General features: G+C 41.5%; 2 protein-coding genes and 1 long non-coding RNA gene across 6 annotated transcripts; 2 read left to right on the forward strand and 1 right to left on the reverse strand.

Annotated features, from left to right (window-relative positions):
• The first annotated feature begins 11,771 nt into the window (after nt 1-11,771).
• Nucleotides 11,772-42,671, forward strand: ZYX (zyxin). Of its 2 annotated transcripts, none has more exons than XM_075842885.1 (9): nt 11,772-11,940; nt 17,669-17,941; nt 21,242-21,477; nt 23,090-23,902; nt 27,026-27,137; nt 33,278-33,447; nt 37,944-38,122; nt 39,745-39,865; nt 40,218-42,671. In XM_075842885.1, the coding sequence occupies exons 1-9, from the start codon at nt 11,772-11,774 to the stop codon at nt 40,326-40,328; spliced, it is 2,184 nt and encodes a 727-aa protein (XP_075699000.1). In that variant the 3' UTR covers nt 40,329-42,671. The 2 variants fall into 2 exon arrangements, with proteins under 2 accessions (XP_075699000.1, XP_075699001.1); XM_075842886.1 differs by lacking the exon at nt 11,772-11,940 and adding an exon at nt 17,106-17,192 and having other exon boundaries at nt 40,218-42,670.
• Nucleotides 42,672-44,828: 2,157 nt separating this feature from the next.
• Nucleotides 44,829-107,101, reverse strand: LOC142664007 (rap1 GTPase-activating protein 1-like). The gene is made up of 19 exons (XM_075842887.1): nt 106,993-107,101; nt 106,482-106,569; nt 103,267-103,302; nt 96,987-97,034; nt 95,687-95,722; nt 95,079-95,261; nt 90,985-91,082; nt 90,010-90,088; nt 87,430-87,483; nt 75,226-75,309; nt 73,618-73,718; nt 73,263-73,392; nt 70,341-70,496; nt 69,000-69,071; nt 52,337-52,423; nt 52,047-52,184; nt 50,925-51,028; nt 50,518-50,638; nt 44,829-47,618 (listed from the first exon to the last, which is right to left on the reverse strand). Exons 1-19 carry the CDS (start codon nt 107,034-107,036, stop codon nt 47,601-47,603), a joined length of 1,677 nt encoding a protein of 558 aa, XP_075699002.1. The 5' UTR covers nt 107,037-107,101; the 3' UTR covers nt 44,829-47,600.
• A 16,742-nt stretch (nt 107,102-123,843) lies between these two features.
• LOC142663576 (uncharacterized) lies at nt 123,844-126,250 on the forward strand. 3 transcript variants are annotated; one of them, XR_012851111.1, is made up of 2 exons: nt 123,844-123,924; nt 125,712-126,250. It is a non-coding gene; the product is annotated as an uncharacterized LOC142663576 (long non-coding RNA). The 3 variants fall into 3 exon arrangements; XR_012851112.1 differs by having other exon boundaries at nt 123,855-123,924; nt 125,577-126,250; XR_012851113.1 differs by lacking the exon at nt 123,844-123,924 and adding an exon at nt 124,060-124,126 and having other exon boundaries at nt 125,577-126,250.
• The last annotated feature ends 17,929 nt before the right edge of the window (nt 126,251-144,179 follow it).

A 144,179-nucleotide genomic window follows, 5' to 3' on the forward strand; every position in this document is an offset into this window, starting at 1 on the left:
GCTTCGTGATATACGGACCGCATGTCGGCCGCATTTCCCGGACCGAAAAGTTGAGGGAGCCGTCGTCCTAGCATCATGGCTATATATGACGCTGTGAGTCACGGCCTCCCCGCGGCAGGGACACCTTGCGCTATACATAACTATGATGCTAGGAGCCCGGCTCCCTCAACAGCGTTCGGTCCGGGAAATGCGGCCGACATACAGTCCGTATATCACGAAGCGAAGACGGTCGTGTGCATGAGGCCTTAATGGTGTATTCACACGGTGCAGTTTGCTCTCACGTCTAAAAACCACACTGCAAAATTGCATGCATTTTTACCGTGATTGGCTGGGGCTTCCATGCTAACTGCAAAACTGCACCATGTGAATACACCCTAAAAAGATATGATGGAGCAAGGGGGGGGGTCACATGACTTCAGGGTCAGACCACACACAGGGTCGGTTTGTAGACTGAAACCACCTGGTCTTTATAGACGCTGTGTACACAAAACGAAAGAGGATTTTTTTTTTAAATCAAGGCTTTTTACCAAAGTTGCTTCTATTTGCATTTCAGATATATTGGAAAAAAAATAGTAATTGCAAAAGTACACACGCCCTTTCGTCCGTGCTCATTTTTCTAAATGATGTGAGAGTCTCCCGAGGATCGGAGCAGCACCGACGATCACAAGGTTTTCTAAAAATATATTCCACATTCAAACAAAGTTATTTTTCCATAGGTTCCTTTAAACAGATGCACGTTGATGTATTTGCTCCTTATAAGCAGCCGCCGCCGTCCTCAGCATCTCGGCCGCAGTCCGGGGCCCCCTCCTCCTGTAAAAGATATTGGACGAATTTATAACATCCACAAATATATACGTGTGGGCCCTGCCGGCTTGCGGGATGAAGGATCGCGTTCCTGCGAGTCCCGTCCCTTACAACACATGGCAGGAAACCTGAGCCGTGGATGGAGAGGCCGGACGCATTGTGGATCTGCTTCTAACATGTCGCCGCGGGACGTACAGCGCTATAAACTGCAGGCGGCCACTGATACAACATTAGCCGGTGTTTTATGGCCCCTTGGATGGCACATCGCTGACATCATTGTCCTAAAACTTTGTTATCCCCATAAAATAGAATGACACAAACCGTTGGCGTCCAGTTGTCTCCAGAAGTCAAATCAGAGTTCAGCCGAGGCGCCAACCGGCGACACGGTCAGCAGTGACCGCGACAATTTACAGGTTGAACCTTCATATAATGTCGAGCAACTTCCCAATTATGTTGATTTACTTATCTTATACCGATCTTGTGTTACATCATATACTCTAGTCACATCCAGAGCTGCTTTTAGAATACTTTTCTGGTTGCCTGTTAGGCCCTGTTCACACTCAGTGTTTTTTGATGGCAGAAATAAAATCTGGTTCAGAATACATTCAGGAATATTGAGGCAGATTTTGAAGTGCCTGCACGTATTTATTTATTTTTTTTCGTTTTTTTTCATGGCGTTTTTCGTCCGCAGCCATTGAAGCTAATGCAAAGACCGCAGGCAAAATACACTCAGAAATGAGTGCCACGTGTTTGTTTTGCCTCCCACTGTGGCAAGAGGGGACATGGCGCTTTTTTTTTTTAATATAGTGGGCTGCCAAAAGCTGCCCGGGAAAAAAAACACCTCCACCTGCCATTGAAATCAATGGGGGGGGGGGGGGGGGGGCGATTCTAGACGTTTTTGGTGCTTTTCCAGATATGGTGACGATAGATAGATATGAGATGATGTCCATATGGGTGTATGGACAGGAGTTGTCCTGATGGGACTACCCTTTAAATGTTCATGTATTTGGGATTCGTATGATGGGAGGCGTGACTCTGCTTTGCCGCCCTCTCTGTCTATAGACTAGAGTGGACGTCTCCCTTGGTATGAGACGCCGCAGATCTGGAGCACAATGTACATTAGGAAGGACCTTTTATTGTTATGGTTGATGTCCAGCAATATTTATCTATTATGGACAATCCCTTTAAGCGTAGAAGCGCACGCAACGTACTCAGGGTGGATACACAGCATCAAGCTGCGCAGCGGATCCGCCATGAACACCGCAGGAAATGACGTACGAAATCCTGCACCGCACTGTGTGTAATTTATCTCACATACTTATCCCCTCCATCCTCGGATGTCCGCTCCGGCCTCCCTGAATGACGTTGCAGGCCATGTGACCGCTGCAGCGGTCACATGGCCTGCAACGTCATCCAGGCAGGCCAGACTGGGGAAGTAGGGAACTCTGGGTAAGTATAACTATTGGTTTTTGTTTTCTTACTTGCGATTTTTATTGCAATACACACCACTTTGTCGCGGGTTTAATCACCCCATTGAATTCAATGCAAAAACCCGCAACAGCAGAGTTGCGAATTCGCAGCATTAATTGACATGCTGCGGCTGATGAAACCGCACCGCAGGTCAATTTACGAGCCTTTTTTTCAGCTTCATTTTTCCGCAGTGTGGAGACGAGATTTGTGGAAATGTCACCTACACCGATGCTACTATAATACGCTGCGGATTTCTCGCGGAAAACCCGCGGTGCTTATGCGGTGTGTGTTCCTACCCTAAAGGGTAACCAAACTATCAGAAAACTTCTGACATGTCATATTGACATGTCAGAAGTTTTGATGGGTGGAGGTCTGAGCACGGAGAGCCCCACCGATCGCTAAAACGAGTTGGCAGAAGCGCTCGGGTGGGTGCTGAGCTGCTTCGTTTCTGATCGGCTTTTCTCAGAAAACCGATATAACGGTGTACAGGCTCATAGACTTTCTATTGAGTCTATTCAAGAAAAGCCAATCAGAAACCAAGCGGCTCAGCGCCCATTCGAGCGCTTCTGGCGATTCGTTTTAGCGATCGGTGGCGCTCTCCGTGCTCGGACCCCCACCGATCAAAACTTCTCACATGTCAATATGACAGGCCAGAAGTTTTCTGAAACTTTAGTTATTTGAAAAAAGTGCAGTGTGAATATTTCTAACCCGCTGAGCTGGGACAATGAGCATTGTAATGGACCGAGTATTCGATGTGGGAATATCACTAGACTTGAAAATCAATGAAGAATTCCTGGATTGCGACGTCTCCGGATATTTGCACAAGTCAGCATGGAGAGGATGTTTGGCAGCTGCTCCCGGAGACAGAACAATGACGAGATCGGATGACACGACGCTGAGTGTTCTGGACAAGGTGCTGCAGATAAAGCCGAGAGATTAAAGTACGAGCCCAGCTGTACAGGTCAGGACAGCGCACGCTGGAGAATGAATAGGAGGATCATCACCCTCAACATTTCAAATCTGCAGTGAAGATAAAGCTTAATCACTGTATAATGAAAAGTTCTGAAACTTTCTAATGGACTTTTTGTTTCAATTTCTCACCATTGTCAAATTTCTGCTTGCTGTCAGTGAATGGGAATATTCTTGCTTACATCGAGAGGCTGAAAACTTGTACGGATCTAAGGCTGGGTTCACACAGTTGGGTTTAAAAAGTGTAAAAGATCTGCAATGTAAATGCAACGGGTGAAATCCGCAGATAAATCTGCACCAAACCTGCAAAAATCTGGTACTGGCTTTCCAGGATGGTTCAACAGCGTATTTGTGTGGACCCGTACTTCTCACAGCTGAGGGTTTGCTACAATTTTATCCAATCTATACAATCCTCTGTGAGCTAAACAGCTTGGACGGCAAAATTATAACTTTTTTTTATCTGCACTGATACATTGTAACAAACTATTAGCTGTGAGCCACGCTGCCGCCTTAGCCTTGAAATAGCTTTTTCCACCACCATCTCCCAGCTTCCCCCATACCTAGAGACGTATATCTATCTGAATATACCGGCAACTTTATGCATACCATTCTATTAATGAACCAGGAGGCTCAGGATGAACAGTGCTAGTCTTGCCTAAACAGGAGAATGTTTGATACATTGTTGCAGTTCATTATGGGAGAAAAACTATTTCATTGGAAAGATGAATACACGTGATGTTCATCAGCAATACCAGGACAGGATTCTCGTCCTGATGTAGGACCAGCACAGCAGTATACAGCCCCACTGTCGTCCTAAGTCCTGATTATGGAATAGAGAAGTAATAACAGACATGACACAGGAACTTCCCGCTTCCCTGGCGCACCCGAAAAAGATGAAATAACTCTGAAACCTTAAAAATTATAAGGAAGCGAAGACGACTGCTCAAAACCTATGTAAAACTTTGAAAACATTTTTTTTTTTTTATTAATTAAAATGTCGATGAGTGTGTTTGGTGAAACTTTCTAATTACATTTTATTAAAAATGATTTTTCTTTTTGAGATACAGCTGCTTTGTATCCTGTATATAGAGCAGCTGTATCTAGCGTTGAGCCCTGTATCTGTCAGGTCAGCAGGACGGAGGGGTTTAGTGTCGGCGGGGTCCTGTGTGTCCCTGACAGTTTATAACTTAGATGTGATGGATAACAGGTGGATCCTTCGTGTCAGAGACACAGGACCTGCTGACAGTGAACCCGTCAGTACCACTGATCTGACGGATGCAGGATTCAGCTGCTCTATATACAGGATCCAAAGCAGCTGTATCTCAAAAAGTAAAAATAATTTCTAATAATAAGTATATAGAAAGTTTCAGCAATCACACTGATACATGTTTTTATATATATATATATATACATACACACGGTTTCAAAGGTTGACATGGCCTTTCAGACCGTCTCAGCCCCAACTAAGAAACTGCTGGAGAAACTCCCGGTCGTATCAGTCCTTGACTCGTCCTCTTCCGTCAGGATGTTGAATGTCCATTCAGCCGTTTCTAAGTTATACCTGTTCCTGGAAAAGCTGAGTGACACCCAATGTAAATACTGATGCAGCCCCCACAGGGGTTAACACTCAGCTTTCCCAGAAGCCAGAATGCCTAGTTATGCTGAAAAACAAAAGAAGGAGACAGATCAAGTCAAGTTTGATGTTCAAGGCTATGGGAAAGCTGGGTGACAACCAATATGGCTGTAAATATAGCTCTTCCAGAGAAGGGCACTTAGCTTTCCTAATCTCATGATTGTCAAATCTGCCAAGTAATGGAGCAATAAGGGAGCAGGAGACATATCACTGTGTAAGTAGTCAGGTTGGATGTTCAGGTTTCTGGGAAAGCTGGGTAAAAATCAATATGACTGCTAACACAGCCCCCACAAGGGTTGACACTCAGCTTTCCCAGGATTCAGAATGCGGAGTTATGCAGCAAAAGGGAAGGAGACAGATCACTGCGTTACTGTTCAAATTTGATGTTCAGGTTTCTGGGAAAGCTGGGTGACAAGAAAAAAAATATCGCTGTCAACATAGCTGTCCCAGGGGAGGGCATTCAGCTTTCCTAAGCTCCTGAATGTCAAATCTGCCTAGTCATTCAGAAATAAGGGAGCAGGAGACATATTACTGTGTAAGTAATCAGGTTTGACGTTCAGGTTTCTAGGAAAGCTGGGTGACAACAAATTTGGCTGTCACAGGGGATAACACTCAGCTTTTCTAAACTCCATAAGGTAAGAGGGGATATACTACCACATAAACGGCAGATTTGACATTCAGGGGCCTAGAAAAGCTGGGTATGACCCCTGCGGGCGCGGTGTTGTCAGTTATATTGGTTGTCAGCTTGCCCGTTTTTATCAGTTTGAGAGAACAGGGATGAAGATTTTAGGAAAAGGGTTCTTTAAGGGACCGTCCTTACAGAGGGCCAAGGCTGTGCATGGGGCAATGCCTGGCATAGCGGCACTGATAATAATCATCAAATCTGTCCTTTGTGAAGAAATGGGGTAGTCGGCATGAGAAAGGCAGGGGGTCTGTCAGACAGCACAGCTGTGTGTGGGTGGGAGGTGGTCCCACATGGAAAGAGCGGAGAGAAGGAAAAAAAAAATGTGGGGTGTGGGTGGGTAGAAGAGAGGGCGGACAGATGTAAAACACAGTGAAAGATATTCAGGAGAGAGAGGACTAATGCAGGCACAGATAAGCTAGAGATTGCCAGCAGCAGAGGAACCACAAGTCCAAGCAAGCCCTGCCAGCATGAGAGAGGGAATCAGAGACTGGGTGTTACTGTCTGAGATGCACCTGCCATACATATGCCCCAAGGGGTGTATCAGTGTCATTACACCCAGGCTGGCATAGCTCAGGTCACTATAAATGCCAGCTGCACCACAGGTTACGACCCCCCTCCGCAGGCCACCCACTCATTTATCGGGTGGAGGGCTGATAACTGCTGAAAATACCCCTCGGACTGTGGACCATAATGCCCCCCACCCCAAATAGTAGTGAGAGGGAATGGGGTTCTCCTAGTCCAAATGCGACTCCTGTGGAGGGCGCTGATTGTGAACATTGTAGTTTTGAAACACAGAATGATACAAATATATATATACAGTAAATGAACGTACACATCATATATCCTAGGGTCAACAATAGTGTTAATGCCCATGCTGTGCCCCATTTTAGATGACCGTAGGGCAAAAGGGGGAAAGATGTGAGGGGAAAAGAAGCTGGTAACAAATTGCATGTAAGTCACGTGACGATTCCTATTGAAGCTGCTGCAAAAAAGGACTCTGGAGTTGTAGCGTTACAAAGTCTATGTGTGGCCCCAGACTAATACATACACATACACTATCACACATATATGCACACACATGAAACATATACACTGTATAAACACACACACACAGGCTCTCATACATGCATAAACATACATACATACATACCTGCTGTCACTCATACATGCTGTCACTCATACGCATATACATACATGCTGTCACTCATACATGCTGTCACTCATATACGCATATACATACATGCTGTCACTCATACACGTATAAACATACATACTGTCACTCATACATGCTGTCACTCATACACGGATAAACATACATACTGTCACTCATACATGCTGTCACTCATACACGGATAAACATACATACATACATACATGCTGTCACTCATACATGGATAAACATACATACATGCTGTCACTCATACACGGATAAACATACATACATACATACATGCTGTCACTCATACATGCTGTCACTCATACACGCATAAACATACATACTGTCACTCATACACGGATAAACATACATACATACATGCTGTCACTCATACACGCATAAACATACATAAATTCACTCATACACACATAAACATACATACGTACTGTCACTCATACACGCATAAACATACATACATGTTGTCACTCATACACCCATAAACATACATACATGCTGTCACTCATACACGCATAAACATACATACGTACTGTCACTCATACACGCATAAACATACATACATGCTGTCACTCATACACGCATAAACATACATACATGCTGTCACTCATACACACATAAACATACATACTGTCACTCATACACACATAAACATACATACATGCTGTCACTCATACGCACATAAACATACATACATGCTGTCACTCATGCACACACATAAACATACATACATGCTGTAACTCATACACACATAAACATACATACGTACTGTCACTCATACACGCATAAACATACATACGTACTGTCACTCACACATGCATAAACATACACGCATAAACATACATACATGCTGTCACTCATACACGCATAAACATACATACTGTCACTCATACACACATAAACATACATACATGCTGTCACTCATGCACACACATAAACATACATACATGCTGTAACTCATACACACATAAACATACATACGTACTGTCACTCATACACGCATACATACATGCTGTCATTCATACACGTATAAACATACATACATGCTGTCACTCATACATCCATATATATACACACACACACACACATATATATATATACATACAGACACACACACACACACAGTCTCACTCATCTATACGTATACATACACACTGTCTCCCATACAGCTATAAACATTTATATACATACATGCTGTCTCTCATACATCTATACGCACATATTAATATATATACACACACATGCATATAAATTTATATATACACACTGCGTCATCCATCTATACACACACATTTATATACATACACGCTGTCTCATATCTATACGCACATTTATATACATATACACTGTCTCATTCATTCATACACACACATTTATATACATACACGCTGTCTCTCATTCATCCATACACACACATTTATATACATACACACTACATCTATATGCACATATTGATATATGCACACATACATATAGATTAATATACACACACACACACACACACACACACACACACACAATCTCTCATACCTGCATACATATAAATACAAACAGAGGAGATTATCAATAGTGTTTATTGTAGGATGTATGAATTATTAACATGGCCAGAAATGCTGCAGAGCGTTGCACCAAATGTATTATACCATGTGCGCCACTTTGATTTATTCTGTGTTCATGTGCACCAATAATGGGCACATATCCTGTATATTTGGCATCCCGCCGCTTCCTTTTGGTAAGTGTAAAAAGTGGCAATAACACATCATAGTTGTGCGCCATATTCTTCATATATTGATGCCTTTTGCTCCATACAGATCACCATTTACTACAGGACAGAAGCGGTCACTTCCGTCTGCAGGATGATATTTATCTTGTGCTTTAGCCTGTACAGACTGGTATTATTCATGTCATGGAATTCTAGGAAGATAGGAAATATACAGCGAGCGGAGGGGCGTGGGAGCCGCCAAGGTTACTCAGGATTGTGTCTATAGAGTATATAGGAGTGTGCAGCAGGGGCGGGCGCAGGGTGGCACCTTCATACTGGATATTACAGTCTATATTATCAGGGTTTGATGACCACAGCTGGACCTTCAAGACGGATTATAATGAAGCCAAGGAGATCTGAAGTGCTTGATATCTCACAAGGAGATTATCTGACCTATTGTGTGAGACACCATCCCTGTCATGCCTCAGGGGTCACCGCTCAAAGGGTCTGAGAAGGGGGCAGATCTGGTCACACAAAAGAGGGTTTTTTCCCCCGTAATTATCACTCTTAAAGACATATCTGCCCATACAGATCCCACATGGGTTGACATGCCGCCAGAGGCGTAACTCCAAGCTCCTGGGCGCAATGCAAAATCTATAACAGGGACCCCCACCACCTACCATATATCCTTTATAATACTGGTGTCTTCTTATGCGGCTGAGGGGCTTTTGGGCCCGCTCCAGCGACTGCTACCTCTGCACCCCCTATAGCTATGCCCCTGCATTCAGCTTTTCTCGGACCCTCACAGGCCGTCCTGCCTAGTTATGTACCACGGGCCAATTTGCTTTTCGGGAGTCTCAGAAAGCAGGGTGATGACCCGTGTTGAAGATATAATAGCAGCCATGTTGGTTGCCGCTCAGTTTTCGCAGAAACGTATATAACAAAGAAAAGCAATGGACTTTGGCTCAGGCCGCAGCTGTGTACAGTAGAGTCACGTCACAAGGCAAGACAATGACCCCTGTTGCAGATATAATGGCGGCCAGGTTGGTCGCCACCCAACGTTCCCAGAAACAGATATAACAAAGAAATTAAATATGCCCACAACATGGCACAAGTGCTGCGTACAGTAGAGTCACGTCACGGGTAGATTGGTTGAGCAGACAAGTGTGTGACAGAATGCAGTGTGTACATAGGAGGTGGTGCTGTTTCCAGCAATGGGGGGGGGGGGGGGGGGGGGGGTCACTGGTGTATGACACAGGAATGTGTGATCATTAGGGGAGGGGAGGAGGATTGTGATGTAGCACTATACTTACATGTGTCAGGGGAGGGGGCTCCTGGCAGGTCCGCTCCTTATTTCCTGGTTTTAGGTTTGTTCCTTTTATGGGCAAAGAGAACTGTCGGAGTGAGGTCACCACGAGACGTCCAGGGGACTGCAAAGAAACGTCAGCACAAAGAGACGGTCACAAAGTATCTGAACTTGGCAACAAACTGCCCTCTTTATTACTAGTTCTGCAAACTTTACAAATATTTTGGATTTAAAAATAAATAAACAATTTCTTTTACAGATTGATACATTGTATATAGAATGTTCTGTGGTGTAATGTAGCTCATTCTACAGTTCCAGAAGTTACGATTTACATATTAGGGCCGGGACTACACAGAGAATTCCACCACAATCGTATGTATCGCCTCACAAGGGAGGGAGGAAAGACAAGAAGAACAGGAGGCTGCATGTAGGGTCCAATAGGCAAAACTGGGGTAAAAAGGGCAATGTATTCTACAAAATCATATATAGAGGTGATGGTAAAAGAAAATTATTATTAGTCATTACCGCCAATAGAAACGCGTTTCGATATCGGACCAGCCCTTTCTTCAGAATAAGGTAAACCCAAAAGAAAGGGTTTATTATCTCTAGTAGTAAGGCGCTTCGATAATGGGCTGGCCCCGTTTTTAGATAAAGACCAGATAAAATCTCCACTTATGACGCGTTTTCGGAACCCTTTTTCGGAAGAAAATAAAATGATAAATTGAAAGAAATGGTTCAATATGTCCAATAATAACGCGTTTCGAGACAGGTCTGGTCCCTTCAGAAGGAGAAAGAAAAAAATGTAAGGATCGGTCACCATGTGTAATAACATGTTTTGGGACTGAACTGGAGAAGGTAAAAGAAAAAGGTTCAAGATGTCCTATAATAAAACATTTCCGGATCGGACTGGCTCATTCTTCACATTAAAGGAAAATAAAATTGAAATAAAATGTTTTTCTGTCCTATTATATTCGATTTTGGGACTGGACTGGCCCAGTCTTTAGATTACCCACAGTAATAACGCGTTTTGGGGCTGGACTGACCTCTTTAGATTTAGAGGGCCAGGCTGGCCAAAAAATGCGTTACTGCTGGAGATAATCAACTTGACTTTCTCCCAATATATTGTTGGGCTAATAGATTTTTGCCCACTGGATATCTCTTGGTAAACTAGATACAAACTTGTGCCACATGACATACAGGGAGCAATGAGTCACATTGGATAAGTGCAGGTCACACCGACCGTAGAGGATTGCTTTAAGTTGCCATTTTTGCTAAGTTATAGCAACAGTCACAATCCATGGAAGTCAATTGTGCATTCCTATATTGCTTACATGGTAGGTAGACAGTCATGAACATGCATGCACCAAGAGACAGCAACACTCAGGTAGACAGCCATGAACATGCATGCACCAAGGGACAGTCACACTCAGGTAGACAGCCATGAACATGCATGCACCAAGAGACAGTCACACTCAGGTAGACAGCCATGAACATGCATGCACCAAGAGACAGTCACACTCAGGTAGACAGCCAAGAACATGCATGCACCAAGAGACAGTCACACTCAGGTAGACAGCACTGAACAGGCATGCACCAAGAGACAGTTACACTCAGGTAGACAGCGATGAACATGCATGCACCAGGAGACAGCCACACTCAGGTAGACAGCCATGAACATGCATGCACCAAGAGACAGTCTCGCTCAGGTAGACAGCACTGAACAGGTATGTACCAAGAGACAGTTACACTCAGGTAGACAGCCATGAACATGCATGCACCAAGAGACAGTCACACTCAGGTAGACAGCCATGAACATGCATGCACCAAGAGACAGTCACACTCAGGTAGACAGCCATGAACATGCATGCACCAAGAGACAGTCACACTCAGGTAGACAGCCATGAACATGCATGCACCAAGAGACAGTCACACCCAGGTAGACAGCACTGAACATGCATGCACTGAGAGTCACACTCAGGTAGACAGCCATGAACATGCATGCACCAAGAGACAGTCTCGCTCAGGTAGACCATGCACTCACAGATCAGACACCTAGAGAGTGAGCACATTGCACATACCGATAGTGTGACACACTCCCAGTCATGTTGTGGCCTCGCCCTCTCCACTCCCCCTGGGCAGTCTCAGGCGGTCTCTGGCTGTCTCTCACTCTGTGCTGGCAGTCAGTCTCTGCTATTCAGAGGTAAGAGGCATTCAGTGTGTGTTGTGGGTATAGACACCCCGGTCTGTCTCGGTGTGCTCTTTGCTGTGTCTGTCTCCTGTGTGTGACTGTCTCTGGGCTACGGCGGGTGTGTTAGGGCCACTGCTGGGGCGGATGTCTCCTCCCGGAGACGTCTCTTTACCAGTGGAGCTCGGATGTGACTGCAGCATGTCTCTTGCATGTGTTCTCTCACCGCCTTTGTCCAGTATATCCCATTACTCTGCTGTCTCTAGAGGTCTATTGTTCGAGGCTGTCTCTTCACCGTCACGATGCCGGAGCGATGATTATTGTTACAATTTGATACATTGATTCTTCCTGTGTTGTAGTCACATAAAATGTGGGATCTCATGCAACAAAGTGTTTTATTGTGAGAGCTGTCTCTTTACATAAAGGTCTGTCTCTCATCACCTCTGCTATACAATGAGTGGACCTGCTGTCTGCTCCCCTGTGGATCCACACCCTATCATGGACTCTCTTCCCACTGAGATGGTCACTGTATATTGTAAAGGAGACTGTCTCTTTTCCTGCCTAATGATATTTTGATGGACTGTCTCTTCTCTGTTAATTATGCGCATTGTGAACATCTGTCTCTACATGTGTGCTGGGCAGTCTCTTTTTTGATTCATGGTTATTCTTCTTCCTCTGTGTAGGACTGTCTCTTAGGGCACAATATTGGGGCTTTCTTACACCCCAGTATTCTCCATCTCTATTGGACTGTCTCTTAGTGCACAATATTGCAGTTCTTTTACACCCCAGGATGCTCCATCTGTATAGGACTGTCTCTTAGAGCACAATATTGGGGCTCTCTTACACCCCAGGATGCTTCATCTGTATAGGACTGTCTCTTAGGGCACAATATTTGGACTCTCTAACCCCTTGCTCACCACAGTATACAAGTCTCTTGTAAAGCATTTGTGTGAGCTGTCTCTTTTAGTCCAAGGCTTACCACAGTATACTCTGCAGGACTGTCTCTTTAACACCCTGTATTTGGAGCTGTCTCTTTACCCCCAGCTCAGCAGTGTAATGTTAGTTAATGACTCCCAGCTGGGGAAGGGGGTGGGGGTCCCGGGGCAGCTCCCCCTCCTCCCCTCCTCACAATCCTGAGACATTGCTCACTCACCTCTCATCCTTCCACCAGGCCTCCCCCACAGTTACCTCATTCCTGCCCTGTAGACATCATCTCTGCTGGTTACCTCATTCTTGACCTGCAGGCCACAGACTTTGTAACCCCTGTATTACAGCTGCCAGTGTCCCGCTCCAGTGTTCCCGGGGCCCAGGGACTTGTCAGGGACATTCCTCAACTTTATGGCCTCATTCCTGTCGTAAAACATCAGCCCCCAGCTATTGTGCTCCTACAGTAATCGCTCCCAAATGTTTAGACACTTTCTGGCCATTGTCCTCCAGTGCCGCCTGCGTTTATAGCATCCAATGTGGCTACCTAAATGGCTATAAAGGCCACTAAACCATCATCCTACAGCGCCCCCTGCTCTCAGGGGTACCTCATTCCACTCACAGCCCCTAGCACCCCATAGTCAGGGTATGGCCTCTGCTTATGTGGATCCCAATGTTCTCAGGGGTATGTGCTGTATCTCTGTCTAAAGGCGCCCCTGATGAGGGTTTGTCTGTACACCCCTATTCTCCAACACCAATCGGCGTCCCCTCATAGTCATATCAGTTCCTCCAATCACTCTATATACCAATAAACCTTCAGGGTGTCTCGCCCTTTACTTCCTCTGCCACTTCGTCTACATCTTGGGACTTATTGTCCCCCCCCCCCCCCCATTTTGGATCTCGCTCTAGTCTTTAAGCTACACATAGTCCAATTCTGTCAGCCTATATATCTGCTTGTATCCTTTTATATCATCACTTAAAGAGAAAGTGGGAGGACTAAGGGCGCCGGAGGTGGGTAAAGCTGTGTGTGGCATAAGGGTCTACAGATCTGTGGGTGCTATCCAGGAGGTGACCAGGTGATCTCTATATTTAGGGTCATTCACATACAATGCCTTTAATAGCAATTATTGTAAATACAATTGCTGCACCGATTTCCTCTAGCGCCTCCTAGTCTCAGGGTTGTGTAACTGCACCGTCTTCTTTAGACTTTGTCACAGAGACTGGCTACTTCTAGACTGAAGCACCCGGCTGTGGACGCCTCTGTAGATCTTACCCTCCACATGAACATCTACACATAGTCCATGCACTCACATATCAACCTTAACCTCTAGTCAGTGCACCCATATCTCACCCTCAACTCATAGTCACTGCACCCACATCTCACCCACTACTCATATCATAGTCACTGCACCCACATCTCACCCACTACTCATATCATAGTCACTGCACCCACATCTCACCCACTACTCATATCATAGTCACTGCACCCACATCTCACCCACTACTCATATCATAGTCACTGCTACCACATCGCACCCACTACTCATATCAGTCACTGCACCCACATCTCACCCACTACTCATATCATAGTCACTACACCCACATCTCACCCACTACTCATAGTCACTGCACCCACATCTCACCCTCTGCTCATAGTCACTGCACCCACATCTCACCCTCTACTCATAGTCACTGCATCCACGTCTCACCCTCTACTCATAGTCACTGCACCCACATCTCACCCTCTACTCATAGTCACTGCATCCACATCTCACCCTCTACTCATAGTCACTGCACCCACATCTCACCCTCTACTCATAGTCACTGCACCCACATCTCACCCTCTACTCATAGTCACTGCACCCACATCTCACCCTCTACTCATAGTCACTGCACCCACATCTCACCCTCTACTCATAGTCCCCCTCACCCACATCTCACCCTCTACTCATAGTCACTGCACCCACATCTCACCCTCTACTCATAGTCACTGCACCCACATCTCACCCTCTACTCATAGTCACTGCACCCACATCTCACCCTCTACTCATAGTCACTGCACCCACATCTCACCCTCTACTCATAGTCCCCCTCACCCACATCTCACCCTCTACTCATAGTCCCCTCATCCACATCGCACCCTCTACTCAGTCACCTCACCCACATCTCACCCTCTGCTCATAGTCATTGCACCCACATCTCACCCTCTGTTCATAGTCATTGCACCCACATCTCACCCTCTACTCAGTCACTGCACCCACATCTCACCACTGCACCCACATCTCACCCTCCGCTCATAGTCACTGCACCCACATCTCACCCTCTGCTCAGTCACTGCACCCACATCTCACCCTCTGCTCATAGTCACTGCACCCACATCTCACCCTCTGCTCATAGTCACTGCACCCACATCTCACCCTCTGCTCATAGTCACTGCACCCACATCTCACCCTCTGCTCATAGTCACTGCACCCACATCTCACCCTCTGCTCATAGTCACTGCACCCACATCTCACCCTCTGCTCATAGTCATTGCACCCACATCTCACCCTCTGCTCATAGTCATTGCACCCACATCTCACCCTCTGCTCATAGTCATTGCACCCACATTTCACCCTTTGCTCATAGTCATTGCACCCACATCTCACCCTCTGCTCATAGTCACTGCACCCACATCTCACCCTCTGCTCATAGTCACTGCACCCACATCTCACCCTCTGCTCATAGTCACTGCACCCACATCTCACCCTCCGCTCATAGTCCCTGCACCCACATCTCACCCTCCGCTCATAGTCACTGCACTAACATCTCACCCTCTACTCAGTCACTGCACCCACATATTACCCGCTTCTCCTAGTCAGTGCACCCACATATTACCCGCTTCTCCTAGCCACTTCTCCCACATCTCACCCTCCACTCATAGTTAATGCACCCACATCTTACCCTCTACTCAAAGCAGGGACGGGCACAGCCAGCTTAGGGCCCCTGTGCAAAAACAGTATATGGCCCCATTGCTCTCCAATATCTCATCATAGATCACCTCCTTATGTCTCTATAACAATCCATCAGTAATTGTGAGCTATGAAATTGATTGGCTCAGGCATTTACATGCAAAAAAGCTGTTATAAGGTGATAGTGGCCCCCTTTCCTACTGAGCCCCTCAGGTTACACCAATGGTATGTCCGTTCCTGACTCATTGTCCACCCACATGTTACTCTCTACTAGGCCAATACATCTACAGTTCTACTTTACCTAGTACTATACCTAGTGCTAAGTCAAAGCACCCTCGTCTTACCCTGAACTCCGTACCAAGTCAGTCCTTATTCTACATCACCCCGTGGTCACCCCTTACTCATCCTCTACTGAGTACACCTTCACACTACATCATGTCATAGTCAGTGCACCCTTGTTCTATATCACCCCTACACTCAGTGCGAAGTCAGTGACCTCTCATCTTCCTCATCTACTCGGCGCCAAGTCGGTGACCTCATTCCACATTACACCATAGTCAGAGAACTTTGGGGAACCAATACCATTCGCAGCTGGCATTGCACCCATATCCTATACACCGGCACCCAATATGCACTGACTTTACTCCGCATTACCATACTAATGAAATCCCGGGTGGACATACCATTGGTGCAGCCTCTGCCAATCCACAAGGGCTCAGTAGATAAGGGGGCACCATCACCTTATAGCATCCTTCTTCTGTCTGCTAAATTGCTCGTAAATGACCAAGATGATGGATTATATGGCTACCAATAGAGTGCCATTAACTAACAGCGACCGAGGTCGCAAGCGCCGCATATCCTTATCCACGGACGTAATCTGTGTCTGAAGAAGGTCGAATGTATGGACCGTAACGTTAAACCTATTTTTGGATTACTACTTTTCGCTATATGTGAAATAAAATATCACTTATTGCATAATACCTTGGAGTGCTGAGTTCCCATTTTTTATACGTCGGCGTGGAAACCTACGAAACACGGAGTGCTGCGGGATCAAGAAAGTACCAATTATCGATTTGTTATAGAGACGTAAGGGGGTGATTTATGATTAAATATCGGAGAGCGAGGGGCCATGTACTGTTCTTGCACCAAGTCATGTTTTTCATCATCGAGACCGTACCGCCATCATTGCGCCAGGGCCAAATCTTTCGTTCCTCTCTCCAGCCCCACGTAGTCCCTCCATGATAGGAGCCATGGTTTATATGCTGAGCTGTGCAGGAACCCCCGGGAGTATTTCCATGGAAACAAAGCGAGACAGACGCAGAGAGAGACACGGGCGGAGGAAGGCGTTCAACCTTGAGCTGGCAGGGATCTGTTCTGCAGGATTTGATCATAGTGAGACTTCGATTACACTTAACTGCTATTTTTTTTAACCTTTGCTATGCTGTAAGCGTGAGCGAGGGCCGCCATATTGTTTATAGTGATGGGGGAGGGGCGTAAAGGGGCAGAACTTCTTTTGTCAAATTTTCTCTGGCAGATAAACGGTTATTACAGGCAAAGCGCGATGAATGTCTATAGGGACCAGGATGGCCGCCTGTTATGTAAAACTGTTTTTGTTCCATACAAAAAAATTCTATTTACATCTATCGGATACAGATGCAGCAGAGCTGAGTTTGTCATTTGACACGCAACGCGTGATCTCACGAAGAGTTATCTGTAATGTTACGTAGGACTGCGGGTAAACCTGCGTTATCTCAGCTCAGTGAGTGTACAACAAAGGAACGGTTCGTTGACCAACTCGGCTCTGCTACATCTGTACCTGTGTTTTATATGTATATTATGGTTTAACTCTTTTTGTTTGCTTGTCAAAGACATCAAGATGGACCCAGCCGCACCCGCCACCCGGATGACCTCCTCTTTTACCATCAACATTTCTACCCCATCTTTCTACAACCAGCCTAAAAAGTTTGCTCCGGTGGTGCCCCCTAAACCTAAGGTGAATCCATTCAAAGCAGCCGATGAAGGAGATCCAAAAAATTATTCTGCCGGCCCCCAGGATAACACCACGGCCCCCGGCATACGTGCGCTTTTGGGTAAAGTTGGAGAAATCCCAGCCTTATCGCCATCTGGTGGAGAGCAAGAGGGTAATTATAATGTCTGTAATTCTCTTGTGGCGTATTCTTGTTGCTTTTGTATTTATTGAACATCATTTAAAGAGGTTACCCATCAGAGGAACCTCTGTTCATGTGTCTGTTAGGGCATACGGACGTCATAGAGGGGCGGCATAGACTGCTATGCATTTGAATAGCCGCATGCAATACCACATTCTCCCTATAGAGGCCGCTGGCACAATCAGCGATTTGCTTGGAATTGTGATTTGTACATGCTGCGACCAGATGATCACTGCAGCGGTTCTCATATTAAGGCCCCATTCACATTACGTTTAGTATATACATGGGAAAATGTTCCCAACGTATATGTTAAAAGGAGGCTGTGCCGGCAGCCGTCACCCTTAGGCTACTATGGTATATATATACTAATGCCCGTGACGTATGACCGACAGCGGCATCCGTCAACCCGTAGGGTCCCATGTTAAAAAACGTTTGCACTGCATGGTATGTTTTTTTGCGGGATCCCGTTGTAGAGAGTATCGTAGTCTACTATGTTATTCTATACCTTAAGAAAAAGATATACCAGCCCTACAGAAGAAAAAGGAAACTCTTTTAGCCCTCATCGTTCCAATGGAGCACTATGGACAGGTTAAGTGTATACGTTGGGAGCTTTCCTGGCGCAGACCCTCAATGTAACCCGAAAACGTGATGTGAACAAGGCCTATGTCTTATATCAAAAAATCCCTAATAAATACACGTGTTCAGACTCTTATGTAAAGTCGTGAAACAAGATGGTTGGTTTCGTCCCTTTTGCTCCTGGGTGGTGAGAAATCCCTACTCCACAGGAACTGCATTGCTGGCGAGAAAAGGGAGTAGGGAATTTGCCCAACGGTCTTGGAAAGCGGCAGAAGGGGTAAAAAAAAAAAACACACCCTTCCACCTACACCAGCGGCCTCTCTCCTATGTAAACCTCTGGTCATACCATGCTACATCTCCTTGGTATACCTGGGTGGCATTCCATAGGAAAGCTGTAATGGAGGTCATATCAATTGTCGCACGTTTTTTCCCATATATAACGCGAGGAGAATTATTTTTATTTTTTTATTTTTTTCATTTTGGGTGTAAATTCTTAAATTGAGTTTTTTTTTTTTTTTTTTTTTGTGCCTCAGTACGTAGCTTCCTTATTCTGAATGCGGTTAATATGAAGTGCGCTCAGTCCTTTTTCTTGTTATTTGACACCGTTGCTTCACACCTCATTTCTATATCCGCACCAAACAAACTTTTTTTGTTTGTTTTTGAAAAGCCCTTATAGTTGGTAATACACTGGAATTTCTATAATTCTTCTCATGACGATACAGAGGCGACTATTCACAACTATAGCTCCTATATATAGCGAGATAATCCTACTACAAGGGGTCAAAGAGCATTTCCATTGTAAAAAACAAATCCCATTAACCAAGAACCAGTTTGGCCAACACTACATCTCCCTTAGGAGTTGTCACTCGGCTTCACCAGTCTCCTGAATAACACATTTGCAGTGATAACCCCCCCCCCCCTACGTAATTGGGCATATTTACCATTTAGAAAGTGGGTGACAACCCGTAAGGGCTCCTGAATGGCAAGTACGTATAGTTAGGTGATGATATCCATCCATTCCCCTACCACGGCCACTGTTATTATGGTCTTTTGAAGTTTTGAAAAGTTTTTGATTTTGTGTACAATTGTTCCTAAAGACCGGCAGCTTGCCTATCTTTGAGATGTCTTTTTAATATTGCCTTGTTCATACAAGTGGCTTTATTGTGAAGGGGCAATTTTTCTTAAAGGGATTGTCCATTTTTGTAAAAATATTTCTGAAATATTGGCTACATGAATAAAATGCATTCAGAGGCTTTATATGAAATGGAGACATTGTGGGAGACCAAGAGCCAAGTTGTAGTGGGGTTCTCCTCGCTGGTGCCATTCATAGCATACAGTAGAGCTCTATGTTGACTACTGTCCACCTGATTTTACGGGGATTTCCCTGCCCAAATAGTTGCCGTCCTTGGGGGTCTAGATTTATGTCCAGTGTCCTTGTCTATAGCTGAATTTACATAGTCTTCTGATGGGGGGATTAAAACTTCTTGAAAAATTATCCACGTTGTAGCTATTGCTGGGATTGAAACCAAAGATTAGTTCCCACCCTATCAAAATGACACTACATGGTAAACCACCCCCCCTCCTCCGCTTACAAGATACTTTTGTAGTGGACACAGTGACCAAGTCGGTGATTTTTGGGTTGTCCGTGTCGATCAGAACTGTTTATTATGACCAGTTGCCCATAGGGATCAAAATCATAAATGAGTCCTACTACTTCTGTTTTATTGATGTGAGGGGATTCCTACCGCATTGGAACAGCGCCACCAAGGGGCTGAAATATATTGAAAAATTTGCACTATGATAATAATGTGAAAAATCCGGCATGGAGACCTGATAGGTGCCAGGTTATCAAATGTTATGGCTTTTGTTTTGCAATATATAGTACTCTTGTTTTTGTACACCTTTTTGTTGGTTTCTTTGTTCATATGGGAATAACTATGTGCCCCCTCTTCCGTGTTAAGTCATTCCTCCTGCTTGACAGCTGGCTGCACATGTATATACTGGTTCAGCCTTGTGTTTGCAAACTATGACCACATTATTATAATCCCGGGCTTGGGTAGCTGTAGAATGAGATAATTAAGATTTATTATCCAGCCCAGGAAACGTAAGAGAGAATGAAAAGAACCATTAAACTGAAAATTCCCGCCATTTAAAACAAAAAAACAAAAACCTTTTGTGTGGAGACGAAAAGATCGCCAGATCCACCAATTCATTTATGTGTTAAGAGTTTTACCTCTACTCTTTGTAAGATTTTTCAATTTTTAATGTACTGTTGAGAGGATAATTGAAGACTGGACTTTGGAAAAAGTCTGTTTTCGGCATTTTAAGGAAAATCTTAAAAATTATATTCAGCTGTTTTGAGAAACTTGGGTAACAACCAATATGGCCGCCATAACCGCTTCCACATGGGTTGTCACCCAACTTTTTTAGGCTTTTGCTTAGCCAATCTGCCTAGTTATCGAGTACAAGTAAGTGGCACACATTGCATAAGTGGCTCACAATTGTCCTCATGGAAGGGGGCGCAAGTGGAAACTTGCGTCCACCAGTGAGTAAGTGAGTGATTAAGTTCCTAGACAGCTGGACCACTCATGGTTGATTTCAGTGGTGTTACCTCACTACTAAAAAATTGTCAATGTCCTCAGGGCATGAGATCATTTGCTATTTGCATCTCTTATAATTTCATGTATCTCTCTTCAGAATTCATCCTGCCACCTCCTCCACCAAACGATGACTCTGTCATGAGCCCCACCATGTCTTTTCCACCTCCTCCACCTTCTTTTGGGGATGATATTCTTGGTTCCCCCACCTCCAGCTTTCCTCCACCACCACCACCTGAATTTGCGGAGCCGTTTCCACCCCCTATTGAAGAGTTCTTCCCTTCACCACCTCCCCTGGAGGAAACCAGCCTCGTTACTGGAACCAGTGACGTCCAGGTAAAAATATTCGGTTCTTCTTAACCCTATTCTTTATTGGGGATCTACTGACAAGTTCTGAAATAAGATGTCCTCTCTGGTTGAGATGAAATGAAGACTGTTCCTAAGATGTCTTCAGAGTTTCAAATAATCTTGAGTTTTACCCAGTTTTTGAATACCAAGTTTTTCTTTCACGTGAGATCAAAAATTGTAAATTTTATTGTTTGCTCGAGGAACATTCCATTGAAATGTAAATATTGTTTTTCGGAATTTTCTAATTGGAAAATTCCTTATGGTTATTATTATTCTCCTTCAAGTCCGTGTAGAATCTTGATTGACCTGATGAATAATGTTTCTCCAGAATGTTCTACCTTGAGTTTAGGTCTTCGTAGTTCTTAATGTCATGTTCATAATTCCTGTCATTGTCTCCATCCATCTTGTTGCTGGTCTTTCTCCTCTTCTTCTTCTCCCTTCAATTCTTCTGAACATGATTGTCTTTTCCAATAAGCTGGGTCTTGTAGTAATATCTCCAGAAGAAGAAAATCTCAAATGGTCATTTGACATCGAGTGGAAGGTCTGGCTTGATTCTATCAAGGATCGACTCGTTTTGTATTCCTTACCAGCCATGGGGACCTTCACCAACTCCAGCAGCAGAAGCCTTCACTAACAATGAAGTTCACCATCGATCAATACTTTTTCTTTTGGTACTTCTATTGTCCAGCTGGCGACTGTCTGGTGAAGGTCTTGATTGAGGAACATCACTGTTTTTTTAGTCTTCATGAGACATAAAAGAAATGAAGGGCATGCAATACAAAATGAGACATCTGAGCCTCCTTATCTCTATACTATTAATGGTAGACTTGGAGATATTACACAATTTTTGTTTTCTTACAGTCTAGACACATCATGGCTCTGATTGTGACTAATGTCCAAGGCTGTTGTGTAATATATATACAGGATAATCTCTACAAAAAGACCACATCTTTGAGAAGCTCATCCTTGATCGAGACCAAATTTGTGACAATAAGTCCCTCTCAAGACGACCATTTTTTACTGCAATTTGGAGTGATCATCTCAAAAAGTTTTATAAATATATATTAGTATTTTCTGACCTTGTTAGGGGGCACAAAATATTAAAAGTAAAAGATAATTAAAATGTTAAATACTAATAAATTATAACCCCTCCTGTTCCTCTAGTATCTAGATCTCTAGCGCCATTGAGATTCTTCTAACTAGGACACTTTATAAATCACAATAATGGACACAAATTTTTGCTTGATCTTCGTGTTCTTTGTTTTGTTTTTTGATATTTTTTTTCACACTAAAAACCTAAACCACTTAAAAACAATGAATACTGTGTGTGTGCAAAATGGTTAAAAATATTGCTCTCTCTTTCACAATGAAAAAGATGCAAAAATAACTCTGGAAGCTGTTCCTAGCATGTGCGTAAAACCACTAAAGTGGTCATTAAGGGCTAAAATATCTTCGATATACCTCAAAGGTTAAGGGAAAATTGGCCTTACTTTAACTTTAGTTCCATTATGTGGGCCAACACAGGCTCGTTCGTCTCTACCTAGATCTACAGTACATTACTATTATAGTCAGTCTTATTCAACTTTTTGCCTTTTCACAGGTCATACCACCACCACCACCACCACCACCTCCACCAGCTCCTCCTGTGTGCATTCCCAAGCCTCCTGCCCCATCCTCTTTTTCGACTAAGCCAACCGTGCCATTTACACCTAAGGCCCCACCAACCACATTTAGCCCCAAGCCTGTTGCCCCTCCTTCAGTTAGTCTTAAACCTAACAACCCCATCCCAGTTGCACCTAAACCTGCAGTACCAGTGGGGGTGATACAGAAACCTTCTGCACCTAACGCCTTTGTTCCAAAAGTTCCTGCCCCCCACACATTTTCCCCCTCGCAGTCTTCTTCCAACCCAGCACCTGCTCCATCCTTTTCTCCTAAGCCAGTGAGTGCACCCACCTTCACCCCAAAACCTGCTCCATCTCACACGTTCACCCCAAAGTCTTCTGCCCCACACACATTCACTCCCAAACAGATAGAACCAACAACAGAACCTTCACGCCCACAGCAGAAGTTTCCCATATCGCAGCCCAGTGTCATCAGAGTGGAACCTCCTGCTCCTTCTGCACCATCTTCTACACGGCCATCAGGATTTAGCATTGCACAGCAACGTGAAAAGCCTCAAGTGCTTGAAAAAGCTAGACCCGGCCCCGAAGGGCCACAGAAAGAGAATTTAAGAATTATTGTGCCCCAGGCTGAGGTCAACAGGAATTCTGGGTCACAAATGGAAAACATTAGGAGCCACCAGGGAATAAAATCCAATGGAGCACCTTCGGAGAACTATCAGTCTTCGAAACCACCATCAGATGCAATTCAGAGAAATTCTCCTCAACCCAACATACAAAGACCTTCCGAGCCTGTAAGTGTTACTTTGTATTCCTGGGAAAAAAAAAATTTGGTGGTGGGTTTTCCTAATTTGCTTATAAAGAACGATAGACTGGACTAACCAATGTACGAATGCAGCAGAGAGGAGTGTGTTATTTTGAACAACTCATTATAACGTCATGATCGGCTTTTTCCTTAGAACTGCAGGTAACTCTATGACTGCTCTATTGCTCGGGGATCAAAGTGAATGACAAATTAAGCTCTGTTACTTGTGTACTTATGAAGGACTATAGACCATACGTAGCGTTGTGGTTGTCAACGAACCTTTGAGCGTCAGCATAAAATTGATTGATTGGCCTGCTCTACAAATTAAGGAGCGTTTCCACACAAATATAAAAAACAGCACCTTTACGTAAAAGTTCTTGAGTCCTCCTGTTGTATGGAGCGTTTTCCTGTTCTGTCCAGGGAAAAATGGGTGACAAACAATATGGCCCCATTCCAAGTACTCCCAGGGGTCAACATGAAGCAATATGGGAGCAAAGGGTGTTTAATTTTGCTTGGTCTGCCCCGCCTAATTGAAGCGATACGGCTTGTTGAACTTCCTTCACTTCAGTAGACCATAGATTGATTAGTGAAGAAACTGGACAATTTTCTATAACTCTCGTAGAGCACATCTGAGCACCAGAAACGTAAGGAGCTTTGGATGTTCTTGTAGGAGACAACAGCTGTTTTTGGTACTGTTGGCATGGGGGCGCTGTATTGGCCACTGTGGTTGGCACTGTTATGAGGGCACTTTGGCTGGCTATGCTAAGAAGGTAAAAAATGTGCCTTGGTCCTATCCTGCTATTTTTGATTTTAGAAAATTTGAAGGTCAATTAATTAACTAGGAAAAATCTCTTTGTAAGAGCCTGGGAATTCTATCTGACAACACCTGTAGAAACGGTAATGGGGGTCCTATTGGTTGTCACCCATATTTGCTCGAAACAGATATAACGAAGGAACGACTTTAAGGAATTTATTTATAATTAGAGAGTAGAAGATGATTCAAGGACTTTTATCTACTGGGAGTTTTATTTTATATGTGATCATTTACAGTAATAGCATAATGACTGTCAACCAGAGCTTTGACTCCGCGAGAGGCACGGGGACTGGAATGGGTAATGGCTGCCACTATGATGTAATGATTGTGTTGCATGGCTGGATACAATTTAGGGATGAGTAGTATTTGATGCGTGGGCGCTGTTTCTCTAAGCTGAGGCTGACGGAGCAGAGTTTGCTATTGTGACCTTGCAATGTAGAGAAAACACTAACGTCGGTAATAAAGCTGACCTGCCGCAGGCTCCTCAAATTTTTTTTTTTCTGCAGCCACAATTTTTGCTTTTGCAGTGCGACTGTTGTTTGTTCACATGGGGCTATGTATCTGCAAAACGGTGGAGGGATCTGCTGTCCTCAACTAGGGATTAGCTGTCATCACTGAACTCCCCTTGCTTGTTGTGGTATTACCACTTATACGTTTACCCCCTACCCAATGATAAAGCTGTTTGTAGGAAAGGGTTAAAGAGCGGCAACCTTGTAAATAGAAAAAAATAGAAATGTGAGTCATTGAGTCTTTGATGGTTGACATTTACAGGACAAGTTGAAGGAGGGCGCTCTTATTACATTATCTACTTATGAAGCCATGTCTTCACCCTCAGGGGTTTGCGTGTCCTCCTCTTACTTTTGAAGACTTCCCCTTACTCCCACACTCTTCTCCGTGACCACAACCAATGTGACTTATAAGCAACCAGAAGCATCACAGTCCGATATATCCAGTTTGGCGTGTATCCAAATCCTGTGAAGGCATCCTCTGAAGACCCATCATAACCCATTGAAACTCAATACTAAGTCCATCTTTTATGGGCAAGTCAACAGCCGACCCAAACAGACTCGTGTATCACAAATATCTAGTGTACCAGACCATCATAAATGTCTCCTGTCCCCTCATTAACCCTTACCTGCACCTCCCCCATCCCTCCATTGTTTTGTTGCCACATCAGTTCTGGAAATGTTAAGTTTGCTTGTGAACCATTGCTTGAAATCTGAGCCAACCCATCCAATGTTATTACCGAACTGGACATTAGTCCCTTATGCCGGCCATATTTATTATCTACTGTAGCTGTTGGCTTAATCTTCCCGTTAGCTCGGCCATGGTTTCATTTCTATTTCAGTAGGGAGAGGGAGACATGCGGCTTGTCTCCCGGTACAGCAAAGGATCGGCCGTGTTGAAATCCAATTGGATTTCTGGCATTGGCTTATCTCCAAGGGATACAAAGCTTGGAGCATGTTAACATCCAGTGTGCCTGATCCTAGTCTCCCCTATCATCTGCTGTTGAGGGACAGTTGGGCGGTCCCATTAACACATTGGATTCCCAACTTTATTCCAAAGTACATGGGTAGCTTATAGTTCAGATATGACAAAATATCCATCAGAGCCCCGAAAATGGATGGATGGTTGGCCTAAAGCAGTGTTGTGCGGCTTACTAGATTCTGATGGCCCCAAATATTCGTGACCTTCATTTGGTCCAAATACCATCACATTCATTGACTAGCAATTACTAAAAGGAAACTCTAGGGAAATTAAGATTTTTCTAATATAATATGTGTATCCATTCCTCTCCATTTTCAAGATCTCTGCTTGTAGTCGTTAAATATGAAATTTCATTATTTACATTCAGAAGCTAAAAATCTGTCCAGGACACTTGATGGTCGTTCGTGGCTCGTTACAGTACGTTTATCAGACCCGTGCAGGTGTGATCACATGGTCTCGATAGAGTTAAATTCTCTGGATGTAGACACTGGAGGATGTCATTGAATAACAGCAAGCAGAGATCTTGAAAATGGCAAGGAATTGATACACACAATTTATTATAAAATTGTATAACTTTTCATTAAACGGTCACTGTTTGGCATCACCAGGGCCGACACTTTATATGTTTGACGGCACACCGAACAAGCCGAGGTGGCCAAGTAAAGTACTAGTAGGCCAAACTTAGATTGATGGCTACAGATTGGACAGGTAGAAGCCCAAATACTTGTAGGATGGGTTGACCATAAAGCTTACGCAATGGATGTCCCTGAAACTGAGGCGAGGTGTCTACAACTATCATGTTTCTTTTAGGATCTGACTGCTCATGGATTGAATATGAAAGAAGTGGAAGAGTTGGAAATGTTGACCCAGCAATTGATGCGGGAAATGGACAAGCAACCTACAGCAGATTCACAGATCATGGGTAAGTTGACGACATACTTATGGAATATGTGCGTGTGTCTATAATGATACAGCAGATGTGTCAAACTCTGCTACATCTCGCCGATATCACCATATATCATTTGTGGTGTGATGTAGGACTGCACTCAATTAAGACTTCAGTGATCTACTCAGATTTTCCGGCAAGCTCTCTAGATCTTTGGAGGCTTTGTTTCTGCCTTTCTTTTTTGTCACTCGAGGGACTGTGCCCGATGGCTAAGAGGCTTTGAGCCCCCAAAGGCCATCCTTTTGCCGCACTGATGACATGGTTGAGAATTTCGCATTGTGGCATCGCTTTGACCTAGTGTCACCACTCGATCTTGATTGGGAGACCCAAAGATCTGCCAGCTGCAAACCATGCCACCGTGGCAGCTCAATAGGAGCTTGTGTGAAGACCGGGCTCCGCAATGTACTGCCTGCACCTATTCCAGTCCTATGTTAGTCTGGTCAAGAGTAGTTTTTGGATGGGAAGGAGGGCCAGGATGAATAACCCTAATTTCGTAAAGTTCCATTGTCTCCATATTAACCAGTTTGGCACCCAACGATGTTTCCATTTCGATGTTTCTACTGGGGAGACACTTTGGTACGTTTTGAGTCTTTTGAGTTGTATGGGATATAGAGTAACTCGGCTCCTCTCATTAATAGAATATGGGTTATTTATCTGTTTACAAGGATTCTTCACTCGCTGCTTATGGGAGTCAATCTTCATAAACTCTCAAGTGGATGAGTGAAGACGAGCAGAAAGACACATTTTATTTATAAATATATATTTTTTTTTAATGTTTCTTTTCAATCTGCTTTACCAGATTTTGCAGCCCCTATCTGCTAGTGCAGTAGATCGGCGCTGCAATGTAGATTACAGTAACGTTTTTATTTTTAAAAAACGAGCATTTTTGGCCAAGTTATGACCATTTTTGTAGTTATGCAAATGAGGCTTGCAAAAGTCCAAGTGGGCGTGTTTAAAGTAAAAGTCCAAGTGGGCGTGTATTAGGTGCGTACATCGGGGCGTTTTTAATACTTTTACTAGCTGGGCGTTCTGACGAGAAGTATCATCCTCTTCTCTTCAGAACGCCCAGCTTCTGGCAGTGCAGATCTGTGACGTCACTCACAGGTCCTGCATCGTGTCAGCCACATCGGCACCAGAGGCTACAGTTGATTCTGCAGCAGCATCAGCGTTTGCAGGTAAGTAGCTACATCGACTTACCTGCAAACGCTGATGCTGCTGCAGAATCAACTGTTGCCTCTGGTGCCGATGTGGCTGACACGATGCAGGACCTGGGGCAGGAAGTGAGTGACATCACAGCGTGATCTCTCGAGAACACGCTGTGTGTCTGCACTGCCAGAAGCTGGGCGTTGTGAAGAGAAGTGGATGATACTTCTCGTCAGAACGCCCAGCTAGTAAAAGTAGTAAACACGCCCCGATGTACGCACATAATACACGCCCCGATGTACGCACACAATACACGCCCACTTGGACTTTTACGTTATACACGCCCACTTGGACTTTTGCAAGCCTCATTTGCATAAATACAAAAATGGTCATAACTTGGCCAAAAATGCTTGTTTTTTAAAAATAAAAACGTTACTGTAATCTACATTGCAGCGCCTATCTGCTGCAATAGCAGATAGGGGTTGCAAAATCTGGTGACAGAGCCTCTTTAAACAAAACTATAAATATATGTGTGTGTGTGTGTGTGTGTGTGTGTGTGTGTGTATATATATATATATATATAAAAATGTATTTTGGTTATATCCTTTTTTTTAAAAAATTAAGACTTTAAGGCTGTTGCATTAGCAAAATAAACAAAACCACAGTGAAATGCATGTTTTTAAATTGACCTATTTTAAAGTAGAGCGCCACCTTGGATTTTGATTGCCTCTGATGTCCCTAAATGTAATATCCATCTACTTGGAAAAGTATTTTTGTTACTTTGCAGTCCTCCACTTATTTTTCCAGTTAATTCTTTGTTTCCTATAGAAACAAAATCTATTGTGATCTGGAAATCATCAGCAAGCAGGGTAGCTGCTGCTGATTGATACGGGGATATCAGTTCTCCGATATGATCAGAGAACTTTAATTTCCTCCTGATCTCTTCCATTTTCAGGTGGCAGACAGCTGGTGGGATGGGGCTTAGCAGAGGGACAGAGGTTAATCATTCCCGATCTATTGCAGACAAAGGAGTGGGGCAGGGCTCCTGCTACAGCCAGTTGCCTCACAGCCAAAGACCAGTATGTGAGAAGGAAGAGCGGGAAATAGCTGATCTTCTGGGACACCTATAGAATATTTTTTTTGTTCTTTTCTCACAGAGGAAGATATTAAGGGGTTTTCTTATGAATACACCCCCTGTCCATATGCCCTAATAGGCCATATGGATACCATAGAGAGGTTTACCCACTCAGAACCCCTCCTACGAACCAGATGGGAGAACTACTGTGTGAGAGCGGCTACCGTTTTGTCTGGCCATTTAATTGAATATCCACCATGTAATACTACAAATGCCTGGTTGGTTGGTTGGTCGCGCCTTCCCACAGCAAAATTACCTGAGGGGGTTATCTCTTTTGAGACAAACCCTTTAAGAGGAGAACCACTTTTTGGTTTTTGTGTGTGTATTTTCTACATTTAGTTATTAGATTTCCCAATATTCTGCATTATTACAATATATGAGTAACTAATACTTGCGTTTTGTATACATGTGATTTTCGTATTATCCCTGCAGCCCATTTCATTAACACATCAGTCAACAGCAGCTTGCTGATGATTCCCATGTTCGAACAATTTTTTTTTTTCTTTTGAAAAAAATGAAGGTGAAAAGAAGTAAAGACAACAAAAACATTTAAAAAACTAATGAAGATAAACTGCATTTTAGATTTGCTGATTTTATATTGGGCCAATGTTAATGAAAGGTGGAGCTTCACTTTAAATCTGTCCAGACATTGTATAATTGGTAGTTATGGGGTTAATAAACACATGGATTAGGTTTGTCCAGCCATAAAACTTATAATAGTTTTAGTTATTCCCATTCTCACACGGATTATCTGTTAAAGAAATAATTCTTACATTTTTGTGACATGTGAATTGTATAAGGAATCTGGGCCAATTACCGGTGCTGGTAATTATTTTAATACAAACCAGTTAGGACTCGAAGGAAAACTGGTGCGCAGGTCGCCATATGAAAACAACGATGTAATAACGATAATGCAATAATAAAGTCATAACAAGTTGTCGGGGACTGGTGTCTGACCACTAGTCTTACAGATACATAGTTTACATAAAGTGCGCTCAATGTCAATCAGCTGATTCTAAAGCCAGCAGGATATTGTCGTGTTTTTAAAAAGAAGCATTGACTCGCAGGACAGGTGCATAATATTATCTCTTTATAAAGTGTTCGTACGGCCTCCTCCAAAATATACAGTTCAGTTCTGGGTGCGGTTGACAGAAAGGATGCCCTAGAGTTGGAAAAGGTACAAGGAAGAGCCAAAATGGCCACTTAATACGTGGAAAAAAACTGCAGCAGATTACAGTCCCATCCATGTAGATGAGATTTAAACAAATATCTCATCCGCATGCTGTGAAAATTTTCCGCATGGATATTGGAGCATGCTGCATTTTCAAATCCAAAGCATGATCATTCTGTTTCTGAGGTTTTCCAGCGGATTTCACCCTTTTCAATAGCATGGAGAACCTTAGTTTCGTAGAAAGTAATGTATTTAGTCTTGAGAAGAGATATCTAAGGGGAGGACATCCTACATATTCTCCGGCTGGAGAAATAAATAGCTCAATCTCCAGAGGTGACCAGGCTTCTTTACTGTAAGAGCAGTGAAGCTGAGGAATAGTAGTCACCTCTGGAGCTGGTCTTGGCAAAAATGGGTGATTTCTTCAGGAAAGGCTGAGATGATTCCTTGAAACTAAACAACATCAATACTTATGTTTATACAATAAACCCTTGTATGAAAGTTAATCCAGTCCGATCGACACGAGGGCTTGTCCTCCCATTAGGACAAATCAGCTTTTTTATTTTTTTTGCCTTCCTCTGGATTAATTGGTGGAAACGAAACTGTAAGATGTTCCCCTTCCTCCTTCCATCCATGTTCTCTTTCCCCTCCATAAATGAACTTGATGGAGATTTTATATATATATATATATATATATATCATCACGAGGGTTAAATTCACCATCCACATCAATATCTACACCCTGGCTGGAATAGTGCCATTTATGTGTATGTGTGGACATTTATGTAGATGGTGATACATTTTCCTCCTTTTTTTTTTTTTTTTTTTTTTTTTTTCAGCCCACATAATTCCATCATATTCTGCCAAGATAATACTGCATATACAGCCCACATCATACTACTGTCCAAATAATATGCAGTAATTAATATTAATACTCCATGAGATTTCCACATAATACAGTACAGTTTCAAGTAATACCACCAGTCACCACCAGGAAGCCCTATCTGCTGCATAATAGACTTCCTCTCCATGCTACATAGGCTTGTTTAGTTCTGTTTCATTAGGAAGCGTGGGAAGACAGCGCTAAAAGGCTGTGCTGTATAATGCAGATTCTGTCTCTCTCAGGATACATTAGAGTGCTGTGCGTATTGTACATTGCCTTTATTTGAGGACACATCAGATTGCTACCTGTAATGCAGGATGCTTCTCTTCCAAGACACAGAGTGCGCTGCATATTGCAGGCGGTTTCTCTTTCAGGACCGAGTGCTCTGCATATTGCAGGCTGTTTCTCTTTCAGGACAGAGTGCTCTGCATATTGCAGGTTGTTTATCTTTCAGGACAGAGTGCTCTGCATATTGTAGGTTGTTTCTCTTTCAGGACAGAGTGCTCTGCATATTGCAGGCTGTTTCTCTTTCAGTACAGAGTGCTCTGCATATTGCAGGTTGTTTCTCTTTCAGGACAGAGTGTTCTACATATTTCATGTTGTTTCTCTTTCAGGACAGAGTGCTCTACATATTTCATGTTGTTTCTCTTTCAGGACAGAGTGCTCTGCGTATTGTAGGTTGTTTCTCTTTCAGGACAGAGTGCTCTGCGTATTGCCGGTGGTTTCTCTTTCAGGACAGAGTGCTCTGCGTATTGTAGGTTGTTTCTCTTTCAGGACAGAGTGCTCTGCGTATTGCCGGTGGTTTCTCTTTCAGGACAGAGTGCTCTGCGTATTGTAAGTTGTTTCTCTTTCAGGACAGAGTGCTCTGCATATTGCAGGTGGTTTCTCTTTCAGGACAGAGCGCTCTGCATATTGCAGGTGGTTTCTCTTTCAGGACAGAGTGCTCTGCATATTGCAGGTGGTTTCTCTTTCAGGACAGAGTGCTCTGCATATTGTAGGTTGTTTCTCTTTCAGGACAGAGTGCTCTGCATATTGTAGGTTGCTTCTCTTTCAGGACAGAGTGCTCTGCATATTGTAGGTTGTTTCTCTTTCAGGACAGAGTGCTCTGCATATTGCAGGTGGTTTCTCTTTCAGGACAGAGTGCTCTGCATATTGTAGGTTGTTTCTCTTTCAGGACAGAGTGCTCTGCATATTGTAGGTTGCTTCTCTTTCAGGACAGAGTGCTCTGCATATTGTAGGTTGTTTCTCTTTCAGGACAGAGTGCTCTGCATATTGCAGGTGGTTTCTCTTTCAGGACAGAGTGCTCTGCATATTGTAGGTTGTTTCTCTTTCAGGACAGAGTGCTCTGCATATTGCAGGTGGTTTCTCTTTCAGGACAGAGTGCTCTGCATATTGTAGGTTGTTTCTCTTTCAGGACAGAGTGCTCTGCATATTGTAGGTTGTTTCTCTTTCAGGACAGAGTGCTCTGCATATTGTAGGTTGTTTCTCTTTCAGGACACATCAGAGAGCTGTGTGTAATGTAGTGTCTTTTCAAGAGCCCACATTATACTCCCATGTAATTCTCACATAATACTACAATTCATTTTCCAATTATTACCACCGGAGACCTCTGATTAATACTGGGTGCTTTTAGTTTTCTCCTTTTGGTTCCTATATTTGGTGCCTTCCTAGGAAACAAGGGCTCTGGGCAGTTGCCCAGTTTGCCACCCCTAAAGCTAGTCCTACCAAAAGGTGGACCTCTTGATTATGAACTCATAGTTTCTTGTCTTTTCTTGCTCTTTTTGTAGATCGCTGTAAATTATGTGGCCAGGGATTGTCCCGGACAGAGACGGTGGTGAGGGCCGGAGAGCACTTGTACCACGTCCACTGTTTCACCTGTTCCAAGTGTGACCAGCAGCTACAAGGCCAGCAGTACTATGAGTGTGAAGCGCGGCCTCTCTGTGAAGATTGTTACCAGGTGAGTCGAGAAATAGTCCACTGGGTCTTATGCCGTAGGGGCATGTGTCATTTGGTCATAGTGTCCTACAGATTGATGGGATGACCCATCATCTGCTCATGTTACAAACCATTAACCCTTGAAATCTAGATTATACCAATATCTTATCCAGTATGTTGTAAAACTTGGAATTCGGAAGACTATTTGTGTCAAGTCCCGGCTATCCTACAAGGAAAATGCCCATGAATCCAAAATCTAATGCTGTAGCTGCATACACTTAGTGTAGTAAGTATTCATACCATTGTATTTATTTAATATTATTTTTGCTGCTACTTTTACTATATTATGAAGGGGTTCTTCATTTATGTCGCCTAGCAACTACTTGTCTTCCTGTCTGGGTGACCAACACCTGTAACTACATACGTACTCGTATGGGGAAGTAGTCACAGGAAGCTCTATCTGCTGCATAATATAATACATGCATAAATACTACACGAGCTTGTTTAGGTCTGTTCCACTAGTCCGCAGGAGAAGGAAAATGTGCAGCTTCCGGTTAAAAACAAGCAAGACATGGGGGAAACCGGTGCAGGAATAAGAGTGAATGTATGCGAATATGCAAATAGTGCTCCATTTAATGTAGGTTCCTTCTCTTCTAGGACACATTACAATGCTTTGTGTGTAATGTAGGGTGCCTCTCTTCTAGGACACATAATGCTTTGTGTGTAATGTAGGGTGCCTCTCTTCTAGGACACATAATGCTTTGTGTGTAATGTAGGGTGCCTCTCTTCTAGGACACATAATGCTTTGTGTGTGATGTAGGGTGCCTCTCTTCTAGGACACATAATGCTTTGTGTGTAATGTAGGGTGCCTCTCTTCTAGGACACATAATGCTTTGTGTGTAATGTAGGGTGCCTCTCTTCCCGGACATATTAGAATGCTTTGTGTGTAATGTAGGGTGCCTCTCTTCTAGGACACATTAGAATGCTTTGTGTGTAATGTAGGGTGCCTCTCTTCCAGGACACATTAGAATGCTTTGTGTGTAATGTAGGGTACCTCTCTTTCAGGACACATTAGAATGCTTTGTGTGTAATGTAGGGTGCCTCTCTTCCCGGACACATTAGAATGATTTGTGTGTAATGTAGGGTGCCTCTCTTCTAGGACACATTAGAATGCTTTGTGTGTAATGTAGGGTGCCTCTCTTCCCGGACACATTAGAATGCTTTCTGTGTAATGTAGGGTGCCTCTCTTCCCGGACACATTAGAATGCTTTGTGTGTAATGTAGGGTGCCTCTCTTCTAGGACACATAATGCTTTGCGTGTAATGTAGGGTGCCTCTCTTTCAGGACACATTAGAATGCTTTGTGTGTAATGTAGGGTGCCTCTCTTCCAGGACATATTAGAATGCTTTGTGTGTAATGTAGGGTGCCTCTCTTCTAGGACACATTAGAATGCTTTGTGTATAATGTAGGGTGCCTCTCTTCCCGTTCACATTAGAATGCTTTGTGTGTAATGTAGGGTGCCTCTCTTCTAGGACACATTAGAATGCTTTGTGTGTAATGTAGGGTGCTTCTCTTTCAGGACACATTATAATACTTTGTGTGTAATGTAGGGTGCCTCTCTTCCAGGACACATTATAATGCTTTGTGTGTAATGTAGGGTGCCTCTCTTCTAGGACACATTAGAATGCTTTATGTGTAATGTAGGGTGCCTCTCTTTCAGGACACATTAGAATGCTTTGTGTGTAATGTAGGGTGCCTCTCTTCTAGGACACATAATGCTTTGTGTGTAATGTAGTGTGTCTCTCTTCCAGGACACATTAGAATGCTTTGTGTGTAATGTAGGGTGTCTCTCTTCCAGGACACATTAGAATGCTTTGTGTGTAATGTAGGGTGCCTCTCTTCTAGGACACATTAGAATGCTTTGTGTGTAATGTAGGGTTCCTCTCTTCTAGGACATTAGAATTCTTTGTTTGTAATTTAGGGTGCCTCTCTTTCAGGACACATTAGAATGCTTTGTGTGTAATGTAGGGTACTTCTCTTCTAGGACACATAATGCTTTGTGTGTAATGTAGGGTGCCTCTCTTCTAGGACACATTAGAATGCTTTGTGTATAATGTGGGTTGCCTCTCTTCCCGTTCACATTAGAATGCTTTGTGTGTAATGTAGGGTGCCTCTCTTCTAGGACACATTAGAATGCTTTGTGTGTAATGTAGGGTGCTTCTCTTTCAGGACACATTATAATACTTTGTGTGTAATGTAGGGTGCCTCTCTTCCAGGACACATTATAATGCTTTGTGTGTAATGTAGGGTGCCTCTCTTCTAGGACACATTAGAATGCTTTATGTGTAATGTAGGGTGCCTCTCTTTCAGGACACATTAGAATGCTTTGTGTGTAATGTAGGGTGCCTCTCTTCTAGGACACATAATGCTTTGTGTGTAATGTAGTGTGTCTCTCTTCCAGGACACATTAGAATGCTTTGTGTGTAATGTAGGGTGTCTCTCTTCCAGGACACATTAGAATGCTTTGTGTGTAATGTAGGGTGCCTCTCTTCTAGGACACATTAGAATGCTTTGTGTGTAATGTAGGGTTCCTCTCTTCTAGGACATTAGAATTCTTTGTTTGTAATTTAGGGTGCCTCTCTTTCAGGACACATTAGAATGCTTTGTGTGTAATGTAGGGTGCCTCTCTTCTAGGACACATAATGCTTTGTGTGTAATGTAGGGTGCCTCTCTTCCAGGACATATTAAAATGCTTTGTGTGTAATGTAGGGTGCCTCTCTTCCAGGACACATTATAATGCTTTGTGTGTAATGTAGGGTGCCTCTCTTCCAGGACATATTAGAATGCTTTGTGTGTAATGTAGGGTGCCTGTCTTTCAGGACACATTATAATGCTTTGTGTGTAATGTAGGGTGTCTCTCTTCCCGGACACATTAGAATGCTTTCTGTGTAATGTAGGGTGCCTCTCTTCCCGGACACATTAGAATGCTTTGTGTGTAATGTAGGGTGCCTCTCTTCTAGGACACATTAGAATGCTTTATGTGTAATGTAGGGTGCCTCTCTTCTAGGACACATTAGAATGCTTTGTGTGTAATGTAGGGTGCCTCTCTTCTAGGACACATTAGAATGCTTTGTGTGTAATGTAGGATGCCTCTCTTTCAGGACACATTAGAATGCTTTGTGTGTAATGTAGGGTGCCTCTCTTCCAGGACATATTAGAATGTTTTGTGTGTAATGTAGGGTGCCTCTCTTCTAGGACACATTAGAATGCTTTGTGTATAATGTAGGGTGCCTCTCTTCCCGGTCACATTAGAATGCTTTGTGTGTAATGTAGGGTGCCTCTCTTCTAGGACACATTAGAATGCTTTGTGTGTAACGTAGGGTGCCTCTCTTCTAGGACACATTCGAATGCTTTGTGTGTAATGTAGGGTGCCTCTCTTCTAGGACACATTAGAATGCTTTGTGTGTAATGTAGGGTGCCTCTCTTCTAGGACACATTAGAATGCTTTGTGTGTAATGTAGTGTGCCTCTCTTCTAGGACATTTAGAATTCTTTGTTTGTAATTTAGGGTGCCTCTCTTTCAGGACACATTAGAATGCTTTGTGTGTAATGTAGGGTGCCTCTCTTCCAGGACATTTTAGAATGCTTTGTGTGTAATGTAGGGTGCCTCTCTTCCAGGACATATTAGAATGCTTTGTGTGTAATGTAGGGTGCCTCTCTTCTAGGACACATTAGAATGCTTTGTGTATAATGTAGGGTGCCTCTCTTCCCGGTCACATTAGAATGCTTTGTGTGTAACGTAGGGTGCCTCTCTTCTAGGACACATTAGAATGCTTTGTGTGTAAATGTAGGGTGCCTCTCTCCTAGGACACATTAGAATGCTTTTTGTGTGATGTAGGGTGCCTCTCTTCTAGGACACATTAGAATACTTTGTGTGTAATGTAGTGTTCCTCTATTCTAGGACATTTAGAATTCTTTGTAATGTAGTGTGCCTCTCTTCTAGGACATTTAGAATTCTTTGTTTGTAATTTAGGGTGCCTCTCTTCTAGGACACATTAGAATGCTTTGTATGTAATGTAGGGTGCCTCTCTTCCCGGACATATTAGAATGCTTTGTGTGTAATGTAGGGTGCCTCTCTTTCAGGACACATTAGAATGCTTTGTGTGTAATGTAGGGTGCCTCTCTTCCAGGACATATTAGAATGCTTTGTTTGTAATTTAGGGTGCCTCTCTTTCAGGACACATTAGAATGCTTTGTGTGTAATGTAGGGTGCCTCTCTTCCAGGACATATTAGAATGCTTTGTGTGTAATGTAGGGTGCCTCTCTTCCAAAACACATTAGAATGCTTTGTGTGTGATGTAGGGTGCCTCTCTTCCAAAACATATTAGAATGCTTTGTGTGTAATGTAGGATGCCTCTCTCTCAGGACACATTAGAATGCTTTGTGTGTAATGTAGGGTGCCTCTCTTCCAAAACACACAACAATGCTGTTTATCTAATGTAGGGTGCCTCTCTTCTAGGACACACTAGAGCGCTGTGCGGTGTGTGAGAAGAAGATCGCAGAACGTTTGCTGAAAGCCATGGGTAAATCCTATCACCCAGAATGTTTCACCTGTGCTGTCTGCAGTCGCCCACTCCAGGGAGAGCCTTTCATTGTGGATCAGAATAACTTGCCGTTCTGCGTGGTCGATTACCACAGGTCAGTTTGGCCAAACCAATCCTACTATTTTATATAGGGCTGAAATGCCCTACATCCTATCCGTGCTCATGTTATATGTGAAAACATTCCCGATGTCCTGCTCATATTATACCGGTAATATTATTAACGACCGCTGTTATACCTCTGTTCATACACACAGTCGAGTCACATTATTATGACCACCTCCTACTTTCGATATTGGCAGCGCGTAGCCCATGAAGGCAGTGATGTGTCGGGGGCTGGTGGGTATATAAGGTGTGTGATGGGCGGTCTCATCACATATCACTCGTTGTCATGGGTAAATTGGGCGATTTTATCAGAGTTGCAAAAAGGGCTGATTATTGTCTTTCAGACCAAGGGTGTCGGTATTTCTCACATAGCTCAGTCCGTGAACTGTTCTTGTGCTGCTGTGGTGACCATGCATCATGAGTGGGCAAATGGCACCATTGTAAAAAACCAACGTGGAAATTGCGGAGCACCGCGCGCCATTGATGTGAGGGGTGAACGTCAGCTACGAGGGTGCGCGAGGGCCGAATGACCCGCTACAGTGGAGCAGCTCATCGTGAAAATCAACCAGGTGGCGACCAGACGTGCGTCTAATACAACAGTTCAGCGACTCCTACTGCGTATGGGGGTCTGAAGCTGACGGATGGTCACTGCTCCTGTGTAACAAAGGGGCAGCGGAAAAAAAGGCTTCCATTTGCGCGGCAGTATTGGAATTGGGCCACCGATGATTGGTAAAGTGTCGTCTCTCTGATGAGTCACGTTTTCTGCTTCATGGAACGGCTGGACGTTGGCGTGTCAGGCAAGAAACCGCAAAACAAACACCCGGCAGCCATTGCTGGAAGAACACGAGCCGGTGGCGGCAGCGTTATGTTCTGGGGGATTATTTCATGGCATTTTCTGGCCCACTCATCCATGTGGACGGCTCTGAAGCAATTTGGCTATGAATCCATCGTTGTAGATCGCGTACCGGAGACCATCGACCAGCACCTTATTGATCACTCCCCGCCCGTCTACTGCTGTCAGTGCTGCACACGGCGGTCACTCTGGATATTAGTTGCTGCTCATAATAATGGGACTCGACGGTGTATATAGCTTGCAACTGGTGTTATCAAGGCAGTGCCAATGTTATGGCAGCACTCCTATATTGTAGCGTCAGAGCTCACATTGTGTAAATTGTATCTTTTTCACTAAGCAAAAATCATCAGTGTCTATATCACATGCGTTATCTGTGAAAATAAACATTTGCCTATATTATGCCTGTAACGCATATGTTGTATCTACATTTAGATGTTTCCATTTGGTTTCCGCCTTCTCCTGTTTCGGTGCTTTACCCTCTTCCTCATGAAGGTTCTCTATAAAAAGATGATGTAGTCAGATGTATTTGTCTTATTGCTGACTACTCTTTCTTCACTTTTAGTAGATTGCTCACTAGTTCTTTCACCAGCACCCCTACACGTGGTCTGTGAGGGCACCAAGTGGGTGCTCCGCAATGTTACATTACAGGATGTATTCTATGGAATTGCTCTTGTTCTCTTCTCGGTGGATCCATTTTCAATACCTACGTCTAATGCGACTTGATTGCTTATATTACCTTTGCCTATTTTTGTTGTGTTTAGGAAGTACGCTCCTCGCTGCTCGGTCTGTGGAGAACCAATTGCCCCAGAACCTGGGCGGGATGAGACCGTAAGAGTGGTGGCACTGGAGAAGAATTTCCATATGATGTGCTACAAGTGTGAGGTGAGGTTTTTTCGTGATAGATGGCGCTGTTCTTCTCTGTACCCTTGCCCTATCAGTTTTGATTGCTTTTAATGTTGATCATATATGGGTAGATACTTCTCCACTACCCTATAACTAAAGAACGAAAACTAAATTCTTACTGGTCAATGAATAATTCATGTGCTAAAACTTTTTATATTCATTTTTTTTTTTTTTTCTCGGTGTTCATAAAATTGTACTTGCTTTTGTGGCTGCTGCTTGGCATTGAGTGTTGTTTCTTACTTTATTCTTAACCAGAGTCTCTTTCTGTACATGTTTATGAATATGCCTATGAAGTAAGCCTATAAAAATGTACTTGCTATTTTCCCAATAGGACTGTGCTTCTCCCCTCTCCATCGAAGCCGATGACTCTGGTTGCTTCCCATTGGACGGCCACGTTCTGTGCAAAAAATGCCACACAGTGAGGGCACGGGCTGCTATGTAACATCGCCTTGGTAGGTCACTCCTAAATACAAGCTCCAGCTTTGTCCACCAAAGACTCTTGGACCGACTGACCACTCCGTCCTCCTCTCTGCTGCTGCTTCCGATGTAGTTCAGTGTTACGGTTTACTAACCGGTTTACAGCTTCTGCCGCGGAGACTTCTAGATAACTTCTGGTCGGCCGTCACTTCGCTGCTAACCACTAGTTAGTACTTCTCGCTTATCTGCCTGACCACCTGCCACAAAATGTCTTTTTACGTGTTTGTGCCGAGATGCAATATTTTTTTTTTTTTATTATATAATTATTTTTTTCTTCATCTTGTGACTGGAGTGGAAATCTCTATGGACTAAATTTTTCCAACCAAGAATTTTTTGTAAAATGAAAGTCCTGCTCACCTATGGTCGTTTTAGCCACAAAATTTGGACGTTTTTATCAAGTTCTCCCAATGAGCATTTTCTTCTAAAGAAAAAATCCCAAAAATTCCAAAAAGTTTTTTTTTAATCATCATGAATCCCGAATGTGAGCATGGCAATACCATTACAAATTTGCTGTTCTGTGCTCTCATTGCCACTCCCACTGCTGTTACCACCCAGCTTTCCAAGACCCCTGAATGACAAGTCTGCTTAGTAAGAGGGATGTATCACTGCATGACTATACAGATTTATCACCGACGAGCCTGGTAAAGCCAGGAGGCTCCTCTTGTGGGAACTGTAAATGGTTTTCTATAGGCGGTCACCCAGCTTTCCCAGAAAGCTGATCAGACTTACAAACAACTAAATAGAATTTTTGACGGAAGACGACGACTCCAGGACGATGAAATGTTTCTCCAGTCATGAGTTTCTTGGCGCGTGTTTTCGCCGCAGCCACGTAGCCTATAGGTTATCTTTGCTATTTGTTGCTGAGTCTCTTAATTTTTCTTTTCTTTTTGCACATTTTTTACCAAAAAATCAATTTAATGAGGCTTAAAAGAAAAAAAGCCATTTTATAGAACAATTATCAGGTAACCAGAGAATAACGGCACAGAGTTTACAAGAACTTGGCTGTAGCGTCTTGTGGACCCCTGTTCATAGAGAGGACCATATATAGGACCATATTTTTTTAAGTGACATTGTTTTTGTTAACGATTAAATTACCCATTAAAATCAAAATGGAAAAAAAATGTTTTAGCAATTTTTTTTTCTTACAGGTATAAGTTCATGGGACCCCCTCCCATGGGGGGGTGCTGAAAAGAAATTCCAGGTTTTGTGCAATGGCTTGGTGCATAAATACTTGCTTACTGGTCCTTGCCCAAAATGACTGCTACAGTGCCCTCTCAGCAGCTTGCCCCCCCCCTCTATAAGACGAGTGGGCAGAGTGCCCCCCAGTGTAAAGGGCACAATCCCGGAGAGAAGGCCGTATGGGTGTATCACACAATCAGTGATCCCGGGATTTAACAGGGATTGGTTTATATTGTTTATACATTGAACGCAATTATAATAATAATATGTATTACGCTCCACCTAGTGGTCACTACAGGCACAATTGTATAATTGCGCAGACGTACAGTAAGAGGATGGAGCGTAGAGAAACGGAGCGCAGACCTATATAACGTGTTATTAAACTCATCAGCCCAGATTATTAAACCTAAAAATGACATTCACTCTAAAGTAAACTCCGTCGTGCCCCTACCGTATCTTTTATTGTTGTCTCCAGTACTGAGGGGGTTTGTATTCCCAACAGGAATTTTTTATAAATCGGAGTTTCCCTTTAATAAAGTCCGTTCATCTGTCTTTAAGTTCTCTCATACTTCAGTCATACTGGAGCAGCAGGCATGTGCCATTGTATCACCGGGCAGGCTTTGATCGTCCTTAAAAATAGGGACCGTCCTGGCAAACGCAGGACTGTTTGCAACTGTGATGAATGTCGGCCTCCACAGGGTGTAATGGAGGATATATTCCGTTCTGTACTCATTATAACATATGGCCGCACTTCTTCTGGTAAAAGTTATTAGTGATCCTATAGAGTCCGCAGGGACTGGAGACTCAGCCGTTCCACGTGCTAAATTTCTGTCTTTCTGCTTTGCAAGTCCTGACAATCGGGGATCAAATGTCAGACGCCCAAATAAAAGTCTCATTTATTGGTAGAAAAATAACCTGATATGATGATAATCTGCAGACCAGATGGAGAAAAGCAGCATCTTCTAAAGTAAGAAGGTGCGTGGCGGAAGATGCCGGCGTGTATAGTGGATGATGTATACCGGAGGACATATAGACGCAGGATTACTTACTATCGATAGTTAAATGTTAGATTTTTGGCACCTTCCCATGCTTAAAATCCTGCAGTGCACGCAAGGTCCCCCTGCTCAAGAAGGCACATGTACAGGCCCGTCTGAAGTTTGCAAATGAACATCTGGATGATTCTGAGAGTGATTGGGAGAAGGTGCTGTGGTCAGATGAGACTAAAATTGAGCTCTTTGGCATTAACTCAACTCGCCGTGTTTGGAGGAAGAGAAATGCTGCCTATGACCCAAAGAACACCGTCCCCACTGTCAAGCATGGAGGTGGAAACATTATGTTTTGGGGGTGTTTCTCTGCTAAGGGCACAGGACTACTTCACCGCATCAATGGGAGAATGGATGGAGCCATGTACCGTCAAATCCTGAGTGACAACCTCCTTCCCTCCACCAGGAGATTAAAAATGGCTCGTGGCTGGGTCTTCCAGCACGACAATGACCCGAAACATACAGCCAAGTCAACAAAGGAGTGGCTCAAAAAGAAGCACACTAAGGTCATGGAGTGGCCTAGCCAGTCTCCAGACCTTAATCCCATCGAAAACTTATGGAGGGAGCTGAAGATCCGAATTGCCAAGCAACAGCCTCGAAATCTTAATGATTTACAGATCTGCAAAGAGGAGTGGGCCAAAATTCCATCTATCATGTGTGCAAACCTCATCATCAACTACAAAAAACGTCTGACTGCTGTGCTTGCCAACCAGGGCTTTGCAACCAAGTATTAAGTCTTGTTTGCCAAAGGGATCAAATACTTATTTCTCTGTGCACAATGCAAATAAATATATATAATTTTGACAATGTGATTTTCCTTTTTTATTTTTTTTTTTTATAATCTATCCCTCACTGGTAAAATTAACCTAGCCTAAAAATTCTAGACTGTTCATGTCTTTGACAGTGGGCAAACTTACAAAATCAGCAAGGGATCAAATACTTATTTCCTTCACTGTATATCCAATAAACAAGAGAAGTAAAGGAGGCAATGAAAGGACGGTATACACACTTTATTATTATTAATTTATATTCATTCATATATTTCTCGTCAAAGTATCCACAAATATAAATAGCTTGATCTTTTACATATATTCTATTGTTTAAAGTGTAATTCCGCCTTTGACAACGCGCCTCACAGTTCAGTTTCTACATCTACATTGATTTTATAAATGTAATATTTTTATACTGATTTTGAATTATTTAGATATAATTTTCTCTACTCGCATACATAGCAGCTTTCAAAATTCTACTAATTACCCCTGGAAACGGACAGCAGTGTAGCTCCACCCCCGTGTCAGACATGTGACCTGAGCTCTGTCCATGTTCTCTGGTGGCTTTAGCCTCCAATAAAGAGGGAAACATCATGTAACTGAATCCAGGTACAAGATAATGATAACAAAGGGTTAAAATTTCATATAGTTTGTACTATTGTTCAAATGTGGAGCTTTATTGTAAGGTGAATCTCCGCGTTTTATTATGATGTCGTTTTTAGGTCCAACATTATGTTCTTGTTAATTTCTTAATACATCTTTATTGCGGTGGGAGCTATGTTTTTCTGATACAGAGCTCCAAATACTCTGCATAGTCATAGTTACATGATATAATTCTGTCTGCCTACAGCCACCACTAGAGGGAGCTCTGGAGCTTACAGTTCATACATTAAACTCAATAATAGAACTGTATGCAGTAAGCTCCCCCTAGTGGTGGCTTGAGGCAGCCAGAGTTTTAGTATTTAACTCTATGGCTTTGCAGAGGATTTGGAGCTCTGTATCAGAAGAATTGTGCTCCATCTACTATAAAGATTTCCTAGGAAATGAATTTGTTAGAATTTTGACATTCACTTTAAGGTTTCTGTATAGAAAACAGAATCTCACAGTTTCTACTTCAGCCTGTGACATATAATCCAAAATGCATTCAATGTGATACAATAGTAAAACGTGCAAAACAATACATTGTAATATGAGATAAACATTCATTAGCATAATCGAATACATTAATTTAGACTGGAGTATAATTTTTTTTATCAGTTACACAAAACGATGCAGGCAGAGAAAACCTGACAGACACCACAGCCTAAGGCCTTGTTCACACAGTGCAGATTGTGCATGCATTATTTTTTTTTAACCAGGAACGAAACCTAAACAGAAGAAACATATAAAGGAAGGTCTTCTAGATCGGCGCTACAAGATCCAATCCTGGTTTTGACTTGGGCTTTATACAGACGAACGGTAATCACGTCCGTGCAACGCGCGTGATTTGCACGCGCGTTGCACGGACCTATATTAGTCTATGGGGCCGTGCGGACATGTGTGTGATTTTTACTCAGTGTGAGTGCGCTTAAAAAAAACTCACGACATGTCCGTTCTTTCGGCGTTTTTCGCGCATCACGCACCCATTGAAGTCAATGGGTGCGTGAAAACCACGCATGCCGCACGGAAGCACTTCCGTGCGAACTGCGTGATTCGCGCAAGAGCTGTCAAACTCTGAATGTAAACAGAAAAGCACCACGTGGTTTTCAGTTTACAAACAACCAAACGGAGTGTCTTTGAGATGAGCGAGCCCGGACAACCGAACCGAACTTCACCGGGTTCGGCAGAACTCGTTTTGACCGAACCCTGCAAAAAATTTTCCGGTACGCGACATCAGGAGATAGTCACTGTCCAGGGTGCTGAAAGAGTTAAACTGTTTCAGCACCCTAGACAGTGACTTCTGATCCCAATATACATGAACGTGTAAAAAAAAAAAGAAGTTCTGACTTACCGATAACTCCCGGCTTCTTCCTCCAGTCAGACCTCCCGGGATGACAATTCAGTCCATGTGACCGCTCCAGCCAATCACAGGCCAAGCACAGGCTGCAGCGGTCACATGGACTGCCGCGTCATCCAGGGAGGTGGGGTCCGATGTCAAGAGAGGCGCGTCACCAAGGCAACGGCCGGGAGGGAAGTTCTCGGTAAGTACGAACGGCTGGACAGTGACTATTTACTGACGTTGACTAGCCTCATCTCTATGATGGCGGCTGCGCAAAACTCACGCAGCCGCGCATCATACACTGATGACACACGGAGCTGTCAAGTGGTTTTTGCGTCCGCAAAAACGCCACGCTCGTGTGAATCCAGCCTTAAATGCATGCAAAATCTGCAGCACATCTATCCTGTGTGAACAAGGCCTAAGGAGAACTACCAGAGGATCTATATTAATGATGACCCTTACCAAAATTCTTCTATCACCCTTGGAAACGCAGGTTGAATTTACAGGATTCCAGTGAAAAGAGTTTTTGCTAGTCTCCCCCTGACAACACTTCCTGGGCTTGACAATTCGGTGTTATCATAGGAAGGGTAACTGTTCAGAATACAACTTTTAAGTGTATAGCACACATAAAATAGAAGCGTTATGATTGGTTGCTAAGAAGCACAGTGGCAGTTCAGTGTTATCATAGGGACAGAGCACAGAAACAGATTAGGTTGCGGTCACACGCAGAGCACTTGCTTTGTATTTCCGCAGGGTAAACTTTACAATGTATGCCTATGGGAAATATATTCTGCAACGCATTAACTATAGTAAATATTTTTCACATTTTTCTTCCTTACACCAACTTATGGCTGCCGGACAGGCGCACCAACACTTTGTGCCGCAGAAATTGGTGCGGAGGAGTCGTAAAGTGGCTACTAGTGGTAAATGGCGCTTGTGTTACATACATTTAGCGCATTTTATGACTCCCCTTTGCCAAGCCGCTGTTTACAGACTCTGCAGAACTAGATCTAGAACGGGACAAGAACAGACGAAGACAATTTGGGGCATTGTCTGTACTTATTTTGTTGCAATTTTTCTCAAGTTTTTTTTTTTTTTTTGATGGGTCTCCTGGTAGTTCACCTATAAGTATAAAATAGTTTTTACTTTAGGTTTAAGTTCCATCTTTGTTATAATATATAATCATGTATCTAAAATAATCTTTCATAATTTACAGTAAACATTTTAGCTATTTTGTAACTATCGAAAATACTTTATTTTTATAATATTGAACTCTGTACTAAAAAAACTTTAAAAATACAGCAGCTTAGGGTATCTGCGCCATTTTTGACCTTTACACAAGGTTTAATCACCCGCTCCCGCAATTTACCACTATAATAAGAGCATTATCCAGCACAAACCGTCAGCTGCTGGGTCTGTCCCAAGGAAACTCAAGCCGTCAGCGACTCTCCAATATTGACAAGTGACGCTCCACCTTGGATTAACATTGGCCCTATAGTCCGTAAACGTAAAATTCATTTTCTTGCTATATTCACTTGTATTTCATTTAGGTTTTACCCTTAACAAGGTAGAAAAACAATATGTTTTTGCATGGAAACTGTCAACAAGTAGGCCAGCTTCTCCTGTTGACAATATTATAGTTTAATTTTCTTTCTAATTATGGTTCATGTCATGAAATTAACCCAAACACATTAACCCAGTGTGGTTTGTCTACTATAGAGGCAGGGCACGTGACTACTATGAGGCCCGTGGTATGAAGGGCCAGTAAACTGCTTTCCTTGCCATGACATAATGGCTATCTGCAGCTGCCACCAGGGGGAGCTCACTGGTTACAGATTTCTACAGCTCCCAATGAGTTCAAAACAAGCTGTATAAATCCATATGCAGTGAGCTCCCTCTAGTGGTGGCTGCAGGAAGCCAGAATTATATATCATAATTTATCAATTAAAAAAAAACTGTGCTCCATTATACAAATAGAATAAATTAATCATTACATAATTAACTTAAGTATTACTTCTGGTCTTTTTTTTTTTTAAACAAGGAAACATGTTGCATTTTTATAGATGCCAGCAGGGGGCATGTCATTGCCCAATATTGAATTGAACATTATATGATATATTAGTGATGCCGTTATGGATGTAAATGAACCCAAATTGTTGCTGATGGCTTCCATGGTGAGTCAGACGTGTGATAATTGAGGGTTTGACTGGCTTGCTCCATCCTTACCAATAAACTCTCTGGGCTCACTCAGGAGACGTCATTCATATTCATTTTAAGATGTTATCCTGTGCGGGGAATATAACAGTCAGTGTAATGACCACATTGACCGCCTTTATATTCACAGTAAGTAGCGTCAACTCTGAATCATGTGGCTCCAGCACCTAATCACCATCTTTTTCATAAATATGTATGACAAGTTGTCACAGCCCCTCCCCTTTTGCTAACATTAGTGAAAATAATGAGATTTCCTTAATTTTTTGCATATGAAATGAAGTGTATCTGGCACCAAGCAGATAGATGCCCTAATAAAAAGATTTTATCCATCAAATCCAAATTAAGGTTTCCGATTGCCTAAGGGTATGTTCACAAGGCCTATTTTCGGCCGTTTTTCGGGCCGTAAATGGCCGAAAAACATCCGAAAAACTGGAAGCAGAATGCCGACAAAACATCTGCTCAATGGGAAAACGGAGTTCTGTTCCGACGTTTTTCGCTGCGTTTTTTTTTACGCGTAAAAAAACGGCCGCTAAAAAGAAGTGCAGGACGCTTCTTGGAACGTTTTTCGAGCAGTTTTCCATAGACTCTATTGAGAAAAGCTCCAAAAACGGCCGCAAGCAACGCCGAGAAAAACGCGAGTGGCACAAAAAAACATCTTGAAAACAGCTCCGGATTTTGAGACGTTTTTGACTCAGCGTGTGAACATACCCTTAGGGGGCCTGGAGTGCTCATGTGACGTCTCTGCTATAGGGACAATTAGTGAATGTGTTATAAAATTAAAGGGTCTGTCTAGTCTCATATAACTTTTTCTCAGCCTTAGGCCGGATTTACACGAGCGTGCGCAAAAGGTACTTAACAGCTCCGTGTGTCAGCCGCGTGTGATTTTCGCGCAGCCGCCATCATGATGACACTCTGTTTGTAGCACGTGGTGCTTTTCTGTTTTCATTCATACTTTTTACTGCTGTTGCACGAATCACGCGCGTCACACGGAAGTGCTTCAGTGTGGTGCGCGTGATTTTCAAGCACCCATTGACTTCAATGGGTACTGTGATGTGCGAACAGTGCAGAAATATAGGACATGTCGTGACTTTTACGCAGCTGACCAACGCTGTGTGAAACTCACGGACAGTCCGCACGACCCCATAGACTAACATAGGTCTGTGCGAGGCGCGTGAAAATCACGTGCGTTGCACGGACGTATATCACGTTCATCTGAATAAGTCCTTATTGCCTCTATCAAATGATGTCTTGAGAGAATTTTTGCAGGTGGAAAATCTGCCTCAAAATTGCGTTTGGAATTGAGCGCCGCGGGCAAAAAACGCCGCAAAATATGCTTTCTCTGCCTCTCATTGATGTCAATGGGAGGTCAGAGGTTTTAACGCCCGAAGATAGGGCATGTCCCTTTTTCCCGCAAGATGGTTTTTCCGCTCGCGGGAAAAAAAACGCCTACGCCTCCCATTGAAATCAATGGGATTCATTTTCAGCCGTTTTTTGGCGCGATTTCCGACGCGGTTTCTGCGTTAAAAAACTCAGTATGAACTCCCCCTACTGGTTCTTAGAGTAAATCCTTAAAGCCTATGTACACGTTTTGAAAACATATTTTTTTATTTATTTTTTAATAAAAACATCTATCAGTGTGATTGGTGCAACTTTCTAATTACATTTTGTTAAAACATATTTCTACTTTTTCAGATACAGCTGCTTTGTCTCCTGTATACATAGCAGCTGTATCCTGTATCCGTCAGGTCAGCGGGACTGACGGGTTCAGTGTCAGCGGGTCCTGCTTGTCTCTGACAGTTCATAACTTAGATGTGATTGATAACAGGAGGATCTACTGACACTGAACACGTTAGTCCAGCTGACCTGACAGATACAGGATACAGCTGCTCTGTATACAGGAGACAAAGCAGCTGTATCTCAAATAGTAAAAGCAGATTTTAATAAAATGTAATTAGAAAGTTGTGCCAATCAGACTAATACACACTAATTATATATATAAAACAAAAAAAAGTTTCCAAAGAAGCACATAGCCTTTAAGATGACCTTAGAGTAAGAGATGCCCCATTTACATTATTTCATGCACGGGCCCTATGACGGCCTGATGATCCGGAATATTTCATAATCTGACATTTATAAAATCCTATTAAATCCAGGTTAAAGGAATTAATCTGTAATAGTTTTATATATATATATAATATAGTTATAAATTTTTATCCATAAACAAGTGGATGGAGAATCTTTGATCTCAAAAAGTCATACAGATGTAGTAGAACCGAGTTTGTCAAATATGATGGCTATACATGTTCTTTTTAATTTTACAGAGGACTGCTGGTCATTCCTTCCAGCTATATTACCAATTCCTGCCCTTTGTTTCTGGGGCAGGAAGAAGCTACTTCCTGTCAGCCATATTAACTCTCATGGGGCTTTTATCTCAGTCTCCTGGCCACAGGAAACCTACAACTTTATTTTTGTATTTTAGGCTCCTCCCTCTGTCGGCTCTTCCTGGCAACCAACCATTTTTCATCATTGTGAATGAGCCTAAAGTGTACGCCGGTGCAAGATGCCATAAATAGGGATGCATATAACTATATTTATAGTATTGGCTATTAAAAGGGCCGCCATCTGAAATATCTGAGCCCCATATGGGCAAATAATCAGGGCCACTGAACGCTGTATTATTTCCATTAACCTCTATCTTGTACTTTGTTGGGTACATATGGTGGGCACCCGAGAAGGTGTGTTATACTTCCCCTTGGTGATCCACTGATTTAGAAATAAAGAGGAATGATATGATCTTTATGCAGCATCTCAGGCCCATATCATATATTGAGTAGGTCTATAAGGGGAGGGGGACACTTATTTGCCTGCAATACTTAACGTCTGCCCATAGAAGTCGCTTATCTATTACAAAAAAAACAAACGAATTTCCATATTAAACAGTAGATAAATAGAAGAGTTTGGACTTGTCACCGTTATCTTTTCCTCCGGGGAGCTCTCGCTGCCTTGTGCGCTGCAGAAGCTGCTGCTATTGGACGAGGAGTAGGACGGCATTGTCTTCCTACAGAATTCCGACGTCTGATTTGCCAGAGGCCTTCATATAATAAAGGAGAAAGGGATTAGAAGGGGCCGTCACTCTCAATCAAGCTGTTGCAAAAAATATACTCTCGTTTTTTGAGAAAAAAAAATGTAAAAATTAAAAAAATATATATATATATTTTTTAAAAACAACAAAAAAAAAAAAATGTTACTCAAAGAACTACAAAAAAGTTTTTTTTTAATCGCAGCAGAAAAATTATTCTTATCAACTGCTCCCATCATTGTATCTTAGAGGAGATGATGTGCGTTTCCTTTTAGGTTGATTCGCTCCCTTGACCCACCTCTTTTCCTCGGAGACGTTATCTATTGCGATGCTGGCACTTCTGCATCCTCGTGAAAGAGCGTCACGTGACCTCTGGGGGCTCCTCAGGGAAAGCGAGAAAGTCTACGAGACAGATCATTATAGGACAGTTTTTTTTTGTATTTTTCATCTTCTAAAAAATACTTTAAAAGATGTGGGGTCCCAACTGTACTGTAGGGGGCAGTGTAACAGTTTGTATTTGTGGTCATCTATCCCTATTGGGAGGCCTGAGTGTGGCCTAGAGTCCAATATCTGTATATCGCCCAATTGTTCGGCAATCCAGTTGCTGACAAAATGCACATGCCAATAGTCTCCACTAGGTGGCAGAATCCAGATAACTTTTTGGCATATATATATATATATATACATATATATATATATATATAATGTATTCAGTAGGTGCTAAAAAGGTGGCACAGAATAGAAAAACATGGCAACTTTCTTCCAAAAACAGCACAACTTTTGTCCATGGGCATTTTGTGACTGGAGCTGAGCTGCAATACCAGGCATAACCCATAGACAAGAGTGGCGCTGTTTCTAGAAGAATGCTGCCATGTTTTTCTAATCATGTGCATCCCCTTTTAAATGGTGTCCGTTATAATTTAGAAGATGCCCTAATAAAGAGAAGTTAATGAACGTCTGAAGTTGGGGAGTCCTGTGAAGGTCCATGCTGGGGGGGCAGAGCCAACTAGAGTTGGGGCTCCTTACCCATTGGTCCTCTAACTACAGGGCAGTATTTTTGTTAAAGGACCCCATTCTATTAGCTGAACAGGCCCACCTGAATAAAAAAAAGCCATGACCAGTGAGGCTCCTTGTACTGGTGGCCCGCAGAACTTGCATTGAATTCGGTAGATATAATGGACAGCCATTGATTTTAATGGGGACCCTGTTTTGCTCTGAAGAGAAAATCAGCATTTATATTTTAATTTTCCTGGAGTGGGAGAATAGGAAACCTCATCGCTGTCAATTTAATTTAAGATAATGTTATCTAGAACGACACTATCCCTTTAAGAGAGCGGCTATATAAAGAGAACTGTACACCCTACAAATGCTATAGGACTCAATGGCAGCGCTCAGTGATGGGTTTATCATTGTCACTCACCTTGAAGTTCTCCAGGAATCCACTAGACGGATTCTCCAGTTTATCTCCAGGAATTTCCTCTAGAGAACCCAGGACAGTCTGGCTGTGTAGCAATAGCTCGTCGTACAAGGTGTCAATGAGACAGCTCCGCGTGCGCTCCTGGTGTGCGAGAAAAGACATGACATTAACAGATGTAACACGAGGCTGGTACCAGGAGAGCGGAAGGTTCACTTCTGCCCGGTGACCCCTCCATGAGCCGTCTCGTCACAATATAATGACTGTCATGCGGTAATGAGACACCTGCAACTCACCTGCAGTTTGGAGAACCTCTCGGCTCGGTAACAGCTGACCTCAGCATTAATCAGCTTGGTGAGCAGGAATTCACGAAACTGCTGGTTCTGAAACAAGGAGGAAGCAGATAATTACTTGACAAGACACTGCGTATAGATGGAAACATGCAAGTATTGTCTGGAGACATGCCATAACACCACGCGTTTCGGGGTAAATATAGACGCATTTCTTAGTGTAATAATAGGCCACATTTTTTTCTTTTAAAGGGGAAAATGAAAAACTAAAAATTACCCCAAACCTATTGCAAATCCTAAGATCAAAGGGCTACAAAAAATTGCGCCCTGTATGAAAACCATCGCTGGTACGTGTTTAACGGCCGATTCTGACGCATTTTGCATCCGTTTTTCCCTGTCTGTTTTAAAAACTGTTAAATTTAATGCCACACACTGTCCTCTGTAGATAATGCCACACAGCCCCCTTGTAGGGTGTGCCACACAGCCTCCCTGTAGGTAGTGCCACACAGCCCCTTGTAGGTAGTGCCACACCACCAGCTGTAGGTAGTGCCACACAGTCCCATTGTAAGTTGTGGCACACCCCCACCTGTAGGTAGTGCGACACAGCCCCCCTGTAGGCAGTGCCACACAGCCCCCTTGTAGGTAGTGTCACACCACCACCTGTAGGTAGTGCCACACAGCCCCATTGTAGGTAGTGCCACACAGCCCCCTTGTAGATAACACACCCCTGTAGATAGTGCCACTGTAGCTCCCTGTAGCAGCGGAATCCCTCTGGCCAGCATTCAGGAGTTGCCGCTGATGTCACTGTCCATATATGGATAGTGACGTCAGGGGCTCCAGAGGGATTTCGCTTCTACAGGGCGCTACAGTGGCACTATGTACAGGGAGGGGTATGCTATCTACAAGGGAAATGTGGCACTACCAGCAAAAAAATCTCCTCCTCCTCCTCACATGCACTTCGCACTGTGAGGAGGAAGAGGAGAGAGAGCGAGCAGCAGAAAGCACGGCCGTCACTCAGATCACATCCAAGTGATGGCCGTGTTTTACACGGCCGTGAGAACGGCCCAAAATAGGGCATGTTCCATTTTATGACGGCCTAGTTTACCGGCCCGTCAGAAAACCGGCAGTTTGAATAGCCCCATCTGGGGGTCTATTGTTTTTACTCTGAGATGGAGAATAATAACCAAAGAGACTGTCATACCTAATGGTCCATTTGTCAGCATGAAATAAACTTTAAAGGGTTTTAGGACCAAATCAAGGTCTGTGTTGAGTCCTGGGCAAAGCATGCCATCTTCAGAGAATTGAGGAATCAAAAGAAATATTGCCATACTGCTTCCCAAATAATAGTGCCATGCCAGAATGTAGTGCCAAATATCGCCATACATTACTTACATACTAGAGACATACAATGAACACAGACTAATGCCATACAGTGCAAACATAATACTACCATATAGAAACTACATAAGCATGCCATACAGTGTCCCCACAATACTGTCATTAAGAAACATCATAGTGCCATATAGTACCTAAATAATACTGCTACCATACAGTGAAAAATAGCACCAGAGCCCTCACAATAACATACAATAAACAAAGAATGTCATACAGTGCCCATGTAATACTGCCATACAGAACGATTATAATAGTGCCATGCAGTGCACAAATACTACCATACAGTGCCCACACAATAACATAGTCAACACAAAATACTGCAATACAGTGCCAGCATAATACTACTGTATAGTAACTTCATAAGAATGCCATACAGTACCCACATGCTACTTTCATAAAGAAATATAATAGTGCCATATAGTATCTAAATAATAACACTGCTATCATACAGTGAAAAATAGCACCATAAACAGCACTCCCAATAGCAAAAAAATGACAGTGTCCATGTAATAGTGATAGTTAGATTATAATAGTGCCATGTAGTGCACAAATACTACCATACAGTGCCCACACAATAAGATAGTCAACACAAAATAATGCAATACAGTGCCAGCATAATACTACCGTATAGCAACTTCTTAAGAATGCCATACAGTACCCACATAGTACTTTTATAAAGAAACATAGTAGTACCATATAGTACCGAAATAATAATACTGCTACCATACAGTGCCCATACAATAACATACAATGAAATGTCATACAGTTTCCCTATAATACTGCCATACAGTAAGATTATAATAGTGCTATGCAGTGCGCAAATACTACCATACAGTGCCCACACAATAACATACAGTGAACAAAGAATACTACCATACAGCGCCCACACAATAACATACAATGAACAAAGAATACTACCATACAGTGCCCACACAATAACATACAATGAACAAAGAATACTACCATACAGCGCCCACACAATAACATACAATGAACAAAGAATAATACCATACAGTGCCCACACAATAACATACAATGAACAAAGAGTAATACCATACAGTGCCCACACAATAACATACAGTGAACAAAGAGTAATACCATACAGTGCCCACACAATAACATACAATGAACAAAGAATACTACCATACAGTGCCCACACAATAACATACAATGAACAAAGAATACTACCATACAGTGCCCACACAATAACATACAATGAACAAAGAATAATACCATACAGTGCCCACACAATAACATACAATGAACAAAGAATACCATACAGCGCCCACACAATAACATACAGTGAACAAAGAGTAATACCATACAATGCCCACACAATAACATACAATGAAAAAAGAGTAATACCATACAGCGCCCACACAATAACATACAGTGAACAAAGAATAATACCATACAGCGCCCACACAATAACATACAATGAACAAAGAATACTACCATACAGTGCCCACACAATAACATACAATGAACAAAGAATAATACCATACAGTGCCCACACAATAACATACAATGAACAAAGAATACTACCATACTGTGCCCACACAATAACATACAGTGAACAAAGAATACTACCATACAATGCCCACACAATAACATACAATGAACAAAGAGTAATACCATACAGCGCACACACAATAACATACAATGAACAAAGAATACTACCATACAGTGCCCACACAATAACATACAATAAACAAAGAATACTACCATACAGCGCCTACACAATAACATACAATGAACAAAGAATAATACCATACAGCGCCCACACAATAACATACAGTGAACAAAGAGTAATACCATACAGTGCCCACACAATAACATACAATGAACAAAGAATAATACCATACAGCGCCCACACAATAACATACAATGAACAAAGAATAATACCATACAGCGCCCACACAATAACATACAGTGAACAAAGAATACTACCATACAGCGCCCACACAATAACATACAGTGAACAAATAATAATACCATACAGCGCCCACACATTAACATACAGTGAACAAAGAATAATACCATACAGTGCCCACACAATAACATACAATGAACAAAGAATAATACCATACAGTGCCCACACAATAACATACAGTGAATAAAGAATAATACCATACAGCGCCCACACAATAACATACAGTGAACAAAGAATAATACCATACAGCGCCAACACAATAACATACAATGAACAAAGAATAATACCATACAGCGCCCACACAATAACATACAATGAACAAAGAGTAATACCATACAGTGCCCACACAATAACATACAATGAACAAAGAGTAATACCATACAGTGCAAACACAATAACATACAGTGAACAAAGAGTAATACCATACAGTGCCCACACAATAACATACAGTGAACAAAGAGTAATACCATACAGTGCAAACACAATAACATACAGTGAACAAAGAGTAATACCATACAGTGCCCACACAATAACATACAATGAACAAAGAATAATACCATACAGTGCAAACACAATAACATACAGTGAACAAAGAGTAATACCATACAGTGCAAACACAATAACATACAGTGAACAAAGAATAATACCATACAGTGCCCACACAATAACATACAATGAACAAAGAATACTACCATACAGTGCCCACACAATAACATACAATGAACAAAGAATAATACCATACAGTGCCCACACAATAACATACAATGAACAAAGAATACCATACAGCGCCCACACAATAACATACAGTGAACAAAGAGTAATACCATACAATGCCCACACAATAACATACAATGAAAAAAGAGTAATACCATACAGCGCCCACACAATAACATACAGTGAACAAAGAGTAATACCATACAGTGCCCACACAATAACATACAATGAACAAAGAATACTACCATACAGTGCCCACACAATAACATACAATGAACAAAGAATAATACCATACAGTGCCCACACAATAACATACAATGAACAAAGAATACTACCATACTGTGCCCACACAATAACATACAGTGAACAAAGAATACTACCATACAATGCCCACACAATAACATACAATGAACAAAGAGTAATACCATACAGCGCACACACAATAACATACAATGAACAAAGAATACTACCATACAGTGCCCACACAATAACATACAATGAACAAAGAATACTACCATACAGCGCCTACACAATAACATACAATGAACAAAGAATAATACCATACAGCGCCCACACAATAACATACAGTGAACAAAGAGTAATACCATACAGTGCCCACACAATAACATACAATGAACAAAGAATAATACCATACAGCGCCCACACAATAACATACAATGAACAAAGAATAATACCATACAGCGCCCACACAATAACATACAATGAACAAAGAATAATACCATACAGCGCCCACACAATAACATACAGTGAACAAAGAATACTACCATACAGTGCCCACACAATAACATACAGTGAACAAATAATAATACCATACAGTGCCCACACAATAACATACAGTGAATAAAGAATAATACCATACAGCGCCCACACAATAACATACAGTGAACAAAGAATAATACCATACAGCGCCAACACAATAACATACAATGAACAAAGAATAATACCATACAGCGCCCACACAATAACATACAATGAACAAAGAGTAATACCATACAGTGCCCACACAATAACATACAATGAACAAAGAGTAATACCATACAGTGCAAACACAATAACATACAGTGAACAAAGAGTAATACCATACAGTGCCCACACAATAACATACAGTGAACAAAGAGTAATACCATACAGTGCAAACACAATAACATACAGTGAACAAAGAGTAATACCATACAGTGCCCACACAATAACATACAATGAACAAAGAATAATACCATACAGTGCAAACACAATAACATACAGTGAACAAAGAGTAATACCATACAGTGCCCACACAATAACATACAATGAACAAAGAATAATACCATACAGTGCAAACACAATAACATACAGTGAACAAAGAGTAATACCATACAGTGCAAACACAATAACATACAGTGAACAAAGAGTAATACCATACAGTGCCCACACAATAACATACAATGAACAAAGAATAATACCATACAGCGCCCACACAATAACATACAGTGAACAAAGAGTAATACCATACAGTGCCAACACAATAACATACAATGAACAAAGAATAATAACATACAGTGCCCACACAATAAAATACAATGAACAAAGAATAATACCATACAGTGCCAACACAATAACATACAGTGAACAAAGAATAATACCATACAGTGCCCACACAATAACATACAGTGAACAAAGAATAATACCATACAGTGCCCACACAATAACATACAGTGAACAAAGAATAATACCATACAGTGCCCACACAATAACATACAATGAACAAAGAATACCATACAGCGCCCACACAATAACATACAGTGAACAAAGAATAATAACATACAGTGCCCACACAATAACATACAATGAACAAAGAATAATACCATACAGCGCCCACACAATAACATACAATGAACAAAGAATAATACCATACAGTGCCCACACAATAACATACAATGAACAAAGAATACTACCATACAGTGCCCACACAATAACATACAATGAACAAAGAATAATACCATACAGTGCCCACACAATAACATACAATGAACAAAGAATACTACCATACAGCGCCCACACAATAACATACAGTGAACAAAGAATAATACCATACAGCGCCCACACAATAACATACAATGAACAAAGAATAATACCATACAATGCCCACACAATAACATACAGTGAACAAAGAATAATACCATACAGCGCCCACACAATAACATACAATGAACAAAGAATAATACCATACAATGCCCACACAATAACATACAATGAACAAAGAATACCATACAGCACCCACACAATAACATACAATGAACAAAGAATAATACCATACAGTGCCCACACAATAACATACAATGAACAAAGAGTAATACCATACAGTGCCCACACAATAACATACAGTGAACAAAGAATAATACCATACAGCGCCCACACAATAACATACAATGAACAAAGAGTAATACCATACAGTGCCCACACAATAACATACAATGAACAAAGAATACTACCATACAGCGCCCACACAATAACATACAATGAACAAAGAATAATACCATACAGCGCCCACACAATAACATACAATGAACAAAGAATAATACCATACAGTGCCCACACAATAACATACAATGAACAAAGAGTAATACCATACAGTGCCCACACAATAACATACAATGAACAAAGAATACCATACAGCGCCCACACAATAACATACAATGAACAAAGAATAATACCATACAGCGCCCACACAATAACATACAATGAACAAAGAATAATACCATACAGTGCCCACACAATAACATACAGTGAACAAAGAATAATACCATACAGTGCCCACACAATAACATACAATGAACAAAGAATAATACCATACAGTGCCCACACAATAACATACAATGAACAAAGAATAATACCATACAGCGCCCACACAATAACATACAATGAACAAAGAATAATACCATACAGCGCCCACACAATAACATACAATGAACAAAGAGTAATACCATACAGCGCCCACACAATAACATACAGTGAACAAAGAATACTACCATACAGCGCCCACACAATAACATACAATGAACAAAGAATACCATACAGCGCCCACACAATAACATACAATGAACAAAGAATAATACCATACAGTGCCAACACAATAACATACAGTGAACAAAGAATACTACCATACAGCGCCCACACAATAACATACAGTGAACAAAGAATACTACCATACAGCGCCCACACAATAACATACAATGAACAAAGAATAATACCATACAGTGCCCACACAATAACATACAATGAACAAAGAATACTACCATACAGCGCCCACACAATAACATACAGTGAACAAAGAATAATACCATACAGCGCCCACACAATAACATACAATGAACAAAGAATAATACCATACAGCGCCCACACAATAACATACAATGAACAAAGAATACTACCATACAGCGCCCACACAATATTATACAATGAACAAAGAATAATACCATACAGCGCCCACACAATCACATACAATGAACAAAGAATACTACCATACAGTGCCCACACAATAACATACAATGAATAAAGAATACCATACAGCGCCCACACAATAACATACAATGAACAAAGAATAATACCATACAGTGCCCACACAATAACATACAATGAACAAAGAATACCATACAGCGCCCACACAATAACATACAATGAACAAAGAATAATACGATACAGTGCCCACACAATAACATACAATGAACAAAGAATAATACCATACAGCGCCCACACAATAACATACAATGAACAAAGAGTAATACCATACAGTGCCCACACAATAACATACAATGAACAAAGAATACTACCATACAGTGCCCACACAATAAAATACAATGAACAAAGAATAATACCATACAGCGCCCACACAATAACATACAATGAACAAAGAATAATACGATACAGTGCCCACACAATAACATACAATGAACAAAGAATACTACCATACAGTGCCCACACAATAACATACAATGAACAAAGAATACTACCATACAGTGCCCACACAATAACATACAATGAACAAAGAATAATACCATACAGTGCCCACACAATAACATACAATGAAAAAAGAATAATACCATACAGCGCCCACACAATAACATACAATGAACAAAGAATAATACCATACAGCGCCCACACAATAACATACAGTGAACAAAGAATACTACCATACAGCGCCCACACAATAACATACAATGAACAAAGAATACCATACAGCGCCCACACAATAACATACAATGAACAAAGAATAATACCATACAGTGCCAACACAATAACATACAGTGAACAAAGAATACTACCATACAGCGCCCACACAATAACATACAATGAACAAAGAATAATACCATACAGCGCCCACGCAATAACATACAATGAACAAAGAATACTACCATACAGCGCCCACACAATATTATACAATGAACAAAGAATAATACCATACAGCGCCCACACAATCACATATAATGAACAAAGAATACTACCATACAGCGCCCACACAATAACATACAGTGAACAAAGAGTAATACCATACAGTGCCCACACAATCACATACAATGAACAAAGAATACTACCATACAGCGCCCACACAATAACATACAGTGAACAAAGAGTAATACCATACAGTGCCCACACAATCACATACAATGAACAAAGAATAATACCATACAGCGCCCACACAATAACATACAATGAACAAAGAATACCATACAGCGCCCACACAATAACATACAATGAACAAAGAATAATACCATACAGCGCCCACACAATAACATACAGTGAACAAAGAATAATACCATACAGTGCCCACACAATAACATACAATGAACAAAGAATACTACCATACAGCGCCCACACAATAACATACAATGAACAAAGAATAATACCATACAGCGCCCACACAATAACATACAGTGAACAAAGAATAATACCATACAGCGCCCACACAATAACATACAATGAACAAAGAATAATACCATACAGTGCCCAAGTAATAACATACAATGAACAAAGAATACTACCATACAGCGCCCACACAATAACATACAGTGAACAAAGAATAATACCATACAGCGCCCACACAATAACATACAATGAACAAAGAATAATACCATACAGCGCCCACACAATAACATACAATGAACAAAGAGTAATACCATACAGTACCCACACAATAACATACAATGAACAAAGAATAATACCATACAGCGCCCACACAATAACATACAGTGAACAAAGAGTAATACCATACAGCGCCCACACAATAACATACAGTGAACAAAGAATAATACCATACAGTGCCCACACAATAATATACAATGTACAAAGAATACTACCATACAGTGCCCACACAATAACATACAATGAACAAAGAATACTACCATACAGTGCCCACACAATAACATACAATGAACAAAGAATAATACCATACAGCGCCCACACAATAACATACAGTGAACAAAGAATAATACCATACAGCGCCCACACAATAACATACAGTGAACAAAGAATAATACCATACAGCGCCCACACAATAACATACAATGAACAAAGAATAATACCATACAGCGCCCACACAATAACATACAATGAACAAAGAATTATACCATACAGCGCCCACACAATAACATACAATGAACAAAGAATAATACCATACAGTGCCCACACAATAACATACAATGAACAAAGAGTAATACCATACAGTGCCAACACAATAACATACAATGAACAAAGAATAATACCATACAGTGCCCACACAATAACATACAATGAACAAAGAATAATACCATACAGCGCCCACACAATAACATACAATGAACAAAGAATAATACCATACAGCGCCCACACAATAACATACAATGAACAAAGAATAATACCATACAGCGCCCACACAATAACATACAATGAACAAAGAATAATACCATACAGTGCCCACACAATAACATACAGTGAACAAAGAGTAATACCATACAGTGCCCACACAATAACATACAATGAACAAAGAATAATACCATACAGCGCCCACACAATAACATACAATGAACAAAGAATAATACCATACAGTGCCCACACAATAACATACAATGAACAAAGAGTAATACCATACAGCGCCCACACAATAACATACAATGAACAAAGAGTAATACCATACAGTGCCCACACAATAACATACAATGAACAAAGAATAATACCATACAGTGCCCACACAATAACATACAATGAACAAAGAGTAATACCATACAGCGCCCACACAATAACATACAATGAACAAAGAGTAATACCATACAGTGCCCACACAATAACATACAATTAACAAAGAATACTACCATACAGCGCCCACACAATAACATACAATGAACAAAGAATAATACCATACAGCGCCCACACAATAACATACAATGAACAAAGAATAATACCATACTGTGCCCACACAATAACATACAATGAACAAAGAGTAATACCATACAGTGCCCACACAATCACATACAATGAACAAAGAATACTACCATACAGCGCCCACACAATAACATACAGTGAACAAAGAGTAATACCATACAGTGCCCACACAATCACATACAATGAACAAAGAATAATACCATACAGCGCCCACACAATAACATACAATGAACAAAGAATACCATACAGCGCCCACACAATAACATACAATGAACAAAGAATAATACCATACAGCGCCCACACAATAACATACAGTGAACAAAGAATAATACCATACAGTGCCCACACAATAACATACAATGAACAAAGAATACTACCATACAGCGCCCACACAATAACATACAATGAACAAAGAATAATACCATACAGCGCCCACACAATAACATACAGTGAACAAAGAATAATACCATACAGCGCCCACACAATAACATACAATGAACAAAGAATAATACCATACAGTGCCCAAGTAATAACATACAATGAACAAAGAATACTACCATACAGCGCCCACACAATAACATACAGTGAACAAAGAATAATACCATACAGCGCCCACACAATAACATACAATGAACAAAGAATAATACCATACAGCGCCCACACAATAACATACAATGAACAAAGAGTAATACCATACAGTGCCCACACAATAACATACAATGAACAAAGAATAATACCATACAGCGCCCACACAATAACATACAGTGAACAAAGAGTAATACCATACAGCGCCCACACAATAACATACAGTGAACAAAGAATAATACCATACAGTGCCCACACAATAATATACAATGTACAAAGAATACTACCATACAGTGCCCACACAATAACATACAATGAACAAAGAATACTACCATACAGTGCCCACACAATAACATACAATGAACAAAGAATAATACCATACAGTGCCCACACAATAACATACAATGAACAAAGAATAATACCATACAGTGCCCACACAATAACATACAATGAACAAAGAATACTACCATATAGTGCCCACACAATAACATACAATGAACAAAGAATAATACCATACAGTGCCCACACAATAACATACAATGAACAAAGAATACTACCATACAGCGCCCACACAATAACATACAGTGAACAAAGAATAATACCATACAGCGCCCACACAATAACATACAATGAACAAAGAATAATACCATACAATGCCCACACAATAACATACAGTGAACAAAGAATAATACCATACAGCGCCCACACAATAACATACAATGAACAAAGAATAATACCATACAATGCCCACACAATAACATACAATGAACAAAGAATACCATACAGCACCCACACAATAACATACAATGAACAAAGAATAATACCATACAGTGCCCACACAATAACATACAATGAACAAAGAGTAATACCATACAGTGCCCACACAATAACATACAGTGAACAAAGAATAATACCATACAGCGCCCACACAATAACATACAATGAACAAAGAATACCATACAGCGCCCACACAATAACATACAATGAACAAAGAATAATACCATACAGCGCCCACACAATAACATACAGTGAACAAAGAATAATACCATACAGTGCCCACACAATAACATACAATGAACAAAGAATACTACCATACAGCGCCCACACAATAACATACAATGAACAAAGAATAATACCATACAGCGCCCACACAATAACATACAGTGAACAAAGAATAATACCATACAGCGCCCACACAATAACATACAATGAACAAAGAATAATACCATACAGTGCCCAAGTAATAACATACAATGAACAAAGAATACTACCATACAGCGCCCACACAATAACATACAATGAACAAAGAATAATACCATGCAGCGCCCACACAATAACATACAATGAACAAAGAGTAATACCATACAGTGCCCACACAATAACATACAATGAACAAAGAATAATACCATACAGTGCCCACACAATAACATACAATGAACAAAGAGTAATACCATACAGCGCCCACACAATAACATACAATGAACAAAGAGTAATACCATACAGCGCCCACACAATAACATACAGTGAACAAAGAGTAATACCATACAGCGCCCACACAATAACATACAGTGAACAAAGAATAATACCATACAGTGCCCACACAATAACATACAATGAACAAAGAATAATACCATACAGTGCCCACACAATAACATACAATGAACAAAGAATAATACCATACAGCGCCCACACAATAACATACAATGAACAAAGAATACTACCATACAGTGCCCACACAATAACATACAATGAACAAAGAATAATACCATACAGCGCCCACACAATAACATACAGTGAACAAAGAATAATACCATACAGCGCCCACACAATAACATACAGTGAACAAAGAATAATACCATACAGCGCCCACACAATAACATACACTGAACAAAGAATAATACCATACAGCGCCCACACAATAACATACAATGAACAAAGAATAATACCATACAGCGCCCACACAATAACATACAATGAACAAAGAATAATACCATACAGTGCCCACACAATAACATACAATGAACAAAGAGTAATACCATACAGTGCCAACACAATAACATACAATGAACAAAGAATAATACCATACAGTGCCCACACAATAACATACAATGAACAAAGAATAATACCATACAGCGCCCACACAATAACATACAATGAACAAAGAATAATACCATACAGTGCCCACACAATAACATACAATGAACAAAGAGTAATACCATACAGCGCCCACACAATAACATACAATGAACAAAGAATAATACCATACAGCGCCCACACAATAACATACAATGAACAAAGAATAATACCATACAGTGCCCACACAATAACATACAGTGAACAAAGAGTAATACCATACAGTGCCCACACAATAACATACAATGAACAAAGAATAATACCATACAGCGCCCACACAATAACATACAATGAACAAAGAATAATACCATACAGTGCCCACACAATAACATACAATGAACAAAGAGTAATACCATACAGCGCCCACACAATAACATACAATGAACAAAGAGTAATACCATACAGTGCCCACACAATAACATACAATGAACAAAGAATAATACCATACAGTGCCCACACAATAACATACAATGAACAAAGAGTAATACCATACAGCGCCCACACAATAACATACAATGAACAAAGAATAATACCATACAGCGCCCACACAATAACATACAATGAACAAAGAATAATACCATACAGCGCCCACACAATAACATACAATGAACAAAGAATAATACCATACTGTGCCCACACAATAACATACAATGAACAAAGAGTAATACCATACAGTGCCAACACAATAACATACAATGAACAAAGAATAATACCATACAGCGCCCACACAATAACATACAGTGAACAAAGAATAATACCATACAGTGCCAACACAATAACATACAATGAACAAAGAATAATACCATACAGCGCCCACTTAATACTGCCATACAGCAAGATTATAATAGCGCCATGCAGTGTACAAATAATGCAACTACAGTGGGATTAGAGAGTGCTACAACCAGCACTATGATGTGTACAAGGGTCCAAGTAGTGAAGGTCCTGGCATAAAGAACCAGATCTCAGAGGAGTCAGGTCATATTGTTATGGGTTGAGGGCAGAGGGGCATCTAGGTGGTAGCAGTTCTGAACCACATATTGTGGCAATGAGGAGGATTAGAGATTGTTTAGTGTGGGTGGAGGACCTACCTGACCTAGGAGATGTCACAAATGTCAGGGCCATAACATTTTTTAATGAATTGTCTCTATCAAGGTATTGAAATGGTGAAGAAGAAAAAAAAAAAGACGGAATTTCTAAGTTCTGTCATTGCAATCACTACACAGGGCACGAAACATCCCCCCGGCCTACGGAATCCTAGACTCAGTTATCTGATGATTCAGTAACCAATACGCTATGGATAATGTATTCAGTAATATCTACAAGCTGGCATTTCAAATTAAGTTATGAATCATTGCTCGGTATTTGCTCGGTATTTGCTGCCCTCTGTTCTGACTCTGCCAGTATAACGAATGGAGAAAATGTTTTATTCAGAGAAAAGCACTTGCTAAATAATTGATTGTAACTTAATATATGTGAACATGAGAATATTACATGGTGACACTGCCATCTAGTGGTTGTCAGCACAGGACAAAGCTGTAATACAGCGATACTGCCATCTAGTGGCGAATGGAAATAAAATTGATTGTCGCCCAGGTATATGGAGGGAAGAGTTATACATATTAAGTGATAGCATGCCATCCTTTACTATGGCAGGAAAGCCCCTTCAGTAGGGATCCCATAGGACCCCAAACGATCCCTTGGAGTTAATGGGCTGCTGACCATAGGGCTTTTTCTCCGCACAGCGCAACATCGGTTCAATGAGACTTTATCGCAGTTCTGTGCACAATACCTGGGCAGTTTTTTGGGGTCAAGATACCTGGTCAGTTTTTGGGGGTCAGATGGCTGGTCAGGATTGTGGAGGTTCCCAGTGATTGAACTTCCACTGATCATAAAGGTCACAGCCCCAACCTGATATAATGTAGATTGCAGCAAATTTGACTCTGCACCGAGCATGCCGTCTGGACAAATACCAACCCCCTCAGTCCTGGAAAATAATGCGGCCATGGACCTCGTGGCTGCACTTGTTGTGGTGGAGCCGCTCATTGTGCATATTTTATAAGCTTCTAGTTTTTAATGGATGATCTGGCAGCCAAGCAACAATCAGGCAAGATTCCTTCCGAGCCCAACAGAGATTGTTTTATATAAAATGTAATTTTCTCTCTCATTAAGAAAACCAGTCTGATTGTCGTCCCGTAATAATGATTCACACAAGGAGGAGCAGGCAGGACGCTTTGTTTACATCCCATTTTTAATAAAGTTGCAAAGTAGAGTATACTTTCCTGAGAGTTCTAGACTGTTGTTAGGTGAGAAGACATATGGCGGTAATTCGTCTGTGCTGACTCCTTTTACATAACTGTGTGCAGACTTTTTATGCTCACGTGTTCTCCTGCCTTTAGTTTCAGGAACAATGAGTAGCTGTCTGATAGCTCAGGGACAGGAAGTAGCTGTCTGATAGCTCAGGGTCAGGAAGTAGCTGTCTGATAGCTCAGGGAGAGGAACTAGCTGTCTGATAGCTCAGGGAGAGGAACTAGCTGTCTGATAGCTCAGGGACAGGAAGTAGCTGTCTTATAGCTCAGGAGCAGGAAGTAGCTGTCTGATAGCTCAGGAGCAGGAAGTAGCTGTCTGATAGCCCAGGGACAGGAAGTAGCAATCTGCCATTGTCAGCCATATTAACTCTCCTGGGTCTAATCTCTCTGTCACCCGGTCACTCAGAGGATCTCCTCTCTCTCAGGTCTCCCTGGCAGCCAATTTAAATAAAATAACTCTTATCTTTCTCTCTGTGTTGAGACATGCTTGACCGTATTGCTAAGTGTGAAAGATAATTTTGTTTTAGTGGCCCAATGTTTATTTATTCATCGATAAGGTGTGTGCATTCACACTCATTTTAAGCCTATAACTTTACACATTTCTTTGGAAAAATTCAAAACAAGGAATCATGGGAAGTAGGGAGGAAGTAGCTTACTTCTCCTACTGCTTGGTTTTCAGTAAAAATCAATATAGCTGCAGCTTGAGAGATAACTGAATGACAAGAAACGTGAGACATGAGTTAGCCCCCCCTGCACTATTGATATAGCATCCTCATTGGACCATTGACCGGGTCTATGGTCAGATTTAATAGCCAGAGTCATCAGCAATCACTTATGGAGAAGAAAATTTGCACTTTAGTTTATGCTCTCTATCTTTTCTTTCCTTAGAGTATCCAGCAGAAGCAAGGGCCTATATATCCTTGTGGCAGCCCCTACAGCTGCTGTGGGACCCAAAACAGGTTGACCCCAGGCCCATTTGTCATTAGTGGTGTGAGCCTGAACAGGGTTCAAGAATATTAGCAAAAAGGGAGGGGACAACTGGCCCGAGGGTCACGCTGTACTTCTCTACTATAATGGTTTTGAAGAAAGGACAAGCACTAGAGTAGGTTTTTATGGTGTCCCCGTTCCATTTTTCGGGTCAATTACCTTTTACCTTACTTTTGGTGATCAGATAATGAAACTATCCACGCACCTTTTGGAACACTGCTGGGTTTGGCAGAGTGGGTCCAAATCCAGGAACGTCATCCCGGGCAGTGACAGAAACCTGCATGGAAAATAATAGTTGTTCACTCACTGCAAATGCAAATCTTCATCTGCAACGCATGCAAAGCCTTACTCAAAAATAATTCAGGAATAACCCTAGTTACCCACACAGGTCCAGGAAGCTGAGATATAGGGAGCTGTATGTTGGGGTTCTCATCCAGCAGAGCTGCTTTACACCCCTGGTGACCTTATTGCTCCCCTTTGTGTCTGTGACGACCGTCAAACAGCTCCTCATATCTCAGCTTCTTGGACTCTTAAAGGGATTTCCCCACAATTTACATTTATTACATATCCACAGGATAGGTGATAAATGTATGATCACTAGGATCGCTGGGATCGCAGCGATCATATATTGATCACCTATCATGGGGATAGGTGATAAATGTTAATTGTGGGGAAACCCCTTTAAGGGAGTGACATGCGGGGAGTTTTAGCACTATTTATGTACTTCTTTAGGTCCTCTATGGTCTTTGTAAGTTATAAATATATAATTAGAAGTGTTATGAGATGTATTTGCATTAGTCTATAGGAAGGTTGCATTAGAGTAAGGAGACTCGGGGGTGTATTATGCTTGCGCAGTAATAGGAGATTATTCTTCGGCTCACTCTTATGTCTGGATGCATTTGTTAACCTCAATGGAAAGTTCAACTGTTTTAATCTTAAAGGGAGACTCCGGTGCTATACCGACTTAGGCGCCTGATGGAGCGGGTCATGGCGAAGGGATTCAGAGAACGTAGAGAACCTCTTTAGTCATTGTGAAAAAGTTTAAGAGCTTTCTGACATCATTTTTTCAATTCCTCACTTTTTCAGAATCTCTGCTTGCTGTCAGTGAAAGGAAAAAACGTTTTGTTTTTTTTTACATGTAGAGGATCCTAGTAATAACCAGTGCTCAATCTTGTTACAAGCCGTGCAACCGTGTGAAATGCCTCTGGATGCAAATTGAAGGAGTTTCATACTAATTAATAGTGATTGATGACATATCCCTAGGATTGGTGCAGGTCTAACTGCTGGGACCCTCACTGATTAAAACAACAAAGGTCAACGGTGCTCAGTGGATGACTGTGGGACCTTCTGCTTTGACTAGACACAGCGCCACCATTGTCCATACGGTGAGTCTGGTATTACACTTTAGCCCTACAAAAGTGAATAGGGCTGAGTTGACCGTAAGATGCTATACCAGGCACAGCACATGGGCAATGGTGGCGCTATGTCTGGTACAAGCACATATTGATGGTATGGATTTGTATATGGCATTATAAAGGAGTCCTACCTTGTACAGGGTGTCACCACTGTGGCTTGGGCAGGACTGGACCACGATATAGCAGTGAAGGAAATGGGATGAGATGATATCGGGTGAGAAGACGGAGCCATCGTCCTGATAGACCAGGGACACTATGTCATTTCCAATGTGACGTTTCCTCTGGAGCTGAAAGTTGACAGTTCAATGTTCTATATTTAATGTATTGTGGTGGAGATGATGGTCAAACACAAGTCAACTGAGACTCGATCACTGGATGACAAGACAATCACAATACAAGGAAGAAGACTAGCATGTCTCCTGCGTCAGTTACCAGTGGGGGACCACAGGGGGCAGTATTGAGCCCTCATCGTTTCAATATGTTTATTAATGACCTTGTAGAGGGCTTGCAGAGTATAATTTCAGTATTTGCAGATGATACTTAACTGTAAAGTAGTCAACACAGAAGAGAATATAATATAATGTTACAGAGGGATTTGGGGGAAGCGGGAGGCGTGGACGGAGAAATGACAAATGAAGTCGATAAATGTAAGGTTATGCACTTGGGTGGGGAAAACAAATTCTAGAATTATGTATTAAATGGTAAAGCAGCAGTTAACGCTGCCACTGACAGGGACTTGGGGATAGTGGTGGACAGTAAACTGAACTGTAGCAACCAGTGTCAGGTAGCTGCTGTCAAGCCAAACAAAATCATGGAATGCATCAAAAAAAGGAACAGATGCACATGACAAGAACATAGTTTTACTTCTATACAAAATCCCTAGTAAGACCACACATGGAGCGTTGTGTAATATTTTGGCCACCTGCGTATAAGAATGACAAAGCTGGAGCAGAGGAAGGCAACCAAGGTTTCTACACAAACAGAAGGGGATTCTTTACTGTAAGAGCAGTGACACTATGGAACTCTCTGCCAAGGGGTGCTGTGATGGTTAATTTGTTGAAAAAGCTTAACAGGAGCCTTAATGCCTTTCTTGAGTATAATAATATTACAAGTTATATTTACTAGATTACTGGAAATGGGTCGGTGAACCAGGGATTTATTCTGATTGTCATATTTGAAAGTCAGGAAAAAAAATCTTCTACCTCAATAGAGTTTTTTTTGCCTTCCACTGGATCAGCACTGTAGGATTATAGGTTGGACATGATGGACCAGTGTTTTTTCCAACCTTATTAACTAAGTAGAAGAGGCTGTTGTTACAAAGGACACCGAAGATAAAAAGTGGGACGTTAAAGGGGACAGGTCAATGGAAGAGCAGGATATTATATGGGACAAGAGTGACATGTAACCGAGACCAGGGGAGAAGAGGAGGAGGATGTTACTACAGGACGTGGAAGAGGAAGAATGATAAAGGGTACAGGAAAGAGGAAGATGCCGCACACATAACAGGAAACAGAAGGGGAGGAGTCATTACACAAGGAAGAGGATGTTACAGAAGAGAGGAAATTGGGCGTGACCTTAAATAGTTTGACACGATCCAATCAGTGATGACAGAGTCATTCTGGTTAGGACGAGACCCTATTAACCAGGGAAATGTTTTCTTTTTGTTTATGTTTTTTTTTATATAAGTTTTTATTGCTGTTGATTTAAATAACAAAATATTTCATACTACATAACAAAAAAAAAACAAAGAAAGTGTTCTGAGTTAACATTATATTAAACAAAATATTATGTGGTACAGACACTATCCCAAAAGTCAATGCTGGAAAATCAACAGTCATCCCCTAAAACCCTGGAAAATATTGCATGGGGAGGGGAGAGAAAAATAAAAAAGAATAAAAAATAAAATAAAAAAAGGATTAAAAAGAATAAGAGAAATAAAATAAATAAAAAGTCTAATAAACAAACCAACAAACAAACAAACCAACAAACAAACCAACAAACAAACAAACAAACAAACAAACAAACAAACAAACAAACAAACAAACAAACAAACAAACAAACAAACAAACACCTTACTGCTCAAACAACTAACAACACATTTTAAACCAGCTCTAAGATCTTTTTCTGTTCGAGGGATAGTTGAATTATCCATCTGTTCCAGATCTTATAAAAAAAAATTCTCCTTCCTCTTTACTTAACGTCAATTAATATGATCTTTCTAAAAGCATCACTCCATTCACCTCATGATGCCATTCTACTTCCCTTGGCAAATCTTTTGAGATCCATTTATAAATGATAACCAATCTTGCCAGAAACAAAATCGTTCTAATCAGTTTGCTACAACCACAGTCTTTCAAAAGATCGGAGATGCCAAAAATAAATTGGAAGCTCTTTCCGTATTAATTTAGAAATAGATGCGGCTACTCCACTCCAGTATCTATGTAACTTGGGACAACGTCACAACAAGTGGATGAGACCTGCTTGATGTATTGCACATTATTTTTATTACGTAACCCCATAACCTTTTAAGAGCTTCGGTGTATAATAAAGTCTATGATTGATCTTAAAAAAAAAAAATCGGTGATCGTGATTGAATGATGCTCCTCCGATATGTTTATAAACTAACCCCCAATCGATCCTGATCCCAAAATCCAATTTTCCTTGTGATTTAATATGATTTCCTTCATCCCCTAAAAGGAATTTTTTTATATAGTGAGGACAAAAGTCCTTTCTTACTTTTTAAACATTCTAATGATTGAAAAGGTGTAAGAACAAACTGTGATTTATATTTAATAGCCAAAAAGGCGCGTTTTATCTGAAATTAGCTAATTTTCCATTTCCAGGAGGAACAACAGAGGAACAACATAACAGTTTTGAGAAAAGATGAATCCTAAATAATATGTTATGGGGAAAACAGGTGTTTAGTAAAAACAGAAATGTCAGGAATAAGAGGGACATACAGATAATAAAAAGAGTCGGTAAAATTGAGGCCTACAGGATACTCGAAGTGACACATAATCTCTAACCAGTTTCACGTTTGGAAACACACAGACCTGCTGCGCATCCCCCGCTGTGTAGGGCAGTTTTGTGGACACATGGAACATGATCTCGTGGCCGCGGAACGTGGTATACACCGACTCCGATCCCGTCTGACCTTGCGATACATCCAGACCCCCACGGAACCTAAAGTGTCAACAATAGATCATCAGATCGGCCGCCCCTCCCCACCAGATTGTCTGTATGTCAAATTGTACAGTATTTAAAAGCATTATAAATGTTTACCCGCCCGGCCTGCGTGCATTATTTATGCCCCTGCATTATTGAAAAGTTCATTATGACTCACACAAGCCGAGTCCATTAACAATGAGGAGTCTCACAACACGACTCTACGCCACGCCACATTCTCACCCTTTAAAATTCTGCAAATTGATTTTTTCTCCCATAAAATCGAGAAATTCTGCAAATCCCAAACTTTCCTCCGTGTTACCAAACATCTCGGACTCAGTCACCTAGAAAGCAATAGAGAGGGATGACAACGTAATTAAAGGGACAGTCTAGTGAAAATTGGGGTTTCCTAATGATATTTATTAAGAAGAATGAGGCATTTATCCAACCCTCAAAAAAAAGGTTTGGATGCTGTTAATTCGATCTCCAAGGTTGTTCTTCCAGGTGTTCAGGAAGCAGAGATGTTGACTTTTCTATGCGGGGTCGTCACACTGAAAGACTGTTTAAAGGGGCTTTCCAGTCAATAAAGCTTATTCATTATATAAAAGGAAAAGTTCTGCATCTTTCTAACGTACTTTGTATTGCCGTTCCTCACCGTTTTCAAGAACTCTGTTGGCTGTCAGTGAAAAGATTCATGATTGACATCTAGAGGCTGCAAATCCATTTTACGGATACAGGTGCGTGGATCGTTGCAGTGTATTGTAGCTCTCTGTTGTCATGAACCATGCACCTGTGGCAGTTGAATAGGACCAGGACAGGTTTTCAGTCTCTAGATGTCAATAAGGATGTTTCCATTCATTGAAGGTTATCAGAGATCTCAGTTTTTTAGGAATGAAAAACAAACAGTCCATTAGAAAGTTGCAGAATTCACCGTTACCTTGCCGTCAATGAATCTCTTTCCTTGACTAGCAAAATAGCAGTACAATATTTCTGAAAAAACCCTTAAGGGAACATTTGTATAAAAAACAAATGTTTAAAGGAACACTCCGGGCAAAACTGCTAAATTGTATCATCAAAAGTTTTGCAACCTTCTAATATAATTTGTTTAAATTCTCTCTGCTGGCTGTCAGTGAATGGAAAGATTCTTGTTTACGCCTCGAGGCTAAAAACCTGAACAGACCTATTACTTCTCACAGCTGCGAGTTTGCTACAATTGTATCCAGAGTGAGATAAACGCATCCACAGCACAATCTTCTACAATGTATCAGTAGAGGAAATATGTATCAGCCTTGAATCCAGACAGTGCAGCTCACAGAATATTGCCTAGATTGGATACAACTGTAGCAAACCCTCAGCTGTTAGATGTATTGCTGTACATAGGAATGTTTTCATTCACTGACAGCAAACAGACATTTTGAGAACGGTGAGCAGTTGAAATATAACGTATATTAGAAAGTTGCAGAACTTTTCATTATACAATAACTAAGCTTCATTTATATAAAACTTTCATTGGCAGCCATTAAATGTTGTTACCCAGCTTTCTACAGATCCTGAATGGCAAATAAATCTTCTAAGTCTTTTCTCTCATTCACTTCATACCAGAGCTGCACCCCCTTCAAAACAGCTGATCAGCGGGGGTCCTGGGTGTCAGACCCCGACCCATCAGCTATTGATGGACTGTGCCGAGGATAGGCCATCGATTTTTAGCCACTGGACAACCCCTTTAAAGATGTATATGAAAAATTGAAAATCTTTGGTTACGTAGCTCCTTCCCTGACAAGCATGAAATCTGTGGAAAGTCTTTACATCCATGGCCAGCAACTGTCCTGCTGCTCGGCTCGTGTGCCTCACCTGCCCTGGCTTCTGGTATATAACTCCAAACTTGAAGTTGTTGGTCATGACATGTTCATCAAAGGTCACCAGCAGCTGAGAGGCCTGAGGAGCAGAGAAAAAGAGTCAGACATGAAATATATAATATTCGCTGAGCAACGTGTAAATATCTACTGTAGCTAATAATACATTTAAAGGGTTAACAAACCGAGATAAACATGACTGCTCTCTACAAAAACTGCGCCACACATGTCCATTAGTGGTGTTTAGTATTCCAGCTCCGTGCCAATGAAGTGAACAGTCAGAGCTGCAATACCACACACAACCTGGTCAGGTGTGGCACTGCTCTACAAGAGAACAGCCACGTATTTCCAATTCTGTATAAGGGCATGTTCAGATGTGGCAGAATTCTGCAGACACTGTCCGCATCAATGCCGCACATAATCCGCGTTGCAAACTCCGTTGCGGATTTGGCTAAAATGTGAAGTAAAATGCTGCGGATTTGTCGTTGCGGATTCAGGTTTGGATCACACCCTGCTCTCTTTCAAACATTTCATCCCAGTCTGGGTATATACCTCGACACACATAGGTCCAGCCAGGATGATGAAATATCCTGTTCGTGAAAGCAATCCGCATCGCAACACACATAACATCTGCGGATTACATTGCGTAATTTTGAAACTCCATTGAAGTCAATAGAGAAATTCTGCAGCAAGTCCGCAACAGCCAGTGTATGCTGCAGACACGAAATTCCACACCGCAGCCTCTGGTCCGCAGCGGAGTTTTCCGCAACATCTGCACGAAGATAACTAAAAAGGTGTGGAAACCAATGGACAAACTGTCTGCTGCAGATTTGCACTGCGGACTGTCCAGAGCAATTCTGCAACGTCTGAATGTGCCCTTACTCCTAACTAGATAGTATATAAAACTGTCCCCCTATACTGCCTCCTATATCCAAAAATATAACTACTATAATACTGCCCTCTATATACAAGAATATAACTACTATAATACTGCCCTCTATATACAAGAATATAACTACTATAATACTGCCCTCTATATACAAGAATATAACTACTATAATACTGCCCTCTATATACAAGAATATAACTACTATAATACTGCCCCTATATACAAGAATATAACTACTATAATACTGCCCCTATATACAATAATATAACTACTATAATACTGCGCCCTCTATACAAGAATATAACTACTATAATACTGCCCCTATATACAAGAATATAACTACTATAATACTGCTCCCTATATACAAGAATATAACTACTATAACACTGCTCCCTATATACAAGAATAGAGCTACTATAATACTGCCCCCTATATACAAGAATATAACTACTATAATACTGCTCCCTATATACAAGAATATAACTACTATAATACTGCTCCTATATACAAGAATATAACTACTATAATACTGCTCCCTATATACAAGAATATAACTACTATAATACTGCTCACTATATACAAGAATATAACTACTATAATACTGCTCTTATATACAAGAATATAACTACTATAATACTGCCCCTATATACAAGAATATAACCACTATAATACTGCCCCTATATACAAGAATATAACTACTATAATACTGCTCCTATATTCAAGAATATAACTACTATAATACTGCTCCTATATACAAGAATATAACTACTATAATACTGCTCCCTATATACAAGAATATAACTACTATAAGGGCATGACCACACGTGGCGGAATTTCACTGAAATTCCGCTGCGGACACTCCGCAGCGTTAATCCGCAGCGGAGCCGTTTGTCCATTGACTTACACTTTAATTTAGCAGTGTTCGTTTAGACGAGGCGTAAAATTCCGCTGCGGAGCATAGGCTGCGGAGCGGAATTTGGTGTCCGCAGCATGCTCTGTCTGTTGCGGAGCAGTGGCGGACTGGTTGCGGACTCATGGCGGAATTTCTCCATTGACTTCAATGGAGAGTCAAAATTCCGCAATGAAGTCCGCAGATCTTATGTGTGCTGCGGAGCGTATTGTTTTTACTACCATGACATTTCTTCATTCTGGCTGGACCTATGTATTTCTAGGTCTACAGCCAGACTGAGGAAGTCAATGGGGCTCCCGTAATGACGGGAGCGTTGCTAGGAGACGTCTGTAAATAGTCACTGTCCAGGGTGCTGAAAGAGTTACGCGATCGGCAGTAACTGTTTCTGCACCCGGGACAGTGACTACCGATCTCAATATACATGTATCTGTAAAAAAAAATATAAGTTCATACTTACCGAGAACTCCCTGCGTCTGTCTCCAGTCCGGCCTCCCAGGATGACGTTTCAGTCTAAGTGACGGCTGCAGTCAATCACAGGCCAAGCACAGGCTGCAGCGGTCACATGGACTGGCGCGTCATCCAGGGAGGTCGGGCTGGATGCCGAAAGAGGGACGCATCACCAAGACAACGGGCGGTAAGTATGAATTTCTTTGACTTTCACTAGGGAAAGTGCTGTCCCTTCTCTCTATCCTGCACTGAATAGGGAGAAGGGAAGCACTTTTCCTGCAGTCCGCAGCGGCCAGTCCGCATCAATTTTCTGCACATTTTGTGCAGATCCGCAGCAGAATCTGCAACGCAGATTCTGTGCAGCATTGATGCGGACAGTTGCGGAGGAAATCCGCCACGTGTGGTCATGCCCTAATACTGTCCTCTATATACAAGAATATAACTACTATAATACTGCTCCTATATACAAGAATATAACTACTATAATACTGCTCCTATATACAAGAATATAACTACTATAATACTGCCTCTATATACAAGAATATAACTACTATAATACTGCCCCTATATACAAGAATATAACTACTATAATACTGCCCCTATATACAATAATATAACTACTATAATACTGCGCCCTCTATACAAGAATATAACTACTATAATACTGCCCCTATATACAAGAATATAAGTACTATAATACTGCCCCCTATTTACAAGAATATAACTACTATAATACTGCTCCTATATACAAGAATATAACTACTACAATACTGCCCCCTATATACAAGATATAACTACTATAATACTGCTCCCTATATACAAGAATAGAACTACTATAATACTGCCCTCTATATACAAGAATATAACTACTATAATACTGCTCCCTATATACAAGAATATAACTACTATAATACCACCCTCTATATACAAGAATATAACTACTATAATACTGCTCCCTATATACAAGAATATAACTACTATAATACTGCTCCCTATATACAAGAATATAACTACTATAATACTGCCCCCTATGTACAAGAATATAACTACTATGATACTGCCTCCTATATACAAGAATATAACTACTATAATACTGCTCCCTATATACAAGAATATAACTACTATAACACTGCTCCCTATATACAAGAATAGAACTACTATAATACTGCCCCCTATATACAAGAATATAACTACTATAATACTGCTCCCTATATAAAAGAATATAACTACTATAATACTGCTCCCTATATACAAGAATATAACTACTATAATACTGCTCCTATATACAAGAATATAACTACTATAATACTGCTCCCTATATACAAGAATATAACTACTATAATACTGCTCCCTATATACAAGAATATAACTACTATAATACTGCTCTTATATACAAGAATATAACTACTATAATACTGCCCCTATATACAAGAATATAACCACTATAATACTGCCCCTATATACAAGAATATAACTACTATAATACTGCTCCTATATTCAAGAATATAACTACTATAATACTGCTCCTATATACAAGAATATAACTACTATAATACTGCTCCCTATATACAAGAATATAACTACTATAATACTGTCCTCTATATACAGGAATATAACTACTATAATACTGCTCCTATATACAAGAATATAACTACTATAATACTGCTCCTATATACAAGAATATAACTACTATAAGGCTGGGTTCACACGTGGCGGAATTTCACTTAAATTCCACTGCGGACACTCCGCAGCGTTAATCCGCAGCGGAGCCGTTTGTCCATTGACTTAGGGCGGGTTCACACATGGCGGAATTTCACTTAAATTCCGCTGCGGACACTCCGCAGCGTTAATCCGCAGCGGAGCCGTTTCTCCATTGACTTTCACTTTAATTTAGCAGTGTTCGTTTACACGATGCGTACAATTCCGCTGCGGAGCATAGGCTGCGGAGCGGAATTTGGTGTCCGCAGCATGCTCTGTCTGTTGCGGAGCAGTGGCGGACTGGTTGCGGACTCATGGCGGAATTTCTCCATTGACTTCAATGGAGAGTCAATATTCCGCAATGAAGTCCGCAGATCTTATGTGTGCTGCGGAGCGTATTGTTTTTACTACCATGACATTTCTTCATTCTGGCTGGACCTATGTATTTCTAGGTCTACAGCCAGACTGAGGAAGTCAATGGGGCTCCCGTAATGACGGGAGCGTTGCTAGGAGACGTCTGTAAATAGTCACTGTCCAGGGTGCTGAAAGAGTTACGCGATCGGCAGTAACTGTTTCTGCACCCGGGACAGTGACTACCGATCTCAATATACATGTATCTGTAAAAAAATATATAAGTTCATACTTACCGAGAACTCCCTGCGTCTGTCTCCAGTCCGGCCTCCCAGGATGACGTTTCAGTGTAAGTGACGGCTGCAGCCAATCACAGGCCAAGCACAGGCTGCAGCGGTCACATGGACTGGCGCGTCATCCAGGGAGGTCGGGCTGGATGCCGAAGGAGGGACGCGTCATAAAGACAACGGGCGGTAAGTATGAATTTCTTTTACTTTCACTAGGGAAAGTGCTGTCCCTTCTCTCTATCCTGCACTGAATAGGGAGAAGGGAAGCACTTTTCCTGCAGTCCGCAGCGGCCAGTCCGCATCAATTTTCTGCACATTTTGTGCAGATCCGCAGCCGTAATCCGCAACCCGGATTAGGTGCGGCATTGATGCGGACAGTTGCGGAGGAATTCCGCCATGTGTGGTCATGCCCTAATACCGCCCTCTATATACAAGAATATAACTACTATAATACTGCTCCCTATATACAAGAATATAACTACTATAATACTGCTCCCTATATACAAGAATATAACTACTATAATACTGCTCCCTATATACAAGAATAGAACTACTATAATACTGCTCCCTATATACAAGAATATAACTACCATAATACCGCCCCCTATATACAAGAATATAACTACTATAATACTGCTCCTATATACAAGAATATAACGACTATAATACTGCTCCCTATATACAAGAATATAACGACTATAATACTGCTCCCTATATACAAGAATATAACGACTATAATACTGACCCCCATATACAAGAATATAACTACTATAATACTGCTCCTATATACAAGAATATAACTACTACAATACTGCCCCCTATATACAAGATATAACTACTATAATACTGCTCCCTATATACAAGAATATAACTACTATAATACTGCTCCCTATATACAAGAATATAACTACTATAATACTGCCCCCTATGTACAAGAATATAACTACTATAATACTGCCTCCTATATACAAGAATATAACTACTATAATACTGCTCCCTATATACAAGAATATAACTACTATAACACTGCTCCCTATATACAAGAATATAACTACTATAATACTGCCCCCTATATACAAGAATATAACTACTATAATACTGCTCCCTATATAAAAGAATATAACTACTATAATACTGCTCCCTATATACAAGAATATAACTACTATAATACTGCTCCCTATATACAAGAATATAACTACTATAATACTGCTCCTATATACAAGAATATAACTACTATAATACTGCTCCCTATATACAAGAATATAACTACTATAATACTGCTCCCTATATACAAGAATATAACTACTATAATACTGTTCTTATATACAAGAATATAACTACTATAATACTGCCCCTATATACAAGAATATAACGACTATAATACTGACCCCCATATACAAGAATATAACTACTATAATACTGCTCCTATATACAAGAATATAACTACTACAATACTGCCCCCTATATACAAGATATAACTACTATAATACTGCTCCCTATATACAAGAATATAACTACTATAATACTACCTCCTATATACAAGAATATAACTACTATAATACTGCTCCCTATATACAAGAATATAACTACTATAACACTGCTCCCTATATACAAGAATATAACTACTATAATACTGCCCCCTATATACAAGAATATAACTACTATAATACTGCTCCCTATATAAAAGAATATAACTACTATAATACTGCTCCCTATATACAAGAATATAACTACTATAATACTGCTCCCTATATACAAGAATATAACGACTATAATACTGACCCCCATATACAAGAATATAACTACTATAATACTGCTCCTATATACAAGAATATAACTACTACAATACTGCCCCCTATATACAAGAATATAACTACTATAATACTGCCCCCTATGTACAAGAATATAACTACTATAATACTGCCTCCTATATACAAGAATATAACTACTATAATACTGCTCCCTATATACAAGAATATAACTACTATAACACTGCTCCCTATATACAAGAATATAACTACTATAATACTGCCCCCTATATACAAGAATATAACTACTATAATACTGCTCCCTATATAAAAGAATATAACTACTATAATACTGCTCCCTATATACAAGAATATAACTACTATAATACTGCTCCCTATATACAAGAATATAACTACTATAATACTGCTCCTATATACAAGAATATAACTACTATAATACTGCTCCCTATATACAAGAATATAACTACTATAATACTGCTCCCTATATACAAGAATATAACTACTATAATACTGTTCTTATATACAAGAATATAACTACTATAATACTGCCTCTATATACAAGAATATAACTACTATAATACTGCCCCTATATACAAGAATATAACTACTATAATACTGACCCCCATATACAAGAATATAACTACTATAATACTGCCTCCTATATACAAGAATATAACGACTATAATACTGCTCCTATATACAAGAATATAACTACTATAATACTGCTCTTATATACAAGAATATAACTACTATAATACTGCCCCTATATACAAGAATATAACCACTATAATACTGCCCCTATATACAAGAATATAACTACTATAATACTGCTCCTATATTCGAGAATATAACTACTATAATACTGCTCCTATATACAAGAATATAACTACTATAATACTGCTCCCTATATACAAGAATAGAACTACTATAATACTGCTCCCTATATACAAGAATATAACTACCATAATACCGCCCCCTATATACAAGAATATAACGACTATAATACTGCTCCCTATATAAAAGAATATAACGACTATAATACTGCTCCCTATATACAAGAATATAACGACTATAATACTGACCCCCATATACAAGAATATAACTACTATAATACTGCTCCTATATACAAGAATATAACTACTACAATACTGCCCCCTATATACAAGATATAACTACTATAATACTGCTCCCTATATAAAAGAATAGAACTACTATAATACTGCCCTCTATATACAAGAATATAACTACTATAATACTGCTCCCTATATACAAGAATATAACTACTATAATACCGCCCTCTATATACAAGAATATAACTACTATAATACTGCTCCCTATATACAAGAATATAACTACTATAATACTGCTCCCTATATACAAGAATATAACTACTATAATACTGCCCCCTATGTACAAGAATATAACTACTATAATACTGCCTCCTATATACAAGAATATAACTACTATAATACTGCTCCCTATATACAAGAATATAACTACTATAACACTGCTCCCTATATACAAGAATAGAACTACTATAATACTGCCCCCTATATACAAGAATATAACTACTATAATACTGCTCCCTATATACAAGAATATAACTACTATAATACTGCTCCCTATATACAAGAATATAACTACTATAATACTGCTCCCTATATACAAGAATATAACTACTATAATACTGCTCCTATATACAAGAATATAACTACTATAATACTGCTCCCTATATACAAGAATATAACTACGATAATACTGCTCCCTATATACAAGAATATAACTACTATAATACTGCTCTTATATACAAGAATATAACTACTATAATACTGCCCCTATATACAAGAATATAACCACTATAATACTGCCCCTATATACAAGAATATAACTACTATAATACTGCTCCTATATTCAAGAATATAACTACTATAATACTGCTCCTATATACAAGAATATAACTACTATAAGGGCATGACCACACATGGCGGAATTCCTCCGCAACTGTCCGCATCAATGCCGCACCTAATCCGGGTTGCGGATTACGGCTGCGGATCTGCACAAAATGTGCAGAAAATTGATGCGGACTAGCTGCTGCGGACTGCGGGAAAAGTGCTTCCCTTCTCCCTATCAGTGCAGGATAGAGAGAAGGGACAGCACTTTCCCTAGTGAAAGTAAAAGAAATTCATACTTACCGCCCGTTGTCTTTATGACGCGTCCCTCCTTCGGCATCCAGCCCGACCTCCCTGGATGACGCGCCAGTCCATGTGACCGCTGCAGCCTGTGCTTGGCCTGTGATTGGCTGCAGCCGTCACTTACACTGAAACGTCATCCTGGGAGGCCGGACTGGAGACAGAAACAGGGAGTTCTCGGTAAGTACGAACTTCATTTTTTTTTACAGATACATGTATATTGGGATCGGTAGTCACTGTCCCGGGTGCAGAAACAGTTACTGCCGATCGCTTAACTCTTTCAGCACCCTGGACAGTGACTATTTACTGACGTCTCCTAGCAACGCTCCCGTCATTACGGGAGCCCCATTGACTTCCTCAGTCTGGCTGTAGACCTAGAAATACATAGGTCCAGCCAGAATGAAGAAATGTCAAGTTAAAAAAGCAAGACGCATCCGCAGCACACATGACATGTGCATGACAGCTGCGGACTTCATTGCGGAACTTTGAATCTCCATTGAAGTCAATGGAGAAATTCCGCCATGAGTCCGCCACTGCTCCGCAACAGACAGAGCATGCTGCGGACACCAAATTCCGCTCCGCAGCCTATGCTCCGCAGCGGAATTGTACGCATCGTGTAAACGAACACTGCTAAATTAAAGTGAAAGTCAATGGAGAAACGGCTCCGCTGCGGATTAACGCTGCGGAGTGTCCGCAGCGGAATTTAAGTGAAATTCCGCCATGTGTGAACCCGCCCTAATACTGCTCCCTATATACAAGAATATAACTACTATAATACTGCTCCCTATATACAAGAATATAACTACCATAATACCGCCCCCTATATACAAGAATATAACTACTATAATACTGCTCCTATATACAAGAATATAACGACTATAATACTGCTCCCTATATACAAGAATATAACGACTATAATACTGCTCCCTATATACAAGAATATAACGACTATAATACTGACCCCCATATACAAGAATATAACTACTATAATACTGCTCCTATATACAAGAATATAACTACTACAATACTGCCCCCTATATACAAGAATATAACTACTATAATACTGCTCCCTATATACAAGAATAGAACTACTATAATACTGCCCTCTATATACAAGAATATAACTACTATAATACTGCTCCCTATATACAAGAATATAACTACTATAATACCGCCCTCTATATACAAGAATATAACTACTATAATACTGCTCCCTATATACAAGAATATAACTACTATAATACTGCTCCCTATATACAAGAATATAACTACTATAATACTGCCCCCTATGTACAAGAATATAACTACTATAATACTGCCTCCTATATACAAGAATATAACTACTATAATACTGCTCCCTATATACAAGAATATAACTACTATAACACTGCTCCCTATATACAAGAATAGAACTACTATAATACTGCCCCCTATATACAAGAATATAACTACTATAATACTGCTCCCTATATACAAGAATATAACTACTATAATACTGCTCCCTATATACAAGAATATAACTACTATAATACTGCTCCTATATACAAGAATATAACTACTATAATACTGCTCCCTATATACAAGAATATAACTACTATAATACTGCTCCCTATATACAAGAATATAACTACTATAATACTGCCCTCTATATACAAGAATAGAACTACTATAATACTGCTCCCTATATACAAGAATAGAACTACTATAATACTGCCTCCTATATACAAGAATATAACTACTATAATACTGCTCCCTATATACAAGAATATAACTACTATAATACTGCTCCCTATATACAAGTATATAATTACTATAATACTGCCCACTATATACAAGAATATAACTACTATAATACTGCTCCTATATACAAGAATATAACTACTATAATACTGCCCCCTATATACAAGAATATAACTACTATAATACTGCTCCTATATACAAGAATATAACTACTATAATACTGCCCCCTATATACAAGAATATAACTACTATAATACTACTCCTATATACAAGAATATAACTACTATAATACTGCTCCTATATACAAGAATATAACTACTATAATACTGCCCCTATATACAAGAATATAACTACTATAATACTGCTCCTATATACAGGAATATAACTACTATAATACTGCTCCCTATATACAAGAATATAACTACTGTAATGGATTTTTTGTTTATTGCCCCTCACCCTGTATGGTTACAATAATATCCGATGACTTGTTTTGGGAGTATATGGAATTATTCTATTATACGCGGATAGTTGATGTATTATTATATCAGTGGGGTGATTGTTATCTACATTGGGATATACAGTACAGTTTTGTTCTCCTGCTATTATTATTCTGTTCATTATACATTTATTATTGAGCCCGGTGTATATACTGTATAGATCTTCCAACCCATCATTATAAGGGGGGATTCACACGAGCGTGTATTCGGTCCGTGCGGGCCGCGTGGTTTTCACGCGGCACGCATGGACCAATACAAGTCTATGGGGCAGTACAGACAGTCCGTGCTTTTTGCGCAGCGTTTGTCTGCTGCGCAAAAAGCGCGCCAGGTTCAATAACTCGGCGTATTTCGCGCATCACGCACCCATTGAAGTCAATGGGTGCGTGAAAATCACGCGCACCACACGGAAGCACTTCCGTGGGACGAGCGTGATTCGCGCAACAGCAGTGAAAAGGATGAATGAAAACAGAAAAGCACCACGTGCTTTTCTGTTTCCGAACATCCAAACGGAGTGTCTTTGCGATGAGCGAAGCCGGACAAGCGTACCGAACTTCACCGGGTTTGGCCAAACTCGTTTTGGCCGAACCCGGCAAAAAAATTATCGGTACGCGACGTCAGGTGATAGTCACTGTCCATGGTGCTGAAAGAGTTAAACTGTTTCAGCACCATGGACCGTGACTTCCGATCCCAAAATACATGAACCTGTAGAAAAAAAAACGAAGTTCTGACTTACCGCTAACTCCCGGCTTCTTCCTCCAGTCCGACCTCCCGGGATGACAATTAAGTCCAAGTGACAGCTCCAGCCAATCACAGGCCAAGCACAGGCTGCAGCGGTCACATGGACTGCCGCGTCATCCAGGGAGGTGGGGCCCGATGTCAAGAGAGGCGCGTCACCAAGGACGCATCACCAAGGCAACGGCCGGGAAGTTCTCGGTAAGTACGAACTTTTTCTTTTTTTTCTACAGGTTTTTCTATATTGTGTTCGGCATTCACTGTCGAGGGTGCTGAAAGAGTTAGCTCTTTCAGCACCTTGGACAGTGACGGCCGTCGACTAGCCTCATCTCTATGATGGCGGCTGCGCGAAAATCACGCAGCCGCGCATCAGACACGGATGACACACGCAGCTGTCAAATGGTTTTGGCGCGCGCAAAACGCTGCGTTGTTTGCGCGCGCAAAAACGCAACGCTCGTGTGAATCTGCCCTAAATCACTAGGAAAAGATGACAGATATATAAAGTCATTGATACTTTGGTGTTGGATGCTATGGAGGGCAGTCATGGGGGCTTTATTTACAGATGCTAGATGTGTTCTCCCAGCATGCACCAGTATCAAATACCCCTGCTCCTTTTTTTATTAAAGGGGTAATTCATGTATTTAAAAAAAAATAAAAAAACAAGTAGGAAAACCCATAGATTTTTGTTGTCACCTTCATGTGCAGGACGGGGAAGAACCTCTCCACAGACAATTCTTCACATAAGACCTGTGAAAAGAAAAAAATGACACAGGGGTGAAGGGCAAAGTTCGGCCCTGGTGGCTTATTGTCCCACGGCATTTACCCCATACACTGCTTCATAATACTGGGTGATTTTAGTTTGTTCCTGGGCTGCCTGTCATTGGGGTCTCCTTTAGAAACCAGCGCCTTAAGCAATTGCTGGGGTTTTCAACTCCCTAAAACTGCCAACTAGTGTTAAATTGCCCTGTAGCGCCACCACAGGAGAAATGAATCATTGCACCATTCCAATTGAAATCAATGGGCTATAATGCCTAATAGATGAGTCTTGAATGGGCGACCACACCAAACTTTTAACTCAGAATTCCCTAATAGGGTATTTGAGGCAGTTTTCTACACTGGACAACCCCCTTTAAAAAGGATACCACTGGAGAATGTGGGGGATGTGGCCACTAGTTAGGACTTATTTTAGCAATGAAATTTTTTTGGGACAAGTTGGGGGGGGGGGGGGGTAAGTGGGGAGGGGGTGACTTAACTGCTGCCTCACATCACCACCAGATATAAAATAACAAAATATAAAAGTTCATTTGGTATATATAAAAAGTTATAGATGTATTTGAAGCTGAAGCAGGGTGTATTACACATTTCAACCACCAGATGGGGCAATATTAACAGAACATACGCAGTATTGATGTTTGCGGGCTTTCAATGTTAACCCCTTAAGGACACAGCTAATTTTAGCCTTCACGAGGCAACGTATTTGTCTGTTTTTGCCTCACTGCAGTCCGAGAGCCTTGTATTTTTTTTATTTAATTTTTTTTGTTAATATTGTTGTATAAGGTCTGTATTTCTGCATAGTTTTTTTGCATTTTTGTATTAATTTTTAACTATACAAACATTTGCATTTAATGTATTTTAATATTTTTAGAGGAATAGGCAAAAATGTTAATTCCACCCTTTTTTTTTTTTTTACATCATTCTCCACACTAAAAATTACGTTTTAAATTCATTATATAGGTTGTAATGATTAGGGAATATATATTTTTAACGAAGAATTTTTTTTACTTTTGTACAACTTCACTTTATTTATTTTTTAATTCGACAAAGGGACTTTTATTTTCCATTTAATTTTGTTTGTTTTAATGTAATTAAATACCTATATATTCTAATGCATTACTACCTGTATAGTATAGTATACCATATAGTATATACTGTATAGCGCATAGGCAGCTGTGAGGGCAAACCTCAGGTACAGTCTGTCCGAACAAGAATTATCTCTGGACAAACCAGGGCTGGCCCTTTAAACCCCTCTCTTGTGTTTCCGTGATCACGATCGATTGTGGCCCCACAAAGGTTAAGCACTGTCCCTTTAAATCCCTCTCTTGTGTTTCCGTGATCACGATCGATTGTGGCCCCACTAGGGTTAAACATGGGATCTACCATGTACTTGGGGTGTAATTTAGGGTCCAAATTCCTTTAGGGCTCGGGGCCAGGGTTTGATGCCTCCCATGCTGCCCCATTCCTGCATTTTCTACTTTTGTGGTGGATATCATTTATATTGCGTTTGATGCAGATTTATGTGATCTACTATAGACAAAATATAAAAAGGGGTTTAACCGCTAATAAACAGGCCTGAAATGGCCTTAATGCCCAGCCAAAATGTTCAGTTTCCTCTCCGCATTTCAGCAGACATCACTTTTTTATTTTCCCATTGACATGACTTTATGGGGCTTTGTTTTATGCAGGATAAATTGTATCTTTTTTCAGGGCAGGTTGAGGGTATATATAAATGACTGTGTAATTAAAAAAAAACAAAAAAAAACAAACAGTTTTTCAGCAAGAATATAGAAAAATAAGCGATTTTCAGAATTGTTTTAGTTTCTTTTTTACAATTTTACACTAAATATCCCGGTAAATTAACTCTTTGAGTTATTACGTTTGTGTGGATACCTAATATGTGTAGGTTATCTGTTATTATGTATCATATGGTCAATAAAATATATTTTATACTAAATCACTTTTTATTTACTTATTTTTGTAGACATTTTTGAATAATTGTTTTTATTAAAAAAAAAAAATACTCGCATAAAGGGAATACTATTTGACAACTTTTTTTTTTTTTTTACTTTGAGTTGTTAGTATATTCCTGTATCCTAATACATTACACTGTGTCACTATAACATAGTGTGTCGTAACAGCGGGTGTACAGAACAGAACTAGGGTCCTTTTTAGTCCCCACGGCTGACTGCAAAAGGTTCCCCCAGTCTCTGATTGCGTCACCGGTTAACACGGTGACGTGATCGAAGAGGGAAGCCCCTTTGGTCATGCCATGAACCACGGCGATCAAGGGGTTAAATGGCCGGGATCAGAGGTTCATTCGATCCCGGCCGTACTCAAGAGGCTTCTGTAAGCACAACAGTTGGAGCGCCCAATATCCTCTTCTATAGCGACGCCAAAATTTGTCACTGTAGACATGGGACCTGCACGGCCCGCAAGTCAGAAGACAGTGGGCAGTCATTAAAGAGTTAATATGGGTAGAAATGGTGGTCACTTTACCTGCGCCATCTGTCCTGCGGTTGGGAAATGACTGAAGCTGGATATGTTGATCAGCTGATGTTTGGTGCCAGACTTGGTTCTACAAAAAGATGAGATTATATATAAATCTATATATATATAGGTGGTCAAAATTACTATGCACGCTTGGTACTCCACTAGTTTCACTTAGGGCCACCTCTAAGGGCATTATCTATGTGGCTTCCCCAGTCTTTACCCTTTAACCCCCGTACGGGGATCCAGACTTTGCTGCAGCCAGGACTACCAGGTCGCTACCTCTTGAGGTGTTCTCGGTTGAGTAGCAGCTGGCCCAGCGGACCAGGATAGAACGCGGTAGAAAACCGAGGGTACCGCGCTGGCAGATGATACCTTGGCAGATGGGTAAGGGTCTACAGTCACAGTTCGTAACCGGTAGTAAGCCTCAGACTCATCTCCCTAAGGAACCAGACAGCCGCGAGCAGGACTATAGTGTTTACATCTAATGGATTATTTTCCACTAAAAACAATGTAATGCCACAAAGCAATACAGAATAGACAATGTTCACACTACTGCTTTGTTTTTTAAAGGGGTTCTCCACTTTGGACAATTGCTCTTTGTGTGAAGGGTCCCCTCACAATAAGCAGATCACAAAATATCCCCCTGCTGGGACCCCCAGCGATCAGCTGTGATCTGTGGGGAAACCTGGAGGTAAGTGTTCAATTTCCCTGCAGCGCCACCACAGGAAAAATGAAGCATTACACAGTGTCCATTCATATCAATGTGTTGTCTGTGTAATACAGGACAGGACAGAACAGGTCCTCCAGAAAGAGAGACACTCTTTATAACCGCTCCCCACCCTGACCTAGAGATGAGCATCCTGAACAGGGGACCCCTGATATTATCTCAGAATACCCTAAAAGGGTGTATGACAAAAATTATTTCAAATAAATCAATCATTTTAGATAAAATGTTCCCCCGGGCTGAGCCACGTACTGTACCTCAATATAAGTCGTAGCCTTTCGGCTTTTTGTTCCAGTTTTGCAGACAGGACAACAGCCCCGAGACGTAGATCCTGGGCACAGAAGTTGTAGTGCTCCTAGTAATGGGTTAAAACATCAGCGGCTTATTATGTAAGGAGATCAATAAAGGAAAAATGATAAACTGTGTTATGCTTAATGCAGGGTCTGAGATGTCGATCATCTAAGACAGAAGTCCTGCACTGCCCCCTTCAGGCCCTGCACTAAATAGAACAGATTGGGACGGATTTACTAATAGTATCTTAAATCAAGAGAGTTTAGAATGAGACTCGATGCACCAAATTGCTGGATGCTAAATTTGGCTGGATGATAAAAATGCTGGATGATAAATTTGGCGCACGTTTGGACATTTCTGTCTAACTTTATAACACCTAATGGTTCGCTTACTTTAAACCACTGTTTTTGTGCCAAAATTTTTGTGCAATTTGGCTCATCTTGAGCCACGCCCCATTTTTTGCTAAGCCACACCCCATGTCGGTCGATTTGTAAACATCTGTTCTTTTTGTTGCATTTCATTGATAATTGAATCTCAAATGATTTGGGCCAAAAAGAAGATGCATTTTAGGACAGAATTCTGGCGCGGCGTCAATAGTAAATCTGCCCCATTAACTTTTTCCCCTGAATTGCTCCTTTAAATATCCATTAACCCCTTAGGCACGAGGCCTGGTTTGGGACTTCAGGATGCAGCGATTTATTTTTTTTCAATCTCCACATTGCAAAAATCATACGTTTATTTTCTTGTCACCGCAGCTTCATTAGACCTTGTTTTTTTGTGTGATAAGTTTATTTTTATTTTTAATGGCACCGTTTTGGGGTACGGCATTAACACTTTTCTCTTTTTTGAAGGGGGTGGATGAAAAAAAATAAAAACAGCCATTCCCCCTTATAGTTGTTTGGGATTTGCATTTACGTCATTCATCACACAGTATAAATAACATAATAACTTTATCCTTACGATTGCGGCTATACCAAATTTATATCATTTATTTTTTTATGTTTTCTTACTTTTGAACAAAAATTATTTGTTTTTGTTGCCCAATCCCAAAGCCATAACATTTTTCATTTTTAAGTTGACGTAGATTTATGGGAGCTTGTCTTTTCCATGCCATGACTAGTTGAAGTTTTTATTGGGACCGTTTTGGGATAAGTACGGTAAGGCTGGGTTCACACTGAGTTTTTTGCAGGCGGAAAATCTGCCTCAAAATTCAGTTTGGAATATTGAGGCAGATTTTCCTCTGCCTGCACGCCAATTTTTGCGGCCTTTTTTTTTGTCCGCGGCTGTTGAGTGCCGCGGGCATAAAATGCAGTGTCATACGCTTTCTCTGCCTCTCGCTGATGTCAATGGGAGGTCAGAGGCGTAAACGGCCGAAGATAGGGCATGTCCCTTCTTTCTCCCGCGAGACAGTTTTTCCACTCGCGGGAGAAAAACGCCTCCGACTCCCATTGAAATCAATGGGAGGCATTTTCGGACGTTTTTTGGCGCGATTTTCGGCGCAGTTTCCGCGCCAAAAAACTACTCTGAAAACTCTGTGTGAACTCCCCCTAAGACTTTTTGATTACAAAAAACAGCAATTCAGGCTTTGTGTTATGGGTTTGATTCACCATACAGGTTAAGTAACATGATAGTTTTAGGCTTTATTCAGACGAACGGGAAAAACGTCCGTGCAACGCGCGTGATTTGCAGGCGCGTTGCACGGACCTATATGTGTCTATGGGGCCGTGCAGACATGTCCGTGATTTTTCCTCAGCGTGAGTCCGCTGAAAAAAAGTCACGACATGTCCATTCTTTCGGCGTTTTGCACGCATCACGCACCCATTGAAGTCAATGGGTGCGTGAAAACCACGCATGCCGCACGGAAGCACTTCCGTGCGAACTGCGTGATTCGCGCAAGAGCTGTCAAAAGGATGAATGTAAACAGAAAAGCACCACGTGCTTTTCTGTTTACAAACATCCAAACGGAGTGTCTTTGAGAAGAGCGAACCCGGACAACCGAACCGAACTTCACCGGGTTCGGCGAACTCGTTTTGGCCGAACCCGGCAAAAATATTTCCGGTACGCGACGTCAGGAGATAGTCACTGTCCAGGGTGCTGAAAGAGTTAAACTGTTTCAGCACCCTTGACAGTGACTTCCGATCCCAATATACATGAACGTGTAAAAAAAAAAGAAGTTCTGACTTACCGAGAACTCCCGGCTTCTTCCTCCAGTCTGACCTCCCGGGATGACAATTCAGTCCAAGTGACAGCTGCAGCCAATCACAGGCCAAGCACAGGCTTCAGCGGTCACATGGACTGCCGCGTCATCCAGGGTGGTGGGGCCAGATGTCAAGAGAGGCGCGTCACCAAGGACGCATCATCAAGGACGCGTCACCAAGGCAACGGCCGGGAGGGAAGTTCTCGGTAAGTACGAACCTCTTTTTTTTTTTTAACAGGTTGCTCGATATGGTGATCGGAATTCACTGTCGAGGGTGCTGAAAGAGTTACTGCCGATCAGTTAACTCTTTCAGCACCCTGGACAGTGACTGACGTCGACTAGCCTCATCTCTATGATGGCGGCTGCGCGAAAATCACGCAGCCGCGCATCATACACGGATGACACACGGAGCTGTCAAGTGTTTTTTGCGCGCTCGTGTGAATCCAGCCTTATAGTGAGTATTTTTTATTTTTTATTTTTTTTACTTGGAATTTTTATTTGAATACTCTTTATAGCACTTTTTATTTTAGAATTTTATTTAATCCAACTATGGCACTTGAACATGTGTACGTTTGATCACTTATAATATACTGCAATACTTCTGTAGTGCACCGTAATATGCCTTTGACAGGGCCAAAGAGACTCACATTCATGGTAGACCTGATGGCCTTTGTTAGGGCCCCATATGCCTTGTCAACCCGCGGTTACTATCCATTACCGGCGATGGTCTTACACAGGAAGCCCCTCCCTCTTTAAAACCACTTAGGTGCCGTGGTAGCTATTGACCGTGGCATCTAACGGGTTAACCCCTTCCTGCCGCAGCAAAATTTGTTTGTGGGAGATGAGGTGACAAAAAAATAACGATTCTGGTGTTTTATTTATTTATTTTTACAGCATACACCGTGCGGGTTAAACCATGATATATTGTAATAGTTCAGACTTTTACGGATGTGGCGATACCAATTATGTGTATTTTTTTTACAATTCTTTAGGGGGAAAATGGGAAAGGGTTTTTTTTTTTTGAACCTTTAGTATTTTATTTTTTGTACATAAAAAAAAACTTTATTTAACTGATTTTTGCTAGTCCCCCTAGGGGACTTGAACCAGCGATCTTGGATTGGTTGCACTATATACTGCAATACTGATGTATTGCAGTATATCGTCTTTCTGACAGGCTTCTATCAAGCCCTGCCTCTAGCACAAAGATGGCAGACCTGAGGGTCTTTATTAGGCCCCCAGGCTGCCATAGCAATCATCGACACCCCAAGATTGCTGTTAGAAAGGGTTACCCCCTCTTTCTAACGATTTAAAATGCTGCGGTCGCTATTGACCGCGGCATTTAATGGGTTAAACGAGCTCGTTACTGTGAAGTGTCGGCTGTAACATACGCATTGCATGGAGCGGGCTCAGCCCGTGAGCCCGCTCCATACTTCCCCTACCCGGATATGACATAAGTATACGTCAAATTTCGGGAAGGAGTTTAACGACTGGGATCTGAGTTAGCTTAGATCTCCGGCGTTGCAGCGGATGTTAGTTGTGCGTTACGGATGATACCCGCTGCTGATGAAACTATCTCCTGCCAGCCCCATAAAATGTACGGCGGTGTGCGGGGAGGGGTTATTGCAGTAAACATAAGTCCTTGTTTTGTCCTCTTCTGCTAAAGTTATATTCAAGCTTGTCCAACATGGCTGCAGTAAGAGATCCCACAGGGGTTGCCATCCAGCTATGCCCTTGTCTTGAAGGGTTAATACACCTGAATATGCAGTGACACATCCCCAGCACCCATAAATAGGCAGATGTGCCATCGGGAGTCTGAGAAAATTGGGTGCAAACCCGCGTGGGAGCTGTAAAGGATTATCATACCTTTCCCAAGAAATGCTTCCTGTAGAAACGTGCCGTAGGGTCAGATTGAAGAATACGTAATCTGTCATATGGAGCTGGAAGATCGGATTCAGGGGAGGGCAGAGAGTGGTTACTTCCCTCTATCCAGTACCCACCTTGTGGGGGCACGATTAAGAGAGGTAACGGGCGGCCTCTTCTCAACACCTATGAGAGAGTCAGAAAAAGTTTACCAATTTTTTTGATCGATCAAGTCAACGGGAATGGATCAGCAGTCAACTGTGAAAAGGTAAGGCCTCATGCACACGACCGTAGCGGTGTGTACGGTCCGTGATTACGGCACAGACGGGCCGCGGAGTGTCATCCACGGGCCGTCCGCAATCACGGATCGCGCACACACAAGATGTGCATTGACTTCAATGAGCCCGGACCGCAATTGCAGTCCGTGTAATGACATGTCCTATTCTTTGTGCCGTCCAGGCCCATAGGATAGCAGGTGTTCTAGACTATCCGCAATTGCCGCTCCGCAATGGTATGTGTATGGTATGGTATGTGGCCACAAATGCACGGTCGTGTGCATGAGGCCTAAGAAACTCAACCGATATCTTATTCTATAATCTTGTCGAACTTACTTCTTGAATTCCGGGATGTGTTTTCTCATCTCTCCTCTACAGAAATACAAATAGAAGAGTAAATCGCGGGTTACCTGTAATTAGGAGCTAAATGAACCAAAAATTCATTGAAAAGTAAATGAACCCTTGTTTTAGTAATTGGTGCCATACCCTTGAAAAGCAATAACTCCACCCAAACAGTGATGGTAACTTTTTATCAATCCCAATTTAAGATTTGGTGGGGGTCATTGGTTGGCTCTATTGTCCCATCACCCACTTCAGACCCTAGCCTAACTTTTCTATTGGAATCAGGTTCAGACTTTGAGTGGACCATTCGAAGATACAAAAATTCTTCTGCTTCATCCAAACTTTTTGCTTCCAGACGCACTTTCTATTGAATTTTGGTTTATAAACCGATCCCTGATATGATTCAGTATGAATTGCTCCACCAGCAATGATACCACTATCAATGTCACTGATGGTTAAGGCTCTTATACTAGAATGCAGTGTTGTTTTTTCCATTATTAAACCCAAAAATGATCTTAAAGGCATTCTCCAACACTCCCAAAGCCTCTATCGATCAGAATTGCTGGATGTCCATGCCCCCTCCCGGTGCCTGGTACTGCAGCCGGGGGCATGACAACCTCTGTTGGTTCCCCCCAGGGTGATGGTTTCAGAAAACTCCCCTCCCTCAGTTTCTGAAGTTCAGCATGGTAGTTGTCACTTGTTGCTCCTTTTCCAGCCCATCTCTAGTGTTATTATTTATACAGGAAAACACAAATTGGTAAAAAATGTAAAGGCAGAATATTGATTTTATTTTTTTTTATTTTTAAAAACAATAAAAATACAGAAATTGCACCCCCTCCTTAATGTTGCCCTAGGTGACTGCCTACTCCGCCTCATCCCACTACTGTCTAGAACAACGGTGAAAGGTCCGCTGTGCTCCAGCAAGCGCTGAGGCCTTTTTATTCTGCTGAATGGTTGGGGTTCTGGGAGTATGGAGGAATTATGGGTGGTCTTCGACAAGCTGCTTTGCCTTGGGCAGCGAACTGAATCGTTTCCCCAGATGACTGAAAGCTAGCTAAACTTAAGATTTATTTTTGTCACGAAATGCTAAAGTAAAAAAGTCTACATCCATTTTTCATAATTGTTCCTCCATTACTCTGCAGTGCATCAAAGTTAAGCCCCACCTCTTCATCTAAGCCCCTCCCCTCTTCCCATGAGACGGAACACCATTATTTAGCGGTATATAAATAAAACATGACAATGTGTCAGGTCTCCTCATAAGGTCATACGATGGATGTTTGGATGGATGACTGACCTTTAGAGAAGAGGGTAGGACGCAACGCTGATCCTCCAGGCGGCTGCACTGAGGTAAAAATACAAAATGTGTAAATATTGTACATCAACCACCAAAAAAGTGCATCCAAGAAGACAGGCGGGCGGACCATGAAATATAAATACAGTATGTGAAACAAAAAGTTAACAAAAGTTAACAAAACAAAACCTACAGTCAGTGGCGTAACTACCGCGGTAGCAGCAGTAGCGGCTGCTACGGGGCCCGGGGCTTGAGGGGGCCCGTGCCGCCAGCCGACACGCCCACCCAAATGCCCGGTGGCGCCGCTAGCAGCCGTTATGGCTGCTACAGCGGTAGCGCCGCTACTGTGGGGCCCGCGACGCCGAGCCTTACACAGGCCCTCTCATGCCTGTAGGTGTCGCTAGCACCGGAGGGGGCCCCAGTGCTAGCGGCAGCCAAATACATGTATTAGCACTGAATGGCCGGGCATGTTCCGTGCCTGACCATCCAGTGCCTTACAATGACACTGATTGGCTAGCGGCGCGATGACATCATTGCGCCGCTTCCATACTTGGAAGGTGCTGATTGGCGGGGCAAGTCATTCTGCCCCGCCAATCAACGTCATTGGAGGATGCTCGTTCAGCTCCTGCAGACATGCTCAGAAGAGAGCATGTCTGCATCGCCAGTGAACAGCGTGGGAACCGGAGAATGTGAGTATGTCAATTATTTATTTTTTTCCCTCATAAAAATGTGAATGGCATTATCTATAGTGGGGGGGGTCTATCTACAGGGCGGGGGGGGTTGTCTTTATGTGGGCTATTATATATAGGGGGTCTATATGTGGGGAAGTAGCTACAGGGGGGTCTATATGTGGGGCAGTAGCTACAGGGGGGTCTATATGTGGGGGTGTGGGCCATTATATACAGGGGGCTCTATATGTGGGCCATTATATACAGGGGGGTCTATATGTGGGGGTGTGGGCCATTATATACAGAGGGCTCTATATGTGGGCCATTATATACAGGGGGGTCTATATGTGGGCCACTATATACAGGGGGGTCTATATGTGGGCACTATATACAGGGGTGGGCTATATGTAGATCACTATCTATAGGGGAGCTATTTTTTTTAGGGTACTTTCTATAGGGGTGGGCTATGTGTGGGACACTATATACAGGGGTGGGTTAACTGTGGGGCACTAGCAACAGGGTGGCTATATGTAGTGCACAGTCTAAAGGGGTGGGCTATATGTGGGACACTATATACAAGGGGAGCTATATGTGAGACACTATCTACAGAGGTGGGCTATACGTGGAGCACTAACTATAGGGGAAGCTATATGTAGGGCAGCACGGTGGCTCAGTGGTTAGCACTATTGCCTTGCAGCTCTGGAGTCCATATGTGGGCACTATCTACAGGGGCTTCTATGTAGGTCACTATCTACAGGGGGCACGGTGTGTGTGTGTGTGTGTGTGTGTGTGTGTGACAGTTATAATTAGATGTGTTGAGAATTTTAACTTTGTTTATAGGTGCAGAAATGAGAAGCTGAAGACATCTAAACGGAAAACTGCAGAAATGGGTCATGGCCGGGAGAAATCCATCATAGATGTCTGAACCGGAGGGAGAAGAAAAGAACTAGAATCTGAGACGTCACCGGTGAGTCACTTAATGTAAATGTTTATTCTGCCTCTAATCAGTATTGTAGTCACTGTATGATCTGCAGCGAGATGATGGTGATAGGTTTTTTTTTGTGAAACCGCATCTCCCAGCATATCCTTACCATTGTTCTGGCCATGCTGGGAGCTGTAGTTTTACGCCGTACAAACCTATACGCAGTGGCGTAACTACCGCTATAGCAGCCGTAGCGACTTCTACAGCGCCTGCAGCATGAGGGGGCCAGTGGCACCCGCCGGCACGGCCCCCTCCCATGGCCGCAGGCTCCGCTAGCAGCCGCTATGGCTGCTACAGCGCGACGCCACTGAAGGGGTTGTTCCTACAAAAGACATGCATCCCCTATCCACAGGATAGGGGATACATGTGGGATCGCTGGGACATCCAGCGATGAGGAGAACGGGGGACCGAAAGTCCCCCCTAAGTTCTCCATGATGAACCTCGGACTTCCGGGGTCTGTGTCGGCAGCTCCGTAGAAATGAATGGAGCATGCGTGACCAGCGCTCCTTTCATTTTTATTGAACTGCGCAGACACCGGAAGTCCGAGGTTAGACATGGAGAACTTCGGCGGAATTTCGGTCCCCCGTTCTCCTTATCGCTGCCAGCGATCACACATGTATCCCCTATCCTGTGGATAGGGGATGCATGTCTTTTGTAGGACAAACTATAGTCCGTTTTTCTTTTGGGGGGGGGGGGGGGCTATACGGCGTTCTCTACAGAGGGGTTCTGTATGGTGTTATCTACAGAGGGGGCTGTATGGCGTCATCTACAGGGGGCTGTGTATGGTGCTATCTATAGGGGGGCGCTGTGTGGTGGAATCTATAGGGAGGCACTATCTACAAGGGGGGGGGGTTGTGTGATACCCAGCAGAGGGGGGGCCCCAGTCAAAAGTTTGCTATGGGGCCCAGTCTTTCCTAGTTACGCCCCTGCCTACAGTATGTATTTCAATGCCTTACCACAGGACAGCCCTTTGGGTCCTTTTTAAGGCCAAGGGCCGTCATTATAAAACCAACAGTCCTAGCTGTCACAATACCGGGGCTGATGGTGAGGACATAAAGGGAACCCACACTCCCTTTGTAGGTGTCCTGATCACGATTGACTTTGAAATCTTTATTTAAACAGGCGGGATGGATCCTGACATTGGCAGCAGTCGTTAGTCACAGCCGATACACCCCGAGAGGGATCACGTGGGCGCAACAACTTCATGACAAATTTTTAAAATGTATTCTAGCCTTGTATCACATTGAATACTAGAGGGATTTTTCAAGGGACACCATGAGAATAAAAGAATAAGCCAACGACTGTGATAAGGTCATTAAAATGGATTCAAAAGTGCCGGTCAGGGGATGGATACAAGAATATAATTCCATTGGACGGCAGGTAATAATTGAGGAAAATGAGGAGATACAACTCCTACCCCCCACGATGGTCTAGAAGATGGACCCATAGTAGTCAGTTGGGACAACCCCTTTAAAGAGTCTTTTTCTATTGATCATCGTCACAAAAAACCCAGTCAAACCCGTTACAGTTCAATGAGAAATAAAGGTCCGGAGGGTAGGGATTATAATATTGTATGTCTGGTATAATATGGGGAAAACTTCATATTCCTAATAATCTAGGTCACATATTCCTGATGGGCACCGCGCAACGACTCTTGTGTTCTCATCACATTCATAATTAATATAAATTCCATAGAATCCAGTTATGATCAATAATTGCGTTTATTTACTTTTAATTAGTTAATGACATTTGACTGAATTTCCTGTGGAGAGAATCTCGGTGTCATACTGTGCGGGAAGCAATTAAAGGGCCAAACAAATAAACACATAGGTTATGTTAATTTTTGCGGATTTATATGTGAAATTTATAAACTCACCTCCACCTTTGACTATCAATAACTCTATAGTCTGTAAATATCAGATCTATAAAAATCAAATACATGGAGACCAGCAGCATGCTGCTGTTGACTGATCTTGTGATATTTACATTTAGTATTTTCAATTCACAAGGGCAACACAGACAGCAAAGGGCCCCTGTGTATGGGCAGTATATTGGCCCCGTCCTCTTCAACAACTCTTCATGGTGCACCTCTCTAAAGTCTTTTTAGAAAATCCTTTACTAATAAACTAATTTCTGTGAGTCATGAAATGTATTAGTTTACATGACATCAAATAGACCAGGGGTCTCAAGCACGCGGCCCGCGGGTCGCATGCGGCCCCTGGGGCTGTCATCTGCATCCCGCGGGACACAGAGCCGCTAGTATCGGCTCTGCTCCGAGACTCTGGAATTCCCTGACATCGCTGTCCACATATGAACAGCGATGTCTGGGGCTTCCCCAGAGCCGGAGTCCCGAGCAGAGCGCTGGTGTCGGCTCTGCTCCGGGACTCTGTGGAATTCCCTGACATCGCTGCCCATATATGGACAGTGTGTCGGGGTCTTGCCCAGAGCGGAGCAGAGCGCTGGTGTCGGCTCTGCTCCTGGACTCTGTGGAATTCCCTGACATCGCTGTCCACATATGAACTGCGATGTCTGGGGCTTCCCCAGAGCCGGAGTCCCGAGCAGAGCGCTGGTGTCGGCTCTGCTCCGGGACTCTGTGGAATTCCCTGACATTGCTGCCCATATATGGACAGTGTGTCAGGGTCTTGCCCAGAGCAGAGCAGAGCGCTGGTGTCGGCTCTGCTCCTGGACTCTGTGGAATTCCCTGACATCGCTGTCCACATATGAACAGCGATGTCTAGGGCTTCCCCAGAGCCGGAGTCCCGAGCAGAGCGCTGGTGTCGGCACTGCTCCGGGACTCTGTGGAATTCCCTGACATCGCTGCCCATATGTGGACAGTGTGTCAGGGTCTTCCCCAGAGCGGAGTCCCGGGCAGAGCGCTATTATCGGCTCTGCTCCGGGACTCTGGGGAAGCCTCTGACATCGCTGTCCATACATCGACAATGATGTCAGGGGCTTCCCCAGAGCAGGAGTCCCTGTGATGTCAGGAGCACAGCTGGAGTCCCAGGAAGAGCCTACTAGCGCTCTGCCTGGGACTCCAGCTCTGGGCAAGCCCCTGACATCATTGGGGCAGCCTCTACAGAGGGCACTGGGGCAGCCTCTACAGAGGGCACTTTGGCAGCCTCTACAGAGGGCACTTTGGCAGCCTCTACAGAGGGCACTTTGGCAGCCTCTACAGAGGGCACTTTGGCAGCCTCTACAGAGGGCACTGTGGCAGCCTTTACAGAGGGCACTGTGGCGTTATCTACAAGTGGGTGTGTGACAGTATCTGAAGAGGACACTGGCATTATCTAGGGGTGTGTTGCATTATCTACAGAGGGCACTGTGGCCTTATCTACAGAGGGCACTGTGGCCTTATCTACAGAGGGCACTGAGGCCTTATCTACCGAGGGCACTGTGGCCTTATCTACAGAGGGCACAGTGGCCTTATCTACAGAGGGCACTGTGGCCTTATCTACCGAGGGCACTGTGGCCTTATCTACAGAGGGCACTGTGGCCTTATCTACCGAGGGCACTGTGGCCTTATCTACAGCGGGCACTGTGGCCTTATCTACCAAGGGCACTGTGGCCTTATCTACAGAGGGCACTGTGGCCTTATCTACCGAGGGCACTGTGGCCTTATCTACCGAGGGCACTGTGGCCTTATCTACAGAGGGCACTGTGGCCTTATCTACAGAGGGCACTGTGGCCTTATCTACAGAGAGCACTGTGGCCTTATCTACAGAGGGCACTGTGGCCTTATCTACAGAGGGCACTGTGGCCTTATCTACAGAGGGCACTGTGGCCTTATCTACAGAGAGCACTGTGGCCTTATCTACAGAGGGCACTGTGGCCTTATCTACAGAGGGCACTGTGGCCTTATCTAGGGGTGTGTTGCATTATCCACAGAGGGCACTGCGGCAGCATCCACAGAGGGCACTGCGGCAGCATCCACAGAGGGCACTGCGGCACTATCTAAAAAGGGGCTGCCCAATCTTGACGTGTGCTAACTGAGCCGCCGGACTGCATTTAGCGACACTTAAACTGGAAAGCTGGATTGTTGAAATAAACACGTGGAGAAATCTCTCAAATTTTAAACTTAGCGCTATTATTCTAGTAATATAGTGTTATAGTAGTTCAAATAACTAATTGATTAACAATAATTTTGTATTGTATCAAATTTGAAAGTAATGTGGCCCGTCAACTTCCCATTTTTTCTATATGCGGCCCACTTACGCGGCCGAGTTTGAGACCCCTGAAATAGACTGTAGGAAGCCCTATTATTTTATTTTTAAGGTGGAAAACTGACCATGCAATGAGATAAGATATCACATGGGATTTTTACCTTGCAACCTTACACAGCCCCGGGGTCCTGGGCTCGAATCTTACCAAAAAACATCCCCTTGTGGGAGGAAACCAAAAAACCTGGAGGAATATGGGTCTCGGGTTCCCTGGTTTCCTCCAGCGCTCCATGAACATACTAATAGGCTAATTGGCTTCCTATGAAATTGGCCCCCAATTGGGAAACCCGATTGTGAGCATAGACTGATGTGAATAGGGACAATACCTGTACAGACTTTCCATTTATGGGGCCAGTAAATAATGGACACAGTTGCCAGAAAGAACCACACGTACAGTTCCCTCAAATGTTTCTTACCTGCATTTTCTCAATCATTTCAAACAAGTCCGAGGGCTGCAAAAAGTCAAAGAGGATAAGAATAGATAAACATTTTTTTTTTAACAAAGTCATTCTGGCACTTAAAGGCTATATCCACGTTTACAACCAATTTTTTGGTATTGCTCCAAAGCATCTAAGATACCAAAAGGAACCAACTTTGTAAATAATCTTGATTAACATCCGCCTACCCTATTGTGTATACAGTTTTATGCAGACCTACTAGTATCAGGGCCGGCCTTAGGTTGGATGGCGCCCTGTGCGGGACTCTCTATTGCCGCCTCCTACACAAACCAAAAATGAAGCACATATATAGACACACACATACTGGAACATATATACTGTACATACATAAGGATAGATATTTAGACATACAGGCAAATATACATACACACATCTGGAATATATACATACAGGTAAATATATAGACGTACAGACACATATATACACACACACACACACACACACACACACACACACACACACACACACACACACACACACACACACAGATAAATACACAGACAGGAACATATACAATGCACTTATATACAATCACGGACACATTTATAAACAGACCCATATATAACTAGTACAGATAATGTAGTAGATTTCACGTGCAGCCCTATGTAACACCACAGATAACACACAGCGATAACTGAGTACAGATAATGTAGATGTTACCTGCAGTCCTATGTAACACCGCTGATAACACAGTGATAACTCTCTGAATACAGATAATGTAGTAGATGATAACTATACCCACAGACACATATAAACACACAAACACAGAGGCATATATATAAGGGCAGCAGCGTATATAAGGGGCAACAGAGTATATAAGGAGCATCAGAGTATATAAGGGGCAGCACAGTATATAAGGGACAGAATGGTATATAAGTGGCAGCAGGGTATATAGGGGACAGCAGGACATATAAGTGGCAGCAGCGTATATAGGGGGCAGCAGGGTATATAAGAGGCAGCAGGATATATAGGGAGCAGCAGGATATAGGGGCAGCAGGGTATATAGTGACAGCAGGGTATATAGGGGCAGTAGGGTATATAGGGGCAGCAGAGTATATGAGGGGCAGCAGTATATATAGGGGGCAGTAGGTTATATAGGGGGCAGCAGGATATATAGGGGCAGCAGGGTATATAGCACACACACACACACACACACACACACATACACTGTAACATATACAAATACAAACACAGAGACACATACTGTATACACACAGACACACATAGATACTCACGATCTCTCCTTGCTGACACGATCACAGGCTTCGTGCAGGACGAGCTGTGGGCGGAGCTTCCTCCTCTTCTTTTACTCCATGTGTGTAACTAAGAGAAGAGCATAGAGTAGAGGCAGAGCCCAGTTGCGCCCCCTACATGCTTGGAGGGGGCAGCACCCTGTGCGCTCGCACACCCCTAAGGCCGGCCCTGACTATTATAAATCACCATGGTTACAGACTACAAAAAAATCTAATGTAGTCATTCCTCCTTCCATCTGTCCCAAAGTTTCACATACAGTGCATTTGATGGATTAGTTGGCTGGGGACGGAAGTGAGTAGAACTGCAGTACCAGACTGCAAGGTGTTTGTTTGTAGTCTGTAACCATGGAGACACACAGATCTGCGTAGGAGCTGTATACACAAAACAGTAGGACATTTTTAAACACCACGTGCAAAATGTCTTAATTTTTTATTTTTGATGCATCTGAGGCTATTTGATAGTTATGGTGACGTTGATGATGACATTGTACTGGTTGACATCTGTGCTGAGGAAAACTATTATGCAAACCTAAGAAGAACACTGACGTGGTACTAGATTGCAGATTTTGTTTAGCACCTTAAATACTAATCAATGTGACCTTGAAAGGAATAAAGGAAATTTGACATGTCTGACAGGTAAAAAACACACTCTACACACATGGCTAGATACAATATACAACGAAAAACCCAAGAGTCTAGGGGCAAACATCAATTTATGTCCTGGCCCGAAAGGGAATGTATTTGTATATACAGGACAGGATCAAGATTTGTATAGATCCCTTAGGCAAATGTTTAGAGGTCTGGACTAAAGTGTGCCTAAATAATACCCTCACACAGTGCCCACATACGTCCATATTCCTACATAATTGTACTAAACATATTGCCTTAACATTGCAAGTTATACCACTATAAAACCGTGAGATAAGAAGTGTTGCGTGGGAGATGCTTGATGATGGAGGCCCAAAAATGATGGCGAAACCAGGACAATCTCCCCCTTTGCCCATGCTATAATTCGCCCCTGTACCAGTGACCATCATTAACAAACAACCAGGGACACTCAGCAATAATAAAAAAAATACTATATATACAGCAATGTTGTAGAAATAGATCACTTTTTAATAATTGACCACAGGGACAGGTGATTGTACCCAACATGTAGAGGTCAATATTTTCCACTGGCTTGCAGGGACTGGGTAGTACCAGGGACACTTGTTTATATATACTACCGACAATCAGGAAAATGCTTCTCTATATGTCACTGGTCTTTCAGGGCATTGTACGTATAGACCTGACCACTAGAAACAAGTTACTGTATTTACCACTAGTAGACTATATCTATAGCAGGTAGTCTTATTTAATTCTCTAAACTGGCATGGCACAATGACACATGATACATGGATACATGGCACCTGTTTATTCAAATATGGCACTATTATATTTTTATTCCATCAGAACTATTTTATTTGTGCCCAACATGGTATTCTATTAATATGGACTGGTAATTTGACTCTGATCTCATCCATTGCTAGAGGAGTAACCTACCGGTCTCTACCTCCCAGTATCATGAACACAACATTCAGGGCCGGCGTTGGGGTGGGCAACCTGTGTGGTCACTTCACCGTCACTACTGTAGGGAGTGTCACCAGCCCTCATGCCCTGGGCACCCAGAGTTTGCATCCCACAATTGGCGCCCTAGTCTATGGAAAGGCAGCGGCACAGACTGTAGCTATATCCTCTAGTTTATTCTTAGGGCAGTGTTATTTGGGCACTGTGTGATTGTATTATTTGGGCACTACATGGCATGCCATATCTGTGAGGGGCGTCCATAGAAGGTTTTGCACTAGGCACCAACCAACCTAAGGCCGGCCCTGACAACAATGTGCGCAATGAATACATAGTGAGTACAAGAGACCTTCAGACCTTGTTACGTGAGGGTTGTGGATGAGACATCCCTTCTAGTTGGCTGTTGGCGATACCCGGAATGCCCACGTCAGGTTCTTCTGACTTTCTGAAAAATAAAAGACGTTTTCATTAAAATGTGGGAGAAAAGGGGAGAAAAATCCAGAAGATATGTCAGATACCATAGAAGAAGGTGGACCTGGATCTGCAACTAGAAACAACACTCAAAAAATGTAATTAATTGGAAAACCCAAAAACAATTAAAGTGGGATTGGGAGACAGATTTTGTAGACAGACTGATGAAATTTATTTTTATACCAGAAATAAAAAAAACACACGAAAAACATTCACCATAAATAGTGGCAGATCAAAGTCAATGAAGAGAAAGCATAGATTACGTCATAGAAATCCAACATTTCGCAATATAACCAAAAAGAAACCATCCACATGAACATGACGAATACTTGCATTGAAAAGGAGAATGAGACAGCTCAGATACTATATATATAAGAGACAGCTGGTAGATACTCACCCTCCATACGCACCAAATGTGAAGCTCCTTTTGCGAGAGAACATCTGGAATCTCTCCCGAATGACTCCCTCGTAGCCGCCTCGTAAAGCTAAGAAGTGATTGTCTAGGAGCAGAGGAAGAGACTGCTAGAGGAAGAGAGAGAGACCACCTGCCTGGTACTGACTGCCAGACACTCAGCCTGTCTAATGAATGTCAAAGTCAACACTTGAAAGAAGAGGGAAATGTCAATGAGACAATCAGTCAATGTGCCCCATTGAGTGTGCAGGACCCCCCGGCCAGAGACAGACAAGATCCTCTCTTATGGGCCTTCTCCTCTGCGCTCCCGGCACTTTCTTTATCCCTTTCGTCCTCATTGTCTCTTTCTCTCTTCTAAACTGTCGAATGTTATGGGGCCTCCTGCCGGTCTTCTCTCCTGTGGGGACGATGACATTAACTACCAGGAGCAGCAGTGATTTCCCATCATATACATGGGAAGAGATTTGCTTATTCAAAAAACACATCAATACACATGAGCGAATAATAGTTGCAGATCTCAGTCAATTTGCAAATTATGTCAAGATTGAAATACAGATATTCATTATCGCCGTTGCCCTTCAAGTAAAAAATTTGGACACATATGACTAAGAGTTTCTCATGATCTTAAAGGGGTAATCCGCTTTCGTTAAAAGGGTGTCATTGACAGCTGATCATAGGGTATCCCACTGCTGGGACTCCTAATGCTGTAATATGTCAGGCAGCAAGTGTTCAATTTCCCTACAGCATCCCCACAGGGTAAATAAGGCATTACATAATTTCCATTTAATTCAATGGACTGTCCGTGTAATGCATGTACATATGGGGTTCTCCATGTGTACATGCGTCATTGCCTAACGGCAATCAAAACCAGACAACCTTTTTTTTTTAAAAGAACATCACTGAAATATAGATGTAAAGGATCTGCCAGACACAGCTTCTGTGTCGACGCCCGTGGTCAATCAGTCTGCACCTGCTCCTAGGTCTGATAGAGTGACTCGATCTGCTACCACTCAGGCTGGGAGGCTGAGGAGTGGGAGAACCTATCACAGCCTGGCCAGACGGAGCTAGCTCTCGCCCTCTCTCTATTTATACCTGCATTTCCTGCTCCTCCTTTGCCTGTGAGTCTGTCTGGTTTCCTGGCTCTGCTGATCCTGCTAGTACTATTGACCTCTGCTTCATATTGACCCTGGCTTTACTGATTACTCTCCTGCTCTGCGTTTGGTACCTCGTACACTCCTGGTTTGACTCGGCTCATTCACTACTCTTGTTGCTCACGGTGTTGCCGTGGGCAACTGCCCATTTCCCTTAGCTTCTGTGTACCCTTGTCTGTTTGTCTGTCGTGCACATATTGAGCGTAGGGACCGTCGCCCAGTTGTACGCCGTCGCCTAGGACGGGCCGTGCAAGTAGGCAGGGACTGAGTGACGGGTAGATTAGGGCTCACCTGTCTGTCTCCCAGCCCGTCATTACAATAGAGGTGGATGATATTGACCCACAATGACTAAATTATTATTTTAGGGGCACACATAGTCATTTTTTGCCTTGGAAAGTTGATGTGTGACATTGGGGGGGGGGGGGGCGGATTTCAAACAGCCCTATATGGTAGGCGGCCATCTTTTTTGGTTGTAGTCATACATAGTATGGCAAGAACTGCTCAAGGTAGTAAAGACAGACATTAGTCCACCATTATTTAAAGAAAGAAGCGTAAGTCAATCTAAAATAGTCAAACAACTTTAAAGTGTAGGAGCAAAAACCATAAAGCACCATAATTCTGGAATAAAAACAAGAAAATACGGGCACTCCCTAGTGCAACATCATTTGCTGGTATAGATTTTCAGCATCAATCGAATTAGAACTACTAACCTGATAGAGTTGTGCTTCAAATAGATACAACTTTTTGGTGGGCTTGTATAGGTGAAGGTATTCTTCTGTAATAGCTGCTGCATGGAGTAAGAACTCCACAACGGAAACCTCCCGAAACCAGACATGGGGGTATACATAAGGAACAAAAACAAGGAAACTTCTCCTTTGGCCTCGGGCGCTACATTGCGTTCATAGTTGATGAAGATGCTTGATGAAGGTCCGAGTAGAGGAGGGAAACGCATTGCACAAGTTATGCCAATAAAAACGGTTTATGATATAGTAAAAAGCTGTGGAGAGAATTTGTCAACTTGGAATGAAAAGTATCGTCTGAGGCCAAAAGTGCAATGTTGCTGTTTTTCCCTTGTGTAAAGCGCTATAATGAGACCATGCACTTGAGGATTGACAGGGGAAAAACGCCAGAAATCACTCAATCAACCTATCTCAGGCTGGAAGCCAAATAAATATTTTATTGAGTTCAAGCAGAAGAAACATCTCAACCTAAGCGGTTCAGAGGAGACTTCATAGCCGGCCTTCATGGTAGAATTCCTACAAAAACTCACAAACAGTATCTGGGATTTATTGCACATAGTGACACATTAGGACTAACATGGATGTCCCAGAGAGTTAATGTTACCTCAATGATGTTAACATGAAATTTGGCTGGCTGGAGGCCAGTCCTTTTGGCCACAAGGTGGACAATCCAGTCAATGAGATGCTATCCAAAGTGGGGTTGGTAGAACGTGCAGATTGCTGGGGTCAGTTTATCACTGGGGTCCATTCTAATTGGGAATGTCCACATTTTATATTGATACATTGATGTGTATTTCTGATGTTTGTTGTCGATGTCAAACATTTTTCAATATGTGGGCCGATGCAAAGTCTGTAACAAGGCCCCCATCTTCCATGTACCATTTCTAATACTAGTGTTGTCTTATGTAGCAGAGCAGCCCCCTCAGGCAACAGGTCCCAGGTGTGACCACCAAATCTTCACCCCCTATAGCTACACCCCTATGCGTGACTGTCCCAACCAGGTCAGACAACTTCTGCCTTATCCTATTATCTCCGGCAACCCCTTGCTCCGATAAGGGTTAATTTGACTCAAAGTCCTGGCGCCAGCAGATGAGTACAGACTGCACTAAACAATTATAAAGTCACGCATCAAATTTATAGAGAAATGCTCCAGCATGTATAGTGCTACAATATTACCACTAAGCAGTCATACAATCATATGGAACAGTGCTGTATTAGATATTAAAGCATTAGCTAATTATAATAATCCTTTATAGAATAGAAATGAATATTACAAAAACATTTACGGTAAAGGATAGAAGACTGCTGCTCAGCTATGACCCAGCACCAAAACTTTCCTATTTCTTCCAATAAAGGTGTTAATGTGTCCCTCCCCAAAAAAAAATAAAAAAAAATGAAAGAATGAAGTCAATCACTACACCGCGTTCCAAATTATTATGCAAATGTTATTTTTCGCTGATTTTCCTAAATAGTCGATGCAAATGACAGTCAGTATAATCTTCAAGCATCAACAGTTGGAGTATAATGAAAATTTTATTGAACAAATCTCCTAATGATAACAGGTTTTTTTTTTCTGCTTGAATATCTTTGCAGGATGTCAGAATCGCCTCCCAGAGCTTCTGTTTTGATGTGAACTGCCTCCCACGCTCATAGTTATTTTGCTTGAGGATGATCCAAAGGTTCTCAATAGGGTTGAGGTCAGGGGAACATGGGGGCCACACCATGAGTTTCTCTCCTTTTATGCCCATAGCAGCCAATGACACAGAGGTATTCTCTGCAGCATGAGATGGTGCATTGTCATGCATGAAGATAATTTTGCTACGGAAGGCACGGTTCTTCTTTTTGTACCACGGAAGACAGTGGTCAGTCATAAGCTCTACGTACTTTGCAGAGGTCATTTTCACACCGTCAGGGACCCTAAAGGGGCCTATCAGCTCCCTCCCCATGATTCCAGCCCAAAACATGACTCCGTCACCTCCTTGCTGACGTCGCAGCCTTGTTGGGACATGGTGGCCATTCACCAACCATCCACTACTCCATCCATCTGGACCATCCAGGGTTGCACGGCACTCATCAGTAAACAACACGGTTTGAAAATTAGTCTTCATGTATTTCTGAGCCCACTGCAACCATTTCTGCTTGTGAGCATTGTTTAGGGGTGGCCGAATAATAGCTATATGCACACTTGCAAACCTCTGGAGGATTCTACACCTTGAGATTTGCGGGACTCCAGAGGCACCAGCGGCTTCAAATACCTGTTTGCTGCTTTACAATAGCATTTTAGCAGCTGCTCTCCTAATCCTATTAATTTGTCTGGCAGAAACCTTCCTCATTATGCCTTTATCTGAACGAACCCGTCTGTGCTCTGAATCAGCCACAAATCTTTTCACAGTACGATGATAACGCCTAAGTTTTCTTGAAATACCCAACGTTTTCATACCTTGTCCAAGGTATTGCACTAGTTCACGCTTTTCGGCAGCAGAGAGATCCTTTTTCTTTCCCATATTGCTTGAAACCTGTGGCCTGCTTAATAATGTGGAACGTCCTTCTTAAGTAGTTTTCCTTTGATTGGGCACACCTGGCAAACAAATTATCACAGGTGTCTGAGATTGATTACAATGATCCAAAGAGCCCTAAGACACAATACCATCCATGAGTTTCATTGAAAAACAAATAATTAAATGTTTATGACACTTAAATCCAATGTGCATAATAATTTGGAACACGGTGTACATATTTGCCCTTCCTTAAATTCTCAAAAAACTGACGAATCCCGAGATGTGTGGTGCGAGATGTTAAATAAAGGAGCCTTACACCCAGATCTATATTCCAGCTTAGGCCCCATTTACATCACATTTTTTTGGCCTACGTTTGATGTATACGGAAAAGCTTTTAAATATAGAGAGTATAGATAGTAAAGAGAGTATAAAGTTGGCATAGAGTTTAGTGAGTATTGTTATTATATAGAGTATAGTGAGTATAAAGTGACTATAGTGAACAGTGAATATAAAGTGAGTATAATGAATATAAAATATTGTAAATAGTGAGTATAGTGAATATTGAGTATAGTGAACAGTGAATATAAAGTGAGTATCGAGTAGAGTGAGTATAATGAATATAAAATATTGTAAATAGTGAGTATAGTGAATATTGAGTATAGTGAACAGTAAGTGTAGTGAACATAGTGAATAGTGAGTGAGTATAGTAAATAGTGAATAATGAATATAGTGAACAGTAAGTGTGAACAGTGAGTATAGTGAATATAGTACGGTGAGTAGTGAGTATAGTGAATAGTAAGTATAGTAAATTGTGAGTATTGTGAACAGTGAGTATAGTAAGTAAAGTGAACAGTAGTTTAGCGAGAATAGTGAGTACAGTATAGTGAATAGTGTATTGTGAGTATAGTGAACAGTGAGTATAGAGAGTATTCTGAGTATAGTAAATAGTGGGTACAGTGAATATAGTGAACAGTGAGTATAGTAAGTATAGTGAATATAGTAAGTATTGTAAATAGTGAGTATAGTGAATAGGGAGTGTATTAAATAGTGAGTATAGTGAACAGTGAGTATAGTGAACAGTGAGTATAGTGACTAAAGAGTATAGTGACTATAGTGAACAGTGAGTATAGTGAACAGTTAGAATATTGAGTATAGTGAATAGTTAGTATAGCAAGTATTGTGAGTAGTTATTAGTGAGTATAGTGAATAGCGAGCATAGTAAACAGTGAGTATAGTGAATTGTGAGTATAGTAAACAGTGAGTATAGTAAACAGTGAGTATAGTGAATTGTGAGTATAGTGAACAGTGAGTATAGTGAATATAGTAAATAGTGAGTATAGTGAACAATAAGTATAGTGAACTGTGAGTATAGTGAGTAGAGTGATTGTGAGTATAGAGAACATTGAGTATAGTGAGCAGTGAGTATAATGAACAGTGAGTATAGTGAATTGTATAGGGAGTATAGTGAATTGTGAGTTTAGTGAACAGCGAGTAGAGTGAACATTGAATAGAGTGAACAGTGAGTAGATTGAAATGTGAGTATAGTGAAATGTGAGTTGATTGAAATGTGAGTATAGTGAATAGTGAGTACAGGGAATTGTGAATATAGTGAACAGTTGTCACGATCTGTGGGTGTGTGGACCCACTGGGCCACACCGCCGTAGCAGGATGGCAGCTAGCCAAACTACAGTGTACCAAGTTAATATATATAGTCCAAGCTCAAGGGTACCTGTGATAGTCCAGACTGTAGCAACGACTAGGCACAGATGGGATCTTGACGGCAGGTGATGAGACAGATGAGACCAGACGTGGTGTAAAAAAGCAGACATGGCAGATGGCAGAACTCGACTCCAACACTATAGCGGGCACAGGAACCACTACAACACGGGAACAAAGGGAACAGGATAACACTAAGGGACCATTTACAAGACTAACAGAGGAATACGAACAACGCTCAGGCAAGGAGTAAAAGGGCAGGGCCCTTCTTATAGTCCAGGGTGATCATGGGCTAATTACTGACGATTTCCATGTTCGTGCACTGGCCCTTTAAGGCCGGGCACGAGCTTACGCGCGCACTCTACGGGACACAGCAGAGTGGACTCACAAGTCCATGGCTGCGGCCCTCGAGGGGTGAGTAATCCCAACAGTCCGCGGCCGTGGATGTAACACTAGGTCAGAGAATTCAGGTCCCCCTCGTTCCAAGATGGGGTTCACCCATGCCAGGGCCTTGCCAGCAAGAAGGGAAATAACAAACGCTACATTGGCCTTATTAGAGGGGAAGAGATGAGTTCGTAGTCTAAAATGAATTTTATTCATTGATTGATGAACCCTCTACAGGCTCTAGGGTCAGCGTCATAGCGAGGAGGAAGAAGCAGCGAAACTGTTGATCCGGAACAGACAGGAGGATTAACCGGCAGTGGAATGGCAGCAGCATCTGGAAAAGGATCAGGAGGCTGATCCAGTCGGGCGATGAAGGAGTTTACAGCCACAAGGAGTTGATCCTGACGTGCACGTAGGTCACACATATCAGTTTGTATCACCTGAACTGCGGTCTTAGATTGACCAGCGGGTTCCATGGCCTGAGCGCACTGTCACGATCTAGGGGTATGTGGACCCACTAGGCCACTGCGCCATAGCGGAGTGGCAGCTGGCCAAGCCACAGTCTATGCAAAGTCTATGTAAGAAGTTCATAGCACAAGGGTACCGGAGATAGTCCAGATGGTGGCAGAGGCTTTGGCACGGTTGGGGCTAGATGTGGCAGGTTGCGCCAGATGTGGCGGATGATACCAGGAGTGGCAGATGACGCCAGTCGTGTGGTATACCAGCAGGCATGGCATGTTGCGCCAGACGTGGCGGATGATACGAGGGATGGCAGATGAAACCAGACGTGGTGTATACCAGCAGGCGTCACGAAACGACTCTAACACTAGACAGGCTCAGGAACAAAACACAGCACGGGATACAGGATACAGGTAGTAGGGCACGGGAACACTGGGAACAGGATAACACTAAGGGACCATTTGCAATACGAACATGGGAAGACTACAACAAAGCTCAGAAAAGGAGTGAAAGAGCAGGTCCCTTTTTTAAGCCCAGGGTGATCTGGGAATTAATTAATTAATTACATATTTGCGCGCTGGCCCTTTAAGGCCAGGAACCAGCGCGCGCCCCCTCGCGGACATTGCAGGACAGAGCGGCCAGATGCGCTGACGTCTCTGGCGAAGGAGACTTCGGCCAGAGGGGGAAGCTCTGCGGTCCCGGTCGTCTATAGGTAAGGGGAGGCGGTTGTCCGCGACCACGGCCATTACACAGAGGTTCTAGCAGGTGGCACACGGGGTGGTACATAGTAGGGAGCTGTAGGGACTCCGGGTACTGTCGTTCGGGTTCTCTGCCATGAGGCTTTAACAGGATATTTATACATAATCTTCGTGGTTAGCTTTTATCTGGGCACTTGGCCAGAGTGAAACGAGTTGCGAGACAATTAAACGTTTCAGGTGGTTTTTCCAGGAAGTTTTCAATCACTAGATAACAACAATGTGTAATAATGCCGCAATAACACAACACTCACGTAGACTGTAATGTGTATAGAGGCTGACAAATAACAACATACAAAGCCTGGGGCACAGCCAACAATTACCAACTAGTTTTATATAAAGTGGCTGCAAAAATCCTAGTCATATAGTGAGGGTGCGGCAGGAAGAAACAATAGCCATACACCATGAGATGTAGGGAGAGCAGACTTGAAAAACAAAAGGTCCTCTTACATGTTCCAACCTGGGCCGTGTAAACAAGCGCCGATCAATGAGACCGCTCATTGATAGGCGCTTGTTTGCTCCTTCCACAAGGAGCCATGTACGGGGACGAGCGCTTATTACTCCGATTGCTCGTTCCCATACATATCATGACGGCGGCACGTCTCCCTGTTTACACATAAAGATGTGCTGCCAGCGACAATACAAGTTTCTGCATTTAAAATGATGCAATCAGCCGATGAACAAGCGTTTGTTCGTTCATCGGCTGATCGGTGCCCTGTTTACACCGGACAATTATCGGGAATGAGCCTTCTGTGAACACTCATTTGTCCGATAATTGGCCGGTGTAAAAGGGCCTTAAGACTAGGTTCACACTGCGCTCAGGCATTACATTAGGTGGGACTGTATTAAAGGTTTTATAGATTTTTTTTCTTCACAGTATCAGGTTATCCATGTAATGCGACTTTTGGGCCATTTCCACCGCTTTAAGGGATAGGTCATCAGTGTATGATCAGTGTGGGTCCGACACCCTTGACCCCGAAACGGAACAGCTGCTCTGCCTTCCTCCGGCCCCGGGTGTCCATGCCGGAAGCAGATGCTCCGGTCACAGAATAGCGGCCGAGCTGCAGTGCTGCAGTTCAAGTGAATAGGAGCAGAGTTGCAGTTCTGTAGCATGGCCGCAATGTACGGAGACATCTGATTCCGGCATCCGGAACAGCTGACCAATGCGGTGTCTGGGTTTCGGGCCCCCACCGATCATATACTGATGACCTATCCTGTGAATAGGTCATCAACATTCTGTGCCCGGACAACCCCTTTTAGCCACTTTAAAAAGGGGGTGTGGCTTAACAGAAGGGGCATGGCCTATAACAAAAGTCATTGAAAAAGTCAAGTTAAAGTTTTTTTGCCATTGTGTATTTAATGCGTTGAGTCAAGATAAAGATGGCTACATCTTTATGTACACTACCGTTCAAAAGTTTGGGGTCACCCAGACAATTTTGTGTTTTCCATGAAAACTCACACTTATATTTATCAAATGAGTTGCAAAATGACTAGAAAATATAGTCAAGACATTGACAAGGTTAGAAATAATGATTTTTATTTGAAATAATAATTTTCTCCTTCAGACTTTGCTTTGGTCTTGGAATGCTCCATTTGCAGCAATTCCAGCATTGCAGACTTTTGGCATTCTAGCTGTTAATTTGCTGAGGTCATCGGGAGAAATTTCCCCCCATGCTTCCAGAAGCCCCTCCCACAAGTTGGATTGGCTTGATGGGCACTTCTTGCGTACCATACGGTCAAGCTGCTCCCACAACAGCTCTATGGGGTTGAGATCTGGTGACTGCGCTGGCCACTCCATTACAGATAGAATACCAGCTGCCGGCTTCTTCCCTAAATAGTTCTTGCATCATTTGGAGGTGTGCTTTGGGTCATTGTCCTGTTGTAGGATGAAATTGGCTCCAATCAAGCGCTGTCCACAGGGTATGGCATGGCGTTGCAAAATGGAGTGATAGCCTTCCTTATTCAAAATCCCTTTTACCTTGTACAAATCTCCCACTTTACCAGCACCAAAGCAACCCCAGACCATCACATGACCTCCACCATGCTTGACAGATGGCATCAGGCACTCTTCCAGCATCTTTTCAGTTGTTCTGCGTCTCACAAATGTTCTTCTGTGTGATCCAAACGCCTCAAACTTAGATTCGTCTGTCCATAACACTTTTTTCCAATCTTCCTCTGTCCAATGTCTGTGTGCTTTTGCCCATATTAATCTTTTCCTTTTATTAGCCAGTCTCAGATATGGCTTTTTCTTTGCCACTCTGCACTGAAGGCCAGCATCCCGGAGTCGCCTCTTCACTGTAGACGTTGACACTGGCGTTTTGCGGGTACTATTTAATGAAGCTGCCAGTTGAGGACCTGTGAGGCGTCTATTTCTCAAACTAGAGACTCTAATGTACTTGTCCTGTTGCTCAGTTGTGCAGCGGGGCCTCCCACTTCTCTTTCTACTCTGGTTACAGCCTGTGTGTGCTGTCCGCTGAAGGGAGTAGTACACACCGTTGTAGGAAATCTTCAGTTTCTTGGCAATTTCGCGCATGGAATAGCCTTCATTTCTAAGAACAAGAATAGACTGTCGAGTTTCACATGAAAGCTCTCTTTTTCTAGCCATTTGGAGAGTTTAATCGAACCCACAAATGTAATGCTCCAGATTCTCAACTAGCTCAAAGGAAGGTCAGTTTTATAGCTCCTCTAAACAGCAAAACTGTTTACAGCAGTGCTAACATAATTGCACAAGGGTTTTCAAGTGTTTTCTAATCATCCATTAGCCTTCTAACACAGTTAGCAAACACAATGTACCATTAGAACACTGGAGTGATGGTTGCTGGAAATGGGCCTCTATACACCTATGTAGATATTGCATTAAAAACCAGACGTTTGCAGCTAGAATAGTCATTTAGCACATTAACAATGTATAGAGTGTATTTCTGATTCATTTAATGTTATCTTCATTGAAAAAAACTGTGCTTTTCTTGCAAAAATAAGGAAATTTCTAAGTGACCCTAAACTTTTGAACGGTAGTGTGTGTAATTTGTTTGTTTTTTTACACCAATGCTTTATACTGTTTATATGTTTCTTCCTATGTGCTGTGTACGTGTTTAAAAAGTGCATTGAAGATTGTCACATTTTTCATGTCAGTTTTCTGGGCTTTGGCTGTCAGAAATAATGTTTCATCGCGTCTTTTTGTAAGTTTTTGTGCACGTTCTCTGGTATTTTTATATATTAGTTTGTGCTTATTTATGTACTGTTTATTGTGGGCTGTGTTTTTTTTTTTTGTATTATGCTGTATACTATTGCATCATCTATGCTCAAAATTTCCCAAAAAGATCACTTGTTATGTCTGTTTTTCCGGAGACTTTTTTCACACTTGCAACAATAAAGTTATTACATTGTTTAACCCGCCTTAAAAAAATGTGATAAAAAGTCGCATGTACTCCAAAATGGTACCAATAAAAACTACAGGTCGTCCCACAACAAAAAGCCCTCAGACAACTGCATCGGCGGAAAAATAAAAAAAGGTAAGGCTCTTCAAATATGGAGAATCATAACCAATTTTTTTTAAAAAAAAGCGTTTTTACTGTGTAAAAGTAGTAATTTATACCACATGGTAAACGGCGTAAATTTAGGACACAAAAAAGTGTGTCGAAATTGCGGTTAATTTTCTATCCCCCCCTTAAAAAGCTAATAAAACGTAATCAATAAATTCTATGTTCCCCAAAATAGTGCCATTAAAAAATACATCTTGTCCTGCAAAAAACAAGACCTTATACAGCTATGTGGACGCAAAAATAAAAAAGTTATATCTCTTTGAATGAGACGATGGAAAAACGTAAAAAATTGCTTGGTCATTAAGGCCTAAAATAGGCCGGTCACTAAAGGGTTAAGAGTATATTTACATTCTCGAGCACATCTTTACACTATGTATAGTAGGCATCTTCTTTGCGTGGATCGATCCGGTATAAGGTCATTTCACAATTTTTTATTTCTCAAGAGTTTAAAAATTGCAATTTCATTTTTTACATCTAAAAGCAGGACAAAAAGCTTACAATCTATCCATCACGCAAGAATTGCATGGTATTAAAAACAAAGTTGGAATAGATCAAGGTAACAAATAGAACATTTTGAACATTTATCTTACCATCTAAGCGTTCTTAACGAGTGCGAAGTAAATGATGGGCGCATAACCGTACATTATATTGCATAGCAGCGTTCTGTATGAAAACAAAGGGCCATAAAAGCATGAATTTGAACAAGCAAACACAAAATGGGGGGGGGGGGGGGCAAGGTAAAAATAAAAAATGTGCAAAAAAACAAACCAAATTTTTTTTCATGATTTTTAAGTGCAAAATAAAGTTGGAACAAACAAAAAATAAGGGACCAAATAAAGTTTGTTGTAATTTCCAATACAACAAATGAACAATAAAGTTCACCATTTTGAAGAAAAAACAAAAACGCAGTAAAACGTTGCGTTTTTGTTGAGATGTGTCTATCATGCTTTTCTAATCGCCTGCGGCACACGAACGCTAAAAAAATGCAATATTACCAGAAAAGGTCAAAGCAATAACCTTTATCTGAACACGCATTTAGGTCATTAAGAAAACATCAAGGCCCATCAAGGAGTTTTTTGCAGACAGAAAAATCTGCCTCAAAATTCCATCTGGAATTTGACCTGCCTTCTTGCCATTTACCGAGTTTTTTTGCTTGTGGCCATTGAGCGCCGCGGGCAAAAAAAGCTGTGAAAAACGCTTTCTCTGCCTCCCATTGATGTCAATGGGAGGTCAGAGACGTAAACGCCAGAAGATAGGGCATGTCGCTTCCTTTTCCTGTGAGCGGTTTTCACCTCCGCCTTCCATTGAATTCAATGGGAGACATTTTCGGCCTTTTTCTCCTTTATTCCTTGTCAAAATTAAAAATTTGTACCTTTTATTAGAAACATTTTATTTTCAATTGCGCAGCCAAATTCCACAAAATGCAGCAAAAAAAACCTGTGGGATCTAAATGCCCACTATACCCCTCGATAAGTTCCTTGAGGGGTGTAGTTTGCCAAATAGGGTCACTTTTGGGGGGTTCCCAATGTTTTGGCACCACAAGACCTCTTCAAGCCAGACGTGGTGCGTAATAAAAAGGAGGTCTCAAAATCCACTAGGTGCTCCTTTGCTTCGGAGGCCGGTGCTTCAGTCCATTACCACACTAGGGCCACATGTGGGATATTTCTAAATACTGAAGAATCTGGGCAATAAGTATTGAGTTGTGTTTCTCTGGTAAAACTTTCTGTCTTATAGAAAAAAATGGAATAAAAAGGATTTTCTAACAAGAAAAAGATATTTGTAAATTTCACCTCTACTTTGCTTTAAATTCTACCCTACACCTAAAGGGTTAATAAACTTTCTAAATGCTGTATTGAATACTTTGAGGGGGTCTAGTTTCTAAAATGGGGCATTTTATGGGGGTTTCTAATATATAAGCCACTCAAAGCTGCTTCAGAACTGAACTGGAACCTAAAAAAAAGAAAATAAGTGTTTTTTATTTTTAAAAACGATAATTTTTGACCAATTATGAACAATATTAGATTTATGCTAATTAATTTCTTAATAGATAACTGGTAGTTTTTTTTAACTTTTTACCAACTGGGTATTGTAAAGAGAAGTGTATGACAGTGACCAATCAGTGACCAATCAGCATCATACACTTCTCTTCATTCCAGCCCAGCTTCTTTCACTGCACAGCGTGATCTCGCGATATCACGCTGTGCTGTCACATACTCACACAGTAACGTTACCAAAGTGCCTTGAGAGTGAATAGACATCACCTCCAGCCAGGACGCGATGTCTATTCACACTCCCGACACTTCGGTAATGTTTCTGTGGGACTTACTCACAGCACAGAGTGATCTCGCGAGACCACGCTGCGAAGTGAAACAAGCTGGGCTGGAATGATAAGTGTATGACGCTGATTGGTCACTGATTGGTCAGCGTCATACACTTTTCTGTACAACGCCGATTTGGTAAATAGTTAAAAAAGCCCAGTTGGTCATTAAGAAACTAATTAGCATAAATCTAAAATTGTTCATAACTTGGTCAAAAATGATTGTTTTGCAAAATAAAAACCACTGTTTTTATCTATATTACAGCGCCGATCACATTATGTAGGAGGTAGGGCACCATTTGTAACGTCCGTGGTCGCTGACCACAAACTCCTTCCATCCAGTCGACGCCCTTCTCTCCAGAGATGTCTGCACATAGGGCCGTCCTGTTCCACAGTGACCACCAGGGTGCGCGCGCGAGCTCAGTTCAGACTTAAGAAGCCAAAGCGCATGCAGGTGGGAGATTAAGCTGATTGCTCCAGGAGCACCCTGGTCTATAAGAAGGGCTGTGCCCCTCCCTGTAATGCCTGAGCGTTGTTTGTCGTATCCAAAGTTTGTCTATGTAAATGGTCTCCAAGTGTTTTCCAGTTCCCAGTGTTCCCCGTACCTGTATCCTGTGTTATCCTGGTCAAGTGCAGTGCTGAGCTGTAGTCGTGCTGTGCTGTATTCCACGCCTGTCCTGCTACTCCACGCCTGACGTCCACCTGCTGCCTAGTCCCAGCCGAGCCTGCCTTGCTACTGTCCGAGCTGCCACAGGTATTCTATACGAACTATAGACTGTGACCTGCGCCCTGTTGGCCAGCTGCCATACCGCCAAGGTGGTACGGCCCAGTGGGTCCACGAACCCTACGTGACACTTGTAATCTGGTGACAGAGCTTCTTTAAGGCCAAAACTAGGCTGCGTCCTTAAGGGGTTAAAATATTCATTATATTTTCATTGATTTCTAAGGGAATGCATACTGTGGATGTCACACATAAATATCTTCACTACTCTGGATCCCATGTTATCTATCTGTAGGGGTAGTAAGAAGGAACTATATTGTCAGCCGCCAGAGAGGGAAGGAGACTGATTCCTCTCAGAGACCCTCCTCCGGCAACACAGATTAGCAGGAGCACCAAGGGGGACACAGGGAAGAAAATAAATAAATAAATAATAATTATTATTTTTTAAAGCTAGAAACAATGGAAAAAAAAAAAACAGCTATTAACAGCATTTCTGGACTTTTGGTGTAAAAATGACCCATGACCCCTTTACGTTTTCAGCACCCCTGCTCCTGTTTTTTTAAAACTTTTTTTTATTGTTGTTTATACAGGGTTGCAAATAGAAGACGAAAGAGTGAACACCAGACTGAGTCTAAATGTGGGCGGGAAATGCAAGTACTAACTAGAATGTGGCACTTTAAATAAAATGTCAGTGATAGTTAAGATTACAGTGACACCTTCTGGTTGTTTAGCAGAACTACACAATGTTAATGTTTCATGTTCCTGGTAAAGTCTTCTATTGGATTATCTTTGTAGGGCCCCTTTAAATAATACATTGAGTTTATAGAGATTAACATAAAAATCAAGTTTTATTGATCCAAAATAGGAAAACAATTCTAATTTTCAGTGCAGTCCCCATCATGTTGTATTAACAGTCGACACGTGACCTGAACATGGCGACTAATCACAGACTGCCATGATGTCACTATAGATGTCATGCCTTCACAACCGGCAGCGATTGATCTCCATGGTCAGGAGACATGTCATCAGAATAAAGTGGCAGCGGCGCTAGAAAAGTATCATACCGCTTCTTCTCCTGACAGTTCTGCCCTCTTTTATCAGAGGCCACATTGATAGTCCTTTATAGTCAGTGGCCAAAGAAGAGTGGAGATAACCTGATATCACTGTGATACACCATCAATAGTCGCACATAGGCCCAGATGAATACAGGGATTTTTTAATAGATGACACGGCAATAAGATTTCATAACTGTTTCAAAAACTGGTTATAGGGGTTGTAAAGGATCCGAACACATGACTGCTTTCTTCCAGGAATAGCGCCACTCCTGTCTATGGGTTTTGTCCGGTATTGCAACTCAGCTGTATTGAACTAAATGGGGCTGTTGTGCAATACCACACACAAGCTTTTGACAGGTGTGGCGCTGTTTTTGAAGTAGACAGCCATGTTTTCCTAAAAGTCTAAAAAAAAAACTTTAAAGCCAGACAGTAACACTACTCGTCCCTCCTGCAGCACTCTCACTTCATATCTTGCAGCACTCTCATGTCACTCTTGCAGCACTCTCACGTCACTCATGCAAAACACTTACATTAGTCCTACAGCACACCCACATCACCCCTGCAGCACTCACATCAGTCTTGCAGCACTCACATTAATTTTGCAGCACTCTCTCATCACTCATGCACAGCACTCTCACATCACTCATGCACAGCACTCTCATATCACTCTTGCAGCAGTCTCATATCACTCTTGCAGCACTTTCACATTACTCCTGCAGCACTCTCACATTACTCTTGCAGCACTCTCTCATCACTCTTGCAGCACTCTCATATCACTCTTGCAGCACTCTCATATCACTCTTGCAGCACTCTCACTTTACTCCTGCTGTGCTCTCTTCCTTGCTCCAGCCATTAACTTCCACTTTACTGCCCTGTCTAAGGCAAACAATCAGAGAAACACAGATCTCAGTCTGCGGGGGGAGCTGTGTGGCCCTAATGCCTCCCTGCATTCTGGTGACCAGCCAGCATAGACTTGGGAGAGAAAACACAGTAAATTAATATACAGACTAACGAGTGCAGCTTCCGGCGCTCACAGTTCTTGTCCACTTCTGGACTCATTTGCTCAGTTGACCTGACATTGGCACTCGGAGTACTAGGTTATATACCTGTCACACCGCCCTACCAGGGAACCTTTCTATAGGATGTTTTATCTACAGTGTCATGGTAAAGATGACAGTGACACCTACTGGCTGTGCAGTAGAACGACACTATGTTACCGTTTCATGTTCCTGGTAAACACTTATATTGTTGTAGGGCTCCTTTAAATAATTCATAGGGTTTATAGATATTAACATAGAGATTACGTTTTGCCATTCAAAATAGTAAAATAAAAAAAAAGTGAATGTTTTTGCTGTATGAATTCTTCATTCTTTAGCTGCTACCTGTTCCCATATGTCATGATAACATGTGATATAAACAGACATCGTGTCACCAAGTCATGGCGGCTTATCACGGGCGTGATGATGTCACTATGGGTGACACATTTTTTTCTCTGTGTTCCTTTGTCTTCTGGATTCCTCTGGAGGTCGCTTAGATGGCCCATTATAGTCAATGGTCATGAATGTGGCCTCCAGAATGGGTAAGTGGGTGAGAGTGACTGTCATCTGCCAACTCCACCAGGCTACACTAATTTACAAAAATTTCTCACCACATTTCTAAAGAGAAACGTGGCAGTGAACAGCGCCAGGTATAACCAATTGTGAGTGGCGTGTAGGAGAATACAGTGCAACTATACTAGTTCTTCAGACTGGCATAATGTACCACTAGTAATGCCAAGTGTAGTAAGTGAGTGTGTATGTCAGATACTGTGTGTGTGTCAACAGGATAAACAACATTAGATAGATAGATAGATAGATAGATAGATAGATAGATAGATAGATAGATAGATAGATAGATAGATAGATAGATAGATAGATATGAGATAGATAGATAGATTGATAGATAGATAGATATGAGATAGATAGATAGATAGATAGATAGCGATAGATAGATAGATAGATAGATAGATAGATAGACATACGCGATAGATAGATAGATAGATAGCGATAGATAGATAGATAGATAGATAGCGATAGATAGATAGATAGATAGCGATAGATAGATAGATAGCGATAGATAGATAGATAGCGATAGATAGATAGATAGATAGATAGCGATAGATAGATAGATAGATAGATAGATAGATAGATAGATATGAGATAGATAGATAGATAGATAGATAGATAGACATACGCAATAGATAGATAGATAGATAGATAGATAGATAGATAGATAGCGATAGATAGATAGATAGATAGATAGATAGATAGATAGATAGATAGATAGATAGATAGATAGATAGATAGATAGATATGAGATAGATAGATAGATAGATAGATGTGAGACAGATAGATATGAGATAGATAGATAGACATACGCGATAGATAGATAGATAGATAGATAGATAGATAGATAGATAGATAGATAGATACATAGATATGAGATAGATAGATATGAGATAGATAGATATGAGATAGATAGATAGATAGATAGATAGATAGATAGCGATAGATAGATAGATAGATAGATAGATAGATAGATAGATAGATAGATAGATAGATAGATAGATAGACAGACAGACAGACAGATAGATAGATAGATAGATAGATAGATAGATAGACATACGCGATAGATAGATAGATAGATAGATAGATAGATAGATAGATAGATAGCGATAGATAGATAGATAGATAGATAGATAGATAGATAGATAGATAGATAGATAGATAGATAGATAGATAGATAGATATGAGATAGATAGATATGAGATAGATATGAGATAGATAGATAGATAGATAGATAGATAGATAGATAGATAGATAGATAGATAGATAGATAGATAGATAGATAGATAGATAGATAGATATGAGATAGATAGATAGATGGATAGATGGATAGATGGATGGATAGATAGATATGGGATAGATAGATAGATAGATAGATAGATAGATAGATAGATAGATAGATAGATAGATAATATCACATAGATACTGTAGATCTCCTTATATAATATAGATAGTTCCGCACTCATCTTGGACCGGATTTGCTATGAATGAACATGTGGGAATATTATAGATAGATGATGATGATTATGAACACGACGAGGCGGGAACAATGTTTTCTGCTGCTGATGACTTCAGTGAGACTTGATTTCCATCCTTGTTTCTGCTCTTATATAACTTTACCTGACAGGTGTGATGATATAACAGCGCTCCTCCTCCTCCTCCTCCTCCTCCTGCTGCCTGAATCCTTTACACTAATTACTGGAATAATTATCTACTTCGCGCTCATTTGATTTTAAAATCATAGTTTCCCATTCTTTCTCAGCTACTGTCCATGAAAAGGATGTGATCCCATTATATGTCATCCGATGTGTCCCCTCTGCCGCTTCTCCTATCTGTTATTACATCATTCACTATTAAGATTGTCAAAATAACAATTATTTCCAAAAACCAGACCCTGACATTGATTTCTCTCAGCCCCCAATAAAGACATGTAAATACGCAAACTAATATCCCCCAATACTTATAGCTCTAGGGCCCCTCCACCTGCCTTATGGGCAGCTAAGGAATCTGAGTCGGGGAACCCGCAACCTGCAACCTTTGCGCCCCCTACAGCTACACCACCGCCAGCAAAGTATAATTACTGTATAGTCACTCTGACAACAAGATGATCCTGTAACATTCAAGACGCCTGACAACCCCAAATATACCGAATTTTCAGGAATGCTGCTCAGTGACTTCACAGAAGAACCGGCCGTACAAGGTCCTCTACAACCAGAGAAGGAGGCCGACAATGCTGCTCCACATCACCTAATACATCTACATGTTATTGTCTGACGCTCATTACAGATGGAAAATAGAAAACGAGTCACACTTTTTAGTTTGTTCTCCTGGAAAAACCAAAACAAATCAAATAGTTACATATTCTTGTATATAGGAGCAGTATTATAGTAGTTATATTCTTGTATATAGGAGCAGTATTATAGTAGTTATATTCTTGTATATAGGGTCAGTATTATAGTAGTTATATTCTTGTATATAGGGGCAGTATTATAGTAGTTATATTCTTGTATATAGGGGCAGTATTATAGTAGTTATATTCTTGTATATAGGGAGCAGTATTATAGTAGTTATATTCTTGTATATAGGGGGCAGTATTATAGTAGTTATATTCTTGTATATAAGGGCAGTATTATAGTAGTTATATTCTTGTATATAGGAGGCAGTATTATAGTAGTTATATTCTTGTATATAGGAGCAGTATTATAGTAGTTATATTCTTGTATATAGGAGGCAGTATTATAGTAGTTATATTCTTGTATATAGGAGCAGTATTACAGTAGTTATATTCTTGTATATAGGGGTAGTATTATAGTAGTTATATTCTTGTATATAGGAGGCAGTATAATAGTAGTTATATTCTTGTATATAGGAGCAGTATTATAGTAGTTATATTCTTGTATATAGGGGCAGTATTATAGTAGTTATATTCTTGTATATAGGAGGCAGTATTATAGTAGTTATATTCTTGTATAAAGGGGCAGTATTATAGTAGTTATATTCTTGTATATAGGGGCAGTATTATAGTAGTTATATTCTTGTATATAGGGGCAGTATTATAGTAGTTATATTCTCGTATATAGTGGCAGTATTATAGTAGTTATATTCTCGTATATAGTGGCAGTATTATAGTAGTTATATTCTTGTATATAGGGGGCAGTATTATAGTAGTTACATTCTTGCATATAGTGGCAGTATTATAGTAGTTATATTCTTGTATATAGGGAGCAGTATTATAGTAGTTATATTCTTGTATATAGAGAGCAGTATTACAGTAGTTATATTCTTATATATAGGAGGCAGTATTATAGTAGTTATATTCTTGTATATAGGAGCAGTATTATAGTAATTATATTCTTGTATACAGGTGGCAGTATTATAGTAGTTATATTCCTGTATATAGTAACAGTATTATAGTAGTTATATTCTTGTATATAGGGGCAGTATTGTAGTAGTTATATTCTTGTACATAGGGGGCAGTATTATAGTAGTTATATTATTGTATATAGGAGAAGTTTTACAGTAGTTATATTCTTTTATATAGGAGGCAGTATTATAGTAGTAATATTCTTATACATAGGAACAGTATTATAGTAGTTATATTCTTGTATATAGGGGCAGTATTATAGTAGTTATATTCTCGTATATAGTGGCAGTATTATAGTAGTTATATTCTCGTATATAGTGGCAGTATTATAGTAGTTATATTCTTGTATATAGGGGGCAGTATTATAGTAGTTACATTCTTGCATATAGTGGCAGTATTATAGTAGTTATATTCTTGTATATAGGGGGCAGTATTATAGTAGTTATATTCTTGTATATAGTGGCAGTATTATAGTAGTTATATTCTTGTACATAGGGGGCAGTATTATAGTAGTTATATTCTTGTATATAGGGGCAGTATTATATTAGTTATATTCTTGTATATAGGAGACAGTATTACAGTAGTTATATTCTTATATATAGGAGGCAGTATTATTGTAGTTATATTCTTGTACATAGGGGGCAGTATTACAGTAGTTATATTCTTGTACATAGGGGGCAGTATTATAGTAGTTATATTCTTGTATATAGGAGACAGTATTACAGTAGTTATATTCTTATATATAGGAGGCAGTATTAGGGTATGTTCACACGAGGTCATTACGTCCGTAATTGACGGACGTATTTCGGCCGCAAGTACCAGACCGAACACAGTGCAGGGAGCCGAGCTCCTAGCATCATAGTTATGTACGACGCTAGGAGTCCCTGCCTCGCTGCAGGACAACTGTCCCATACTGTAATCATGTTTTCAGTACGGGACAGTTGTCCGGCAGCAAGGCAGGGACTCCTAGCGTCGTAAATAACTATGATGCTAGGAGCTCGGCTCCCTGCACTGTGTTCGGTCTGGTACTTGCGGCCGATATACGTCCGTCAATTACGGACGTAATGACCTCGTGTGAACATACCCTCATAGTAGTTATATTCTTGTATATAGGGGGCAGTATTATAATAGTTATATTCTTGTATATAGGAGCAGTATTATAGTAGTTATATTCTTGTATATAGGAGCAGTATTATAGTAGTTATATTCTTGTATATAGGGTCAGTATTATAGTAGTTATATTCTTGTATATAGGGGCAGTATTATAGTAGTTATATTCTTGTATATAGGGGCAGTATTATAGTAGTTATATTCTTGTATATAGGGAGCAGTATTATAGTAGTTATATTCTTGTATATAGGGGGCAGTATTATAGTAGTTATATTCTTGTATATAAGGGCAGTATTATAGTAGTTATATTCTTGTATATAGGAGGCAGTATTATAGTAGTTATATTCTTGTATATAGGAGCAGTATTATAGTAGTTATATTCTTGTATATAGGAGGCAGTATTATAGTAGTTATATTCTTGTATATAGGAGCAGTATTACAGTAGTTATATTCTTGTATATAGGGGTAGTATTATAGTAGTTATATTCTTGTATATAGGAGGCAGTATAATAGTAGTTATATTCTTGTATATAGGAGCAGTATTATAGTAGTTATATTCTTGTATATAGGGGCAGTATTATAGTAGTTATATTCTTGTATATAGGAGGCAGTATTATAGTAGTTATATTCTTGTATAAAGGGGCAGTATTATAGTAGTTATATTCTTGTATATAGGGGCAGTAATATAGTAGTTATATTCTTGTACATAGGGGTAATATTATAGTAGTTATATTCTTGTATATAGGGGCAGTATTATAGTAGTTATATTCTTGTATATAGGGGCAGTATTATAGTAGTTATATTCTCGTATATAGTGGCAGTATTATAGTAGTTATATTCTTGTATATAGTGGCAGTATTATAGTAGTTATATTCTTGTATATAGGGGCAGTATTATAGTAGTTATATTCTTGTATATAGGGAGCAGTATTATAGTAGTTATATTCTTGTATATAGGGGGCAGTATTATAGTAGTTATATTCTTGTATATAAGGGCAGTATTATAGTAGTTATATTCTTGTATATAGGAGGCAGTATTATAGTAGTTATATTCTTGTATATAGGAGCAGTATTATAGTAGTTATATTCTTGTATATAGGAGGCAGTATTATAGTAGTTATATTCTTGTATATAGGAGCAGTATTACAGTAGTTATATTCTTGTATATAGGGGTAGTATTATAGTAGTTATATTCTTGTATATAGGAGGCAGTATAATAGTAGTTATATTCTTGTATATAGGAGCAGTATTATAGTAGTTATATTCTTGTATATAGGGGCAGTATTATAGTAGTTATATTCTTGTATATAGGAGGCAGTATTATAGTAGTTATATTCTTGTATAAAGGGGCAGTATTATAGTAGTTATATTCTTGTATATAGGGGCAGTAATATAGTAGTTATATTCTTGTACATAGGGGTAATATTATACTAGTTATATTCTTGTATATAGGGGCAGTATTATAGTAGTTATATTCTTGTATATAGGGGCAGTATTATAGTAGTTATATTCTCGTATATAGTGGCAGTATTATAGTAGTTATATTCTTGTATATAGGGGGCAGTATTATAGTAGTTACATTCTTGCATATAGTGGCAGTATTATAGTAGTTATATTCTTGTATATAGGGGGCAGTATTATAGTAGTTATATTCTTGTATATAGTGGCAGTATTATAGTAGTTATATTCTTGTACATAGGGGGCAGTATTATAGTAGTTATATTCTTGTATATAGGGGCAGTATTATATTAGTTATATTCTTGTATATAGGAGACAGTATTACAGTAGTTATATTCTTATATATAGGAGGCAGTATTATTGTAGTTATATTCTTGTACATAGGGGGCAGTATTACAGTAGTTATATTCTTGTACATAGGGGGCAGTATTATAGTAGTTATATTCTTGTATATAGGAGACAGTATTACAGTAGTTATATTCTTATATATAGGAGGCAGTATTAGGGTATGTTCACACGAGGTCATTACGTCCGTAATTGACGGACGTATTTCGGCCGCAAGTACCAGACCGAACACAGTGCAGGGAGCCGAGCTCCTAGCATCATAGTTATGTACGACGCTAGGAGTCCCTGCCTCGCTGCAGGACAACTGTCCCATACTGTAATCATGTTTTCAGTACGGGACAGTTGTCCGGCAGCAAGGCAGGGACTCCTAGCGTCGTAAATAACTATGATGCTAGGAGCTCGGCTCCCTGCACTGTGTTCGGTCTGGTACTTGCGGCCGATATACGTCCGTCAATTACGGACGTAATGACCTCGTGTGAACATACCCTCATAGTAGTTATATTCTTGTATATAGGGGGCAGTATTATAATAGTTATATTCTTGTATATAGGAGCAGTATTATAGTAGTTATATTCGTGTATATAGGGAGCAGTATTATAGTAGTTATATTCTTGTACATAGGGGGCAGTATTATAGTAGTTATATTCTTGTATATAGGGAGCAGTATTATAGTAGTTATATTCTTGTATATAGAGAGCAGTATTACAGTAGTTATATTCTTATATATAGGAGGCAGTATTATAGTAGTTATATTCTTGTACATAGGGGGCAGTATTACAGTAGTTATATTCTTGTACATAGGGGGCAGTATTATAGTAGTTATATTCTTGTATAAAGGGAGCAGTATTATAGTCGTTATATTCTTGTATATAGGAGGCAGTATTACAGTAGTTATATTCTTATGTATAGGAGGCAGTATTATAGTAGTTATATTCTTGTATGTAGGGGGCAGTATTATAGTAGTTATATTCTTGTATATAGGAGCAGTATTACAGTAGTTATATTCTTATATATAGGAGGCAGTATTATAGTAGTTATATTCTTGTATATAGGAGCAGTATTATAGTAATTATATTCTTGTATACAGGTGGCAGTATTATAGTAGTTATATTCCTGTATATAGTAACAGTATTATAGTAGTTATATTCTTGTATATAGGGGCAGTATTGTAGTAGTTATATTCTTGTACATAGGGGGCAGTATTATAGTAGTTATATTATTGTATATAGGAGAAGTATTACAGTAGTTATATTCTTTTATATAGGAGGCAGTATTATAGTAGTAATATTCTTATACATAGGAACAGTATTATAGTAGTTATATTGTTGTATATAGGGGCAGTATTATAGTAGTTATATTCTTGTATATAGGGGCAGTATTATAGTAGTTATATTCTTGTATATAGGGGCAATATTATAGTAGTTATATTCTTGTATATAGGAGCAGTATTATAGTAGTTATATTCTTGTATATAGTGGGCAGTATTATAGTAGTTATATTCTTGTATATAGGAGCAGTATTATAGTAGTTATATTCTTGTATATAGGGGGCAGTATTATAGTAGTTATATTCTTGTATATAGGAGCAGTATTATAGTAGTTATATTCTTGTATATAGGGGCAGTATTATAGTAGTTATATTCTTGTATATAGGAGCAGTATTATAGTAGTTATATTCTTGTATATAGGGGGCAGTATTATAGTAGTTATATTCTTGTATATAGGGGCAGTATTAGGGCATGACCACACATGGCGGAATTCCTCCGCAACTGTCCGCATCAATGCCGCACCTAATCCGGGTTGCGGATTACGGCTGCGGATCTGCACAAAATGTGCAGAAAATTGATGCGGACTGGCCGCTGCGGACTGCAGGAAAAGTGCTTCCCTTCTCCCTATTCAGTGCAGGATAGAGAGAAGGGACAGCACTTTCCCTAGTGAAAGTCAAAGAAATTCATACTTACCGCCCGTTGTCTTGGTGACGCGTCCCTCTTTCGGCATCCAGCCCGACCTCCCTGGATGACGCTCCAGTCCATGTGACCGCTGCAGCCTGTGCTTGGCCTGTGATTGGCTGCAGCCGTCACTTACACTGAAACGTCATCCTGGGAGGCCGGACTGGAGACAGACGCAGGGAGTTCTCGGTAAGTATGAACTTATATTTTTTTTTACAGATACATGTATATTGAGATCGGTAGTCACTGTCCCGGGTGCAGAAACAGTTACTGCCGATCGCGTAACTCTTTCAGCACCCTGGACAGTGACTATTTACAGACGTCTCCTAGCAACGCTCCCGTCATTACGGGAGCCCCATTGACTTCCTCAGTCTGGCTGTAGACCTAGAAATACATAGGTCCAGCCAGAATGAAGAAATGTCATGGTAGTAAAAACAATACGCTCCGCAGCACACATAAGATCTGCGGACTTCATTGCGGAATTTTGACTCTCCATTGAAGTCAATGGAGAAATTCCGCCATGAGTCCGCAACCAGTCCGCCACTGCTCCGCAACAGACAGAGCATGCTGCGGACACCAAATTCCGCTCCGCAGCCTATGCTCCGCAGCGGAATTGTACGCATCGTGTAAACGAACACTGCTAAATTAAAGTGAAAGTCAATGGAGAAACGGCTCCGCTGCGGATTAACGCTGCGGAGTGTCCGCAGCGGAATTTAAGTGAAATTCCGCCATGTGTGAACCCGCCCTTATAGTAGTTATATTCTTGTATATAGGGGCAATATTATAGTAGTTATATTCTTGTATATAGGAGCAGTATTATAGTAGTTATATTCTTGTATATAGGGGGCAGTATTATAGTAGTTATATTCTTGTATATAGGAGCAGTATTATAGTAGTTATATTCTTGTATATAGGGGGCAGTATTATAGTAGTTATATTCTTGTATATAGGAGCAGTATTATAGTAGTTATATTCTTGTATATAGGGGCAGTATTATAGTAGTTATATTCTTGTATATAGGAGCAGTATTATAGTAGTTATATTCTTGTATATAGGGGGCAGTATTATAGTAGTTATATTATTGTATATAGGAGACAGTATTATAGTAGTTATATACTTGTATATAGGGGGCAGTATTATAGTGGTTATATTTTTGTATATAGGAGCAGTATTATAGTAGTTATATTCTTGTATATAGAAGCAGTATTATAGTAGTTATATTCTTGTATATAGGGGCAGTATTATAGTAGTTATATTCTTGTATATAGGGGGCAGTATTATAGTAGTTATACTCTTGTATATAGGAGCAGTATTATAGTAGTTATATTCTTGTCCATAGGAGAGGATAGACGTGTGCTTGTGAGCTCCCTGTTAGGACTATGCATGGCTTCTGACCCAGGTGGAGGGGAGGGGTCCTGGGCTGATGATCCTGGGAAAGCCCAGAGTCTGGAGTTTGGCCTGCAGCATGGAGATGGTGGAGGTGATGATCTGGAAATGGTGGCTGGTGAGTCAACTGAATCTCATGATGTTGGTGAATTGTGCACAAAAATGACAAAGAAAAATATCTTTAAAATGGAAATGCAGTTCGCAAATTGAGAACTGAAATTAACCAAGAGACTGATCCAAAGGCAAAGCTGAAGAAATGTGAGTGTCTGGATGTTTGCACACGTGAGCTGGTGATATTGAAGGAGAGATTGCAGAAAGAATCATGCACAGTACCCAAAATAAAGAACTGGGCAATTGAGAACAAAAGGGAGACCAGAGCCCAAACTGTGAAGAGAAAAAATATCATTGCAAAAAAAGACACTGACTATAAGACTGTGTATAATATTGTGGAGCAGGGAAACCCTGGAAGATATGAGTGTGCAGTGGCTGGAGGATCACATCTCTCATCATATGTGGGGTCTGTGCAATCAGCCAACACAAATGCTGCTAAAGCTGCAGATAAATGTGTGCCAGCTGACGAGGGGTTAACTGCAGTAGACTCTATGTGCAGTACTGATGAAGTGAATGCGAGTGGCACTCCTGGGAGTGAGCAAGAAAGTGCCGCATATACTGACATTGTAAGTGTGATTGATAGTCTGATATCTGATGAACCAGCGGCACAGGCTGAGGCGGACATTGCAGACCCTGTTCTGGAGGTTCAGCCGTCCGCAGTGTCAGTGAATGGAGTACAGGTTACACAGCGATCAGGAGCAGACACAGGAGGATCTGCAGTACAATCAGCTGAGGAGAGGTCCAGTCCTGACCCACCTGCTGACAGACCTCAGTACAGGAGACTGTTCTCCAGCATCACAAGACCGACTAACCCCACACCTCAGAGGAGGAACGCGGTCAGAATCAGGTACTCAGGACCAGAGGAAAACCTCCCCTCCAGACTCTACATTGGGAAAGTTTTGTTGAAGGAGTTTATGAAGTTTAAAGCTTCTGAGGTGTTCGCTCTGATCCACGTTCCCTCCAGCAGGAATTATGACATCAGTTTCAAGCTGCAATATAGTCTAGACTTATTCTGGAGTATTTATAATGATACAAAGTAGCACGCGATGTGGGAGCATCTACATGTCATCCAGCTGACTAAACCCCAGGTAGTCACTGCCACCGTCCTGTTCCAGTCTGAGGTGGTGGCTCTGGCAGATTTGCAGCACTGGTTGAGCAGATATTGTGAGGTGAAGAGACTGCCAACAAAGATCTATGATGAGGAGGAGATCTGGAATGGAGGATATTCTGTCAAGATCCAGCTGGTTCAGGAGAATGGAGTGACCAGACATCTGCCGCACTCCTTCTACCTGGGCTCGGAGAGAGGCATATGTTACTACCCTGGTCAACCGCGACTGTGCCATAGATGTGGGGGCAGACACCTGGCATTCAACTGTTCCCGTATTAAGTGCTCACTATGTGGTCAGTTTGGGCATGTGAAGGACGATTGTACAGGGCCTGTCATCTGTAACCTTTGCTTAGGACCTGGACATACATTCCGGGAGTGTCCACATGCAGAACATAATAAAGAGGAGACCTTTAAAGGAACAGTGTCATGGCAAATAATTTTTTTATATGTTAAAGATGTTAGTGCTGTAATAAAAACGTTTATATTCATTTGTGTGTTTGTGTTTTACTGTTTCTTATTTTTACACTTTTTCTTCCCTATGGGGGCTGCCATTTTTTGTTCCATTTCTGTGTGTGTCGATTAACGACACACACAGACATGGAGTACGGCAGCCACAGTCCCATAGGGACTGTGAACGGCTCCCGTCCCATTCACGTCCGTGTACGGCGTCTGTGTGGGAACTGCGCATGCGCCGCTCCCACACAGTCCTATTCGAAATTGGCGCCATTTTCCTGTGGACCGGAAGTCGCGGCCGGACTGTAATATTACTACTTCCGGTCGCGGCTTCCGGACTTGTGCACATGGAACAGCGGCAGCAAAGGGAGCGGACGGGCCGGAGGGAGCCGCGGCGGCAGGAGCAGGTAAGACATTTCAATGTATGTTAGTGTTTGTGTGTGTTTACTACTGTATGTAAACCTACTACACTGTGGGTTACCTCAAAAAATGGCGACACACAGTGTAGGAGGTTAAACCTTTCAAACCCCTCGTTTATCCCGGCACTAGCCAGGATAAAGGAGGGGGGGATGCTGAGAGCTCACTAGAGCGAGGGCTTTTAACCCAATGTTGCAATGCTGCAACATTGGGAACAGCTCCATCTAGTGACCAAAAATGGGTAGTATTATAAATTAGAAATAATTTATAATATTTCCTGGACTCGTGCAAAAAAAAAAAAAAAAATTTGAACAATGTTTAATCACCCACACACTAAATGTTTAATTTTTTAAAAAAAAAACATGTTTTTAGGGCAACACCATGCCTTTAAAGGAGCCGTGGAGGAAGAGCAGGAGGATGTCTCCATATGTGTAGATACAACCCCAGAACCTGGAAGTCCCAACAATGATGTGAGCCAAAGTACCAGAGACCCTGCTCCAGAGACGAATGTCCCATCTGTGGATGCTGCACAAGTGTCACCAGCCACTGAAAATAGAGGTCATGCTAAAAGCAAAATATCCAGTCACTTTGTCACCAAAACATCTAAACATCTGCCCAACACCAGTAAGGAACCAGCTGATCCAGCCGCAGTGACCAGTAAGGAACCAGCTGATCCAGCCGCAGCGACCAGTAAAAAACCAGCTGGGCCAGCCGCAGCGACCAGTAAAAAACCAGCTGATCCAGCCGCAGCGACCAGTAAAGAACCAGCTGATCCAGCCGCTGCGACCAGTAAAGAACCAGCTGATAAAGCCGCAGCGACCAGTATGGATGAGGAGGGATTTCAGACGGTTAAAAGGAGAAGTAAAACAGATAATTCTTCTAGGAAAAAAATCACTGCTGCAAAGAAATCACCGGAGTCTCCAGTGCTGGCGATAACTGGGGGACGTTACTGTGCGCTGGGAGAAGATGACCAGGAAGAAGAAGCAGAGATGGAGCAAGTCTCCTCACACATCCCAGATGACGAACCTCAGGATGAAGACTCTGACCCCCCAATGTCCACCAAAAGATGGGGTGTAACGGGACATAGCAGTGGAAGAAGGAAAAAAAGTAGGAAAGACATGTAACCAGGATGAGGCTGAAAATCACCTCCTATTAATGTGAACAGTGTGAAGAATAAGAGCAGGCGGCAGGCGATATTCCAGCGTCTGTCTGACGACAAAACCAATGTCCTCTTTATACAAGAGACTTATCTACATAGTAATGTCCCTGCTGTCACCACATCTAGTGGGACAGTGAAACTCTCAGCTGCTGTATGGAGACTTCTAGCCCGAACTCCGTTTTTATCATAGAAGATTCCTATATGTCATAAATGTGGTGACCGTGTACCCTCTGTGGTGTGCGCGATGCTGCCCGGTCACCAATAAAGAACTCTCCTGTAATACTGTCTAGAATAATATCATGAAAAACAGTTGAAACAATCTATACTGGCGCAATATTCATATATTATGGTTTGTTTAATGATTGTGATGTTATTAAGAGACATACGTTTATTTTCATTATCTGTTATGAGTGTATTGCAAAGGTATTGTAATAATTTGTTGCAAGTTCTCAAATGAAAAAGATAATTATAGTAGTTATATTCTTGTATATAGGAGCAGTATTATAGTAGTTATATTCTTGTATATAGGATCAGTATTATAGTAGTTATATTCTTGTACATAGGAGCAGTAGTATAGTAGTTATATTCTTGTATATAGGGGCAGTATTATAGTAGTTATATTCTTGTATATAGGGAGCAGTATTATAGTAGTTATATTCTTGTATACAGGTGTAGTATTATAGCAGTTATATTCTTGTATATAGGGAGCAGTATTATAGTAGTTATATTCTTGTATATAGGGGGCAGTATTATAGTAGTCATATTCTTGTATATAGGGAGCAGTATTATAGTAGTTATATTCTTGTATATAGGGGGCAGTATTATAGTAGTTATATTCTTGTATATAGGGAGCAGTATTATAGTAGTTATATTCTTGTATATGGGAGCAGTATTATAGTAGTTAGATTCTACTATATAGGGACAGTATTATAGTAGTTATATTCTTGTATATAGGGGGCAGCATTATAGTAGTTATATTCTACTATATAGGGACAGTATTATAGTAGTTATATTCTTGTATATAGGGGGCAGTATTATAGTAGTTATATTCTTGTATATAGTAGGCAGTATTATAATAGCAACTACCACCTCTAGTCTCAGTAGAGGCTTAGGCAGCTGATCTGTTTCTCCTTTAGGCTGGTTTCACACGAGCATGTTTGGTCCGTAATGGACGGAACGTATTTCGGCCGCAAGTCCCGGACTGAACACACTGCAGGGAGCCGGGCTCCTAGCATCATAGTTATGTGCGACGCTAGGAGTCCCTGCCTCTCCGTGGAACTACTGTCCCATATTGAAAACATGATTACTGTACGGAACAGTTGTCCCGCAGCGAGGCAGGAACTCCTAGCGTCGTACATAACTATGATGCTAGGAGCTCGGCTCCCTGCAGTGTGTTCGGTCCGGGACTTGCGGCCGAAATACGTTCCGTCCTTTACGGACCGAACATGCTCGTGTGAATCCAGTCTTATACTTTAGGTTGCAGCTCTGCTTCTTCAGATTGGCTGCTATATAAACTCAAGCTGACTATGTAGGATCTAACTTTTATTACAGGGAGCATACAATGACTATTAAGTGAGAAGAAGAACAACTGCTTCACATATACTGATGGATTTAGTCTTGATGAGGGATGGAAGCCTAAAAATTTGCTTTTACCGATTCATAATTTTAGTTTTAATGTTATAATTATTTCATATATTTAATATACAGTGTGATTTTGTGGTTGCGCTGTTGTCTTGCCACTGTTATCTATAGACTGTATGGGGTAATTCAGCTCAGCTGCATTCACTTTAATGTGATTAATCTGCAGTACCACACAGAGCCTGTGGACAAGAGTAGCGCTGTTACTGATAGAAATTGACCATTTTTGCTTTTAATCTTATACAACCCCTTTAAAAAGTTACTTACAATATGAATTCATTGATTTCAGTTATGTAGCAGCGTGCAGTGATAGATTACCTACGAGGATAATATGTAACATGACACTAAAGAATGTATCACATTGGCCATATGTTGTCATACCAGTAAATGTTTTGCCAAAACTACAAAGCTTCACAATGCAATTTTAACAATGCAGAAAATGCAGTGTCTACGTGAATCTTGGAACACAGACGTTTACTCGAGGGTCATGCTGTCTTAAATACGTGGCATAAGGATGGAGCAAAGCAAGTGTTTCTATTTAGATTTTTACCATGAAGTTTCGTTTTCTCTATGTAGATCCCAAAATTCTTCTGGTTGTCCTTGGAAACAGACAGCAGTTTAGCACCTTCCGCTGTCAGACATGTGACAAAACCACTGAGCTGTAACCATGTAAGGGCATGTTCAGACGTGGCGGAATTCTGCAGACACTGTCCGCATCAATGCCGCACATAATCTGTGTTTGGAGATTCCGTTGCGGATTTGCCTAAAATGTGAAGTAAAATGCTGCGGATTAGCCGTTGTGTATTCAGGTGAAGAGAACATCCTGCTCTCTTTCAAACATTTCATCTCAGTCTGGATATAGAACTCGAAACACATAGGTCCAGCCAGAATGAAGAAATATCCTGTTCCTGAAAGCAATCCACAACGCAACACACACATCTGCGGATTTCATTGCGGAATTTTGAATCTCCATTGAAGTCAATGGAGAAATTCTGCCACAAATACGCATTGAGTCCACAACAGCCAGTGTACGCTGCGGACACCAAATTCCGCACCGCAGTCTATGGTCCGCAGCGGAGTTGTCCGCAACGTCTGCACGAAGATAACTAAAAAGGTGTGGAAACCAATGGACAGACTGTCTGCTGCGGATTTCCAGTGCGGACTGTCCACAGCAATTCAGCCACGTCTGAATATTCCCTAACAATCACCTGAGCTTCCACTGTGTACTGTTCTCTGTTATCAGGAAACTAACAGAATTCTGTATGCTTCTCTGGATGTGACTGGAGCATCGGATATAGCATTTACAAAATTATGCGGATTCTCGGAAGTGAACTGTGTGGCCATGTTCACACCTGGCAGAGTTTTTCCGCTGCAAATGATTTGGGGCAATTACGCAATGAATCTGCAGCAACATTTGCATATTTGACAGGTAATTCAGACGTTGCAGATATCACAGCGGACTTGCCACAGATTTCAGTTTTTGCATTGCAAAGGCTGAAATCCGCAGTGAAATTCCGCTTCTTCTCCACAACGTCATGAGCTGCTGCGGAGGGAAAATTCTGCACCGCAGCCTGATTTCCGCACAGTTATTTTCCGCAACGTCTGAACTAAGTTTCCAAAAAATGTATAGAAACAAATGTAAAAAACGGCGGCTGCAGAATTCCACTGCGGACTGTCCGCAGCGCAACTCAACAGCAATTCCGCCATGTCTGAACGTGGCCTTCAAGTTCTTGATTTTTCGTTAAAATCTTGCTTAAATTTGGGGGACAGCCTAACCAGCAATTATGGTACCTTATAAATTATTATTTAATTTTGTTTTATACCATAAAATATCTCTACTTGTGTATTTTTAGCCCCTATCCCAAGTGAGCAGACTTTATAATCAATGGCTCCCCCAAATACTGTTGTACTACTCTCACAAAGGATCTTCTCGACCAGGAAATATTTAAAGTAGAGAAAGAACGTGAAGGACTGGGGGTACTACTTTCAAATGAGAAGGGTCAATAAGGCAGAGTGCACAAATAGGCTATGTTCACACAGGGCGGATACGCTGCGTAAAAGCACACAAAGTATTTACCCTCGGCGCCGCAGGAGATTCCATATTGTGGTTCAACTTTCCGGCCAGAATGTCCGCTGTGGAGAACTGCACATAGAAAAAAAACAAAACTCATATTTACCCTCTGACGTCCTGCAGACCGGCCTCCTGGGATGACGTTTTAACCCATGTGACCACTGCAGCCTGTGATTGGCTGCAGCCGTTACATGGGGTGAAACCTCATCCCAGGAGGCCGGCCTGGACGAGGAAGCACAGAATTCTGGGAAAGTATAAGATTTATTTTTTCTGAGTTGCGTTTTTTTCTGGCGGAATCGCTGCTTTTCCTCCGCAGAAAACATCTGCTATTTGTTGCAGGTTTTACATCCTCCTTGAATTCAACGGAGAAAACCCGCAACAAATGCAAATGACATGCTGAGGATTACAAAACCGCACCGCAGGTCAATTTCTGTGCGTTTTTTTCCGCTCATCATTTGCGCAGCGTGTGGTGGAGATCTGTTCAAATATCATCCTCTCTGCTGCTACCGTTTTATGCTGCCGATTTTCTGCAACCAAATCCGTTGCGAAAAATCCGCAGTATTTACTCTACATGTGAACATATTGCCCAGTACCCATCTATGATAAAATACAATTGTCAAGGGGGACGTACTGGGAATTTCCATCCCATTGCAGCTCATTCTATTATTATTGGATGGTTCCCACATCTAAAAAGGGCGGCTGAAACAATAACTGTATTTTGATATTGTCATTTAAGCAATTCTTTAATATTTAACCCCTTCCCGACATTTGCCGTAAATATACGTCACGGAAAGCCAGTGCTTCCCGCAAAATGTCGTATATTTACGCCAAATGTTTGGCATCGGCTCAGAAGCTGAGCCGGTGCCATCATCGTCGGATCTCAGCTGTATCTTACAGCTGACATCCGACTGTAACGGCAGGGACCGAAATTAGCTTCGATCCCCGCCATTAACCCCTTAAGTGCAGCGCTCAAACGCGATCGCTGCACTTAAGGTGTTTGCAGCTCATCGGAGCCCCAGCAATGAAATTGCTGGGGTTCCGGTGGCTGCAATGGCAACCGGAGGCCTAATACTGGCCTCCCGGTCTGCCTAGCACCGAAGCCGGTCAAGATCCGCCCGGCGGCGGAGCCTGATCGGCTTCCGTAGCTGCCGGCAAGATGCCGCCGGGTCAGGAGCTGATCCGGCGTCATCAGCGGTGGAAGTCAGCTGTACCGTACAGCTGACATCCACCTGTAACGGCAGGAACCGGAGCTAGCTCCGATCCCTGCCATTAACCCCTTCGATGCAGCAATCGAAAGCGATTGCTGCATGGTAGCGGTTACTAGCAGATCGCCAGCCCTGTCAGGCAATCAGGACTGGCGACTGCTGTTATGGCAACAGGAGACACAATGGTCTCCTGCTCTGCCATTACGGAAGCCGATTTAGGCCCCGCCGGGAGGCGAAGCCTAATCGGCTTGCTGTCAGTGAATGACTGACAGATCTAATATATTGCACTACATAGGTAGTGCAATGTATTAGAAAAAAATAAATCTGACCGTTGGACCTTCAAGTCCCCTAGTGGGACTTGAGAAAAAGTGTAAAAAAAGTATAAAAAAAGTGTAAAAAAAAGTGTAAAAAATAAAAGTTTGAAAACAATAAAAGTTTCAAGTAATCAAATAAAACACAATCCCCCTTTTACTCTTATCAAGTCCTTTATTATTGAAAAATAATAATAAACCATATGTATTTGGTATCACCACGACCGTAACGACCTGAGGTATCAGAATATTATATTATTTATTGCACGCGGTGAACAGCGTAAAAAAAAAACGTAAAAAACTTTACCAGAGTTTCTGTTTTTTGGTCACTTTGCCCTACAAATATTAGAATAAAAAGTGATCAAAATGTCGCACATATCCAAAATTGGTACCTATAAAAACTACAGCTCGTCCCGCAACAAACCAGCCCTCATACACCTCCGTCGACAAAAAAATTAAAAAGTTATGGTTCTCACAACTTGGCGACAGAAAAAATACATTCTTTTTACAAAAGAATTTTATTGTGCAAAAAGTTGTAAAACATAAAAAAGTGCTATAAATTAGGTATCGCCGGAATCGTACTGACCCGCAGAATAAAGGTAACATGTAGTTTATAACACATGGTGAACGCTGTATAAAAAAAACGAAAAAAGCTGTGCCAGAATTGCGTTTTTTTGTTTACCTGGCATCCCAAAAAATAGGATAAAAGGTGATCAAAAAGTCACATGTACCCCAAAATGGTACCAATAATAACTACAGCTCGTCCCGCAACAAACCAGCCCTCATACCGCTACGTCTATGAAAAATAAAATTAGTTATGGCTCCAATAAGTCAGGAAATAAAAAATATGCAGTTGTGCCCGAGGGGAACATTTCTTCTGTTTCAAGAGGCGATTTATCAAGGACCTAAAATTAGGGAACCAGGAAGGGGAGAGCCCAAACATATCCGCTGGAAGCGAGGGTGCCGTATTATACCAGGACAACCCTTCCCAGCAAAATTCCCCAAACTTCAAAGGTGCGGAGTGTGGACCAAAAGGGGGATAAGAAATGACACCATTTATCAGTGCGACACCGGCCTGTGCGGAAAGGATTGCTTCACAGCGTAACACACATCTATGGATTATTTTATTTTATTTTTTTACCCCATTATTATACCACCTGACTATGCCCCTTATATACTCCGCCCCGCTTACATGTACCCCCACATTATAAATGGAAACACCAGTAATACTCAAACAAATATAGTACCAAGCAAAATCCGCTGTCCAAAAGCCAAATGGCGCTCCCTCGGCTCTGAACCCTACAGCGTGCCCAAACAGCAGTTTCCTTCCACATATATGGCATCGTCATACCCGGGAGAACCCTTTTAACAATTTTTGGGGTGTGTGTCTCCAGCGTCATAAGCTTGGCATGACATATTTGCCACTGAATGGCATATCTAGGGAAAAAAATATAAATTTTTAATTTGCACCATCCGCAGTGCATTCATTTATGGAAAAGACCTGTGGGGTGAAAATGCTCACTACACCCCTTAATAAATGCCTTGAGGGGTGCAGTTTCCATAGTGGGGGTCACTTCTCAGGGGTTTCTTTTTATTATTTCACATCTGAGCCTCTGCTGTTGTGAACCAATACTTTGTAAATCGCCAAATTAGGCATCCACTCCGCATGGTACTCTTCACTCCTGAGCCCTGTCATATGTCCAGGCAAAAGATTAGGGCCACATGTAGGGTGTTTCTAAAACCGGGAAACACTGCATAATAATTAGAGAGCTGTCTTGTTATGGTGGCACAAGCCGGGCACCACATATTGGCATATCTATGGAAAAAATCCCATTTTCACTCTGCAACATCGAGTGCACACTAATTTCTACAAAACACCTGCAGGATTAAAATGCTTACTACACCCCTTGGTAAATGCATTGAGGGGTGTAGTTTCCAAAATGGGGTCACTTCTGGGGGGTTTCCACTGTTTTGGGCCCACAGAAACCAATCCAGCAACATCTGCACTCCAAATAGCGGTCCTTCCCTTCTGAGCCCTGCCGTTTGCCCAAACAGCAGTTTATGAGCACATATGGGGTATTGCTGTACTCGGGGGAAATTGCTTTACAAATGTTGGTTTCTTTTTTTCCTTTATTTGTTGAGAAAAT

Source organism: Rhinoderma darwinii, chromosome 11, assembly GCF_050947455.1.
Source record: "Rhinoderma darwinii isolate aRhiDar2 chromosome 11, aRhiDar2.hap1, whole genome shotgun sequence".
Lineage (NCBI taxonomy): Eukaryota > Metazoa > Chordata > Amphibia > Anura > Rhinodermatidae > Rhinoderma > Rhinoderma darwinii.

What these genes read in the sequence shown, in the direction of transcription:
- ZYX (XM_075842885.1), top strand. Translation starts at nt 11,772, where the DNA reads ATGCACTCACAGATCAGACACCTAGAGAGTGAGCACATTGCACATACC. An exon ending in ATCTGGTGGAGAGCAAGAGG is followed by an intron (nt 17,942 to 21,241) that starts GTAATTATAATG and finishes ATCTCTCTTCAG; the next exon opens with AATTCATCCTGCCACCTCCT. An exon ending in AGCAGATTCACAGATCATGG is followed by an intron (nt 27,138 to 33,277) that starts GTAAGTTGACGA and finishes CTCTTTTTGTAG; the next exon opens with ATCGCTGTAAATTATGTGGC.
- LOC142664007 (XM_075842887.1), bottom strand. Translation starts at nt 107,036, where the DNA reads ATGTTCTCTCGCAAAAGGAGCTTCACATTTGGTGCGTATGGAGG. An exon ending in TCCTACCCTCTTCTCTAAAG is followed by an intron (nt 95,723 to 96,986) that starts GTCAGTCATCCA and finishes GTATTTCTGTAG; the next exon opens with AGGAGAGATGAGAAAACACA. An exon ending in CACATCCCGGAATTCAAGAA is followed by an intron (nt 95,262 to 95,686) that starts GTAAGTTCGACA and finishes ACTCTCTCATAG; the next exon opens with GTGTTGAGAAGAGGCCGCCC.